Raw genomic sequence first — 121,896 nt, 5'->3', positions numbered from 1 at the left:
CAAGTCAGTATGGGAGAGCAGGGACTCAGTGTGAGTGTATGTGGATGTAGCATTTGCAGGGTGTTTGTGGAAGAGGTGGGAGCATTCTGCATCTCTCAAGCCAATGCTCAGATGTGACTTTTTATTACCTTGATGATGGGAAATTAGCTGTGAGATACATGTTCATCCCAAAAAAGTAACCTCCCATCAAAGCAACCCTCTTCCTCTCAACATGCTCAGGCAGCCCTTACCATCCTAGGCTTCCCATTTTGCTATAGCTTAGTCATGCCTCAGAAGGCTTTGTGAAGGGCAGGTTTTATTGGGATGGAGCAGTTCAATAGCCTGTTTCCATCTGTGCCTGCAAGATCAGGCTTCCTTGAATCCCTTGAATACTATGGCAATTCAAACAAACCAGAAACCTACCCCTGCAAAAATAAATTAGTTACAATACCCTCACATTTCCTTCACTTTAGTGGAATTCAGTGTGTGTTACGTTCCCTCCCTTTTTTGCTTTTTTTTTTTTTTTCTTCCAGACAGTCTCAGGCAAAGATTGGACACTGGGTGCTTGTATCAACTGATCAATTGGTGCTCTCCCATCTCAACATAACTCTCCCATCTGCAGTGAGTTTTTCAGAGGCAAGCATGACACTCACCAGAAAGTGTTGAGTCCATGGGGCAGATTAGGTCAGCAACATCTCCTGGTTTATTTGAAAAGTCATTCTGGACATTTTTCCAAATCTTGGCAAATACAGATGTACTTTGTATAAAGAATGCTCTCCACACCTGACTAGGAGGAGGTTTAATGGCCCATAAACGGGTGCAGCTCCCAGAAGATGAAATAGGTGCCCTGGAGATGAGATAGCTTTCCTGTCCCAAGGCTGGATGTACCCAAATGATTGAAGAGCAGCCGCAATGTAGCAAACTGATCACAAATCTCTACAGGAAGATGACTTTGTATCCTCATTGGCAGATGAAGCTGAAGAAGCACTTTAATGAGATGTCCGTGTCCAAGCTGTCTGACCAGCACACAGGATATGTGTGTGCAGCTTTGCAATTGCTTTGAGCATGAGGGATGTTGCCCTCGTGCCTGCATCACATTTCCTGTGTTTTTCTTGAACTGGTGACATGTGCTGGCTCTGGATGTGCCTTCTGTACCTTTTCTGGTAGCAACCATACTGTCCATCCTCTGCTGGGTGTTAACAGGATCTGCTCCCTGCCCTTCATTTCCTGCTTCCCCAACAGCAGCACACTGTGTGTGCTGGCATCTTGGTGAGCTCCTCAGTGAGCTCCCACCAGCATCTGCCACTCCTGCACATCCACTTACACTCTCCTGCCTTTGGTCCCTCCTGGTGCCTCACACCTGCCCATTGCCATTCCTTTCTCATTTCTATTACTATTAGGTTATTATTTTATTAGAAGACAATTAATATGTATGAGTTGTTTTTTCTGAATGAATTTCTGTAAGACTTTTTCCTGCCAGGGGATGGAATTAGCATTACGGACATTTAAAGGCAGGAAATGGTGTAACTTTTTTTAAAATCAACTGCTTCAAGGGAGAAAATGAGAAATGTTTTTGAGAACAGCCTTCCATTACATGAGAAAGCAGAAGCACCATTCCTCATTCTCACACCATCTGTGTTTATTAACCCTAACTATTTTAGAAACAAAACATCTCTTACATCTTTCATGTAAGCCAGGGTAACAGAATCCACATAACCATCAAAGCAAGTGCAGGAGCCACATAGAAAGGCGAGGTAAAAACCTTTCTTTTATGCTTAATTCTAAGCTCCATAGGCCTAAGAAAACTGCCTGAAACTCCTTACAGCTCATGTGTGTATGGAAACAACCTGGATCAGCCCTTTACTGCATCCAACCCAAAATCTTGTTTTCAGCTGTGGCTGTAACAGAATAAGCGAGAAAGACTGTAGGAATAGGACAGACACATAAAGTCACTTCCTTTCTGTATTCTCTCAGCCTATATTATTTTTCAGCATAGTTTATAAGTGTTTAGCAAGACTTAAAGAATTTTGTCCCAGTAGTTTGTCCTTGAGCCAATTCTAGCATCCTCAACAGCCACTGGCAAAGGCTCTGTAGGTGGATTATTTATTACATGAAGGGCTGCTCCTCTTAATTCAAACCTCATCCTCTCATAATTTCTTTTGATGTCCCTGAGTTCTTCTACTTGGTTCTGCCAACAGCTATATTCATCCGGCACCTGAGTCTAACTAATGGTCTGTGAATAACCGTCAGTAATTATCAGACAGTAACTGGATAATTTTAAAAACACAGAAGTTATCTCCCAACACCCTGGAGAAGCACGACCATAGGGTTAAGCTCTTTTATAACCTGGTTTGGGTCTTCTGATACCTTGGTGTCAGCTCTGTTTTGAAAGTGCACTGTGAGTGTTCCTCCAGAAAGGGGGTATCAAAATGGAAATCAGTACAAGGTACAAGAAGCAAAGTTTATTTCTCCAGCAGACAGTGTCCAGCATGGCACATGCATTTCACACTCCAGTGAATGCATTATGATGCTGATGTGTTTCACTGGAGTGTATTTACCAATCATTCTTTAAAGGAAAGATCTTTTTTCTTTCTGCAGTTTTCAGATGCTACATCTCATTCCAAGTTTGTTGCCTAGAAGCTTCTCAGACTCCAAGAAAAGATGCTTCTAGCATTAGCAATTGTTAATTCAGTTAATTCAACAGAAATTCTGAATGTGCATAAAACACTTATCTAGCCACAGAATCTCACATTTTTCAGTTCAAACTGTTCCTGCCTGGGGGTAAATGATGAGTGCCAGGCAGAGCACACCCCAAGCCAGAGTGTGGCAGGCCCAGTTCTGCCTGGGACAAGATCATTGGAAGGGCTTGAGAAAAACTGATGTTTATGTTGCAGTCATGTTTGGGATTAGTCCTCCCCATGAGGACTCACAGGGGCAGCCTGTGATATCCCTTCAGTGTGGGGCTCCTCTGGTTTTTGACTGACCTTCTGTCAGGACCAGCTGTGCTCCATCTCTGCTGGGTCACTCCAGGTCTGGAGGAAACATGGAGAAGGAGAAATGCAGGGCTTGGGGGAACACCAGTGGTAAGGGAGAAGCAAAGACACCCCGACAGCTGGGTACCATTGACTTCCAACGTGTTGGAAGTTACATTTTATTTAGACATTTAACAGAAAGCAGGTAATTAGCACAAAGGTCATAACCCAGCAGCAATATAACATGGATCATACTTGATGTTACACTTATTGTCAGAAAAACTCTGTGTACATAAGCCCACAAGATACCATGCATGGAGTAAGCATGAAAGATTGCTCCCCAGGTGGTGGTCCCAGGAAACTCTCCAAACTCTGCCAGTAAGTGATTTCAATTATTCAGTTCCCATTCTTCCTTTCCCTGTAAACAATTTGATCTGGATGTGAACTGTCAGGAAATGCTATGATGGAACAAAATTCTGTGCAAAGGCCATGCCAAACTCACTCCAGGGGTGGCAGGACTTGAGACTACCCATATGGCTGCCTGTCCCCAGAATGAAGGGTGCACAGGCACACAGCTCCACTGAACAGAACTCTTTAGTGTCCCTTTGTGGGACACACAGCTGTGTCCAGGACAGGCACTTGTTCTCCTTGTCTTCTCCATGCTTGACTAAAAACCTGTCTATCCTGAACAGGAGCAAGCCTCCATGCAGGTGACCACTCAGTTCCTCTATAGGCTGAACCCTGCTGTGAAAGGCAGGTGGACTTTAGGACCTTCTAGGGAACAGGCTGGGAAATCAGATTTATAATAGCTTGTTACCTCTTTTAAACTGTACATGAAAACAAATAACAGTGCAATGATATCCTTGGGGTTAATAAGAAGTTAATATCAAGGCTGTATTACCTTTTTCATCTTCCTAACTTTCAATCTGTAGTTGATTTAATTTTTTTAAAATTTGCCTGGCAAAACACAGGCATGGACCAGAGATGCTTGTGGGACTGCAGGAATCAGGTGGGGACAGTGGGGCTTGGTTTATTAGCTTCAGTTTCAAAACATTTTCTCAATTCCAGAGCTGGCAATATGTATTCTTTAAAAGCACAGATCCTGTAGTGCAGTATCCATCTTCTGCAGCAACACTCCTTACCAAGAAACTGTGAAGTATGTCACACCTCAGATTATTTAGTAGACAAGCAACCCTTAAACTTTTAGACCACCTTCTATTGCCTCTAATATTAAGGCTCAGTCCAAACTCATCACATATAAATTAATTCCCATTTAATTGCTGTGGATGGTGTCCTGTGCATTAACTTCCCAAATGTTTTCTGTGTCAGTCCTAGCTTATACCAGCCCTGCCTTTCCTAGACCATCCCTTCCCTCTGCTGGTACAAATGTCTGTACAACAGTGACAGAACTGAGCAGTGGCCAGAACAGGGTTAAAACAAAGCTTGAAAGAAAGGAAAAAGCTAAAAAGGGTTTGTTTTAACATGGATATGTTCCTCAGTCCTGTGCTTCATACTGTCAGGAGTGAGTGAAAAAAAAAATACAAACGGACAGTGAAGAGCAGATGGTGCATAAAAGGACAACCTAAACTATAAATGGATGGACAAGTTCAATCTCAGTCACTTGGCTTTAGACAATATAAAAATGTTTAAGCCTTCAAGTATTTTTGTAGCTTTAAATCACTGATTCTCCTCTCTCTGAAATAATCTCCAAAAATGGAGAATGACAACAGTGGCAGAAAGAAATGGGACCAGTACTCTGAGTATGGAGTGAGCAGCTCTAGTCTGAGTGCCCAGCCTCACTCTTGGCTCCCTGAGCTGCCCAGGAGACCCTGGAGGGACAATACCTTATTTTATTTTCCTGATTTCTTGAAACCTGTGGAGACTAAACTGGAAGTCTGCTCTGCACAAAAAAGCAAGAGTTTAGAGGCTGTGCCAGGTAATCCTGGGAGATGTGTGTCCTGGCTCAAACACATTGCTTGGACTGGAGTGGGTTCATTCCACTCTGAATTCCTGCCTTCAAGAGGACTCCTCAAGGAGACGAATCCTGACTTGCAGCTCATAGACAGAAGAAAGCTCCAGCAATGCCATCCAGCCCTCTGCTCCCAACAGCCCCTCTGATGCATCATCCACTGCCTGGATTTCTTGTGGTGGAGGCATCAAGAGTGGTGGCTCTAGGCCCACTGCAGGTACATGTTAATCTTTGGTATCCGATTTTGACTATTTGATCAAAAACAAAAGGAACACTAAGCTGTCACCTGCAAAGTGTCCTGCAAGAGGCCCAGGCTACCAATGCTACTGATACTGAACACAGGTATTGCTGCTGGGAGCTGCTCCTCGTGGGTGCTGGCACCCAGGGAGCTGGGTTCTGCTCTTTCTGGGAGCTCTCAGCAGAGTTTCCTGCTGGCATTAGGCTATGAAACACAGCTGAGTGGTATTGCTGGGCAGAGCATGGGAGCAAAGCCCCTTTTCAATTGTGGGGTGTTGATACCCAAAGCAGGGGTGTGGGAGTAGCCCATAAACAAACTGACCTTCACTCCTGCACAGAGACCACATGAGACCCCAGGAGCAGGGCTGTGCAGTCCTTCCCTCAGATCAACTGGAAAAATGGCTGCAATGTGAATCTTCTGGAGCTGCAGAGTCTTACAGCTCCAAAGGCAACATAAATTTGTCAAAAGGTCCCAGTCACTCTCAAAGTGTAAAGAAACAGGATAAATGCAGGGGAAAGCAGAAATGTATTGCATGGCTGCTATTTTGGGATATGAATTCACCTTTTTATTAAAAACAAGGTCCTGAAGCTTAGGGAGAATCTGCACTTACTTCTGGATCCTATTTCTTTGCTGCTCCTTTTATTTACAGATTAAGTTGCAGAAAGCTGTTGTTATTTTAGACATGAATATTTTTTGAGTGTTACTGCCTACCAGAGACTTGGATTTTTTTTTTTTTTTAATGTTGGCTAATTTTGTGTTTTGAGTAGGAAGCTTCAGCTTCATACCAGTTCTACACAGGCCCTTCTGCTATCAAGCAGTCTGGTCAAGATAAACCTGTAACCAAGACATTCCTCCCTTAACCTCTATGGCTTTATCATGATTTTATTATTGCTCACCTTATTGTGGACTTTGAAAAGATATGGAGAGTATCTGAAGTAGTTTAAAACTGTTTAATATTTTAAATATCTGGGATGCAGGCCAGTGTCCCTATATACCCACCCAGCCCCCAGTTTTGCTTTTGCTTTCTAACTGCTGAATGAATTAGGGAGGGCCAGGCAAGCTGCCTGCAGTGATCTCTGCAGGGAGCCAGCTTCCTCCCAGCCCTCAAAATGCACTAACCACCTCTGCTCCCACACCAGATGCCTTCCCAAATCCTCAGTCCCTGCCCAAAACATCTGAGCTGTTTGTCCTACCACCCTATTGCTCACAGGAGAGGGGACCCCCATAGGCACCACCCCATCTTGCCCAAATTTATGGTGGAAGGGAGCACCCAGGCAGCATCAAGGCAGGAAAAGTCTCTGAGAAGCAGCAGAATTAGCAATGTCTTGCATGCCAAAGCAAGTCCTAAGGCAGGCAAAGCAGCAGCCAGGAAAAGACCGAGATCAATTCCCAACATCCCACCTTGTCCATCCCTCTGCCTCAGCACAAGGTGGGAGGCAGTGGGCAGCTCCAGTGCCAGCACCCTCATCCTGCTCCATGGCTCATCCATCAGGAGAAAGGAGGAGGATTAGCACTTGGTATCAACGTGGGCATCTGCCTGCCTGCCAGGCTTGCTCTTTAAAACAGGCTGTCAAGCACAGATAGCTGTTGAATCAATATGTGCCTGGTAGCTGTTGATGCCACTCCTGCCAGCACAGGGTGGGCTGAGCCACTGCACAGCAGGAGGGATTCAGGCTCTGAGAGAGAGGATGCAGCGCTGACTCTTCAGTACCCATATCAGATGACTGTGAGAAAGCAGTCAAACAGGAAGACTTCAGTGATGGTGTCTCTGTGGTGCTGCTGCCAGCCCCCCTCCCAGTGCCAAACACGAATGTTTGCCAAGCACAGAGGAGACTGGATATACTATGGTTGGTCAGTTCTTCGAATGAGATGTGAAAGCAGGGGCCTCCACCACCAGCCTCGGCAAATCCTTTCCGCATCCTGAACAGACTGTGAAAATCAGCCGACATCCAGACCGCTGTCTCTTCCTCCGGGCAGCCTCCCATGCCCACTGCCAGGCTGGAAGCTGCTGTGGATAATAGCTGTGACCATTCACCCAGACCATGGCTGCCTACTGCGCGTGCGTGGAGGGCGCGGCGCCCGCTGCTCCCGCTGCAGAGGGGCTGTGGGGCTATTTGGAGCTGGTGTACTTGGTGACAGCCTTGGTGCCCTCGGACACGGCGTGCTTGGCCAGCTCTCCGGGCAGCAGCAGGCGCACGGCCGTCTGGATCTCGCGCGAGGTGATGGTGGAGCGCTTGTTGTAGTGCGCCAGGCGCGACGCCTCGCCGGCGATGCGCTCGAAGATGTCGTTGACGAAGGAGTTCATGATGCCCATGGCCTTGGAGGAGATGCCCGTGTCGGGGTGCACCTGCTTCAGCACCTTGTACACGTAGATGGAGTAGCTCTCTTTCCTGCTTTTGTGACGCTTTTTATCACCCTTCTTCTGGGTCTTTGTCACGGCTTTCTTGGAGCCCTTTTTGGGGGCTGAGGTTGACTTCGCTGGCTCTGGCATCCCGAGAGCTCTTTTGCTGAGTCTTGCAGCTGCTTGGAGAGAACATCAAAAAAATCTAATTTTTTTTTGACCTTCTACAGAGTAATTGTACTGTAAGATGAGAGAGTCTGAGTTGGAGGCAAGCAACAGCTCAGAATCTGAGACAAATACCCCATGGCCCTGTGCAACCATTCTTGAACTGCCAGCAAGAATTTGTATGGTTTGTGTATGGCTTTTTGTTTTTGTTGTTTTCTGTCTAAGTATCTACTGCACTGGCCTTGTCAACATCTCTGAACACAAACCTAATTGGCATACTTAGCAAATAAGAGATGGAGCCGGAGCATCTTTCTGAGAAGAACACTGCAGTTCCAAAAGAAACACTAACTGCAGTATGCATTAAATCAAATCTTGCTGGAATGGGCCCAAGACTTGCAAGATACCACTGCAGACAACTTTACATGAGACTAGTCAAAATTATTTCATGTGGTTTACAATCCTCAATCAACCCTTTTTTATTTGCATGCAGATAGAAATTTACTTTGAGGGTGCTTCCATTTCTGTGGCTATTGTTTGACACCGTGCTTTCCAGTGAAATATAAAAAATAATATAGTTTTAAGCTAGCTAGCTGAGCTACAGGAATATATCAGTATTTACATTTGCTATCAAAAAATACCAGACAGTAGAAAAGCTTAGAGGAGGTAGCAGAAATTACTTGGCTGAGAAACAGAAATGTGGATTAAGACTCAAAAAGCAAAGTGCTTTTGGGCTACATGTTGATGGAAAAAATTGTTTCCTGCTTTTTGCTTTTGAGAGAGCAAGCTTTTGCTGGACAGTTTACACCAAAGATGCCTGATCCTCCCTCTGCGTTCTTCATTAGGTCACAATGTGCAGAGTCATGACTTGCAGCTTACTGCTCTCATCCAGAAGTGCAGTAACAAAAAAACAGTATGCAAACCCATCAAAAAACTGTGTGCTCCCCCCACACTACAAATTTACATGTGCTTTACTTCTTGGGCCAAGGGGAGTAATTGTGCTGCAACCTGGTAAATAGTTTTGTGTTTCAGAGAACACTTTGAATGCTCTCTTGTCTTTGAAGGCTCCTCCAGGTTTTGCTGGTGGATAAGCTTACAGCATCACCCCAGGGCTTGAATTCTACTGCCCTGCATCTCCTTTGAAGATGACCTAGGAATTACAGTCTGCTGGCCAAGAGAGATTAGTAGAGAAAAAAGAGCTTCAGGGCTGATGGCACATGGGAAAATGGATAGAAGTAAACAGAAGAGAGAAAGCTGGGATGTACCATATGGTCTGCACATTCTGAGTATAAGAGAAGGACCTGAACGGTGCCTGTGCCAAGGCAAGGGCTGCATGCTCAGCCTGCCTCTCCTCCTTGGGAAACAGTGAGATGTCTGATTTCTCCATCTGCAATCAGAGCCAGGTGCAGCAGCACTGCTGCAATCAAGTCTATAGAGGCTCCTGGGTGCTCCCTGTGGGAGGAAACATCTTTGATCCTGAGGCTGGATTTACATGCCCACCCACAGTCAGTGGATACCAGCTCCTGCTTCTGAAGCAATGCTCCAGATCAGCCTATGAGACGCTGCCTCCCACCACAGCCAGCACAGGCACTGCTGGCTGCTCTGCCCAGAGAGGCACCAGGGCTGGGCTCTGGGACACACAGCCTGGCAGCCTGGCCAAGGGCTATGCCAGCTGCAAGGGCAGGTTGGCATTGCTCAGGATGCTGTGCAGTCTGGAGGAAGGGTCTCCACCACAGCCCTCCAGAACACCCTCCTGTCTAGAAGCCAAAGTCAGCACCAGTCTCCTTAGAGATGAGTTTCTGCTCCAGAAAAGCAGTTTCTTTTCCAAAGACATGATTTTCACATGCTAAGTTTTTGACTCTGCCACCTTGTGTCCTTTCTTAATATTTCCTGGCATTCTTCCCAGTGGTAGCATTTGGAAGGGCAAGTGCTGGACTGTCCCAAAAGTTCTGGACACCTTTCAAAACTGACACCTGCCTCCTTAAACATCACATTTTCTTCCTCTGGTGAAATCACAAATTTTCTTCCTTTTTTCCTGTATTGGGAAGCAGTATTGGGAAGAAAAATCCCCTACTGCTTTGTTTGTAGAATTGAAAATATGTCTTTCCAATGGAAAATTATTTTTCTAGAAGAAGAAATAACTGTGCACTTGCTTCTTTTTCTTTTGAGCTCATTTCCTGACTGAAAAACGCCACAACCAAAAAACACAAATGAGCATTTCTTAGGCTTTTTGAAAAGTATGTCCTTCTAAAATATGTATTCACTCTTAAGTGCACTTCTACTGCAGCTTTTAAAAAATGAATAGAGAGCCCAACAGGCACCAGAGTGATTTCACAGGGCTCCAGAATAGGTCACATCTACAGGACATCTCTGTCCATTTGATCAGCTAATACCCTTGGGTAGCACAGCCTGGATCTTGCTCCTCTCCCATGTATGGCTGCAATGGGGGAAGCAATGATGCTGAAGTTCAGAGATTAGCACAAAAGCTTCTCTCCACCCATTTCTTTGCAGCTGACTGTTTAACAGGTAAATAACATCTTATTTGAAAACAGGTTGTGTTCTTTGTGGTTTATTCAGGCAGTGCCTAGCACACAGAGCCTGAGTGCATTTGCCAGGTGCTACATAAACAATGTTAATAATGGTAAACAGAACCACCAATCCTTCTGTCAACAGTGCAACGCAATCCACAGCAGGTGCTGCCATGGTATAGAGACAGAAATAGGGGGATTATTCCCAAAGTGTCCATGTGGAGAGTTTGTTGAGGAAAACAAAACTGTGACCTCTAAAAGAATAGTTTCTTTTTACAAAAGTAGTTGCATATCTTTGTTTCCTTAAGGAAAAAAAAAAAAAAGGGGGGGGTAGAGAGTTGGAGTGAGAACCTGAAGAGATTAATAATTACTGATTTTTTTGTCAGTGCCAGCACGATTGACTTCTCTACTGTGATGCAGACCAAGTATTGGGTACAGGTTGCCCAGAGAGGTTGCAGGATCTCCATCCTTGGAGATACTCAAAATCTGACTGTACATGGCTCTGAGAAGCCCACAGGGGCTGACCCTGCTCTGAGCACGGACTGGACTAGATGTTTGCCAGAGGCACCTCCAAACTCATCCATTCTGTGACTTCTGGAGACTGACACTGGGTAGAACACACTTTATGAGCTGTCTTCCCTTGACTGACCTTTCCCATGGGATACTGCAGCCTGAGATTTCCACATGGACCCCTAAGAAGAGATGGTGTGAATCTCCAGGTCCAAGCCACTGAGGTCCCTGGGACACAGGGGAGAGAAGGCACTTTGAAGCAGCCCATTTGGAAAGTTTCAGGTTTTAGAGGAAAATCTCTGGGAACACCTTTTTTCTTTATGGCTTTGTATGCTCTGAGTTAAATCAGTTATCAGTGCTGGCAGTTTTTTCCTTCCTTAGAAAACCAACAACAAAACCAACCACAGTAATTTTTCCAACCAGTTCCAAGAAACAGCCTGACTGCTGCCAAAAACCAGAGTGGTGCAGAGTGACAGATACATCTTCCTTTGTGTTGATGCTCCTTTCTTCAGCATCATTAAAAGAAAAGTGAATGGAAAAACACATTCAAAGATACAAATCACCACAGTCTCTCAGATCTGAAATGGGAGAGGAGCCCTACTGAGAAATCCCACGTGGAACATGATGCTGACTCTCTTCCCCAGGCTTGATATAGCAATGGAGAGAGACAGGCAGGGAAGCTCCTGCAAGATTTTTGTTCATTTTTGGCCTTGCTGCTGAGTCTGCAGGATCAGTGCCAAGCTGCTGCCAGCAGTGTGCATGGGTGACTATGGGTGGACTATAAGATGGCCTTTTGGACCTCTCCCCATGCAGGGCTGGAAACAGCACTTGGATTTTTTTTTTTTTTACTTTCTTTTTTCTTTTGAAAGCTGTCCTTGCTATGATGAGCTCTGGGGCATCCACTGTAAATCCTCATGTCATTTCTGTAATTTTCTAGTCAATGAAAAAAGTTACATTTCTAGAATCAGCATTTTGTTCTTAGGAGGTTTTGGTGACAAATTAAACATTTGGAGGAAAGCTCTCATCCTTTGGACATCTGAAATTCTGATATCTGTTGATCTTCTGATGTTCTACATTAATTCTTGCTACAGCAAATGAGAGCCAATGGGTACTACTGATAGTTCTGCTCCTTAAATAGGAATGTCCTGTACCTTCTGTTCAATTATTGCCCCTTTCCTCATTTTCCCCTACTATATAAAAGAAAGAATACTTGGCTTTATTCCTGCATGCCAAGAAATACTAAATGAAATTTGCTGCTGCTTTTTGTATTATTTCATATGTGGAACACAAAGGACAATAAATTAGGGAATGTTTCCACCAAAAGAAAAAGGCTTTCTAATGGATTCTTTCTGCTCTGAAATGCTTGTAAGATCTGGTAAATACAGTTTACAAATTACCAGGTGTCAACAAATGACTGTTATTGGAAAAGAGAATTTCTGCAAACTGCAAATTCCCTTCCTTTTATTATGTATGGCCATCTACTATTATACAATAATTTGTTCATCTGTCAGGTGTCATTATATAGTAATAGTTGAGAAAACAAACAATATTTGTGATTATTTGGTAGCAAGCTCTGCCTCAGGTATAAAGAGATCAGAAGCATGATGAGTCATTGTGAGACACTGGTGATGTTGCCTCGTGCAAAAACTGATATTTTGGTCTGGAAAGAATTTTTCCCTTGGTATGTTGTCTAGCATGTGATGATGAAGTAATATTTGATTTGAAATAAGGAGGAGTAGAATTTCCTAGAATCAGGTAATCTGAAATGCCTGATTTCTTCCAATGGTAGAGGGGTGCAGAAAACAGTTCTGAGATCCTAGGTTTTCTCCCAAGTAGTCCAGCTCTCTGCTGAGAAGATACACTGAAATTTTAAAGAAAATGAAATCTTACCCACTAGTCAAGTCGAGCAACAGAGAGACAGCATTGTAAGAATGACTGTCAGGAGAGTAAATGCTGCAGTCCTTATGCTGATTAAAAGTCTGAAGTCAATGGGGATTTAACATAGGTCTGAAAGCACAAGTACAATGTTTAGAGATGCTTAGTGCCAACAGCTGACATTGATTTCCACTGGAATCCAAAAGACTCAGTACTTTACAAAAAATCAGACTCCATATTTTATCAAGGCTTTGTTACTGTTAATAAATGAGTACTTAAAAAACTTTATTATCTGCTCTTTGCAAGAGTACTCATTGTATACTTGCTTTGGGATAGTTGTGATCTACATGCTTGAGCAAGTATCTAATAAATACAAAAAGGAGAATGATGTTTTCTATGGATCAATACCTGTTAAAGGTATGTGGGGCACACCCAGTACCAGCATCTGCTACAATTACATTCCAGTCAGCTTTCCCACAGAGTGCCAGGGTTTCAAAGAAACCTGTACCAGTTAGATTTGATGACCCTTGTGGGTCCCTTCCAACATGGAATATTCCATGATTCTGTATTATCACAACCATCATCAGGAAGCCCAACAGAGTCCAACAGAGAACACAAGCAGGCTCACTTCCTTCCTGGGGTTTTATCAATAACTCAAAACCTCACACACAAAAGCAGCATGAGTTTCCTCTCCAAGTTTCAGAACTATCATGATTTTCTGCTTCTGCCACAAATCCTTTCCTCCAGCAACAGCTTTATTTTCCCTTCATATCCCACTTCAACTCAACTGGACCCACTGGGAGCCAACCTGTCAGGAGCAACCCCATGCCCAATTGCAGGGTTTAGCTCCCAGCCTTAGACTAACTCAGCAAAATTGCTCTGGAGGTAGGGAGAGGTCAGAGCCTGCTCACCATGTAAGGGCAGCTGATATCCAACTGACTGGGACAATCCTGCTGGGCAGAAGGAGCAAGACATCACAGCAGCTCCACTGCTCAGGAGCATCACAAGCTCTACACATCTTCTTGGTGCTTTGCAAAGTACAGGCTATTGGCATTGTGAGAACCAAAATCATAGATGATGGGGTCTGCAATACCAATGGAAGAAAGGTGCTTTATTTATTCCAGGACACCCTATGCTACTGAAAATAAAAAGTGCAGATTGGAAAAAAAATTGGTCTGTGCTGTATCAAAAATGAAAATCAGTTGCTCTTTATCCACATCATTTCAATTTCTCTGGAAAAGAAGAAAAGCAAAAACTCACCAAGACTGCTATATCTAAATAACTCCTTCTACAGTGGAACCATGGTCTCTAAACTAGTAATGACAATAAGCCTAAAGAACTACTATCACATTTAAGGAAACTATTTTTATGCATTTTATGGAGTAATGGAGAATTCTCCATTTATCAAAATTCTAGACTATTTTCATAAGTGCTGAAAAAGGCATCCATTAAAAATGTGCTAATTCAGCCATGCAGCCAAAAATAGGAAAGAAGTTACAGCCCAACACCTGCAGACCGTAGGGGAGAGTGGGAGGGAGAGGGAGAAGAAGCCTCCCAAGAGATGAGAGCTGCTCCTAGTTAAGGTAGGAGTTATGTGGGGACCAAAGCAGACACATGCAGCACCTCTTCCTCCTGCACACCCCATACCCAGGCTTAAGCAGGTTCCTGTAACCCTTTCCCAGTACCACAGATAATTTATGTAGCAAAAAAAAAACCAAAAGCTGAGATTATACCCTCAAAATGTGTACTTTGGCCAAACCACACTGACAGGGAATAATAATTTGGACATAAACCCATGCTGAAGCAGGAAGCTATGTGCCTATATTAGGGTGAAGACCAGACCAAGGTCATTAAGGCTTTTATGAGTGATGTGATAGGTACATCACAATGTATTACATTATATCACATATTCTCAATGCCATGGAAAAAATAAACCCAGCAAAACCTTTTAACAACCTTCAAGGCATGTATATGGATCTAAGACATGTATGCGCAACAGACCTGGATGTTACCACCATTAACTCTGCCCCCACATGGGGAGAAAGTGTCAGGCAAGGGTGTAATGTGTGCAGCTGTAATCAATCATGATTGACACTTCTAAACAAGAGTCTCTCACTTCAGTTACAAAATGCTCACATTTCAGCAAGTCCTGAAAATGGTTTCAGAAAAAATAGCAGAAAGCATGCAATCAAAAATGTCAGGAATATATGAAAGCTGCTTCATGATGGTGGTAAAGCCTGGGTGCCTGGGAACACAGAGTGTAAACATGGGAGGTGGGGTACCAGGCAGGTATATCCTATAGGACTGTCATGCCACAAGCTAAAGGACAGCAAGAGGCACAGCATCTGATTTCATTGCTACAGGATACTGAAAATATTGTATGTGTGTATTAATAATTAATTTGGCATGGTAAAAGCAATTTTACTGTAATACAGAGATGTGTGACTATTACTGGAGCCTGCAGGGAAACAAAGATAAAATGTCCTTCCCCAGATCTCGCATCATTCAATAACCGGATTGGGAACATCATCCAAGACTGCTGACACTTTTTTCTGCTGCTGCCACCAGATCACATTACCACAGGCAGAGAGTCCTCTGAGCATTAGAGGTCATCTTCTGTAGAAAACAGGAAAATGGTGAGTCTGTAGATGGAAGGAGAGGAGAGAAGCAGGGCTGGGACAGACAGCTCTGGCAAAGCTCCCCTGAATAGACAAGCTGACTTTCCTCCAGAAAAAGAGAGGAGTGAGCACTAAAGACACAAGAGTTATTGAAAGTAAAACTAAACTCTGAAACAAGAACTGACAATAAACCACTTTAAAATGTTCATGAATAAATTTACACTGGAGATGAGAGGGAACTTCACTTACATCCTTACTTGGAAGTGGGAGGATAAGGGCAAGGGAGGAGGGGAGAAAGAAATCCATTCCTTCCACATTTCAAAGACAAAACTTGATATTAAAAAAAATTCTAGGAAATGGCTCCAGCATAGCAAGTAACTGCTCTACATTAACCAGGCAACATTTTTCTATGGTGCTGTGCTGCTGAAGAATTGTTATCAAAATGCACAGATGTCCTTCACTTTGTACTTTTCCTTTCTTTATTCTTTTATTTATTGTTCCTTCCTTCTTTTTCACATATCCATTACAAGTAGCTGGAGGTTCAAAGCCCCAGCAGGTTTGCTGCCACTTGGTCCTGTCTCACATGTGGTATTTGTACAGAGACTAACATACTACTTTGAACAACCACAGAGTTGAAAAACTGGCAGCTCTCCAGAAACTTTAAAAGAAATGGCTGTCAAGTTAGCCCATGCCCAAATTCCACATTGTACAAATTCCTTGTGCATAGTGTTTTAATTTACCTCTGATTCCTGATAGCATCATTATCCTATGGATTTAGTGTGCTAGTCACTATGCTGATGCAAGCTAAAAAATACCATCTCCTTTCCAGAGAAATCAAGGCATAACTGGGGATAAACCAGTATTTGCATCAGGCAAGGGTGCAAAGAGCAATATACTGAAGACCTGGTTGCAACCACTAGACCAGCAGTGAAGAAAATGGGAGCTGCTGGGCAAAATGACAGTGGTCCTGGATGGTCAGCAGCAATTAGAACCATCACATGTAAAGCTTGCTTTTCAGAAGGGTTTTCAAAGGCAGCAGATTTAAAATGCCAGGGGAGTACCATATTAGATGTACAATACTGTTATTTTTAACCATCCTTGGCTCCCACGTTCACTTTCCTCCAGAGCTTTCCATGTGCTCAGTTTCCCTCTGCTTTAGTCCCATAGCCTCCCAAGCTATTTCCTCCTCAGATGAAGTGCTCACCCTTTGCTCCTCTCCCAGCACACTCCCTCCACAGAGCTCATTAGTGCCTTTGCTTCCAGAACCATATCTTTGCAGGTGATTGCTAAGTCCATTTCTTGAGTTGTGTCTCAATTATCAGGCAGCTGCAGTCGATAAGAAGGATGACTGGAGCTGGGCTGAGTACCCATAGTGGAGGGGAGGAGATAATATGGGGTTAATTCTGGCATGTGAGAAAGAGGAGGGTGGTACTGGAAGGTCAGGACAGCTGCAGTCTCCATATCTTCAGAGCAGAACTGCTGCACCTGCAGTGCATTTTAAGACAAATGCATCAAGAATGAACACCTATATTTATATTAGGTTGTTTATTTTATATTTATGGACAGACAGCTCCTTCTATACAGGATGTTCTCTGTCTCCCTCCTGTAAAACCCCACTTGTTACTCAGTCAATTTCCAGGTCCCCCAAAGGACCTAAAGAGGACTAAAGAGGATTTCTGTCAATGTGGAAGCACCTTCCCTTCCCTATGCTTCCTTCACTGATATTTACCAATGGTTCACTTCAGCCCTTTCAATTTCCCCCCTTCTTTCCTGTTCCTTGATTCTATTTGCTTTTGTGATAGAGAAATGAGGAGACTCTTACCAAATGCTTTCCTTGGCCTCTCTTCACACTAAGTTTTATTTTTAAGTGCTGAGCTCCAGAATACCTTGCTTTCTGCCCTTCCCTTACGTCATTTCAAGAATTCCTTCAAAAAAAAAGTCACATGCTTTTCTGCTCCAGCTTTCTAGCATAACTCATGTCCTCTTTGTAACTCCCAACAACCTGGGGTGGCTCTGTTCTCCCACTCTTTCTTCCATTGCCTCCTGTACACACTACCCATTGCACTGCCACCTCTGTGCTATTTTCATTTCTACCTTGCAGTCTTTTTCCATGCAGTATTTTCTGCTTGACAAATATCAGCTACTTCATACGATCTCTCTCCCTACGAGAGGCAGAGTCACATAGGTTATACAGACAGGTTGTAAGGAGAGATCTGCTGTGTCCAAAAGCATGTCCATCTTTCCTGACTCTGTCTAATACAGACACTGCTCTGACAAACTTTGCCCATTTACATCCTTGATCATTGTGGCTAAAAGCCCAGTTTTCCCTCCCAGCACACACCACCTGCAGTGATTACCTGGGGGCTGGTCCTCTACCTTCAGTTGATGGATTTTAACTCCACAGGTGACACATCAAACTCACTCTTCCATGGTCCCCAAGTAAAGGCTATTTTTTAAAAAGATAACACAGAAAACCTTGCTGCATTGGACCACCTATGTACTGTCACCAAATTCAGGAAAAAGCCCTCACGTATTTTATAAGAAGTTTTAAGGCTGGTTTGAAAGGTAAAGAATTCCTACTTCAAGAGGGTCGATGAAATAATATGACAAGGGTGGTGATTAAGTCTCACCACAAAGGAAAATGTTGAGTTGATGTAGGTGGCATATAAAACCCCCCACTCTCTTTATGAGTCAGGTAAGCTGCCAGAAAGCGGAGGTGGAATCTGTGGGATGGAGCTGTTTTCATTCCAGCCAGCTAGTAGTAAGCTCTTTGAACAACAAAAAAAAGTAGTTTAAATAATAAATTATATATTTTAAAACTAAGACTCTTATCTAAATAGCAGATTCCAACAACTGCCCTTGATCCCCAAGGATGGTGTCTGTAGTTAGTGATAGACAAGGGAAAAAAATATTAAACAACTCCTCCCCCCACATTCTGAGGTTAACGTAGCATTTTTGGATTATGCTTCTATTCTTCCATCTCCCACCCAATACATATGATCCTGCAGTCCCAGCTCTCTCCTCTCCCTCTGGCTCCAGAAAAAAGGGAAGCTGACAAGCTGAAATCCCAGTCTCACCCTGCACAGAACCCTTTTCGGAGGAAGCGCTTAGGTCTTCTGAGGAAAAAACATTTCTCTTCCAGCAGCTGCAAAAAAGTGGCTTAACAAATGCATAAAACAAAACAACTGGGGGGAAAAAGGAAAATGTATTGTGAGGTCTTATTTTGGGTCAGTCCAGTATCCAAGGCATATTTCAAAGGTATGGCAGTGTCCTTCATTTAAAATTAAAGTCTTTTCATTTACAAAAAAAACTGAAATTGAGAAATGTAAAAGAATGTCATTAGGTCCTTGAGCTCAAGGGGCTTAAAGTTCTCCTCTAGTACTGTCAGTGGGAACACAACATCTGCTCAGTTCACTGTGCAGCCTGAGCAAGATGCTTTCTTAAGTACACATCTGAACTTAGAAACACTTCTCATACACTTAATTTTTCAGTCTACCCAATACATATGTTTGAGGATGGGCAGGAGCAGTGTATTTCAGGTGCTAAGAAAGGAATGAAATAGGAGCAGACTATCAGCATGTGTAATTTCTTGTTTTCAGCTGAAGAGTGAAAGATGTGTAGTGTAAATATATGTATACATACACTTAGGTAACATTTAAGTAAAATATATGTAGATGTAAAGGAGAAAAAGGACAGTAACCAAAGGAACAGCTTGGAGAAGAAATGTCAAGAGCAAAGTAGAACTCTACTAGGAGTAGACTGAAGTGAGATGTCAGAAAGGAGAAAGCAAGAGAGGGTATAAAAATAATGACAAAGAGGGGTAAAAAAGAGATGTAAGAAGAAGATATATGAAAGGGGACAAAATAAGAGAAAATATATAAGTGGACAAAAAACAGAGGAGGAAGGTAAAGTAATAAGCACAATGTTTGGTAAGGCAGAAACACTGATGTGCAAATAAGACAGAAGAGAGAGACTCATAAGAAGGATCACAAGAAGAAAAAGGACCTTGGGCAGCAGAGATGATGTGAAATAAGCAGTGAAAAAAAAACCCCTAACACCTGCTAGGACAGCACTTCTCAGAGTCATGGGTGAGAGGTGCTGCTGTCCCAACCAGGGGCAGAGGCAAACCCAGGCAGCGACAGGCTAAACCCAAGGAGAACAAAGGACAATGCTGGGAGAAGACAACAATATCCTTGTACTAGGTTGCTGCCTTTTGTCTGAAACAGAAATCACAAAGGTCATTGAAATTGCTGCTTAAATCTTACATCTGATACTTGAAAAAAAGCTCTGTCCCAATACAATCATTCTTCCTTCTCTCTCAACGCTGGATTAAATTAATTACTGTACACTCCACAGTTGTATCTCCCTGCTGGGGAGGAAAACCCCAGACACCATTTTGCTCAAAGTAGACCTTCGTCTCTTGCTCCTTTTGCCTATAGAGGCTTCTGTAGAAATCTTTCAGTAGACAAAGGTAGATTTCCTGCAGCTCCAAAATCACCTTGATGGATTTGGCTATCATTAATAAAATGAGGAAAGAAAGAGGAAGAAAGCAGGGGTAAGCACTCAGGAAAAAAAAAAAAGCGCCTTTTTTCCTATTATAATTAGGAAATTTAACCAGTACAGAGGCAAAGAAATTGCTGCCTGTAAATAAAGTCTCACTCCTTTGCACATCAAATAATAGGAACAAGAGGGAGTGCGTGGGAAGTACATTCATATTATCAAATTATTTCTGATATTAACGTGTTCAGTATAATGAAAACATAATCAGGAAAATAACATATTGTAACACAAATACTATGGAGGTTATAGAGAAAAAACCCCAGGAAGACCAGTGTTCCCAGGGTAGCTCCAATCTGAGAAACCAGAGCTTTATTAGTAGTAACAGGAGCAACATATGGAGATGAATGAAACCATGTTTGTAAATGTGATATGCAATTGCACAGTCTCACTTGGCTTTCCTTTTTCACGATCTGACTCAGCCTCCACACTCCCCCATTCTTTGATTCATAAATTTCTTGATATCAAAAAATAAAAGAGTTACAAAGCCAGCATGCAAAGGGCATGAGATGACGTGAAAGACAAGGATGCTGGTGAGCGCAGAACGTGCCATCAATCACCACCCTGCAAATGGACAAATCTGCTGGAGATAAGCAGAGGGGACAGGGCCACCCTCTCCTGGGGCTCGCCGTGCAGCAAAGCACAGCTCAACCCCCTTGCGCTAGAGGCAATGCTGAGGTAGACAAATCTACCACAGAATTGTATAATATTGCTTATGCTGCACAGCAGCCACTCGGTGAGGCAGCCCCTGCATCACCAAACCCGTGAGACTGGAGGTGAGAGGAGCGAGAAATAAAAAGGCTTTCTTATGGCGTATACTCCCTGTTCTTTTTAAGCTATGGAAAAAAGATCAGGGTTAGCCACAAGCAACACAAAACACAACAGTGCACGAGCAATGCTTTACAGCCCTGTACGCTTACTAAATAATTAACAACCTGAGTGTTGGCCAGGAGGGGGTCTGTATACGGGACAATCCCTTCCTTCCCTGAGGGCTCTCTGGGCTCCTCAGCACGTGTGCGGTGCGGCTGCGGGCGGCCCGGCCCGGCCCGGCCCCGGGCACCGCCGGCCCACCGCAGGCAGCGCCCGCTGCAGCCCCCGGCTAACCGGAGCGCACCGAGCTCCGCCGGAACGCTTCCTACGATCGCAGCCAAGCACTGGCAAGGCTGACACCGTTACGGTGCATTCGCCAAGCCTGGAGAACGAAGAAGCCGCGACCCCGCGGGGCTCAGGGTCCAGCCCGAGGCAGGGCAGGGCTGCCCGCACAGCGCACCGGGCACAGCGGAGCGGCGGCTCGCACCGCGGGCAGCGCACCCCGCTGCGGACACTGCGGCGTGCGGTGCCCGCCGCCGCACCGCGGGCGGCCAGCGCGGGGGAGGGTCTTGCCTGCTGGGCGTCCGGGCTCCTCCGCAGGCGAGCTCCGGGCGCCGGCCCGGCGCGGGGCAGGTGCGCGCGGCGGGGCCGGGGGGCTGCTCGCTGCCGCTCCGCGCAGATCCGGCGGGCGCCGCGCCGCGTGGGCCGCGGCACCGGGACCCGCCTCCGCTCCCGACCAGGCTGCGACCGGCGGGGCGCCTCGCTGCGCGCCGCCGCTGCGGCCCGGGCCGTGCCGCACCGCCCCTAGCCCGCCCGCCGGCCCCGCCCGCCCCGCCTCTGCGGGCTCCCGCCGCGGGGCCGCCGGGGGCGGGGCGGGCGCGCAGCGCGGCCCCGGCGAGCGGCTCGGGCGCTGCGGCGGCGGCGGCTGCGCGGGGCGCTCGGCACGGCCGCGGCGGACGGGCACCTGCTGCCGCCTCGCCCGCACGGGGCTGCGCTTTGTCCGGGCTGAGCGGGAGCGGGCGCGCCCGGCCCCGGCGGCGCCCGGCCCGGCCCGGCCCGGCCCGGCTCGGCACAGCGGCCGGCGGCTCTCGGGGCGTCGCCTGCCTCCGGAGGCCTGGGCACGGCGGGGAGCGTGAATGAGAGTTTGCTCCGATTTCCGAGCAGGGTGAGTGCCGTGCTGGCCGTCTCGGGGTAATAGTAATAATAATAATAATAACAATAATAATAATAATTTATTTTTTTGTGTTCATACCTTTACATACTAGCCCGGCGCCACCTCCCTGGGGCAGGGTTGCATTCGCTCTCGCCACCCTCGGACGGGCACCCTGTCTTTCGGTCTCTCCGTTCCCTTTTGTTCGGCTCTCCCGGGGCCGGGGCCGGACCGGGAGGCTGCGGGGAGCCAGCGGAGGCCGGGCCGGTGCCCCGCCGCCCGGGCGGTTGCGGCAGGCGGGACGCTGTCCCCGTGCGCGGGGGGTGTCCGGCTGTCCCCTCCCCTGGCCCTGTCCTCCCCGCGCCCCTCCGGCACGGAGGAGCCGCCCTGGGCTGCGGGGACAGGCGGTGGCATCGCCGCCACCAGCCGGGAGCACCGGCTGTAGTAAACACAGAGCGTGGGGCGGCGGTGAGCCTGGTAGAGGTCATATCCCTGTGTGCACAGGCAGCCCGACCTATCTGGGCTCCCCAGCTGTTGTCGTGGGGACGGCGCGGTGGCTGCCGGTGCCCGTGGCTCCCTTGGCTCGGCTCGGCGGTGTTCCCCGGCAGGGCAGGGATCTCCCTTGGCGAGGAGCAGCAGCGCCAGTGCGTCACACCCTCCTTCATCACAGCCTCCTTCACTCCTCCCGCCCCCGGCCGGGGCGGCAGCTGGGTGCCATCCGATTTAGCAACAAGAGCTGGGAGTGCAGGTCCTGCCGTGAGGTTTGATTGCTGAGCGGTGGCTGCGCCTGGCCGAGTTCAGGGCTAGATGGTGAATAGCAGCCACCGATGGTTCCTCAGAGCATGCAGTGTCTGGATGCATCTTGGTGTGGAGCAATGAGGCACGGGAGTGTCGGAGCAGGGGAAGCAGAGGAATGCTGCTGGCGAGCTCACTCGCAAGGAGCCAGAGAGGATGGCATGGTAAATGGCTGTTTTGCAATCCAGGCTGTCAGCCTGGACTCCTTCAGGCAGGTCAATAGGTATGCGTAGATTTTGTGGCCTTCTGCGTGCTCCTGTGGGTCATCGCCGGGCTTGTGTGCACAAATGGGCGAATGGGAAACGACAGCTTGTTGTCATGTTTTTGTGTCTTGCCTTTTTGCTGCAGGTCAGGAGTTTTAGATGAATAGATGTGGTGCTGTTAAGCTTGTGTGGTTATGGAATGAATGATGGAGAAGTTCTCGGTATCACATTTCCAGTGGTGGTTGAGATGTGGGTGGGGAGAGGAAATATTTAATAAAGCAGAACTCTCAGGTCCCTGTGCTTTACATTATCTGGCAGTACCCTGCCTTTGCTTTTAATATGTGATAGTTTCATTCCACAGGATTAGAAGTGTGAGCTTAACTACTTTTTTTTTAATGCTGTATTTAGTTATCAAATACCACATCTAGTTATTCAGAAAGGGAGGGCTTATTTTAGTCCTAGTCTGTGTTCTCTGGAGGCTGACAGTTAAAATACAAAATTGGTGTTGTTATGGCACTGAATTGTGCAAAATTCCATGAAAGCCTGAGTTATGTTTCACTCTTTTTCGTATGGTGGCCACAAGAATGTTTGGCTCATCCCTCTGCCCTAATAAAGGTGGTTTTGGGCTGAGATGCCAGGCTGAACTGAAATGAGCCATGTCGTGCATCCTGCTCTGCAGGTAAGCTCTCAGAGCTGGTTTCAGATGGTGGTAGGTGGGACTAACCTGAGTTCAAGTATCAGACTGATGGGTTTGTTTTTGGTTTTTTTTCTCATTTATCTGTGGCACTGTTGAGACATGATGTGCTCAGCATGTCCTTGGTCAGGGGGTGGCTCTCAAGCAGACTGAGGTTGGCTGCTGCTCTATGTGTGCCACTCCTTGGCATGCTACAGCTTCTGCTCTGGGTGAGGGCATCACCCAGGCTCTGACCTCCTGCCTGATGCCTTGCCAGCATCGCTGTGTCCTGGTGACCTGACATCGGTACCCGTGGGGGGTAAGGAATTAAGGGCAGCAGCTGGGAAAAGCCTGTTCTGACTCTGCTCTTTCATGGCACCCGGTTTTAAAGAGACTGATAGAGGGAGATCCCAAATGAGGAGGCTAAATCAGAGGGCTGTCTGGCAGCCCTGCTGTCTTTCCAGCTGGAGACTAATTCCCAGTGATTTACAGCAGAAACTGTTCCCTGCCCCTACCCCTTCTCTTCCCGTGAGAGATATTGAAAGGTTGTAAGAATAGAAGTTCATTATTAGAATGAATGGCTGGAGCGGTATTATGTGCCAAAGAGATTCAGTGTTATTTGAGACCTGGGGAAAAAAAGCCCCAGCTGTAATACTTTAATTTGGGGACCCTTGCAGTGTCTGAGAAGTGATTAGTGCTTCTGTCAAAGGTCAGGTATAGGTCCTGGATATGAAACATTGTCTGTGGGTACATATGAAACTACATATATGTAATGTGTCTTCAGCATCATTCTGGTACTTGGGTATTCAATCCTTAATACAGAGACTTTAAAGCTAGGGAGAGACATTAACTGTTTAACCCCCAATGTGATGGCAGATCTGTTGGAAGAATAACAAAGATCCCATTTCTCCTTATTCTGTCTGCTGAAAATTCACATTTTGTTTTTTGGCTGTATCACCACCAAATCTATAGGGACTCTTGAACACCAGTCTGTGTTTTGCATAACATATAGTTCCATTAACAATTTTACAGTGAATATTTTTTTATTTAAGGAGTAATAGATCACATTTGCTGATGTTTTTTATAGGTGTGGGTAATAAATACTGTTCAGGAAGGCTTGAGTCAAGGGCAACATATACCTCACTGATTTTTTTGGGGTTAAAGTTAAGTAGCTATTCAGTATTTTGTTGTGGTCTCTTCCTCCTTCTCATTACCACCAGTATTAGCCTGGTTTAGCAGCGATACTCTCTAACTTCAAAGTCCTGAAAGCCCTGGCTATAACCAAAATACTGCACTATTATGTTCAGAAAATTCTGTCATCTTGAATTGGAGGCTCTCTTGTCCAAACCTGTGTCAGGCCCAAATAAAGTACGCAATTTTCTAGCCTTATCCTGTAACACTGGTTCTGTTTCTTTCCTACGCAGAATTTTTTGCAGCTGAAGAATATCTGCATGACAGCATCCATGCTAGGAGGAGAGATCACTTTCTCTCATGTGATATTTTTATGACAGAGTTTGATCAGAGGGGAAGCTTTGGACAGTAAGTGCTTAATCAGGGCTTTTCAAAGCAGTGCCCTTAACCTGGCAGGTTAATCCATGAAATAATCTGTACACAGAAATACAGACAACAAATGTAGTGCTTCAGTGGTAATGTTGGGTGCTTTGAGGATTTTATGTGTTTTGGTCTTTAAGTTTCTGAACATGCAAGTTTCCTCTTTGCACATTATATTCATTGCTATTGCTATAGGACACACACAAACCAAAGAAATTAGGCCTTTTCCTAGAGGTCAGAATTTGCTAAAAGAGCTATAGTTTAGTTGTGAACTCCCCTTAAAATTTAATGACTTAGTGCTGCTTTTTGTTATGACATAAGAAAATGAAGTAAAGAGTCTTTGAAGCTACTTCAGACTTCATAAATATTAACAAGCTCTGCAGTCTTCAGAGAGAGTAGGTTCTGGATGCTTTTCTTCACCTTAATAGTATGGTTTCATTTGCACAGTATATCTTCTTGTCTTGACTAAACTGAAAGAACAGTTATCAGATGCAAATCAGAAATCCTGGATTTATGGGTGGGAGCACTCTTGCTGTGTTTCCCCTCTCCTTTCTCCTGGTGCATGCTCTGAGAGCAGTAAATTTAATTCCATGGCTTACAAGACCAGGCCTTCAAAGGTGCTTAAATGATTGAAAGTGCTGGGGTTTTTTGCATCTGAGGATAATGGAAGATAAATATTCACAGGTTGCTCACTTGCATTGAAAAATGCTTTCTATTTGCATCTTGGGTCACTATATATGTTTAATATTTGCCTGTGTAAATGAGGAAAAATACTCCACAGGAAGTATTCCCTAAACATGCCTTGGGAATACTTAAAATTGTCTTTAATTTAAAAACAAATTGCATTTTAATAAAAACTGAAATTCTGTTTAGTTGCAGCTTCCTATAAATCCCAGGTTAATGCAGAAAGTTTTCTGTGATGGTCCATAAAGAACACTTCACCTCTAGATACACATTAGATGAAGCTTGAGTATTCTTTTTAAAACTCGTTCTAGGTGTCTCATCAGTAATCAAAGAGAACTTGTAATTTTATTTTGCAGAATCATGGAATGACTGAGGCTAGAAGGGACCTCTGGAGATACCTGATCCAGCCCTTGGCTCAAGCAGAGCCACTTAAAGCAGGTTGCTCAGGGACAGGTCCAGATGGCTTGTGAGTATCTCCAAGGATGGAGACACCACAACCTCCTGGGCAGCCTGTGCAAATTCTCAGTCACCCCCACAGTAAAAAAAAAGTGTTTTCTGATGTTCAGAGAGAACTTCCTGTGTTTCAGTTTGTGCCTGTTACCTCTGCTTCTGTCACTGGGCACCACCGAGCAGAGCCCAGCTCTGTCCTCTCTACACCCTCCCTTCAGATTTTTGTATACATTTATGAAATCCTCCCTTGAGCCCTCCTTCTCCAAGCTGAGCAGCTCTTCCAGCCTCTCCTCACAGGAGAGATGCTCCAATCCCTTTGGACTAGTATGTTCAAGTATCTCCTGTGCTGGGACCCTCAGAGCTGGGCACAATACTACAGTTTTGGCTTCACGTTTCCCAGTACGCTTTAAAAATAAGAAACTTCTAAAGTAAATTACAAATACGGGTTTTTTTTGGATGAAGAGATCACTTTGGTGATCACTGATGCAGCTTCTGAGCATTTTGCCCTTGCATAGAAGCTGATATTCCTTGTTTAAAACACTTCAGCACTTTCCCAATCCCATCAGTGCAGGCTTTGACAGCTCTTTTGACCTGTGATTAAGGGATTTGTGACTAGGTTTGCTGGCTGCGAACGCCTAATGAGCGTAACCATTGGGTGCTGAGTCACATGGGGACATGTGTTTTTGGGGTGTGTTGATACAGACTGTGTGTGAAACAGAGCTCATTGCAGCTTGTAATGAATGTGTGCTTACATTTGTGAGGGCACATTCTTGCTGTGGGCTGGTTTGGTTCTCCAGCAGCCACCCAGTGCTCTGCTGGGGCTGACCTGCCTGGCCCTTGGGCAATTCTGCATAACTGCATTTCTCCAGAGATGAGCCTGGAGGTGAGCAGCTGTCTGTAGACTAAACCAAGGGAAGTTTGGATGCTGTGTGCGTATATGGCTAGTTCTGTAGTTGATGTTAAATACAGAATTTGTAAACAGGGGCTTTATTTTTAGGTCAGCAGGGTTTCTATTTTTAGCTGAACACTTCTAGGTGGAGAATAAAGATGTTGGTAATGCTGCTAACACATGGACAGGAGGGAGAGAGAAGAACAAGAAAAAGGCATAAAGCACAAAATACCGCTTTATCCTTGGGTTTTGCATCAAACTCCTTGAGAGGAGATGCTCATTTCTCTACCATTAAATGTCCCCTCCTGTTAATGTAGGTATGTGTGGTTGGTTAAGATAGTATTTTTTGAAGGTTCTTAAAGAATATAGTAAAATCATGTGGAAAAGCAGCTGGCAGTTGCTTTCTCTATGTCCAAATACAATGGTTAATAGGCACCTTTCAAATTTTCTTAGTATCTCCCCAAAGGTAACTTCACAACATGAGAGGGCTGTACTTACCTTAATTGGAAAGAACAAAACCTTACACTTCATGCTGTCCTGATGTATGCAATTAATGACTGAGTGCAGTTAGTTTCCAGCTGCTAAAACTGTCTTAACCAGATCTCTTGACAGGACTATCAGCAGTTTGTATTGACATCTAGCATTACTAATGCTTGGCATTTTACCATGTTGTAAAAGCCACTTGCTCCTTCAATATTCATGTCAGGTATCAGGGTTACTGACATTCAGAACACATCAAATTCACTGGTTTGGAAATCGACCAGTTTTCAGAGGCTGAAAATTAGTATCAGGTTTTTCAGTAAAGAATACACAAGCATCTTTAGATGCTATCAAGGCAGGGTTTAATTCATAAACTAAAATTTATCATTAACCTAAATTTTGAAAACTGACTTCTTAAGTTAGAAAAGTGTGTGAAAAAAGCTCACTTCTTAAGATAATTTTAGCTCTAGAAGTACCTTCAGAAAAAGTCCTCCAGCCTCTCACTATGTATTTTACTACCTGAGGCTCCACATTCCTTCTGCACTTGGAAAATAGTTTGCATGTTTTTGTTTTTTTCTCTCTGGATCTCTTTTCTGCATTCCCAGGTGTGCACACTAACTGCTTTAAAATACCTTGCTGCACTTCTCAATGTGAAAAGCATATTGTAATTCCTGGGGAAGTGTCACAGGGCTGCAGAGAGCTGTGCAGATTTCTAACTGTCAGCAGTTTTCCAGGAGTGTCACAGCCATAGGGGTGGGGAAACATGAGGTGTCTGGAGAAGGATCTCTTAAAATGTAGATATTTTTTGGACTTCACTTTGAGTAGTCCCTGCTGCTATGCTACAAGCCTGATGAGAGTATTTTTTTTTCTATGTTGTTTTTTTGAGCCAGGTAATGTCTGTAGCTGTATAGCTTCAGGGACCCACCTAATTATGTTAGGACTGATGAAGATGTCTAAACCCTGTAATTTACTGTAATTTGCTCCAGATCAGGATCCAGGGAACTGTTGTGTGCTTTGGATAAAGCTGCTTCCCATGACACTTCTGTAGTACTGGGACCACTACCAGTATCAGATTTTGTTCCAGGGATAACCCAGAAAATGGGTGAGTTTATGCTTTCTTCATAGTCTGGAGAGAATGGGATGTCCAGTTTGAGCCTTAGAGATCTTGGCAGCAGAGACCAGTCTGAAAATGCCTATAACCCCATTCTGGGGGTCCAGGGAACATTAGCCTGGGCTCTTGGGCATTTTGTGAAATGCACAAGTATTGGGATTAGATTCCAGGTTGGTACAGGAAAAAAATAGTTTTTTAAGCTCCCAAAGATGAAATGCCGTGCACCTTCAATGTGATATTCCTTGCAGTTACATGGCCCCTGATGATCACAGCCTGATTCAAGATGTTTGATTCCCAGCAGCTGCCATCCTATTTGTGTGGAGCAAAGAGAGCTGTGAATTGTAGAACTTGGAAGCAGCAAAACATCCTCGTGAGACTTACACTAGGGTGTCTTTGTACTGATGGGATCATCAGATAATATAAATAAATACAAATCATCTCTGTAGACCACTAAGTCTTGCATCACCCTGCAAGGATCATTAGAAAGAGAAGGGACAATATGTCTGAATATATTCTTTATGTAGTCTGATTTTTCAAAGCATTAAACCACTCACAGGTGTTATTACAGTTAGATTAAGTTTATAATTCTTTGCACTTCTGCAGTGTTTTTATCCAATATCTCATGCTTCTTTAAAAGCTAATCTACAAAGTAACCCATAAGATACCGCCAAGTTTCTGAGATCACTTTTTGTAGGAAAATGTGGTGTGGCTTGGTTTTGTGTAAAACCCAGCATAGTCTCAGCAGCTCTGTGGGATTGCTGTGGTTGTGCAGGGAGCCCTGAACAGTGTGCCTGGACATGGTGATCCTTTAGGAGAACTGCCAGCTGCTACAAGGTGTCCTTGCAAGATTTTCTTCAGATGTACGAGCTTCCTGGAAACTTGCAGTAAATTAAACTAATGTCAAGAGTTTTCAAAACACTGCAGAAATAACTCTGTTCTCTTCCACATCATCTGGAGGAAGCCCTTTTATATTTAGAAGAAATATTCTACATACAACAGCTTTTGATACTTAAGAAGGGTCTCGGCCCCTTTTGAAAAACTTTGTCTTCCCTCCCTGGCAGAGTTGCTTATGGGACTGATGCTTATACATGACTTCAACAACTCTCTTTGCTTTCAGTCATGGGAATAACCAGCCAAAATGGGATAGTTCCAACTTCCCCAGAAAACTATATTAGGCAGTATTTTTACATCTAATGCACTTTTTGTAAAGCTACTTCTGCTTCTTTCCCATTTCTTCCAGTAGCAATCTTTCCCCAGTCTGAGGGCTCAGCTGACAAAGATTCCTTCTAATGCTGGATCACTTATCCCTCTTGAAAATAAATGAAGCACAAATACCATTTATTGGAATATTTAACAGGAGGAATGTTACTTTGTTTAGCAGTTTAAATTTGCTTGGTGAAGCTCTCTGGCCCTTGCAGTCCTCTGTTAAAGGAGAGCAGGGACAGTGTTGCTTTTTCAGTACAAAACAGTGGCTGATGTTTTCAGTCTGGTTTTCCTGGTGCAGTCCAAGCCTGGCTGTGTCCCGTGTCCACTTTGGGTTTCACTTGGATGTGTACAACTAACCTGGTTTGAGACACTACAGGGGTCTATTCAAAACTCATTTTGTGTTTTGTTGTTAATACTTCGAAACTGCATAAATATTTTGTTCTTTAGCAATAAGCTCTAAGTATTAAGCTGTTGTCTGTGACTCATTAGTCTGTTGTTGGTGACAGTTAAATCATGGAAAATCCTTCCATGCAGTTTGTATTCCTTATTGTCTGAAGTAAACTATAGCTGTTTGTTTTACCCTGAAGGAGGCTTTCTTCTTATCTGACTAAAAGTTCATAATAACATCTGAGAGCTATTATGAAAGTACAGCAGAATTCATTCATCGAACCAAATATTTTGTGTGCTTATTTGCACAAGAAATATTTGCATCTGTTGAACAATTATGTTAGATGAATTTTGAAAGCACTACATAGACTGACACGAAAACCAGTGTCTGTTTCCTTGGTTTTTTTTACTTCCTCTTCTTATTTCAAAAACTTCAGCAGAACTAAGTGTTGGTAGTTACACAAAGTGATGTTTTCTAGAGCTTCTTTAATCAATGGTTTTGTTGCTATGGGTTAATACTGCATTCTTGTAAAAGTCAGAAGAAAAGTTGGTTAAAGACACATATACTTCCTGGAAACACTGTGAAGGGGTTTGACCTTGAAGATGACTGAAGGACCACAGATTGCTCATTATCTGACATGGGACATGGGAAACTGTGTTTAGGAAACTGATGCATTGCTGATGTTTCTGAACCACAGAGGAAGTGGCAGACACGAGCTCTTGAGACAGATTAGCTACAAGTGTGCAGGTTTTCTTTCTTACAAGCTGGTAATTGGAATAGCTTTTTTTATTTTTTAATAAGGACTTACTAGTAGGTTCAACTTTTAAAGTAAAAATTATTTTGAAAAATGCAGTCATAACTAGTGATGTGATTATAGTTCAGTGTGCACACTTGTGTAAGAATGCCAGTATGAAGTGGTCTGAGCTCTTCTTGTCAGACCAAGACAAGAAGAGCTTGCCAGGCTTGTTAATTATATACCAAATCCTAAGACTTTTTTTTTTTTTTCTGTACATATTTGAGCTCTTGTTCAAAGTTCTTAGTGCTGGTTATGTACAAATCAGACCCAGCTTTCTGATCCCAATGTCAGCTGTGATTCTTGGACGCTCAGAAACCTTCGTGCTTTACTAGAAAACTCTAATTTGGAAAAACTTGCTTTCATGTCTCTGGATTGTGTGCCTGCCTCTTCTGCAGGAAGGATTTTAATAAGGAGAGGTTTTTATTTTGCTTGTTGCAATACATCTTTTGAAAAGCCTGATGCCCCCGGTATGCTCTGGGGGCATCAAAGGTGAGTGCAGCAGTTAAAAGCTAGAACAGTCCCTGATTAAAACTGCTGTTCAGTTTCTGAAGCTTTTGTTCTATCCAATGAATAGAAGGGTTTGGCAGGGGTTACCCATAAGAGATGAACTATCCCTTCATTGTGTATTTACAGCTTTCTTTTCACCCTAAGGACAGCCGGTCCCTGTTACTTGTCAACTCTTCTTCCAAGACTAAGGTATTGTTTAGAGCAGACTCCCATTTCCCATCCAAGTCCCTGCTCAAGTTTAGTCCATCTGCCTAGATCCTGTGTCTGGATGGAGGCTCCAGATGAGAGAAAGAAAACAGAAGACATCATCTTTCTTTTCCTTTTTCTTTCCCCTCACCAAACTTTGTTTTGTAATTTGTTTTTGGGCATATTTTGCTCTGGATAGCCCTAAAATATTCAAGAATATTGTGGTGTAACTTCTTAGTTTTTCTTTTTTTTTGTTGTTTTTTTAAACTTCTATGCCAATCATGTAAGCAAATCAGTGATTAGTAGGATTTCAGTTCTAGCTGGTGGTTCCATCATATTCTACAATCTTGAGTATAATTCTGACATTAATGCAAAAAAGTCTCAGATTTCCAAGTTTACATGACTTTGAGAGAATGAATCTGTTAAAATGTTTGTGTAGTATAAACAAAAGGCTTGATATTCCTATACTGGAATTTGAGCCTGACTTGTAATTCAACTTTTGGGATCCTTCTTGAAAAGTGAAATCTATGGTTTAGGTTTTAAAATTCCAAGATTTAAATATGTGAATATTTTTTGAGTAATTGGAAATAAGTTAGAGCCGGAAGAAATCCCAGTTAAGAAACTGACAGAAGTGCCAAAAAAAATCGCTCTCTGCCTTTATTAATCTTCCATGCCCACATTCTTCAGGGAATTTTCTGAGTTTGGAGGTTCGTGGGTGGTCTGGGCTTCAGCTGGTGCCCTGGCCTCTCAGTTTTAACATCAGGCACCACTGGCTTTCTCTGGCTTTGTCTTGGAAAAACACACCATTTGTGGGAGTGGTTGGATGAAGAGAGGTGGGATCTCTGCAGAAATCTCCTTTGTGGACTGAGGAAGCTTTGAAATGGGCACAGCTCCAGTGGTTTAAGGTGCAGGTGGGTGGATGGGTGCAAGGAGAGCGACTCCCTGCTCCTTGCTTCCCCACCCCAGACATGACTGCCTGGAAAGACACACTGGGTGTACACGGCTTCTGCCTCACAGTGCTCTGACCTCTGGACCTTTATCATTGCCAGCTGAAGTGTCAGCATGGCATAAATAAGTCAGATCAAGGAGTGTCATTCTGGCCCTCATCCCAGCCTTAGAGGCAGGCCTAAATGCCATCCTCTAGCTGGCTTTTAACTTGTTTGGTCTGATTGAAATGATGACTGATATAATCTTATTTCTTCTTCCTTGGTTTCTTCACTTTGTTACTAAACTCTTTCCTGCTATCTTTGTGTTAATTTAAATCTATTTTGAGTCTGAAGGCTCAACGTGTGCCAGGTTGCTATTTGCTGTCATTGGGTTTGGATTATCTTAGCAGCCTGACAGGCTTCATGTTGTATCTGTGACATTTTGAGACAAGAAAGTACTGGGTTTTTTTTTTGTAATAGAGCATGCAAAAAAGTTGGTAATTTATAGTGCTTTTATAGGCTTGGTTAGTAAGCCAAAAAGCTGATCCATGAAGTGCAGACACCATTGGATTCATGTGTTACCCCATGTTTGGGATCAAATGGACCAATCTGGCAGAGGTTTATTTATCCTTTTCTGTGGGAGTCCAGACACTTTTCCATGTGTTCAGTACATCCCATGTTGAAATTTGGTGGAAAACTTGCTAATACAGCTGTTTGAAGAGAAGAGCTGGCTTCTCTTGGGAGAAATGCCACTTAGCCTAAGTGTATGCTTTGGTGATGATGATAACACTTTGTGAAAAAGTGGAGCTGAGTTTGTTGATATTCCCTGCTTTATTTAAAGACTTTCTCTAAGATAATCTTGTTCCAGTTGTTTCAAGCAGCTTCAGAAATGTAGTTGTTCACTCGATGCATAACTTTTTTGTCATCTTATGAATTATGAGGCAATAGAATATAAGAGGCACCATTAAAACTTTATTTTTTTACAAATATGGCCAAATTAGTATGAACTGGGCAAGCTTAGGGTAATAACCTCAATTGTTTGGTTTATTGTTAGAAAGAGGCTTTGTACTTTCCTTACAGACTTATGTAAAGTATAATTTCTGTGTTTCCTTGAAATTATGGAATTTAGTTTTCCTTGACTCTATTAATACTTTAAGGTAGCCTCAAATATGCTTATAGAATGTGACTGTGCATCTCCATCTTTTATCCCTGGTCCTGCATCAGCCACACGTGTGCCCCAGGGTGCTGAAGGTGAGGAGCTGAGCTGCTCTGTGTGTGTGTGTGAAGATGAGTTGGTTATCATTGCTGGCTAGAGCTTGTTTCCAGCACTGTTGAGTGTCTTGAGTAACAAGTTATTTTGGTTTTGGTTGCAAAATGAGATAGGTTTTGTCAACTAATAAAATTTGGGAGAAAAAGCATGGGAACTTGAGTTATGTCTTTTTTTTTCCCCCTTTCTCTCCCTCCCTTCTCCATCATTCTTTCTGAGGTTATTGTACTTCCTTATAGGCTGTGGTCCCCATCTCTATCTCTTGGTGGGTGAGGGGATGTACTTTGCTCAGCCTCACCTTTGTATTTCTCCATCAGTTGCCTTTTTAACTCTCACTGCTTCTAAGCATGTCTGCATTTATGCAGCCTCTTCCTGGGCTGGACTGGTGTCCATCTTTAATCTTCGTCTTAGAGCAGTTAGTGGTATACCCAAATTAGCCTTTTTGACAGAAGTTGATACTACAGGCAGAGGTTATTGGGAAAGAGTGCAGAGGAGATACTCAGACAGCAGCTGCTTCTTTGGAGAATCAGATTTAATGGCAAAGCTTTCTACTGAGTTTTGCTGTCCAAAGCATGTCTGAAACATATGAAATGAAAGATCTGCAATTATGGGAGAAGACCCGAGCAGTTTACTGAACAAAAGAGTTAACTTGCAGGATTGTGGTTATTTTCCTTAGGAATCTAGTTTCTACAGGCTGTACCCTTTGCTCCCTGGTATGGCTGTGCTAGCTGTTTTTTGTTGTTGTTTTTTTTAAATTTAGGATTTCTATTGTAATTGTGGTGACAAAGAGCAGATATTCTGGCTACTGTGGGAATGGTGCAGTTTGAAATGTGAGAGAATAGAGGTTTGCTCCTGTAAGGAAGATTACCTTGAGCAGCAGGACCTTTCAATCTGGAGCTTGCCATTTCACTTGGTTAATTATTTAAACAAGTAATTGCAGTTCAGATATCAAAACCGTATTTCAGGTACAGTGATTTCTTTCTTTTTACAGCCAATGTACTGGCAGTGCAGTTGGACTTAAATAAAGGGTGCAGTCAGAAGAAATGCAGGAGGGGTCTGTGATAACTGGAGACTAAGTTCAGTGCTTTCCTGTCACACAACTTCCTCTGCTGTTTCCTATCTCCTCCACGTGGAGTAAAATATCTCTCTCATCTTTTGACAAGCTGCGTGGGTGGAATGAAGGAGGTTCTTTTCCAGAGTGCTGCTTTCTGTCAGTCTGGTGGGAACTTGACCTTGACTTTTTTTACTCTGTGGTAAGATTTCAAGGAATAGTTGACATGGCTTTTACAAGTGGCTGTGTAATACAGACAGTGCCAGAAATTAAGCTGATGCCTGAAGCCAGACTTGCTGTATAAAACTCGATCTTTCTGTGTTACTTCTTCATTTAATTTATTCTGGTAAATACCATCTTTGTGTGTTGTGCCTGTCCTTTTACACATTTTTATGCAAGTTTTTACACAATATGTTATGCCCCTTCATTTAGAGATTGACACGATGAGCAATTATAATACTTGTGCAATCCATGGTGTGTTTTAACTTCCCCCCCTCTTGTGTATTTGTAGCACCAACTTCAGAAGCATTTTCAGGCTTTTGTTAGGAGAAAGGGACAAGGAACAGAATGAGCATCAGCTCTGCTTCTTGCATGGAAATGTCTGATTTGGGGATTATACACATTCTTTGTAAGCTCAGAGCCAGTATATAGGAAGAAAATAAAAGATTCTGAATTATAGTGGTGGTTGTAATTGGCATGTGCTAGCTATGTCTTTGTAGTTCTTCATACAGCAGCAATGTTATATTTAACCACAAGGGGAGAAGTTAAAAATCTTTGATGCATTAACATTATTTTTATAACTGCGTGGCAGTTGAAGTTACTGGTGTTTGCTAAAATGCTCAGTTCTCTTCCTCAGCCATATCTGTCTTTTGATTTTTGCAGTCAGCCTAACTGAAACACTTGATTTTTTTGCAACATTCACATTTCAGAAGGTTAATGAATTCTCAGATCAGCAGTAGGATAGTTTAAACTTGGAGAAATGAGTTGCAAAGTGTTGTACACAAAGTTACTGCATCTTGGGAATCTTCACTGAGCACTTGCATCCCATATGGTTTCATATTAACTGGATATTCACAAGGTTCTAATGTTAGCTTGTACTGAATTGTCTTCCTAAGCTGAGGAATGACCCTCAGAACAGACCATCTTGCTGTCCTCTGGCCCTCAGTCTCGTTCTCAGCGAGGTACCCTGATAGGTGGTAATTTGGGGAGTATGAACCCTGTGGTTTCTTAGTGTCACAAAGGCAAGGGGGTTCATTTTATCACTGCCTATGTAACACAGCAGCTGTAGGGCTGTGGTCTTTTCCCTGTTAGCTTGAGTGATTCCTTCTGTGGCCTTGCCATAAGTGGCATGGTGATGCACAGGAGGCCTGGCACTGTGGCTCGGGGTGTTCCTCAGATGTGGAGGTGCAGAGGCTGGTGAGGGCTGGGGCAGGCTTGGTTTCTGTGCTGGGCTGTGCTCGTGGGTGTACATGCATCAGGAGTGAGCTGTGGCCTGCTTCACATGGGTACATCTTTGTTTATAGACACAACGAACAAAAAAGGAATGCACAGACATTCTTCAAAACTAGACAATACTGTGCCCCTTTGTTCAGAGTGAGCTGTGATCAGACACCCTGAGCTGATGAGGTACTTGCTTCTGAGAGTCCTCTCAAAGAAATACCTGCTAGGACCGAGCCTGTCTGTGTAGACCTTGGAAGGCTGTTTTCAAACAATCTTTTTTTAAGCTTGGATTTGCAGCTCATTTCTTCAGTGTCTTTTTTTCTTAGCAGTACCATCTTTCTCTGATTTATCTGTAGTTACGCTCTGAGCATGCAGTTGAGATGACAAAAAACTTGGCATCAAAGAGGTCTCAATAACTTGCCCTTTTTTAACTTGAAGGGATAGAATCAAAATTCTTCAGGGCTGGCAGGGTTCCCACTTTTTCTAAACAGTCAGTGATTACCTTCTTAATAAACTTATTAGTCTGCATAAGGTGCTTGTGCCAGTATATGTACTTTTGATTTTAAATATTTATTTTAAAGTACACTGTAGAAGACCAGCATTATTCTGAGTGTTGTGCCAAGTTAGACTTCTTACAGTTTCAATTTGAACATAATTACAGTCACAGCTTAATCCTACCCTGTGTTAGTTGTGCCCTGTCCTTCTCCCCCATTTGCCACCCCTGTATCTCTGATTTTACTGGCACAAGTTGTGCTTCCTTAGGGCAGCACTTGTATTCCCCAGCTTCTTACCTGTTGGATGCCCATCTAGTTCCGAGCTGCCTGAACCTTCTCATATGCAGAGGCTGGTCATGCTCATCTTCCTGTCTTCACCTTCAGCTCTACCCTGACTAGTAGATAAAATTCAGAGCAAGGAAGCAGAAAAAAACCATTTGTCAGTGCCAAGCTTTGACAAAATTCCCTGTCCTTTAGAGTGGGGAATGAAGCCCTGGCATCCAATTTCTGAAATGTGCCTTGTGGCAGCTTCATAAACACTGTCTTTAGGGTGAGGCTTTGCAGTTGTTTAACCTCATTTAAGTGCAGGTGACTGCTGTACAAGGATGTTTCCTCCCTCTGCACACCACCACAAACCTTTTCTGTGTGGAGTAGCAAAATCTCCAATAGTCTGAGCTTCCCCAAGTCAGACTGTATCCCTGTCTGCTCTGATTAGACTGACCTTGCCAAAAAACAAACACAAAAATTAGTTGCTCAGCAATGAGCTGATAAACTGCATGAGTGATCAAATGGCATAAAGGCTGTGGCAGAAATGAATGGGGTTGCTGCCTTTGGTATCTGCCTGTGTTCTAGTGGGCTTCAGGCTTGGCTGGGCTCCTCTGGGATTGGGATGGGTACACAGCAGGGGAGAAAGGAGGAACCAGTGGGTGACCAGGAAGGGAGAAGTTTATGTCAGCAATAACCTTTATCACAACATACTAACCCTTTCACAGGATGTCTGCCATGGCTTGAGCTGGTGGCTCCTCCAGTCCATGCATGCTGCTGGAGATCCTCTCTTCAGGCAGTCTTCATGCAAGGTTTCTTGTGCAGCTCTTCTGGTGGCATAATCAGTGTCTCACTTTTATTTTCTCTGACACAGGTGTCCTGAGGAAAAATGAGTTTATCTTCCTGTTTGGGAGTTAAAATCCTCACTTTACAGACAAATAAATTTAACAAAGCTTGCTAATTTTAGGTTTCATAATGAGAGACAGAGGTTTCACTGATGACAGACGGAAGTGTATGTGGTGGCTCTGTGTTAGTGGAAGTTGTGTTAGGGTAAGTGGGGAGTTAAGGTCAAAGTACAACTCCCACAGATACTCAGTGGAAACTATTACTGCCTTTTGTTCCTTTGATACAGTGGGGTGTGACCTGGATAGGTACATGTATGTGGTTTGGGATTTTTTTTTTTTTTTTTTGTGAACCAGTCCACCCACAATTTTCCAGTGGTGGAAGGACAAGGCCCCCAGTTTCAGCTGTCTTGGACACTAAGCAGCAGCTCCCCCATCTCCATCCTTCTGATGAACCGAGCAGCTCATTTTGGGAATGTCTGCCTTAACACTTTAGCCAAATATGTGTGAAGGACTGTCTGAGGAAGGTACAGAAGAGAGCCCTACAGCCCCAATCCACCACGTTCTGTGTCTCTCCTCTTCCCCCAACTCTTATTTGCAGCAGCCAAGCTGAAGGTATTGAAGACAAGTCACTTTTACTGTGCAGTGCTGATTTGTCTCCCAGGGAGCTTCATGTTGTGAGCTGAATGGCATGTTACTCTCTTTTGGGGGAAAAAAAGAGATTTTAGTGTAATGCATATTCATGAAGCTGCATTATGGTTGCTGTGACAACTTCACCAGTGGCTGTCAAGATCTGTATGTTGAACTTAGTCTCCCGTCCCCATATTGAACTATAGAATATGTGACACAGCTTTCCACTTTTTTCTTCCTCCTCTCCTCCTCCCAGTCAGTGGACAGTTTAAATTGTTGGAGTTGATGCTTAATTGATGCATCTATTTAAGACTGCAACTCCAAAGCACAACTTCCTATTGGTTTCCAAACCATGTTAACTGAGTGTTGCTTCTGGGAGTCTGTAACACAGAGGAAGTGATTCTGGTGGGATTTTTTTTGTTCACCTCCCTTTAAACTTAAAGGCAAAATAATCATGAGTTACTTCGCATAATGTTTCTTCAAAGGTAGCCTGATAACTTAATCTATCATGAAAATAAAAAACCACCAGTGTCCATCCCCCTAGTCGATCCCTGTCTAATCTAGTCTGTTCCTAGAGCTTTAAGGACTCCTGACCCTGTAAGGTAGATGTTATTGAAAACCAGAAAGGAGTTTGTTCTGGGTATGTTATCACCCTGAAGCCAAGGACGATGCAAGTGGAAGAAGACCTGACCAGACTGTGATGCTGAGGCAGTGATTATAATTTCAGGATGAACCTGTTGTGATGAGTGTGGAGAGAGCTCAGTTTCAGGATTTTTTTGCGTGTTTGTTGATGTCAGAAATTGAGGACACTTGCACAATACTTGTAATTTTCAGAGAGTGTTTGTAAGCTTCTCTTGGCCAATCCAACTGAATGTTTGGACCAAAGTATTGCAGTCTTGGTTTCCAATGGCAAGTGATGACATTGTTCTATGAGAACCTGAGATGTTGTATTGAATGAGCTCAATCTCATGTTGGGGCTGTTCATGAAAGGGCCACGTTGAGTGTGAGTTGTGCCCCTTCTGTGTGCTAAATGTCTTTGTTGAGTTGAGCTTAATGTCAAGTTTTCCTGAAAGGTGCCAACTTCACCATTACAAAACCACTCCCTGTTGTTCAAGAAGAGATGCTGTGGGTAAACTTGGCTTTCTCAACAGATGTGAGCTTTCTGGAGAGTAGTTTGGGAGAAGTCTGTGCACAGAGGGAAGAAAAGTGTCCTTTTATTTTCTCCTTTGGGATGACCCTGCTTGAGTAGGGAGGTTGGACCAGATGACCCACTGTGGTCCCTTCCACGCTGACCCATTCTGTGATTCTGTGAAAAGCTGAGCAGACAAGGAGCTCTGTACTGCACTTGCTCTTTCTCTGGTTAGTTTCTTAAATATTAATAAGTACAAAATATTCAGAAATTGACTGGAAATGACATCCCGTTCATTAAAATGAGAAATTGGGGGAAAAGCCATGTAGCAAGAGGGAACTTTTTGCATGGAACATTATACAGAGGACTCTGAATCTGTATTAGGCTTAGATATACTCACTCTTCCTTCAAGTTTTAGTTAGACATGTCTAGAAAAGAGTACACCAAGCTTCATTGTCAGTGTATGTGGATGGATTTGGTTTGTCTTGTGTTACTAATCTCCTGTCAGCTCTCAGGATATTATTCAGGAGCTTTACAGTGTAGAAATAATGAATACCAAACTCAAACCTGATACTTTCCACTCCCTCAGTTTGCACATCCCTTCCTTATGATAACACCAAAATGTCCTGGTGTTGACAACAATGTCTGTATTTGTTCATCCACACACAGTCTGCCTTTTCTTGAATGCCAGGGCTCTTATACTGGACTTTTGCAGAAATGCATTTTGAGAATAAAAGGAGAATATGAAGGAGATAGAATATAAAGATGAGAACTGGGGGTATGCTGGATTTGCAGGTCATCTTCAGCTTTCTGAAAAGCTGTTGTTTTAGCAAAAGGAACATGGATGCTTTGAAGGTTACTGTACTGTGTCATAGTCTTAATGTAGGGCCTTTTTGACCTGGGATGAAATTCATCCAGGATGTTTTAAGTGGTTTCTTTGTTTGTTTTCCCTCAGGCTCCAGACTAACATTTGCTGAGGCAATGCTGTTTGACTTTGTGTAGCAGGTTTGTGTTTTGTTAACGGCTAAGGAAATCTGTCTGAACCCTCTGTTGTGAAGCAGAGCCCTTTCTCTGAAAAGTGCACTTGAAGATTTAGCTGTTCATTCTCTGCTGGGTCTACCAGGGTATAGACCATACTTGTGTGAAAAGTAAATGCAGCATCAGAAAACCAGAATCTCTAAACCACTTGTAGGAGACTCTGGGGTGAGTCCAGGCAGGTTTCAGACAGGAGCTGTACATTGGGTTCTGCACTTCCCTGAGCTCCCTCTGCATCCCAGCCTCTTCCATGTTCATGCAGGAGTAGAAATGGGACATGAAGGGGTGGGAGAGTTGTCCATAGGAACACAGCTCATAAATAAGTCCCTCCAGATGGCAGGAGTGGCTGTCAATATTCCCTGGAAGCTGGTTGTCTGCTTACTGAAGCTTCTCTATAAATGTAGGCTGAAAATTTTCTTGTAGATGTTATGCTTATGATTTTTATGTGGAAGTGTGGGAAAACTTGATTTTTCTGTTCTTAGTATAAATTTGGAATGTGAGTGTATGCTGGTTTTAGTTTTTGGGTCTTGATATATTCATTTAAAATAAAGGTCTCATAGTTGTTTGAGGGGTTTAGCTATTATGTCAAAATAAAGGCATCTCTTCTCTGACCCTCTGTAAAAGGAATAAAGCTTCAGGCTTGAAGGATTTGCATTAGCTGGTAGATATTAATGGCAATTAAAAAGAAAATCTTTAAAGATTATTTTAGCTAGGAGGTTTTTTAAGCATGGAAAAATATTGTCACATGTATGACAGTATTGGAAAATGGCAGTGTTAAAATGCATGGAGTTAAAATACTTGTATTTTTATTAGAGTGTTATAGTATTTGTTAATGTTTAGTTTGAATGCAGAGTGGGATGGGAGTCTTGCACTCTGAGCTCCTCTTGTGCAGAGTTGCATGGTGGTTTTGATGTAGTGGATATGGGGAAAAACAGCCTGGAACTCACAGCTGAACCATCTGAGCTCAGAATGGGTGGTTGGGTAGGGAAGAACCCAGGATAGCAAACTGGGAGAAGGTGAGGGATGAGTAGTTATGATGGTGAAGCAAGTGTTTTGATATTTAGTTATTTAGTTACTGTTAGTTATTTAGTTACAATAAATCCAATTCTAGATCATATTCTGGTCTTTCATTTTAAAAAAGCTTCCTCAAGCTTACCTAAATTTGACTCAAGTCAGTTGGAATACGGAATCTCCAAGAATCTTTCTTCCTAGTGAAAGTGCTGAAATGTCACCATAAAAAAAAAGTTGCTGATTGCAGGAGCAGGCTGCTGACATAAAAAGCCTGTCTTAGATGCAGCATTTGGATGGAGGCTGGATAATGAGTTTTCATAGGAGCTTGTTGGCAAGCTTATATTTCTGCTTAGGTTAATGTAATGTAACTGTAAGTAATTTGGGAAGCTGGTACATGCAAAGCAATTTTTAGACAAAGTGGTCTTATTATTTTTAAATTTTAACTGAGAAGATATTTTTGTAAACCAAATTCTTGTACTTCAAGCACTTTAGAAATTCCTTGGACTGTGATTCTTTACTGTGTCCTCTTTTAATGGTTAACCTACTGAATAATCCTTTAAAAATATTGACCCTCATGACGTATCTGTCAAATCAGAATTTATGCTGAACTTCACTCAGTGGAGTGATTTAAAGAAAGGTTTGCATTTTTAAAGGACTAGGTGGTAACATATGTAGGGGTAAGTCATCAGTTTTGTGAGTAAAAAAATACTGTGCTTGTGTTCATGGTAATCTGTTGTCCAGGTTATTCTGTGACCTAGGGCAGAAATGCATGAACCACAAAATGAGAATGGAGCTCAATTCCCAAAATGCCAGTCCCTGGCAGTTATGCCTGTGGCCCTTTTCACTGTCCTCATGGCTTTTTCAGTCTTCATTCAAAGCTTGGTGGTAAGGGTTGGAGATTGCTTTGTCTCAGTATGTTTTTTGATGCTCCTCAATTCTTATGTGTGATAAGTGGATGTGAATTTATGCGAGGGGAAAGAAAGCTGAATTCTGATCTTGAGCTGTCTGGATGTGCTGGGTGATCCAGGCTATGAAAGATGTCCAGATCCAGCCCTAGCCTTTGAGGAGCAGTGTATAAAGGTGGTTTTAACAGGAGAATACTGAGGACTCCTGTTTCTGTCCAGGACAGCAATGCTTATCTGCAGTAACTGCTCCATCTCTAAAAGGGATAGAAAAGGCATGGAATGCATCCTTGTCCTCCATCATCATGGGCTGATGGCTGCCCAGCCACTCCAGAAAAGGAATAACAGTCTGCCATGCTTTATTATTCCCATGCATTTCTGTGTCATTACCAGTGACATCGTATGATGAACAAACAGGATTTGGTTTACAGCTGCTTTGCTGTAGGTCTCTTACATGGTATGTAAATCTGGTACAACAGAGATGGAGATCATTGTGATGGGAGAGAGTGATAACAATTGTGCTGGTGCTTATCAGAGGTTTAAACTTCCCTCATACCATTTGTTCCCTAGTTGCTATTAATAGGGCTTAGAGATATTTCTGGATGTGATAGCTGACAAGTTTCTGCATCAAATAGTCAATGAATGAGCAAGAAGTGTTTCTATTTTAAACATAGCTCTGACAAGTGAAAGAACTTCAAAGAGAAGCTGTTCTTAGGGAATAACCTTGGTGTGAGTTACCACAAGTGTTTCTCTATAAGTGATAGATTAAACACAGGGTTGCAACTTTTAGCATCTCTGATAAAGGAAGACTTTTTCAGGATTTTTTTGCCATTCTACTGTAATGTGTTTGTATTAAATTAAAAATTCTATGTTTAATTGAGAGATACTGATAAACCTTGGCAGAGATGCAAACTGAGACATATTTGAAGGGAATAATTTGGGTTGAACTTGGTGTGAGTAGTCACTGCCAAAGTGTTAGGGTAAGTGGAGAATCCGTAGGGAAATCTGAAGAGCTCTGTTGAAAAGAGGTTTTTCCTAGGAGGTGAGAATTGCCTTAGGTGCAAAGACTGTGGTAGTAAAAGGTTTTTCTGTTTTGCTCTTTATTTTTACCCCTGAAGTAACATGTATCTGAATTTGCCTTTGAACTTTCATCTCATACCAGTGGCTTGGATGATGTGCCATGAAGCTAAGCATGACTTCTAATGAGGAAGATGGCATTGCTGACCATAGAGGACAAAAGGGTAGCACCAGGAGCAAGTGCCTCAAAGTAAAATTTTAAAAATCCATTTGCTAGAGCATAGCATCATCTTCCAGATGAATTTCTGTGTGCTGAGATAATTGTGGCTGTTTTGTTATAAACTGACAGAGCAGGAGCTTGCTGAAGTGACAGGAACAAGGAACTAACTGTTGGGTTTGGCTTTTTCTTGTGAAAGATGGAGCTTTGGTACAGGATGTGATTCATTGAATGGGACCAGTTTGGCAAGTCTGGTTTAAATCAGAAATTATACAGTGCAGTGTCTTGAAAAGCTGCCATTACAATGAGTTTAGGCACATAAATTAAGCTTTCTTCTGTTGTCTTTTAAAAGGCAAAATGCTTCTCCTAGTATAATTTCAGGGGCATATAAGATTGTCAGTTGTGGTAATTTTAAGGATTTTGGCAGTGTTTGAATATGAGTTATTGTCTGTCTCAGCTGTCTGATTTTTGTTGGAATCTTCTGCATAGATCTGTCTGTGACTTTTTTCAGTAAACCCTTGGTACTTCCTGTTTTGTTAGGTTGTAAGTGGGATATGATAGCACCCTTACTCTTTTGCTCTAGTTTGTCTGGGAATTTAAAAGTTGTTTGTGAAGCTTGGTGGATTTGCCTGTCTTTGATTATAAGCATCAAATTGAAGAAGGTGGACTTATCAGTTAAACTTTTTTTTGTTTCAAGTAACCTGTTAGGAAATTACTTCTAATCTTCCTTTGGAGTGCAGGTTGTTACTTTCTGCTGTAAAAATTGCCAGGAGAGAGAGGCCATAATAATCTGGAGAGAAGGTAAATGATCAACTACTGCAAACCTAGCCATGTATCTGTTACACTGTGGAAAAAGCCCCTCTTAAAAAGCTAAGCATATTTTTCCTCCAGTTGCAGGAAAACACATGAAAGATGGCTGGGAGTAGTTAGTGATAAGAATGTGTGTATTTAGATTTATTGCAAGCTTTCTAAAATACTCTTGATTTCTTGTTCTTACAGAGACTCCAACCGTCATGTTAAGGTAAAGCAGAAAAGTGCAGTGCTGAACATGCTAAAGAAGTTGGACAAAATAAGGTTCAGAGGTCACAAGAGAGATGAGTTCCTTGATTTAGCAGAGTCTCCAAATGCTTCAGACACTGAATGTGGAGATGAAATCCCGGTGAAGATACCTCGAACGTCAGCTCGAGAAAATGAAGAGTTGAGAGACCCTGTAAGTACTCAGTTTTGGTATTGTTATATTATGTTTTACAGTTTTCAGGCAGAAAAATAACAGAAATTACTAGTTCTTTATCCATATGTTATGATTGTAGCACTTGAAGATTTGTGGGCTAGGAAGAAGCTTTCCAGTAATAGGCCTCCATTTTGTGGAAAGATCAATTAATTTCTCAGTATTAGAGTTCCCTGTCCCTACTTCTAATTTTAGATATTGTGAGTTGATAGGTTTGTTAACTTTGTATGTACTTCTGAATATTCTCTGATTTTTATTTGGTTTGTTGAATTACTAATGAAAAAAGAAATGGCAACTTTTCAGTCTGAGTAGCTCAGGTCTGCTCAAATGATGCTGTCCAGGACTTTAAGGATAAGACTTCTGCTTGCTTCATTAGTGTTTGAGGGTCACACCATCTCCTTCTCCACTGCAGTGTTGTAACCAGTAGTGCTTCCACACAATTAGAGCTGGTTTAAACCAACTGTGAAGGTGGTAGTAAAATGTTTTGGTGCTTGTAAGCAGAAGCACCAAAGTAGACCTACCTTTTTCAAAGATACTGCTTCAGGAAAAGGTAAATATTGGTTAAAAAAGTAAAATAAAATCCTTTAACTGTTAAAGAAATGGCTGTGGTTCCATGAGCTTGGAGTGCTACAGTATTAATTTAGATTTGTCTATATAATTGTATTGTAGAAGTGACTTGGAATTCAAAATTTGTATTACTCTGTGAAAACTTACTGTGCAGTTTTTATCCCCAAAATGTGATCAGACTGTTGTCTGAATGCTCATTTCTAGGAGCCTGGGGTTTGCTACAGCAAGATTTTAAATTAAAAGATTTTAAACTGTGTATGCTAATACATCTCTTTTGGGGTTGGCAGCTTGTATCCAATTCTGTAGCTATTAACTTTGTAAAATTTAAGTGGGCTTTCATGGTACAGACAGTCCTGCTTATAGAGAGTTTTTTTGCCATAATGTTTTTCCTATGATCATGGAAGAAACAGGTGGTAATGGCAGAGCATGTTTTGGTCACAAAAAGTCTGTTATGTGTAAATCCCCAAGCTTCTTAGACAAGGAAGTCTGTTAAAAGATACTCCTTTGCTCTTATTCTACTGAAGACATCTGTCATTTGTTCATATGTAAGTATTGTGTATGCTGGGACTAATCTCTGCTGCTCCCCTTACAATGTGGTATTCTGTGAGTTTTTTATAGGTAAATACTGCTTATTTTCATTAAACTCAAGGCTTTATGCTTTGTGTGAGTATATGTTAGATGCTTTTTGTATTTAATCAGAAGTATGTGGATGGCAGAGCTAGAGGCAGCAGAAAGATCTGCCTTAAACCCCAGGTACTCTTTTGTGTATTGCTTCAGGGCCATAGCAGCTCCTGGGTGGTATGGAGGGGGGCCGAGGGCACAGCAAGGTAAACTTGTAGTTTTGAATAGTTCCAAAGCCTTAACAGCTACATGTCTGCAGGGATGGTCTGTTTTCTCAAAATGTTGAGCTCTGTGTGCTGAGAAAGGAACTTAGAGAAACACTTTGCTTTCTAGCTGATTATATAGTGCACTAAACTGTAGTGATCTAAGTCCTTGGGATACAGTTCAGGGCAGTTCTTTAAAATCGGGGAGAAAGAGAGAGTGGAAAGCAGAAATGTCATCAAACGTGTTTTGCCCTCCTCCTGATGTTTGGGAGTTCCAAACCCAGTGTGATGCTAACAGCCTAAGAGCAGCAGCTGTGTGACAGATATGGGCAACATAAGCATACTGGTATGAGGAAAAAGGTCTGACGTATGAGGGATAAATTTCAGGGAATTTTGAGGAATTAACAGTTGCCCTCAGAGGCATCTGCGCACTAAGGCTGCTGCCCATCCGTCAGATGAGGGGAGAAGGAATAATCCCCTGTGCTGCAGAGGTGCTGAGAGTAAAGAAAGTAATGCCTGTGTATCCAAATCAATGTTAAAGTAGTGCTGAGGTTGTGTGAACAATGCAATTCTGAATTATTTGTCTGTTTCTTACTGAGATTATGTAGTTGAGTTGTGCCTGAATTGGTTTTAATTCAGTGTCTAAAACTCATAACTTAAATTGCTTGTACAGAGTGTTTTTCTTTTATAGGCTTTGTAAGCAACTTAGTATTATATTTGTATTACACTGATCATGGCAGGATTCACTCTTATTGGTTTCTTCCTGTTTAATACCTTTGGGAAACTGTTTAAAGCACACAAAAACCAATGCAAGTCTTCTGTGTGAATGGAAGTTCTGCTGTATCTTCAATCTTTTCAGATAGATGTGAGCTGCACTGTGCTTCCACTTCTGTTCCTTCATTGTTTCTGTTGAAATCTGGGCACAGAACCCATGGTCTTGAAAGAGCAAGATTGGTGTCTTGGAGCTGAACATAGGCATGCAGTATTAGAGTTCTAGTCCCCTTATCTGCATCTTCACTGTCAGCCATTCCCTAGACAAAGAATTCATCTCTGCCCCTTTCTACTCCCCTCCCCCTGACCCTGTCTGGTGTATTAATCATTATGGAGACATTAAGGAAAGATCTCTGCCTATTAGAACAGCACAGTGCAGTCATATGAATGAAGGACCCTTCTGTGCTTCTCGGATTTACAGTGCTCTTAGAAGTGCACCTCTTCTTTAGGTATGCATCTGAGCTTGACAAATGTGTGCAAAAACTTGATACAAGTGGAGGCTGCAGAGTAAAAAGCCTTGTGTCTCATAAAAGCTTGTGATTGCAGAGCCCTGACCATCTACCAAGAAGAGCATCATCCTCTGTTGCACTTCCAGCAAATGAAGTGAATGTCCAATCCCAGGCCACAGATTGCACAGCAGCACTTAGTCCCAACACTTCACATGCCTTGCTGAAGTTGCACATGTAAAATTTACACCCTGTGAAAAGAGGATGGCCAGATGAGGTCATTTAGTATTCTTTATCTTTAAACTGAGCTTTACCTATTTAGTTCAATAATAAACATCCTAACCTGTGCTTGGATAAAGCACACAGCTAGCTCCTGGTCAGAGGACTCTGGAGATGGAAGGATTTGTATTTTCCTTTGAATTCTCAGTGGTTTCTGAGAGTTTTTATTCAAAAGGTGTCATAATTCAAACTAGTTTGGATTCAGCTTACAGGCTGGCTGCCTGCTTGTGTGGGTTTCCCTGTCTTCATTTAAGTGCCCCAGCTACCAGATATGCCTTGAATAGGAGATACTTTCTTTGGTCCCTGTGGGTGTTTGGACACTGTGATCAGATCATTGCCAAGACAGCAGTGTTGGTTAACAAATTTAACTCTCAGCTAAACATTTCTTTCAATTCCTGAATGGCTTCCTAGATTTCTGACTTTGTTCCCTCTTTACCATAGCTGGTTGTGTGGGTTTTTTTTTTAAGGGAAGGGCATTAGACACTGCATGCAGCACTGCTATTTCTGCATTGTTTTGTAAAAACACCTTGTTTGCAAAATAGTAGAGGGAGTAACCTGGTCCATTTCCAAATCAATTAGCATTTGACTTGTTGTGACATAAGAAATTGAGGTAATGTTGCTTGCTCAGTAATTAAAGTCCCCTTTATTCAGTGCTACCCTTCCAATTTGTACAGAAGGGGAGACAAGATCCAGTTCCTCACGCAGGTATGAGTGAATGTGGTGCAGAGATCACATCCCCTTCACAGAGTGGAGAAAGAACAAACTGTGTTTAAACCTATAGAGGCTGGCACTAACCTGGCAGTGAGAATTACTAGTAAAGCTCTCTTGTATCTGGCATACTGTACTGAAAGCAGCCTGATCTACTTATGCAAGTTCCCTGCCAGTGTGCTAGGATTAAATCTGAGTTATTGTGGTACAGAAAACATTACTTTAATTGCTCTTGCAGTAGAGCTTGGGTTTTCCTGACACATGCCAATTAAAACCTTAAGTGCTGCTCTGTTGGTCATCTCATTTACAGTGATTGGAAGGTATAAAGTATGATGCATACGTTACAGTTAAGAATTTAAAGTCTCTAAACCTGGCTAGCACTAGATTTTTAAAAATTTATGTAGAACATAGCTGTGTTTTAGGAGCATGCCAGTATGAGTACGCTTCCAAGAATAGCTACTAAGGATTAACTATTCATGCAGATGCTTTCATTCTTAAGCAATGTTGTTGAGTTTTTCCTTTTTTTACAGCAGGTAATTGCAGCATTCATGGGGAGCCCTTTCATAATTTGAAGTTGGAAAATGCACATGAAGTGTCAGATGAAAAACTCAGGGAGCTAGAACTTCATGAGACAAGCCATGTAGTCTGTTGTATTGCTGAATACTTCCCCCCTCCTCTTTTTTCCTCAAATGAAAGCAAGTTTAAATGTTCTGTTTTAAACTACCTCTTCCCTGTGTTGTGTCCCAGCCACTTTCTGGGCTCTGAGGAGTGGCTTGAGTGGATGGTTTTGCCGTAGGGGTTGGCATATTGTGTCCTCACTGCTCCCCATCCTTCATGTTTGAGAATGGCTCCTCTCCAAGTTAATGACAAACTTGAAATCAGACCACCGTTCTGTTAGATATTCCTAGAGAAAAATCATCCACATGCATGTGATACTGTGGGAGGAGATTAGAAGCATAGGGCAGTTGTGTTTCTGTGTGATTCTGAAGATGTGCTGTGCTACAGATGGAGAGGACAGATCCACAGCTGCTCATTTGGGAGGTGACTTGGACCCTTCCTATGGCTGTGCAGCATCAGTGGCAGCCACAGAGCAACATCCCAGCTTTTGGAGAGGGAGGGCAGAGAAGACTCAGGCTGGGAAGTGGTGTTATGAAAAGCCTGAACTGCAGATGGCTTGAAAAACACTTTTGTGAGGAGATGTGTTTTAGATGTGGAGCTGGGTGTGGTTTGGACAAGCAACCCTGAGCTCTGCTAATGGGTAACAGGCAATTTGTCAACATCAGAATGTTCCTTTAACCCTTTCTGTCTCTACATTCACCTTGGGCATTTCTGTCCTCCTAGGCACTGCCAGGCCTTGCTCATGGTCTTGGCTAAGTAATAAGGATTGCCAACATTTTAAGAGGGCTCCTGTGTCAAATACGGTCAAAGCTAGAGAGGCAGAAGAAAAAGCAGAAATCTGTGGAAGCCTTCAAGGCTTTTACTGTGAGTCAGAAACTAGGAAGGACATCTGTACAGTGCAATGTGGTTAATCCAGCCTGAGTCCCAGTGCTGTTCTACAGAGGTAGCAGAGAACAGAAACCTTTACCCAGATACAACTGGAATTGATGCCAGTATTTTGTTAACTTGTGATTGAGGCAGTTGTGCTAGCTTCAGACAGAGGGACATTTTTTAACTCAGAGGCAGGCAGTTGACCTTCAGCAAATGTAGAGACCTTATTTCTTGTTTTCTTAGGTGTGTTGGTGTGTGGAAAAAACTTCCGTGACAGAGATATCTGCTTAAATGTTTTTCCTGTATGAGTGTCCTGGATGTCCTCAGTTTTTCTGAGTGTTTCTAAATGATAGTCATGAAATGTTTTGGTGATGCTAATTTTGGAACCTGGGTGAACCACCAAACTTGTGTCACTCTGTATCTTAATAAATTGTTTCATTGTTACATGTTAATTACATGATCTTGCTTCTAGTATTCTAGTGAGCAGCCTTATGTTTTAACTCATTGGATTTTTTTTTTTCTCTTTTTTTCTCCTCTCTAGGTTAGAAACCTTTTGTAGCTAGTTTAAAGATGTGTACCTTCTGATTTTTTAACCCATCAGTGGATGTGAGGCTGTTTGAATCCAATGCTTTAGCAGATAAACATATCTGGAAACTCTGAGTCACATTAACTGATATCATTCTACTCAGTGCTGCACATCACTTGCTCTTTCCTTCTTCCTTAGAGGCACAATTAAGGTATCCTGGGCTTTAACTATTGACTCAACATCTCTGAGGAAGCAAAAGCAGAGGTGGTTCTCCATACAGATTTCTGAAATGTAGCACATCTTTGGGTAAAATACCTTGAGTATCTTCAATGAGGCTGAAAATGAATATGCTTAGGTACTTGCCCCTTTCTTTTTCCTGTCCTTCCCTGGGGTGGGAACCAGCTGCTGTCTAAGCATGGGGCTGATGCCCAGAGTCCAGGCACATTCCTTTTGAGTACAGCACCTTGCTATTTGTCCTGTATGTGATTTTATTTATTTATCAATAGAATGTTTCAGCAGTGGCACTGTTTCTTCAGACAGCTCCCTGTGAATCCCTGCATGCTGGGAGCAGAGATTGTTCATATGTGCTAGATGTGGGTGTACAATGCAGAAAGTTGTGTATTAACACCTGGGCAGCAGTCTGTATTTTATAGATTTATAAAAGATATATATTTGTGTCTGCCTATGGAGTGTGTTGTAAAGGTGCTGCTTTTCAGCTTCAGCCACCCCATCCTCCTTATGGCCCTCCGCTTGCCTGGCAAGTGATAGCACTAAATCTTGTGGTGTAAATAGATACAACCCAGCTCTGGGGATAAGAGATCTACACAGAGGCTAATTTGCATCCTGTGCTCATCTGAGAAGAGCCTGTGGTGACCTGGAGCAGTGGCTGGAGCAGTTGCAGGTGGCTCTGTGCGTGCAGCTCCGTCGTGCAGCGTGGGCACGGTGAGGAGGGTGCTGTGCTGAGCTCCCGTGTGAGGACTGCCCTGGGCTCTCCTCCTCTCTGCTGCCTCAGATTCCTGCTGGCTCCAAAATGGGAAGTAGCCCAAGGCTGCTGCTGAGCCATCAGCTTCTGCTGCTCGTCAGGGCCAGCAGTGCTGGCAGAGTGCTGTGTGGGTGGGTGCTGCTCAGGGGCTGGAAATAGCATCTCTCCTTGGCACTGGATTGAGCAAGCCCAGGTGGGGAGTTGGTGCCAGGTAAATGCTGGGCAGTAACTGCCACAGAGTGCTAATCTGCCTGTATAGGCAAATTCTGGGGCTTAAAATCAGCATCAGTTCAAACAAGAAAACAGATGTTTAATATGTATTTCCACACTGTTTTATCTTGAAAATGCAAATCAGTCCCGACTGTGAAAGTACCTTGCTACCAGTGAGCTTTCTGCACATCTTTCCTAAAACATAGAAAATGTCTCAATTTAATGTCTCCTGTAGATTACTTGAATTTATATATGTATGTAATTTAAGCTGTCATGGTTAAATGCATACAAGCTGGTGTTTGATAGGAATACAGTTCCTGTATATTTTCAGGGTTCAAATGAGGAGGGGGGAATAGTCAGAATAGGTAAATAAATTCCTTTGTGTCTTGAGATAATTTCTGAAATATAGGCTTCTGTAACCTACCATGTTGTTTTTGAGTATAAGCTGCTAGAGAAGCTTCTGTAATTCTCATTGACAGATTTTTGGTACCTGGTGGGGACTCTGCACAAGTGCTGAGCAACCATTACCCGAGAGAAGCCCTCACCCACCTTTTTCTCTGCTGTCTGAAAATGCCCACTTTATGAGAGAAAGAAGGCATCACCTGCCTTTTGCTGTGTAGACTTGGGATTTTTCTGTGTTTACTTAATGGAGGTGGTGGTTGTCAGTGGCCTTACTAACTAATCAAATTGCTTTTTTAACTCCTGCTTTCTGTAGTATTTTCAATATTCTGCCGAGTTCATTCAAGGGGTGCTGGTAAATCTGTTGAGGCATGTAATCTTCTGATTCCCTGCTCTCCTGATCTGCCAGGATGAGCTCCTGGGCACCAGCAACATCCTTCTGTAGTAACTGGGTTGTGGGAGAGTGGGGAACCCCCTCCTTGTTTGAGAATCTGTGGTCTTGAAAATTGTACATTCCATAAATAGATATTAAAATATACAGTATGTGTTTCCCAATAGCTCAGTATTTATCTAGAAAAGTATTGCTTTTGCTGGCTTCACAATTTTATGTTGAAGGTGTGTAGCATTGGCCATTCATTCTATGGGAAGGGGAGGGGATTGTATAAATGTGGCTTTTCAGTCAGCAGAAGGGCTTAAAAGGTGATGCAGTAGAGCTGGTAAGAGTGGTTGTGGGAAATACTTGTTTTCTGTAGCTTCCCAAGGTTTGCAGAAGTGTGTTCTGTAAACTCAAATTTGATTAACTTTCATTCACTTGTTTTGGTAATTCAGTGCTGAAAGAGGCATGTAGAGTTGTTGATTCTTGGATACTTGATACTTTTTCACATGCTTGTTTCTTTGCTGCCCCAGAAATCAGTTGATATATTTAAATGACACAAAAGGGGAAAAAAAAAAAATCGTTCTGAACTTTCAGTATGTTCTGGCTTTCTTATAGGCTGGTCCAGGGACCATCATCATGGCATCAGGAGTCCAGGATTTTAACAGAACAGAGTCTGACAGACTGAATGAGATCAAAGGTCACCTGGAAATAGCCTTACTGGAAAAACACTTTTTACGTAAGTATAAAATGCTCTGTGGAGAGGATTAGGTGGTTTAGGCCTTCTGTAATAATGTTTCTGTAACCGTGGAAGTTGGCATCAGAATTTTGAGATGTGCTGATGTACAGATAGTACGTGGGTTTTTGCTTCCCTAAGAACTTAAAAGCATTCCCAGGGTTTCTGGGTCACTTTTTTTCCTCCTTTCATTCCTCACAACAAACTCACTATGTGACAAAAGCTGCATAGTTGAAATCTTGATGTTGACATCTGCAGGTTGTCTTAGAGCTAAGTCAACCCTAATGTGCCTGCAGTAGATCTTTTTCTTTCTAGTAGTAATTGCTAAGAAGAGATTTATAAAAGGGAGACCAGTTCATTTTTGTGGCAGCTGTTTCAGCAAATAATGCATCTTAAAACACATGTCTCTTAACATTATATGTGTTATTGGTAAGTGTTGTAAGAAATACAGAGAAGAGTGTCTGTAGATTTCAAGTGTGAGTTGTTTGGATTGATGCTTATATATATGTACATATGCATGTATAATGAGAAAAAGTTGTCATCCGTGGCTAGAGGCAGCTGCAAGATTTCGGGGATTTTATCTCAGCAGACTGTTGTTTTTTAAGACAGGATAGTTAAAAACAGAAAAACAGAAAACAAAATAATTTGTTAGAAGTAGGAATCTCTAGTAATAATAAGTATAATCTGTTGTAGTAGTAAACCAATGAGAATTCTTGCTCAGTTGCTTCCCAAAATGGCCATTTTACTATTTTGGTTTTGAACTTCAGAGTATTAAGATTGTTTTTATGTGTTCAAAGCTTGTCAGATGTTTTCTAAGGGGTAGAAATAACAAGACTATAGATTCTGTTCAATTTCTAGTTTATAATCCAATGACAAGACATAGATTTTATCTTCAGCAAGTTCTCAAGGATTTGTCATTAATTTACTGTGATTTGTTTTTCACTTGGCAATATTTCTTTGATGTATTTTCCCCCCGATGTGTATAAGAGGAAAGCCTAATGAAGGAGACTGGGCAGGAATTTATAACAAGCTGCTGTCAACCTCCACCAATACCTGGAAGAGGTATCATGGTTGGAATGTCAAAAATAAGGAAAAATCTGTTTGACTTGCCTTGTTAGTTTCAGTAATTTACTTGATTTTTATTTAACTATTCAGTACAGTTACCATGTGCTCCTTCCATCCCCAGGGATACATTTCTTAAGCTCTTGTTATACAATTTCTTTTTAACCTAGATGGGACACATGTGATTTCTCCCTGCAATCTAATGTGCAACAGAGACTGTAGAACTTAGCAGAATTGATTTCTGATTTGAAGTAGGATGTACTTTTTGATGTAAAAACATGATAGGGCTCCCAGGCACTTCATGGCTGGTGAATTCATTCTCCTTTGTATGTTCTTACAGTAACTAAATGGGGCACACAGATTTGTGAATATTGGTAATCTTCAGGTTTTTGCTGTAATTTGAAAACCTGATCAACTGTTACTTGTAGCTGAATAATTTTTCCTTTGCATAGAGCTTTGTAGTATACTCCAAGGTGAAGGATAAAGAAGTTCACCCTTTTGTGTAAACTTTGAGCAGATGTTTGGGGGTTCAGGCCAGTGGGGTGGTTCAGCTGGGTGCTCGAGTCAGCCAGGGGTATCTCCAGCCCTCACCTCTTCACCAAAGCCTGATCTTTGCTGTAGCTGTAATTACAGAGTTGTCCTGACAAATTGGTTGTGACTCTGTACATAAGAAACAAGTAAAAATCATAAACTTGAGAAATAAGTGAGAAAAAGCTTATCCCTTATTTGGCCACTTTCATTCAAAATTTTGGGATGAAATAAATCACAATGTTTGTCAGTTGGAGTGAAGTAGGAGTTCAGCTTTTGTGTATGGCTCCTGAGTTCTTACCTTTCCTTTTTCCTTCTCCTTTGAGTTATTTGGGGAGTTTTTGATACTGAAATTGCTTCATTATTGTTTTCTTCCCCAAAGTGATCTAATGGTGTGCAGAAAAACATTCTTGAAATGTGCTGTTTGTTCACTTCAGGAAGAAGTTGGGAGAAAGCCTGGTCATTATTTTTTTAAAATCCTGTTGCTGCAGTAGCTGTTTTTTAGGAAGGCTAGTTGCTCTGCAGCATTTCCATATTATTTTTAACTATGGAATCCCTTAAGGACACCTTGCTGTGACTGTGGTTTTGCATAAACCATTTGCCACGTCCATTTCCTTCAGCTGGGCATGCAAAAATCAAAACAACTGCTAGTTAGGGAAATATGCAAAGTTTCATGCATTTGCTTTTTAATGTCTTGTGGTTCTATTTGTCAGCAGCTTGATTCTGACTTTTTTTGTCCTCTTCTATACTTCTGTTTGTATTGGTGTCATTAGCCAGGGGGTTTAAGGAGGAGAGGTTTCCTTTCAGCTGTACATCATGTGTGATGTACACATACATTACACAGCTGCAAGTCAGTGTGGGTCTATAATTTGAGGTACCTGGCTAAGGTTTTTTTCCAAATTCCATTCAGCCATTAATAGGCACAAGCAATGGATGCTGTTTGGCTGAGTAGTACATTCAGTAAATCATATCCCTAAAACCTAATTGTTGCCTCTACAAACTGCAGGGGAAGTCTGGAGCAAGTAGGTATGGAGACAAGCTGTGGTCTCTAAGAGAAAAATATCTTGATATGAGATGCCTGTCTTCTTTAGCAAAGAGGTAATCTAAACTCCCAGGGATGTGAGGATGGAGAGGAATTGCTTAGCATGTGCAGAGCTGTAAATGCAAATCAAACGTGTCTGGAAAGGGATTTAGGCTGGGGACTGACGGGAGGATGAGCACGCGGAAAAGGGGATCTTGGATAATGTCTTAAGCAAGGGGGAGGGATCATCTGCTTCTCCCAGCCAAAGGGGCTCAAGTTGCTTTTCCTGTCTGTGTGGGAATGGTCTTAATCTCTTGGATCTAATGGCTAATTCTGAGCCTTATCGTAGGAATGCTGAAAATGTGCCTGTTGGGTTTGTGGCATTGGTGTAGGTTCCTTCAGAAAAAGTCTTGGAACACCAGCTGAAGGAAAAGTGCAGAGCTTAGTCTGCTGGAGTTTCTAGTACATGTGGTTGGAAAAAACTTTGTCTTGGAGCTGGGACAATCATAAGCATTTATTTCTAAAGGACTTTCTGTTATTATAACCTAGTTTTTCGTACAAGTGAACACTTCCTTGGGCTAAGTGAGGGCTCAGTTTGGGAAGGCAACTGCTGACCAGGACTTTTAGATTGATATGCTAAGATCAGTAGTGGTTTTAGTGTTTCCATTTCAAAACCTAGTGTTTCTTAACAAAATAGAAAATTGTGCTTGCTGCTCTCGCATTTGAAAGACAAAGCAACCAACAAAACCATCTTTCTGCTTTAGCACCTTTTTTGTTTGAGGTAAACATCTTGCTTCCTGTTACTTCCTGTGCTTGCTTCTAGAGGGGAGTTTTGGAGATAACAGCACTCTTGTCCTGGTGCCACAAGGTGTTTTGTAAGCACACATACATCCTGTGGTTTACATGAAGTATTGGCTAATTCTAATTCAAAGGTGTTCAAGTCTTTTGCAATGCGGAATTCAGCAGCTCAGGAAAGAGGAGTTGGTAACACCAGCTGAGAGTGAATAAACCAGGTGACTGGTAGAGAAGAGTGTTAGTCATGAACTGGTAAATCAAAGGAACCTCACATGAGGATGAGGAGTACTAGAAGGAAATATAATCCTGTCCCACAAAGGTTTTTGCATTCCACTTCATCCAACAGTCTGTGGCAGGAGTCTGTGGCAGGAGTCTTTAAGATCTTACCAGATCAGTGGTTTTAGTGATGTTTATCCCACCTGACAAAAGAAGTTGGGATTATGCTGCTTTCCCGTTGAAATTTCTGCTCTGGCACAGCAAATGCTGAAAAGTCCAGTTCTGTACAGAAATGTGAATACCTCCTCAAACAGTCCTAGTAATTGTATGGAACAAATAGGCAGTGAAGCTGTGCCAGAGTGCAGTTCCCAGCTGTGTCAGAATACCCTTGGTGTCATTTCTCCTGGTGTGGGGATACACCAGCTTCAGTAGCAGAACTAGAGAAGAGCAGGAGAATAGATTCACTACATTATTTTTGTTGTTTTCTTACTAACCTAGCAGCCTGTAATCTGAACCTTAGGTTCAGAAATCTTGAAGCAGAATCTAGAGCTGATTTGAGCTGACATAGCAGATGAAGACCCCAGCAAGAGAATAAGCAGCTGCTGTGTTTATCTGAGAGACCCATATACCAGCTGGGGGCCACCATACCCATCCTTGCTGCATGGTCAGCCCTTGTCCAAGGGGTCCCAATGCTGCACCATGGGCTCTGAAATAAAAGTGTGCCCATGCTGGTGAGTGCTGAGGGTGCTGTGGCACTGGAGCTTATTCTGGGTTTCTCACATCCTTTACTCCTTCCTCTAAACTTCTTTTATTTCAGTTTAAAATCATGAACTCCATAGCACTAAAAATGGGAGATTTACATGTCTGTTTTGAGATTGTAGAGTTCCTCTGATGGAGATGATTTGCCTGTGGTGACTGGTGGGAAATTTTGAATGTTTATCCTGGGCGCCCAGAGATGACAGAGTAAAAAGATGTGAGTCCAGGCTTTGCTATAGACCTGTCTCTTCTCCAGGGTGCTCTCATTTGCTTATTAACAAATTTTAAATTTTTTCTAGGTCTGACTTCTGAACTGAGAGACTTCTCAAAAGCTACATAAAGTTTCGTAAGAGGTGTAGGAAAGGTTTTGCTTATGCCCAAAGATACTTATATAATATACTGTGTACGTTGAGTTAATTTCTAGCTTTCCTGGGCAGAAAAACCCACCTCCTTCAGCTTCATTTTCCTTTGTTGGAAGAGGCAGTCGTGCCCAGTGTAGAGCATCTTTCTGGGGGCCAAGAGTACTCAGTACAGACTAAGGAGCATTCAGATCTCCATTTCTCATCTCCAAGGACTCTGCTCTTACTGGTGCAGGAGATAGGTTGGGTTTTTGCTCTCTCTCAGCTTGTCTTCCAAGAGCATGAGGTTCCTGAGACCAGGGCAGAGGGAAAGGATATGACTCCATCCCAGTGCAGCAGCAGGCTGGAGTCCTGAGCTAATCCTTGGTCTGAGCCTGGCTTGTGCAATCTGCCCTTGTCATTGCACAAAGCACATACTTGATGATGTAGGTGATGATGCTGTACATGAAGATGCCCAAATGCTGGAGGATCTCATTTTGTCACTGGCTTTTCATGAGACTGATGAACCAAAATGCAGCACAGTGCTCAGAGGGATATATTGTTGGAGCTCCTCCGGAGCCTTGAACAGATACCACCCACACACAGTGTTATGTATGTGGGCTGTGCCTGTTTCTGCCTTTTTTTGTGTGCCCAGCTTGGCTTTGTGAGCTGCAGAGAGGGTGTGAAAACCCAGGCAGGGCAATGGTCAGCACTGTTGTGCCTCTCCCTTTTGTATAACTGGGACAGAGATTTTGGGAGCCCCATGTGGAACCTGCATTTTTCCCTGCTCAGCTTAGTAGCACAAAAGCCTTGGAAGAGCCTGCTGCTATTCCTAAGCCAGACGTTATTTCAACATTTATAGACTGTTTCACTTCTGCCAAAACCACAGAGTGAAAACTATTCCTGCAATAATGACAACATTTTTGCAGCTCTATTTATTTTAGGTGGGTTTTGCAACACTTCTGGCATTTTTATTCTCTGAAATTTCTGAAAATTCATAGAGCAGCAGTATTTTTCATTACTTTTAAGCTGACCTTTTAAGTGTATCTAGCAATACAAACCTTTCCACTTGATGTTTTGAGAAGGGGGTCTGTCTCAGTAAGCTATATTTTCAGGAAGTGTAATCTAAAATCCTTCCCTAATGAAGGGGAAATGATCCAGGTCTATTACAACATGATAAAGCTCCACTGAAACCACTGAATGTAAATGTAAAGTTACTAATTGGTAGTTAGCATAACTATTTTGTACAAACCTTAGCAATGGCATCTTAATTCTTTCTAACCTCACCCACTCCAAGTAGGATATAAAACAGGAATGGTGAGAGAGGAGGCTGGAACAGTTTGCACAGAGGAAGAAGATATAGTCAAATATGATGTGTTCTGTAAATCAGTCTTCCTCATCACATGAAAGAGAACACAGTTTATATGAAACTCTTGCTGTTCAGATGAGGAGAATAGTACCAGTGAATATTAGCTGACTGAGAGAGGATGATGGTTCAGACTTGGCCTTCCCTGCACTGTCTCTGGATCAGAGTTGGTTTTATTTCCTACCAGCAGAGCAGGAGCCCACGCTGCTCCCCGCCCTGTAGGCGTATGCAAAGAGGCTCAAAACTGGTCCTCTAAAGCTCTGCTTGATGTAAGTACTGGGGCAGGAGCTCTGTCTTTGGAAGAGCAAAGAGAAGCACAAAGGAATGATGGAAACAAAACAAAGCAGAAAGCAATTGTTTAACTGCCAAACCTGTGTTAAAGCTTTTAAAGGGAAATTGGCATGACTTCTGACATGGTTCTGATTATGACAGGTCACTTCTTTGTTTTGATGTGTGCAGACTTAGCTGGAGAAAGATGATATTGAAAATGTGGGGTTTATATTTATCTGTTTCACTTCTCCACTCTACCAAAATACCTATATAAAACAGGGCAGAGAAGAGGAAAGGATATGCACTCAATAAAGATACTTAATCTTTAATGATTCTGTCTGCCTTTTGGCTTTTTAATGACTCCAATATTCCCGTTAGAAAATCTTTCTTGTTATGTTTTCTGTATGAAAGATTCATGCAAACAAGCAAGAGGCCTGACCACAAGGGAAAGTCATTAAATTGTCAAATCAAGATGTTCACAAACACACACGAAAAAAAGAAGAGTTCTTTCAGACCAGTTTTGTCCAGCTCTGGAAGAGCTATAGAGTACAACAATGCTGGTATCCATTTTGACAAAGCACATTTTTAAGTTATTTCTTCATAAAATCCTCAGTGTAATCCTCCTAAGCAGTGAGCTTTGGGATTCCCAAGTGAAGTGAGGAAGTCCAAGCATGAAAGACAACATGACCTTAAGAGGTGACTTAAGGAAGAAAGGACAGTTAATAAAGTGGAGCTGCTAGTGTGATGGCTTAAATAAGCACTTTGCCAAGCACCTGGCATGCAAAGAAGTAGGATAACTCACAGTGTCTGGGATCAAAAGGTAATGTTGTATCTGAAATCTTATGGGTAGATTTATGATAAGTTCTTTGGCAATCTCCATGGTTCTCAAGTCACTGATGGAAAAAAACATATGCCCTGGAGAATGGGAATTATGGATTAGAAGAATAGGTAGTAATGCACAGTTAAGCTGTATCTAGTTATAGCTATGAATTGTGAATGTGTCTTCAGAGGACTATGCAAATTGCAGAGTAACTGTAATCAGGAACAAAGCAAGTTAGGGAATTCATTGCTGGTTCTTCCTCCATGATTGCTTGTTGGTCAGACAATGTTCTTTGTTTATCTTTGCTTTATCATAAGTCTTGGGGCCATTCCATGTCTTTCACAGCACTGCCATTTGGTTTTTAAGGTGAAGACTAAAAGCTCTTCAGTGTCTGTGATAAAAATGGATCTGTTTTCAGACTCCTGATGTGCTGTTAGTAGTGTCATGGTTGGTTTACTTGGGACAAAGTTAATATATTAGCTTTCTGTAGGAATTGGGAATCTGGTAAGGGTGGAAGCCACCTGCCCTGGAGACGAGTGTCCCAGTGTCTGGCTCCATCAGCTCAACTGGTGAGATCCAGATTGAAAGTGTGTGGTTGGGATTTAGAGTGTTTAGTAACAACTAAATAACATACTTGAACTCCAGTAATGTTCAAAGGATTGTAAGGGGATTTACCATGATTAACATAGATATAGAAGGGTTATTTTTGTCCTGTTAAGCACTGGTGTTTCCCCGTGTAGTTATGACAGGGTTGCACACGTGCTTTTTGCCATTTCTAGTTTTAACTCAGTTTCCTTAGATGTAACACTAAACTGAGTTCAGGTATCTAGAAACCTAGCTGGTGGTCCCTAGCTCTTCTCTCAAAGGAATTTTTAGTCATTTTGTCCCAGAGGGGTATTTTGCAACATACCTGTACATCTAGGAAGAAATGGTATTATATAAAATAGCTACGAGGAGGCTCCCTAATCTACCTCCAATCCTGGGATTAAGGGAAACATCCGCTTTGTCGTACAAGCTGTTTGGAAATCCAGCCTTCTGCCACGCCTTCTGATGTATTGTCCTTGTTTTCTAAACAATACTCACTTCTGTTCAGTCTCACCAGAACTAAGTACTTGGGTGTTTAAGTGCTTTTTATCTGAACATTTCTTACAGGTGAGTATTGTGAGGAGCAAACAGAAAGTTTTCATTTTCTGTAGTGGCTGATGCTCTAAGATAATGCAGAAAACTGCTCTTAGTATTTCAGAAAGCTTAGCTGATACTATGTAACTGCTGAGTCTTTCAGTTTCAGTTGTCAAATCCTTAGAGTTCAGGTGTGACAGTTCCATTACATCTCATAGGGAATAAAATTCTGTAGAAAAACTGAAAGGAGTAAGTTTTTTTTGTAATCTGTGAGAGATGTCACTGATGATCTTTACTCTGGGGTAAATTGTCCTAGGGTTTACAGTGTAATAGTAAGTGCAGTAATTACTGTGATTGAAACCCTACTGTAGCCTCGTCTTACAAACTTCTATAGCTTGTTTTAAAATACCAATAGCATCCAGATATTGTCCTGTTTTTCTACAAAAGTTCACTTTGCTAGAGATGTTCTAAAGCATTTTTCATGGTAACACCTGCTGTCACAACCTAAAGAATTACCCACTGTGTAGGTATTTAGATGTTGTGTGTGTGACTTCTGTAAGACTAGACGGCATGGAGATTTTTTCTCTAAATTCTCTGCTTTACTACAGATTGCCCCAAAAGTCACAGCTGGCAACTACACCTGTGATTTTTAACTCAAATATGTATATATGTATGTATATATATATAATATATATAATAATAATAATATATATTGAGCTGTTACAAATTTTTATAGGAATCAGTAGTATGGCAGCAACCAAGTAGGTGTATTATACTCATATGGACTATTACAAACTTTTCACTAATGAAGCAAACTTTTCAGTAAAACCCCAGAAAATATAATTATGATGGATTATTTATATACACATATACAGAAGTTTACATTAATACCAGTATCAAGCTTGGACAGATGTCAGAATGGGCCAAACCATCCCAGATGTGGGAGGACAAACCATACTATCCTGGGTGAAGGACCACAGTCTCTTAGGAAGTTGTGTGAAGAGTTCATCCTGCTTAGGAAAGGAAAAGGATGTGCAGCATGCTAAGTTCTTGGAGGCAGAAGTTTTGTTTTGGATGAAAATTAAGTCACATCAGAGAGAAATAAGGAAGTGTGGGACACTACCACTTCAGCAGCAATAGATGCTGTTAATTTCTATATTTCACCCAGAACCAGCCAATAGATGTTGTTTTTATTCTCTCAGGTCAATTTTTTTTTTTTTTAGAATGTTTTATTTTTCTTGTAGATATAACAGCCAATGGCAGTTACCAAGTCTTACCTTCCCAGGATGTTTTCCCTCTTTCCAGACTATTTTTTATCTTTTCAGATGATAAATGGCTGTTGTAGTTCCTTGTTTTTGTGCTTATCAATGGCATCTCAGGGTGTCTCAGGTTTCTAGGTACCAGGCTATGCATTTCAGAGAGGGCAGCTGCACTTCCCAACAATGCTTCTGGTTCCCAGACCTAGTTCCCAGGCTTGCCAGCATTTTCTCAGTCAGTATTTCAGTGGACACTAGTTTGTTGTAGTAATTTTCCTCCTCTAACCAGGTCACCTTTATGGCTGCTCGCTTTACCTGAATGTCCAGCTAAGACATGCACTGAGCCTCTAGGAGTATTTTAATGTTTCTTGCCCTGGAGAATATATTGAGCTGTGATGGATATGCCTGGGAAGGAAATTATGGAAACTGATTAATCTGGAAGCTTGAAGCTTGACCTTTTAGGTTTTACCCTTTTGTGTGTGTTCAGAGTGGGGAGGATGTTTGAATTTTGACTGACTGAAGATGAAATCCAAGGAGGCCTCCCTTCTCATCATCAAGGAAGGCACTCCTGTGTAAAATTCAGTAGATAGATACCATGGTGAAATGTTCTTAGGGATTCTTCTCAGGGGTCTGTGACCTCTGCTCTTTGTAGCCAGCTTCACTCACTCTGCAGGAAGACTCTGCAGGGATAGAGAAATTTGCTTTAAAAGTGTAGTTCAACTTGGCCAAATAGTAGATTATTTCAGGGGAGAGAGAGCAAGGAAGAACGTCCCCCCCTTCCTCTCTCTGTGGCTTCTGTTGCTTAGCAGAGTTGAGAGTATTTAGCTAACTGAACACGAAGGTTTTACAGTGCCAGACCACACTGCTGCCAAAGTAGCAACAAATACTGCTTTAAGGACTTGATGGGGTGGATTTGAATTGCAGTCATGTATGGGAAAGTTAGGAAATGCTCTGAAATGTGAAGCTATGGCAGTCCTTAAGGATTTCATGTTGTATTTTCTATTTTTTTTGTTTGTTTTATAGGAGTTCTGCCTCTTTCACTGTGTACCCTTTAACTCTGCCTCTTTCCATAAAGAATATTTGTCGCTGCTTGACCTCTTTGGAAGCCAGGATGTAAAATTTCTGGAGGTTTTGTTTTGGTTTTAGTAGTACAAGATGTAGCTCAATCAGAACAACTGGAATTAGGGAAGCTGGAAGATATGACTTTCAAGGACATTGAGGTTAATTTATGATGTGTGTGGTTTTCTTATGTACACAAAATGCATAGTCACTTCCTCTTTAATAAAACAAGAAGTGCGTAATGAAGAATTTTTTTCCCTTTAATGGTCTTGAGAAGATAACATCTCTATCAAGCTTTGGAACTTTCTGTGATATCTTCATGATATTGCACAAGCTGCAGTGCATTTGAAGTGCAACAGATGTTTCCCCTCAGCTGTGTGCAGGCTCTTGTTCTGGAACAAGGCAAGCCCTTGAAAGTAGGGTAAATTATAAATACAGTTTTCTTGTTGGATATAAAATTCCTTGTGGGTATGTCATTAGAAACAGCTCCATGTAGAAGTCTGCCCTTATATCCACATCTTTCCATTTATTTACAGAAGACATGATACCTTCTGCAACAGTGACATTTCCCTACCCTATCCTTAGGGATTCTCAGTTTAGTTGCTGGAGGATAACATGGTTTCTGTGCTCCAGCTCTTCTTTCCAGGCACACTAACCACCTCTCAGTGGGGAGATGGATAACAGAACTCCTTTCTCTTTGGTGGAGTTCAGCCTATAGCCTCACAATGGAAGCCTGTGTTGTCCCTTTGATTCATGTCTTCTTTCCATCTCTCCTAATTCTGTGCTCTAAAGCTTTTGCTGCTGCAGGAGTAGAGACAGTCTCCCAGCAGATGAAGTGATGGGACACATTGCACCAGAGTGTCCTGCAGGGCATGGAGAGGGCTTCAGTTCCTCTGGACATTTGCACTACACTTCAGAGCTCCTCAAGCAGCATAGTGATTGGAGTCAGAGAGGCTCAGATATCAAAATTCTCTGATTATCAAAGTTTTAGAAGGCAATATGCAAAATGAAACAAAAGAGATTGTTTTACAAGATTGGTATACTATGTTATACCCTCCAGAGGGTCATTACACAATGTAAAAAGCCTGAACTCCCTGTGTTTGTGATGGTAGTGGAGATAGCAAGTAGTCTCTATTCTGATTTGTTGTAAATTTGAAATATGCTATTGATTGTTGTGATGGAGCTTAAAAACCATCCCAGTGAACAAAACATGAATTTTAAAAAGAAAAAAGATTCCCAATCTTATTTTTGCTGTGTCTCATGTATGCCTATCTGGGAAAAGTTGTCAGTAATAGTGACCCCATTTTAACTCTAGAGTAAAATAAGGTTTTGTGCCAGTGACAAAAAGCAAGGCTAATTAGCCATAAAAAAGCCTAATGTGTACTTGATACTAATTTCTTGTGAAAAACTTTGTGAGAGTGTGTATGTGTTTGTATAAGTAAATACATGAGTATATATATAATTATTACATGGAAGTTAGTAGGGCACAGAATTATCTTGGAAAAGTAAAATTTTTAACTTAGTTTCTTGTTTCACAACTCCTTAAAATTATAAGGTTCTAAGGCTCTTAGACAGACCATCTGACTTTCTGCCAGAAATTGATGGGCATGGGTTTATATGGCATCATATAACTCCTTCTGAGTTCATGATTTCATGTTTTCCCACCCACAGACATGAGGGAAGGAAACAGATACTTTTTTCTGTTTTTTGTTATGGATTTAGCAATAGACAGCCTTTCCTGCGGATTATTTTTTTTGGGAAATGAAGGGTATGTCATGTTTAAGTAAAGCTAGCTTGTACTAAGGGCTTGTTTTGTATCTTGAAAACAAAATTTCAGAGTTGTATTCCTCCTTGCTTAACAATTGTAATGAAATATTTTTTACTTGATACAGTTGTGTGCTTTTTATGAAGTTTGTCTAGCCCTTGAATATTTGGTTATTTTTCTGATGAAAATACTTGGTATAGCACAGCTAAAAAAATCCCCCACACCTAATCTGTCATAATTAGATTTTGAATTTCTTAGAGAAATACTTCAGGGTAACTAAATTTTTGTCTTCTTCTTTAATTAACAGAGGAGGAGCTCAGGAAGCTGAGAGAAGAAACAAACGCTGAAACGTTAAGGCAGGAGCTAGAAAAGGAACGGCAGAGGAGATTAGAGCTAGAACAAAGAGTCAATGAAGTACTTAAAGCAAGGTAAGAGGAACATATTCACTGCAAAGCTGAAAGCTGAGATCTTGACTGTCTCTGGGATGTACTGGTAAAAGCATATGTTTCCAGCCTAGGTGCTCTTAAAATAAATTAGTAGTTCAGAGAGAGTGCAGCTGTCTATTGTCCTGTAAAATGACATAATTAACATCCATGTACATACAAGTTACTCAGCCATACACACTGCTGTAGCTACAGAAGTGCCATGACACTTTCTAGTTGAGATCTTCCTCATTTCATCTATTCTGATGCCCTCCCTCTGGGATCTTGCCTGGCTGGAACTACTGCATGCCAGAGCCTTTGCCATGCCATTGCATATGGTTATTCTTCTCAAAACCTCTGTCTTCTCCAGACTGCCCAGTTCATGTTACTCCTATTGCAGCAGCAGCAAGGATGTCCCAGTGCCACAGCAAAACCCTAGATGCATGTGAGTAAGTGGAATTTGAGCCTTCCTTGCCACTGCAATGACAGATAGAAACACCTCCCCATGTCCCTAGGTCCTTTCAGCCTCGAGGACATCCATCTTGATGATGCAAAGTGTTACATTTGATGTTCTGTGCTTAATTAGATACATAAGATACATAGATCTTAAGACCATAGCAGTTACTTGGGGGCGTGGTTGTTCTAGAGCCCTTGTGTAGGTAGCTGCCTGTTTATCTTCCCCAGCAGTAGCTGAGATTACTTGGCTGAGCAGCAGGATCTGAGGCTCACCACCAAGTGCTGTCATCAGGAGATAGTGCAGGCTGAGCTGGTGATCACATGCTGAGCACTGCCACTTACTGAGAGGTGACAAGCAAGAGCAGACAGGCAAAACATTTTGCCTGGATATGTGGTTTCCCAATGCCATGCAAACTCCTCCCAGCCTCCTTCTTCCTTCTGTACTCAGGTGTAAAAATTCCTTTCTGCTCAGGCTAGCAGTCTGCATCTGCTGGTGGCAATGGAAATAGAAGCTATTTATAGGCAACATTGGGCCTAGTTTCTTTCTGTTGTCTGTCTACCTCCTGCTCCTGTGGAATCGTAGAATTATTTAGTTTGGAAAAGACCTTTAAGATCATCAAGTCCAACCATTAACCCAGCACTGCCTAGGCCACCACTAAACCATGCAGTCAAGGGCCACATCTACATGCCTCTTAAATACCTCCAAGGATGGTATTGGTAGCCTGTTCCAGTGCTTGAGAGCCCTTCTGGTGAAAGAATTTTCCCTAATACCAAGTCTAAAACTCCCCAATGCAGCTTGAGGTCGTTTCTTCTTGTCCTATACCTTGTTACCTGGGAGGAGACTGACCCCCACTACAGCCTCCTCTCAGGCAGTTGTAGACAGCAGTGAGATCTCCCCTGAGCCTCCTTTTCTCCAGGCTAAACACCCCCTGTTCCCTCAACCACTCGTTGTAAGCATACACACATACTTCATTTATGGGTGTCAGAAGGTACATTGCTATCTTTCACTTCAGTCACTGCAGACCTGTTATCCATGAATTTCACACTATTAATTTCTGGAGCTGTATTCCAGTGGTTTCAAGAAGTGCCCTGTAGTTACAGAACTGTAAGATTCAGTGAATTACTGTTCAGCATTCACTTAATGAGTCCTTTCTTCTCTTACATTCTCTCCAGACTAAAGAGTTCCAGCTTTTCCACTGTCTCTTTAACAATACTCCATCCCTTTCATCAATTTCAGTTCTTTAACTGTTTTAAGAGTTTGAACAGTGTTCAGAGTGTTGGTGCACCAAGGCTTTAGATAAAAGATAGGTTAGGCCTTTCCTGTATTCTCAGTACCACTACAGTGGGATTTTTTTAGGTGATATTTCACCATGATGGTTTTCCACACTCACTGGCTGGTCTGTGCAGTCTGGAGCTGTGCTGCCAAGTCAGCTCAGAAGGGGCTCTCAAAGGTCCTTGTGGAGGAGTCTGGTTCCCAAGCCAGCACCACAACTGTGGAATGGCTCAGACTGATGTGATCCAGGCTATTTTTGAGTTACATTTTAAAGTTGCTCTTACAGCTGGGCTGTGAGAGTGCATTTCATTGCCTGTGCAGTAAATTGGTCTGGCTGTGTACCTGATAGACACTTGAGGAGGAGAATCTTGTGCCTGTTGTGTGCTGAGAGTATCTGGTAGCACAGTGACAGCTGTACAGAGCATGAGCTTTGCTTCCTGCTGTTGGCAGACAAAAGTGATGTTCAGGCAAGGAGACTCATGGCTGAGTCCTGGAGGAGGATGAGGAGCTGTCTTCTTCTGCAGGAGGGTGCTCACCATCCTGCTGTGTTTCAGAACAAGGCTGACTCAGAGGCTGACCTGGCCCACTGCAGCTTATGAGTACAGGTTTCACAGAGAAAATAGATGGAAGGTCTTTGTTTATCAATATTTGTGTCAACATCTGTGCCTAGTTGGATTGTGGACAGCAGCAAATCTCTAGCAAGAGTGACATTGCTAAATTAAGGTAGGATGACATGGCTCCCTGAGTGCCATCTTAAGAATTACTTTAGTCCTGTCAGCCTGGGTATTGCACTTGGGGATTATGTTTAGCCAATTATCCTCTCTACCCAAGTGTTTCTTTAACTAGTCTTACTACTTCTTCAACTTTTTTGTGACAGGCAGGATGTGTAAGGTGACAAAAAAGACAGGCTTTGAAATATAGTAAAAAAAAGTCAAAATATGACTTTGAAAAATTTTCAGTTTCTACCTAGGAGGGGCAAAATTTGTTTGTCCATGATTTTTCTTAACTTGTTCTTCATTGTGTGAAATTCCTCACTGCTTACTGCATTTTGCACTTCACTGTGAACATTTAAAATTACTTTTATTAGACTATTGGTGAAATGTTGGCTTACATAGTCAAATATGTAATAGGCTATATTTATGCCTGATGGAAATATAATTTTATTAAGCAAATTAACTGCAGAAAGTTCTGTCTGCTTATGTCAAATTCACCCTGCTTCTAAGGTAATTGTTTGCAGTTTTAAAATAGATATTCATATGGTAGGGCTTTGTGGTACTTAGTTGAAGCCTGGGATTTGCATGTTGTGTTCTTTTTGCTTGCAGAAATACACTCCTAATGCAAACCAAACTATGCTGTGGTATAAGAAAAATTATTTTAAAAGTTGTCCTATTCAAAAGTATTTGTAAGGCAGATCCATACATGTAGCAATATAAAACATGAAAAATGTTTGGCAAGGAGAAAACAAGTTCACAATCTTTTGTTCACAATCAAGGTTTTTTTCTAGTGAAGGACATGGGCGTCTTTGTTGAGGTCACAATTGTGCACAGGGAAGAAGGTGGAATGGAAGGAGAGGATTTTTGGTGCTTTTGTTTGTCATGGTGTTTATTGTTTGTGTATCTGATTATTCAGAAATATAGTGACCTCAGCTGAAGTTTTCCACAGATACATTTCAGAACATCCCAGCATTTGGTATGGCAGCTGAAGCTTATGACATTTTGTGAGCAGAATGATGCATAAATAATCTGGAATAGTTTGTGTGAGCTGTTACTGCCATATTCTGCAAATTATGGGCTACAATCACACAGAAGAGAAAAATAACAAAAAGTTTTGCAACAACACTTAGCAGCAGCCTGTGACTTATGCAGCACACCTTGTTATTAGTATCATTGTGAGCTATTTTTACAAGGGCCAAATAGACAATGCTCCTATAAGTCACTGTTCCTTCATTGTGGATGAGAATAGCATGGGAGGGAGATGGAAAGCATGAAAATTATTTAACTTGGTTTTTTAGCAGCTCTTCAGGTTAAGAGGCTATGCATACCTAAAAGATATGTTTTTAAACCAGGCTAAGAAAATACCTGCTTATTTTTGCGTCTTTGAGGTTGGAGTGTGCTTTTGATGGAAGTACACACATATTCAGGTTGCTTTGAGCAGTAGGAAAGTTGTTAACAGCCTTGAGTGTCTTGTACTACAATAGTTGAAAAACTGGTAGTGAGTTGCTTGTGAACTAGAATTAGCCTGTGGGAAAATTGCTTTGAATATGTCTGAAAACATCATGGCAGTGACTGCACTTGTTGTATCCAGCAACTCTGGTCTGCATCTGTTTTTTGGGGGAGTCTGTTGATTCACACACATCTCAACTTGCATCTGTATTCAGGGCCTAATATGCACAAGCAAATAATGTTTATTTAAGGGAAATGGCCTTCAGTGTCAAGGTTCCCTTAACTTTTGTGTTAAACTTGCAAATAAATAACACTTGGGTGCTGTTCCATGGGGCAGCACTGAATGGACACTGCATCAGAGTGTGCTAGTTGCTTTTGAGTGGTACACGTGTCCTGGTCATGAACAGCTCTAATATTCATGAATATTGATGCTTCCCTGACCTCACTATATTAAAAAAAAAAAAAAGAGAGAGGCAGTTTGTATTTGTCTCCTCCATTGTCTGAGGTTGCTCTTACCCATTTCAAACAGCTTGTGCTTTAAATGGCTGCAATCTCTAGTTGCATGAAGATGACCTAGTTTTGTGTTGGGGATGGGTTGGTGTTACCAGTTAGACCCTTTTTTTGGTGGAAAGTGTGGTCCAAGAGGAATTAATGCAGCTTCTCTTCTTAGGTTCAGGCTGCAGTTAGGAAGCCCACATAGGAGCACAGTGTTGTTCTGGAGACTGTTTATGTTTTTCAGCCTTTTAAATAATCTCTGACATGAAGAGTGGTTCAGAAACTTGGAAAGATAATTTCTTCCCTCTGTCAGTGGTCTTGGTGAACTGGATGGTTCAACATGACCTGGTTTTGAAATTGAACTTCCCTGTAGGTGTGCAAGCCCAAACAATGAATTCTGAGCTTCCTGTCCTGGATCTGTCTGAAGTGGCTAATTATAGCCTGGTTCACAGGTGCAGTAATGAGCTGTCATTAACCTGATGATTCGTAAAGGTCAGGTTCTTCATGGGGAAGAAGTAACAGGCAGATGGCAAGTAAGACATTGCCAAAGAAATGAAACAAGAGCACCACGAAGGGCCAGAGCCAGCTGCCATGTGCTCCCAGTAAGGCTGCTGAGCAGAGCTACTTCTTGATGAGATTTTCTTGACTTTTTGCCTAAGAAACATGGGGAGTAATGACGCTGTGCTGCTTCTGAAAATACATCCCAGCATGTCAGAGGAAGACCCAGCCTGAAGACTGACAACTGACAGTGCTGGGATCTCATCTTGGCTCTGCCATGGGAGTTTTTCTGCTGTGCCCCCACACAGCAGGAATGGGTTGAGTAACTGGCTCCTGCCTGCTTGTGAATGACCACCTCCTTTCCACCTAAATATGTCTTCAGCTTCAATGAAACACAGTTCCAGTGACAGATTTCAGATGAAAATGCTCAACTATATGGTGTAACCATCTGATGTGTGGCTAACAGAGGAAATCAAGACACTGCTGTATAATTGTTGATGCAGATTTGCTCATGTTTATTGCTGTCTGTCTTTTGAGAGCTGAAAATGGAGGAGATGCAAGGTTGGGAGAAGATGCAAAGACAGGAGGAGTTTTTAGGTGAGGAACCCATGGCTTATATAGAAACTGGAGGAAAATGGCACAGGAACCAAAGTTCTTAAAGCTAAACAAAGAATGATATAGTTCCTATAGCTAAAGAAAATAAACTGATGACATTTCAGGTGGCTTTTGAAAGGAAGAATTGCTGCAAATATAGCAGCCATAGGGAAAAGTCCTGACGAGTTATGAAAGCAAGTGTCTTTCAAAGCAAAAACATTGAATTCAGCTCATAACACCAATAAATGTCAAGCTGTAATTCATAAATCGATAAATTGCTTCTAAATGTTCTTTTTATAAATGAATGAAGATGTGGAAAGCTCATTAAGGATGGGGAATGCTTAGGAAAGGAGAGAGGTAACAAGTTCCATGGTTTCTCCATCATATTCATTAATGTATGGTAGTATTAAGACAGCACACATAAGTAATGACCTTTTCCATGTGCAGCCAGTACAGTGACATCTTTTCCTAATGTCCTTTCCAGAGGAGCAGCAGGAGGGAGGGCTGTGTATCTGTATTGCTGCAGTCTGCCCAGTGAGGTGGAATCCCTCTTCTTGCTCTTTGTTTGCTGACAATGTTTCACTTGATTCCTTTCCCAAGGAGCAAAAGATGAAAGGAACATTTGAAAGTACTTACATTGCCTGATAAATGAGTGATCATGAAATTGCACAACTGACACTTTTTTGTTTCAAGAAGTAATCTTCTCAATCATATAGCTCCCTGTCAAGTGAAGCTTGCTGTGGCTGGTATTATGTTGTCAAACTCATGTTTCATTAGAAAAATCTTTCTGTATGATATCTGCATGGATGACTGAAGACTTTGGGACTGAAGCCTGAAGTATTCTCAAGACAGGTTGGCAGTTGGAGGTTGTGTACAAATGTAATTTGAAGCCTTGCACATGTACAGAATCCCAAAAGCATTTGTTTTAAAAAATCTGTTCACTTTAAATGGATCTTGACTCCTTTTGAGAAGTGAAACCAGTTATGCCTGCTACTTGACATATATTTGTAGAACATTTTTGTTGCAGTTTTTCAGACTGTTTCAGTTTTTCAAGATATTTTTCAAATTGGTTGTGATCTGTGTATGTTGAGAATTTACAACATAACATTTTAAATCATTCTTAACACTTGTTCCTCTTGTGGAGTGGTGTTTGACCCTAGTAGTGATGGCAGAATTCAAGATTCGTGCATTAAATTGTGGTTTTACTCTACTGATGGTTACCAACTTGTGATATGGAATCCCTTTTAGTTTATTGCTGTAGGAAAAGTCATGGCTCTGAAGAGTTTTCCTGGCAGGCATTGCAATGAATATACAACACAAAGGAATAAATAATGCAAGAAATTTGATACTACATTGTTGAGCAGTTATAAGATGAAATTGAGCTGTTGGTGACAGGAGTGGCTAAACCACACCTCTCCTCATAGTGGATGCATTTCCCAGGATCTTAAGTGCAATGAATATTTTGAGTCTTGTGAAAGGGCATAAGCTGTGTTTTCTCTTGTCATGATTGTATAATCTCAGCTATGGAAACCATGGAGGTTCTGGTGTTTCCTTTACCTAAAAAGGAATAAATCCTTCCTCTGTAACATTTCTCATTGTTTTCTTTGTAGGGCAGAAGAGGTGCCTGCAGCTCAGCAACCTGCAAAGCCACAGGCACAAGCCAATGGAACAGGTGAGCTTGGTCAGATCTCTAACAGCACTTCAGTTCCCTTGGATTTTTTTTTTCTTTTTCTTGTTTTGTTTTTGATCCTTAGAAGATCAAATCTTGCTTCTGAAGAAGCTGAATATGGATGGCAATTCAAACAACTTCTCTCTCTGAACATGATTCTGTATTTATTTTTTGTAGTTGACTTTGCATACCTTAGCAAAGAATTTATTGTATATTGTAAGACCTTTAGGTATATAATGGAACATGTTGGCTCAGTTCATCATTCTTTCATGCCTGGGTGATCCTTGACTTACCAGAAAACAAGTGTAATACATAGAAGAAATGTTCTGTTTTGTTCTCAATTGCAGAAGTTCTGCAATTAGTTTTATGCCACTAATCATATTACTACTTCCTTCCTCTAAAAGAAGAGACATTCTGGAGAAGGAGTAAGCTTAAGAGCTATTAATTTTTTGGACACCTACACTGTCACCTACGTTTTTCAAGCTGATGCTTATTAGGAATTCAGTAATGTACTGATATCTGAAAGAACTAAGGCAACAGTCAAATTCTTAGTCTTTCAGTACGTTTTTACTTTCCTTCCTTGTGATTGAGACTTAAATTTTTACATCTGTGGACTAAATCTGAAATTTCCCCTCCTGTACTTCCATAGTGTCTGTGCTTTCTGTTATGTAAACTACAACCTGACATTTTTTTCTCTTGTCAAAATTTATTTCTCAGTACTTTCTGAAGTATTAGTGTGTAGGAAGCTACTTCCTATTTTTATTCTCAAATGGAAGGGTTTTCTTAGCTGTAAAAAGTCACTAGATTCCTTGTTTTTCTAGATTTCATTGTGAATCGTTAATAAATGGTTTGATTCTATTTTCTGAGCACCAGTTGCTTTTTCTCATGAGTTTAAATGCATAATTTTGGCTGTTGTAATTGGCTGATTAATCTTCTGTGCCTCTGCTTAATCATACATTAATTTCATGGAGTTCTGGACTAAATTTGATCCTGGACTAATTATGACCAGTATCCTCTTGGTGACATTGCTGTATTGAGCTTCGTTTCCAAATTGTCTGTTCCTTCTAGACCACAATTTCATGAGCTACAGGTGATTGTTTTGTTCTTACTTGCCATGCCTTAAGGCTTTTATTCTGATGATATTTCCATGTACCCCTATATTATGTTGTTTTTCTACTAAAACTGAAGCACAGAAAGTGTGCATCACTTCATTATTTTGTTGTATAATTATTTGTTCCCAGGTAGTATTATGACTGTATATTCCATGTATAGAAAGTGGCATATGTAGCATAATTTCTGAAGGCTGACTTTAGAAAGAAAAAAACTGCATTTTTTTTTATTTTTTATAGCTCTATAAAGACACATTGGAACAATCTTAATAAAGTATCAGTGGTTGGAAAGGGGAAGTAAAAATGCCTCTAGCAGAATCTTGCTTTTTCCACCTCCCTTTCCTGTCAAATCATTGTGCCTGCAAGGTGGTTGTCCAGCCCTGTGCCCAATAGTGTTTTGATTTGCACTTGTTTTCTCAAGGTGACCCTTCAGCACAACAGGGAGCACTGGGATTTACATCAGTCTTTTGTTTACAGAGGTCTCTTAACCAGAAAATGTTTTTACTGTGTTTGCTAAAAATTATTGTTTGTTAGGATTGTTTTACTCTTTGTATTTTGGGTAATAAGATGCTTCCATGTACTGTCCTAAGAGCAATGCAGGAGTCACCTTTAGTCTTATTTTATCAATTTAATGAAGTTGGGGGTCCTGTGCAATGGCAGAAGTAAATTGCAAGTTTCCACAAAGAGTGTTGGTGAAGGACAGGGAAGCACAGTGTGTGGGAACAGGGGCTGGCATTGGATAAAGATGTCTTCTAGCATTATCCTAATACTGAGTGCTTCTCTTTTTTAGATAAGAGTAGTCACACAGTCTCGTCAAGACTCCAGAAGTGGTTTGGTGACAAATTTGGGGAGTATGTTGAGGACTTCAGATTTCAGCCAGAAGAGAATACAGTGGAAACAGAAGAGCCACTTAGTGCTAGAAGGTAAATCCCATTGTCAGAAATTGTTGATGCCTTTGGTTTTTTTTCTCTGTTTTTGTTTTCTTTTTAACCAACCTTTTGTATGGTTTGAGCAAGTGTTTCAATAACAAATAATAACACCAAAAGTACACAACTACCTTAAAAGTTTTGTGACTCCTTTGTGTAAAACATTTTATTTTAAGTTTATCTGCTGTTTGAAATAAAGTAAGACTTGTATTATTTACCAGGTTTTGTCATATGCCTCCCAGAAACTGTGAACAAAGTCTAAGTTAGTCTGGAGAACTTTAAAACTTCAGTTTTCAGTCTGATGCTAGGTAGACCATATTAGTTACTAAAACAACCTTTTGTTACAGTCAAGAATGAAGCTTAATGCACATACAGTTCATAACTGTGAAGGGTATTTCAGGAATCCAGTATACACAAGTGTGCACTAGTTGTCTGTTTAACAATTTGATTTTATCTATTACTTTTCAGGTTGACTGAGAATATGAGAAGATTAAGTAAGTACTTAGCAGTATTTTATTCCTTGTGTTTGTTCTGGTTTCATTTGGGAGAATACCTGTGACTTGCACTGCCTTCAGAATATTTTTTAAAAACAGTATTAAGCTTTGTGGTTCTTAACTCCCACTAGGTTAGCCACAAAGTCTGGATCCCTGTTGTCTGAGGAGCCTGACTCAAAGCTTTCCAGAACATTGTTGCCACCAGTGTTTTCCAAGTCTTGATCTTCTCTATTGGCTTGGTATAGGCTGCTGGAGCAGAGCAGATGGAAGCAGCTCTTGAGTCCATGAGTTTTTCCAGTGCCTTGGGTGTGCCATTCCACTTACTTCATCTGTGCTTTGGTTGTGCTGCTGTTGCTTGAGGAAATCTAGTGCTAGTTGCTTAATTATTTCACATAAGAAATGTGTTTAGGATAGCTGAGTGTCAAGCCAAACAAACTAGGACAGCAAGTCGGAGGCTCTCTTGAAGAAAGACTTGAAAAGTTGTGAGTTCTGCTGCGAAAGAGAATGAGAGCTTCTGAGATTCTGTGCAGGAGGTATCATCATCCTTCTCATCAGGAAAGGCAGAACTGGTGTGGTCCAACAGAGGTGGTCTCTCAGCAGCCCTCTCCTGTTTCCTTGTGCTCCCTAGCTCATTGCCCAAGTAGTGAAAGAGCATAGAGGGTGAAGGTGTTTTAGGGAGCTGAGGAAGGGCTCCTCTTGCTCTTGCTGGCTGGGTGTGTGTGTGGGGGCCTCTCCCAGCACAGGTCAGTGTCCCATGCAGTGACACCAGACCAGGTCTGCAGGGGTGACAGACAGCCCTCTTCAGGGAGTCAGTGCTGGGTTGCTTGGTTAGGGACAGTAAGCAGCAAAGTGCTAGCAGTGGGCAGAGTCCTGCAGAGACACAGCCCAGGGTCTAGCCTGGCTTTAGGCTAGAGGCAGCAAGGGAGGGAAGGGCTCTGGGTGTTGTCTGCCTAGGCTGTAGTAAGGCCTTTGTTTCCCACAGCATTCTCCTGAGGAAAGTGGCTGGTCATGGCTTGGACAGGGTATGCTTTGCTGGGTAGAAAACTGGCTGATGGCCAGGCCCAGAGAGGGGTGGGGGATGGAGCTACACCCACCTGGCCACAAGTGCTGTTCCCCAGGGCTCAGCAGTGGGGTCTGTCCTGCTTAATTTCTATATCAGTGATGTGGACAGCAGGATGGAGTGCTCCCTGACAGTTTGCAGATGGCACCAAGTTGGATAGGAGTGTTGATCTGAGGGTGGGTAGGAAGACTGCAGAGAAAATAATTTAGGGACGTGGTTTAATGGTGGATTTGGCAGTGCTGGGTTAATGGTTGAATCAATGATGATCCTTAAAGTCTTTTCCCATCTAAATGATTCTGTGATTCTAGGTTGTTCCTTGGTGGCTTGTAATTCAGTCAGGTTAATGTACATGGTTTTACAGTGAGACAAACTGACCTGTACTGTGGTCTTTGGGGTAATATGAACATAGCTTAGCTTATGGATGCTTTTAGCATTCTGGGTACCCTTATAAAGGATGTTCTTTTTTTTTTTCCTTTGTGACACACTGTGTCTCTATACTTAGGAGTTTAGACATAATATTTGGGAACTCTTTAGACATGTCTTGGGTAACACTTTAGTTTTTGGAAATGCATTCTGTAATTGTTAAGTTACTTTGGTGAGTTTATTTTTTTTTTTTCATTTGGATAAACCTTTTTATCATTACATGTCATGAATATTCCTATGGTTTTCTAATTTGTTTGTAATTTGCAAGTGATTTAACCACTGCCAGCTAATTCTAACATTGTGTTTTTTCTCAATTTCCATTTAGAGAGAGGTGCCAAACCTGTTACAAATTTTATGAAGAATCTTTCTGCCTTATTAGACTGGTATTCTATCTACACTTCTGCTATTGCCTTTATTGTAAGTTATCCTACTCCTCCAGGAGTAGTAAGAACTTGAAAAAATACATTCTTTTCTGAAATTCATTGACACTGCCATATCTGAGTAGGAATTGTGCTACAGTTCAAGTCAAATCAAATAGTGTAATTTCATTTGACACAAAATGTGAGTAGTGGTCACTTATGTTTTATATAAAACCAGTTAAATTGTGGTTCCTGGGTCTCTTGTAGCATAGTTCTGTGATTGTTAAAATAACTTAGGACTGTCTGGGTATTGTTCACTCCTTTCTTGTTTCTCATGTCCCAGTCCTGCTAGTTCAATGGTTACTTCAGCCTCTGCAAAGTTTCTTCTTGTCTGGGGCTGAAATGCTGATAGTGGTTTGATGGAAATGCTGATAATGGTTACATTTGATGAGAAGCTATTGTCCCCATCAGGGCTCTTTGCCATTTGTTAGGATCATACTGATGAGAGGCAAAATGCCTTGATTTCAGTAGGATTCAATGTGCAAGCATCAGGTCTGTGGGCTAAGTTCAAACATTTCTATGCTCTCTTCATGAGGTTTGAATACTGCAAAGAGACTTAAATATCTAGTGGAGTTTTGGTTTGTTTTCCTTTCTCCTATTGTTAATTAAATTACCTAAAGTCTTTTGGTCATAGTATATATGAAATTAACTTCTGTCAAAGGAATTACCAATAGCTATGTGGAGAAAATGCCACACACCTTTTTATTAAATAATGCCTCCCTGTAAGTTACAGAGCTTATGCTATTTTGCATGGCACAGCTGAAGGAATATTGAGGAGGAGACTTCCCTCCCAGTGCTCTCTGTCTGTCCCTTCTCCATATCTGCTGATTTTTTTCTTGCCTCACCTGGTAAGCCCATTTTTCAGATACAAACTCAAAGAAGAAACTTGAGCTGGTTTTTTTTGAAAGCTCTGGGACCTGGGAGCCAGAGCAATGTTTCACTTCAGGGTTATCAGTAAAAACCCTAGAGAATCTCACAGAGAGACTGTAGTCTCTGCTTCAGAAGCTGGGAACAGAATACCTTTTGAAGCTCTTTGTGTTTGTACTTTTTACATAAAATAAAGCCTATTTTCTTGCAATCTTTTTAGTCTTGGTAAAAATCTGGGATTTAATTGACCTGAAATAATAGAGTGAGGCTTTATCCTGTTGCCCAGTATGGGGCTAATTGCTGTAACTCCTCTTTATACCATGGCTTCTATGCCATTGCTGACCAGTCATGGTTATATAGCAGATTCACAGATTTGAAGGTTTACCTCCTTTTTTTGTTTTGTTTTTTTTTTTTCTTGCCTTCTACCCCTTCAAGTAATTGTAGTGTTGAAGATAATCAATACTCTCTCTGAGTCAGCTGAGAACTAGTTAAGTGTTGTCTCTTTGGTTGGAGATTTGGTTCATTCTTAGTTTTCATTTTGTATTCCTGAGTGCAGGGCCATTGTCAGTCATGAAGTGGCTAAAATTTATTAATTTTTAAAAATACGAAATGCATGATTCTGAGCCCAACAGCACAGTGGGAAGTGGTATTTCATGTAACTCACTGTACCCCAGTTTGTAATCCACATCTCTCTTTGTTTTTTCTTCTTAATCTGCAGATTTACATCAATGCTGTATGGCATGGCTGGGCCATTCCTATGTTCTTATTTTTAGCAATTTTGAGGTTATCCCTAAATTACCTCATAGCCAGGTATTTGCATAAATACTAGCTTACTCTCTTAAGTAATGCTTTGTTTGAAAGATGTTTTGTTATTCTTGCACTGAGTTGTAAAACTGCTACCTTTTCTAATATTTTCTAATATTTTAAATACATTTAACACAGTGAAATTCAAACTCAAATGTCCTTAGTGTCATTGCTCAGTTTCTATAATATTTTACAATTATTGGGAATTATCTTTATATATGTGGCTGTAACCCTGTGGCTTGGGTTATCATAAGCAATTTTGCATGCTGTCAGACAAATCCCTTAGTACACTAAAATTATAATATTTCTACTTCTGTGATATTTAAAGTACTTGAAGAACATCACCTTCACTATTGAAGCTTGCTGTTTTTTCCAGCAGAGAAGGTTCACTTAGGCCTAAAATGGCAGTTTTGCCTTTTTCCATAGCTCTTGACATACTTTATCCAAAGTATCTTCCATTTGTAAATTCAATCTCTTCTGAAAATTAAGTCTGGGGGTTTTTTTCTAAATGCACCCTAAAATGGTGTAGAGGACCTTAATTGTAAAATAATTTTCTGACTTCTTAATTAATACTTTCTGTTTGACATTGTATTCCCTGGAAATTTCTTGTGGCAAATAGGTTTCTGAATAATTTGATGTAATTTTCTTCACATGAAAAAATAAAAATACTGAAAAATATTCCTAATCCTTTGCTGCATGCACACCATTAACTTTTGTTGTAAAACCCACGAGCAGTGATTATGTTTTGTGTCTAGTTAAATAATATTTTTAAAGCTGGCTGTTGTTGGCCACTTGTGCTTCTGTTATGTTGTGGGCTCTTCATTAATTTGGGGATTATATTATTTACTGTTAAGCCATAAATGCTTATTGCAGAAAGCTACTTTTTAACCTTTTACAAATAATCTGTGTTGATGGATGGAGTTATTGCTCTCTTTAACTATTTCCATCATTTCTAGGGGTTGGAGAATACAGTGGAGCATTGTGCCTGAAGTTTCTGAACACATGGTAGGTCTTTGATCAGCTTCACCTGTATGCCTGCAAAAATGTTGCACCTTTAAACCTTTCTCTGTGTTTGTGTGGGTAGTTGGAAAGGAAGGAAGAGCAAGCAAGTGAAGATACTGCATTTTTCTCTTTATCATCTCAGGACAAATTAGGTCCTGTGGAGTCTTCAAGAAGTCTGCATCTGTTTTCTTTAAGTCCGTCTGTTGGTTTAGCATTGCCAGCCCCATCACTAGGTGTGAGTGCACGTCCATAAGTGACAGATCTAAGTGTCATCTAGATACTTGCAGGGATAGTGACCCCACTTCCCTGGGCAGCCTGTTTTAAGGCTTGACAGCCCTTTTAATGAAGAATTTTTTTCTGAATAGCCAATCTGCATCTTCCCTGGCAAAGTTTGAGGTCATTTCCTCTTGATCTGTCACTTGTTACCTGGGAGAGAAGACTGACCCCCACCTTATTACAGCCTTCTTTCAGATAGTTGTAGAGAATGAGAAAGTCTCTCCTGAGCCCTCTCAAAGCATTGAAAACTAAAAAAAAACCAGCAATGAAAGACATAAAAAGTAGATCTGAAACAAGAGAGGAAAATGGTAAGTGTGGAGACTATTAAAAGTGAGATGAGTATTGCCAGGAATGTTGAGTGGTCACCTTGTTTTGATAAGTTTTGTAGAATATGTTTTATGTGAGCTACAAATCATTGGATTTTTCTCTTTTTTTTGCCTAAGGAGCACCCAAAAGAGGATCTGACTGTGTCTGAAAAGTTTCAGCTTGTTCTGGACGTGGCTCAGAAGGCACAGGTACTGTGCTGCTCTCCTGCTGCCCCCTTAGAAACAAGGGGCTTCATAGTCCAAGCAGTCAAAGGAGCTTATGCAGCATGTGAAAACAAATGTTTAGGAAGAAATACTTTTCTTGCAAAGAGAACTTCACCTCTGAGCAGTTTTGATCTCAGTAAGATTCCTGGAAAATGGCATGATGGGTTGAGGTTCTCTGAATGCAGTTCTGAGCAAGCTGTGGAGGGGAACAGAAACCATTTCTCACAGTTTTGTTCCTTATATATGCATATAAGCTTCTGATAATGCAGATTGGGTGGCGAATCCTAAAAATGTACTGGAGTGTGGATCCATATCCCAAATCTGTTAGTGATAAAACTGATGTAGGAGACTCTGTTCCTTTAAGATTTAGCTGAAGGCTATGGTCTGTTTAGCTATGTTAATTCAACAGTTTGCACTGCATCTCTAAAATAGCCTGTTTTAAAAACCTCCACCCCCTCCAAGCCTTGAAATCTGCTGGTGTTGGAGAGGCTGAAGGAAGGTTTTCTCCCAGCTCCACGAGCTGCATGAGGTAGCAGCTGAGTGACTGCACCATCCAGTTGAGCTGCAGCCTTGTGCTGTGCCTGATGATGTGCTGCTGCCAAAGGGGTTTAACCTTCCCTTGCTAGCTCTGAATGCTCAACTGCTTCCTTCTGCTGGGGTGGTGCCTATGTTTATATGAACACCTTTGGAAATTTATTGGGAAAGTGAAATTTTCAGGTGCTCTGACAGTAAGGATTGGCAGAGAGTATGGCCTGACTTCTGAGCAGGGGTCAGTTGCATCTCCATTTGTTGGAATTACTTGAAAACTGCTGTCTCCAGTGGTTTATTATAAAACCTGATAATGGTCTGTTTCCAAAAAGCTGATAGTCCTTTTGATGAACTCAGTTACCACTTCCTGAAATTTTGTTACCTCCTAACAGAAACTCTTTACTATTATATTGACAGGTTAATTTAAAATATTTGCAGCAATGAAAATGCTTTCCAGTCATGACAGTGGGATCAAATAGTTTCTTCACATGTAACAATCAATCACAAATTACAGAACAAGGTTGAATGAGATGGAAGTCAAATATTGCTGTTCTGTTCTGTATTTACTCAGTTGTAAAGTATATAAATGGCTCAAAATTAGTTTTAAAAAATCACTTCTGGGAGTTGCTTACCAACAGAGTCAAAATGCTGTTTGTTTTTATTATGTGGACAAAAAACCCCAAAACAGTGCAGGACTTGGTTTTAATTCTCTTGCTTCTTATGCAGAACCTTTTTGGCAAGATGGCAGACATACTGGAAAAATTTAAAAAGTAAGTTACCTGATGTGAGATTTTCTTCCCTTTTAAAGTAAGACTTGACCAATATCTGCAACACTGGTAATAAAATTTTGCTTTTTTTGTTTTCAGCTTGTTCATGTGGGTCCAGCCAGAACTAACACAGAAACTCTACATTGCTCTGTGGGCAGCTTTTATTGCATCCTGCTTTTTGCCCTACAAGATTCTTGGGCTTGCATTAGGTAAACACAATAAATAATTCACCTATTACAGTCTAGACTTAATGGTTAAAACTTACAGGATCTTTAGAGGCAGAATTTGAGAGTTTAAGAGAGAAAACCTGCATTAATAAATCATGTGATGTTTTAAAGAGTTTTCATTGTGCTTGGCATCATTTGTCATGACCATTTTGAAAATCACCTCAGTGTGTAATACAGAAAGACTGGATAATGCTTTTGCTTCTTGAAGAGGAGAAGTCTATAATGTTAGCAGAACTCAGACTGTCAGCTATGAGGCTTCTGGAAAATCCTATATGTTGGGGTTTTTTGCTGATAGATCCATGTAAATGAGATATGTGGCATGACCCAGGAGGCATGAAAATGGCAATGTAGGAAAAAATAAAAGAGTTAGTGGAATTCCTGGTAAAACTTTGGAGGATGGGCTGGACAAAACGAACAGACTACTGTGGGTCTGTTACAGATACTCAGTCTCAGCTGGGAATTGAGAAAAGGATTCTCACTGCATCATGGGACTCCTTTTGCTGTACTCTTTTTCCCTGTACTGTGAACCAAGAACTCTTATTTTTTTCATTGAAGTAATGATATAATTAAATGAGTATTACTTTTTGTGGCACTGAACTTCAAATTTTGTTAGCTTGAACATAAATGTAGGTTTGTTTGGCACAGCAATTTAATTTAGATGTGTGAAGAATAATTGTTTGACTCTTAAGAGATCTGAATTGCACTCAGTGAAGTTTTGAGAGAGAGTTTTAAGCCCATTTTTAATGGCGGAACACAAGGAAATAACTTGTATGAGAATAGAGTTGGGACTGGAAGATAGAGTTTTATGTAGTACATGAGAGCCCTCTGTTGCCATTAAAATTCTTGCAGGAGCTGCATAGCTCAATGCTCTGTTGTGCTTTTTGTTTGGTAGTATATCATGTTTTCAGAATGCTTCTGGTAATAAGGAACATATGTTTGAATTATTCAAATGTTCTTCTGTATAATAGTGGCTGTGTAAATATTTAAAAGAACTGGGGATGGAAAGGAAAGAAAAATAATTTTCTGGTGTTGCAAGAAGAATTAAAATAGCAAACTCAGGAGAATGGTTTTAACTCTGTGACTAAATATACAGAATTCAGTTTCATTTGTGAACTTTCAAAAATATGTTTAAAACAGTGATGTCCTTAATGCCTCTTCAGCATTCAAACTGAGTGACTTTTTTTCAGGACTGTATGCTGGAACCAAGTTTTTCCTTATTGATTTTATCTTCAAGCGATGCCCCAGACTAAGAGCTAAGTATGACACTCCTTATATCATCTGGATAAGTCTCCTGACAGATCCTCAGCTCAAAGAAAGATCTAATGCTACAGTGTCGAGACGGGTAAGGGTAATGAATCTTTTTTGTTCCTGTGTTCTCAGCCTCTGAAAATCAGATCTCTTTCTCCCTTTTCCTTTTCTCCAGTGACTAGAGCACATTAAAGAGAAGGTTAATTAAATCCTTACAATCAGTGTTAATTGATTGTAATATCAATTTTTTTATTATTTTCAAGATTCACAGTTCTATGGATTCTGTTTCTTGTATGAAAGGAATCAGTTACCAAAAATGTGTGTGTATATATAGATATTCTGTGAATCATGAAGCTAAACACACAAATATAACACCATCCATATTCATACCAATTTCTTTAACATACATTCAGTGTAATACTGTGTCAAATGCAGTCTTTTTGTATCCACTTCTCTATTCTTAGACATTCTTTTTCAGTGGAAATTCGCATACTTAGGTAAATTGAAGTGCAGTTAGTTAAAAAATAGTTGGAGGCTTGATTATAATATGCAGCTTACTAATGGCATAATCATTAATAAAGGTAATAAGGTAGTTTTCATATTTAGAAATTATGTCTCATGGTTATTGTATTAGGTGACCTTTTTGGTGATCAATGAGCTCATACTCCAACAGTATGTTTTCTTTTTGTTAAAATGTCATAGTTAAATCACTAAGTATTGCGTTTTGTGCATCTTAGTAAATTCTTTTGGGGCCTGACATGATAACTGAGTCAGGGTTTTCCATATTCCTGGATTTGTCAATGTTTATTAGTTTTAAAATTGAAATAGTTGCAGTAAATCTCGAGCTGAATCCCATTTTAGCATTTGTTTAGTGCCTCTTAGCACAGTATCTAATTGCATCCATGGAGTTTCTGAGTACTGCCTGAAATGCACAGTACTGAGCAGTAATTCAGCCTGGGTATACAACTGGAGAGCAGAAGGGAAAAGTCCACGAATCCTCAGTTGTTAAGAAATCTGGGACTTCGGGGGGTGGTGGAGCAGAGGGTGGTAAAATAACTGCAACACAATTGAGTATTTTGGAAGGAAGTGAACAAGGACAATCTATTACAGAAAGTGAGTCTTCTGTTCATGTTTTCCAAGGGATAAGATGGGTCAATAAACCCTTGGATGAAGCCATCCATGGCCTGTATTTTTCTTGCTTGCAGAAGATGATCTTAAAAGCTTCTCTGCTTCTCACACTTACAGGTTATCTTTCTCATACTGGGGTAGTTGTGGCATCATCTTGCTAGGTCTCTGTAATCTACCTGCCTTAAAGGTGGAAAGATTCTGAACTGCTGAACTTCAGTCCATAAACTTAAAAAGTGATTATTCCTTTTGGCTTTTCTTCATGGCTTTAGTTTTGCAAGTAGAGACAGGGTTTCTGTACAGCCGGGTCTGGCTTGGTGACCTTGGTTTGTCTTCTAGGATGTGCGGACTGCACTATCTGCTTCCAAATGTCTTTGAAAACTTTAACTTGATCTCAGTAGTTTTAGAGAAACTTTCTTACCCCTTGAGAGATTTCAAACCTCACAGTGCTAAAAATAGGTTTTTGTACTATAAGGTACAAATCAAAGAGAGTTTTTCATTTTTTTTCATAGAAAAGACAGAGCCTAAAAGCCTGTAGTGCTAGCATGTGTGCATTTGCTTTGACTTCTTATCATTAAACAGTGTACAAGACAGAGTAAGCTTAGACACAATGCAATATTAATTGCCTGTACCACCACTCTGACCTTGTGTCCTTTGAGAGCAGTCCTGACAACAGTATCTGATGGGTGAAGGTTGTGTGTCAAACGCTGATGACAGATCAAGTGGAAAGGAACACCTCTGGGTTGTTGGTGATGTTTTTAGACAATCAGGACTCTTCCAGCATTCCAAATCAAATCACTTCCAGTTAGGTTTACAGCTTATCAAAATTCTTTTCTCCTAGTAATTGACCATTGGTTGTCTCAAGCCTGAGTGGCAAGAAGAAACATTTGCATGTGTTAGGCAGGGCTAGAAGTAAGGGAAGAACTACTCACATTTTCAGCCACCAGATGGGTAATGGTACTGAAGTTTAAACTCTACTTTTTGATCTCTTTATATAAGAGGTAGGTAGGAAACAGTGTAGCAGAGATCAGAAGTAGTCCTTATTCCAGCACAAAGAACTTTACATCTGTTGCTCTGATCATTTTTCTGTTTTGGGCCATGGCACTTCACCTGGTTGTGTGCATGTGCAGCCAAATAGCTTTGCCAAATAGCAAAGGCCTTCAGAAAATACTTTTCATCTTTAGCTGCACATAGATTGTTGAAAAATCTGTGATTTGTCCTTGGTTCCAGAACTCAGCACCGCAGAAGTGATGTAATATTGGTTCCCATCAGCCACTTGCTTTCCATGTTAACTTACATTTTTTCCCCTGAGCTATCATTGTCTTGCAGGTACCCTAAAAAGGTGGATGGCTGTGCCTGTTCTGTCATTCTGGTTTTTAGTTAGCAATTGCAGTTCACATGTTTTCATTTGCTTTGGATGTCTTCTCTTAGTTTGTAAATCCTGTGAAGTGTTGAGTGCTGCCAATTTTGTGCAAGGTAACAAAAAAAGCAGCTGAGGGCTGGCTGATCTTTACAGAAGAAGAGCTAAGTCCTGAGCTTCCATGCTGTTAGTGTGCCAGATGTTTAACTGCATGTGCCTGGTAGGGCTGAGAACAGAGCTGCTAGTGCCAGCTTTTGGAATCTTGATACCCCACCAAGGTGTAAATGAAAGTTCAGACAAGCTTTCCAAAGGAAGTTGCCTGCTGTCCTTCCAGAGACAAGGCTTATTGCCAGGGCAGCCTCCAGTGCTTCAGGAGCTCTGTTTAAAAGTAGATTTTACTCAAGTACTTTGGTTTCTATACTACCTTGTTTCCTCTCAAGGATGCTGATAACCACTCAGATTTTGTTTTATGTGTCAAGACTCTCAAATTTCAGTGCAGCTTCAAAGCACATGAAGATCAATGGTTCTAATGCAACCTGAAAAAAATGAACTGGTGTGCTCTAACCACTCATAACTCTTTTAATTGCATTCATTGTGTGTAGCCTCTTGATTTGTGAGCAAGATCTTGCAGTGACACTCAGTTCATGTTTTATTCTGTGTATTATACTGTTAAATAGATTTCACTTTTTTTTTCATTTTTCACTGTCACATTTGTGTATTTGTTTCTTTTCCTGCTAGCTGTCAGGGCATGAAAAGGTATGGATCATAGTGTGGAAAACTTCCTTTCATTTTCAGCATTTGTATTCATAATGAGTTTATGCAGTTCTGTGTGGCGCTTTTTTTCCTCTTTTCTTTTTGAACTTCTTTTGTGCAGTAATACTTTGTTTATCTCTTGAAGACAAGCCAAGTACTGATAATACATTGTCTTAGTAGTCCCAATAGTTACAACCATGGGAGCTGTTTGCAGTGACTTAGCTGTATCTTATAAGACATAGCCTTTACTGTAAAAAAATGGTCTTTTAAGGTAGGTGCATTTAGTACTGTGTGCTTCTCCCCAGCAAAGTGTGTCCATCAAAGGGCAGCACTTTGAAAGGTTACATTCAGGTACCATATTAGAGGCTTGTGCTCTAGCAGCAGCATAGTGCAGAAGTCCAAAGTTAATTTATGGAAGTAGTTAATGAAAATTGTTGCATTATAGTTTTTTTGTTTGTTTGTTTGTTTGTTTTAGAAAGAGTAGCTAGCTAAAGTTTTTTTAAGAGTGTAGCTTAAATGTTGCTGCTCAGATTTTGGAACCATGTTTCTTTTTCTGCAGATTCAAACAGCAGCCTCCAGGATTTATGTGGGCTCAAGTGCCCCAGCTGGAATAAGCAAAGATGAAGACACAAGTCGTTTTCATACCACCAAGAGAGGAAATTTCCATGAAATTTTTAACCTGCCAGAGAATGAACGTCCTTTGCCAGGTATGATGCTACAGGAAGGCTATATTAGTAGAATATTTTGTAAAAAGCCAAGAATAGTATAAAGTTTAATTCCTTTCATATGCATTGTATAGGTGTAAGCTTTTGATTTAAAAGTCATGCTTTAAATTAGGATGAATGGAGATGGTCTCTTTCATTCCATATCCTGGCAGCTCTTTGAAAGTTTAAACAGCCTGGTGTGCCTTTTATGGTTATGCAAATCCAGTAGGCAAGTTAAAGGGAATAATTGTGTGGGTGGTTTTTATTTTGGGGTGTTATTGTTGGTTTTTTTTTCAAGATGGGTGTTAAAACAGATGTTATGATGTCTAGAACACCTGATTTAGGCTTTTCTTTCTAAGCACTTTTAAGTATCTAAAGTTTAATATTCAATCTTTTCTATTGTATAAGGAGACTGTTGGGGATAGTGCCAATCTCTCTTTTTCTTAAAGCAAGATTTCTTGTTACAACTTTTTCAGTGTGTGAAAATGGCTGGCGCTGCTGCTTGATCAACAGAGACCGGAAGATGCCGACAGACTACATCAGGAATGGAGTTCTGTATGTCACAGAAAAGTGAGTCATGGCACCCCAGGAGGGAAATTCGAGACATTAAAGTGTTTGAATCTAAAAAAGGAACTTTTAATAGTGTTTCAAAACAAAAATGCCATTTCAAGGTGCTTTGCAACCTCAAGGAAGCATCATAGGAGAGGAAGAGCTGAACCTGCTGTGTGGCTGTGCTTAACAGACTTAACAGATTTTGCCTTGGAACCAGAGCTTGCATAGGAATGCAAAGTAGCTCTATATAGACAGCTGTTGGTAGATGCAGTTCTTCACGTGGATAACATATTAACTGTACACAAACTAGAAAAGAAACCTGAAACCTAAGTGTACTTTGAAATTGTAATCAACAGCTGTTTGACAAATATTCTTAGTTTGGGGTTATTTTTAAGCAAGCTGAATGTATAGCTTACTTTAAAAGACAACAATGAAAAAGAAAGCTGAAAATTAGGCCTTGATTTCAAATTTTTATGGGTGAGTGGATTTTTTAAAAATTTCCCTACTTGCCTCCCAGGGCTGAAATAACTGTGGTCATTACTGTTTGGTTCCTGCACTGAAATTCCTTTGGAGTGTAATGAAAGGAAGTAAAGCTCATCTGTATGCAATGTCACCTAGTGATGGAGGCCACTCTCCAGTGTTTAGAAATCTGAGCTTTTGTCTGCAGCATAATAACATGAAACTAACACAGTGTTTCTCATTAATCTTCTTTTAGGATGGTGAAAGAAGTATAAGCCTTTTGAGAGTTGGTATTTCAGCTGTTTAAGGATATATGTCCCTTGTGTGTCTTTAAAATGCTTGTCAGGTTTAACATTCAGTGCAGTAATATAAATACAAGAATTCTAGTGTATGTATGCATACTGTATGTTCTGGGCTTTCAGACAGACCAATTGCAAGAATTTATAGATGTTTGCACTAAATTAGAAGCTGTAACTGAACTGAATGTCTTTCTTTTATTTTGAAGGTTATTTTGACCTGTGAGATTTCAAACTTTAGAAGAGACAAGAGGATATTTGAGAAATTTATTTTAAAACACTGTATCAAATTGAGCATTTTCTTTTCTTGTTTTCAGTTACTTGTGCTTTGAAAGCTCAAAATCCGGCTCATCAAAAAGAAATAAAGTTATAAAGCTGTCGGACATAACAGATATCCAGAAGGTATGTCTAGTTGGTGATGTAAATAGGGGAGAAAACTGGTTTTCTGTTCAGCTAGTCATGTTTTGCATTTGTGCTTTTGTTATTTTGAAAAAGCATGCCATTGATAATTGGGATAAGTGAAATGTAATTCTTTGATTATGAATGTTTCCCAGAACTGCTTTTTTGGACTCAGTACAAGCAAGCTTGCTATGAGCATGAAGACAAACTAGTTTACTAAGCCCTTACACTCCTGCATTTTTTTAATAATTAAAGTTTTGTTGTTTACTTACTCCAGTGTTGACCACAGCTGTGTAGGCCTTAAAAAGATCTATTGGTAGCAGGAATTGTGTATTACTAACTTCACTTTGGGTGTGAATATTAATAGATGCACCATCTTAAAAGTAGGTGCCTTAGAGGGTTGTTGTCAGTGGAGAAAGGTAGATCATTAGAATAGCCAGACTGAGGTGGGCTGGAGTTTCATCTAGTTGGGACTCATCAGTAACAGAGACAAGAAGTGGAAGGTTGGAAGCATGGCAGGGGCAATGTTTTCCTTCCTCTGGCTGAGCTTTATCAGCCTGTGGTTGCTAATGGTTTTACTGATGCCTTGCATCACTATGGCCTTTGACATCACTTTTTGTCACCCTTTTTAAGCTTGTCCATACCTTGAACACAGACAGCCCTGTTTTCTGCTGCATCCTGTACCACAGATTAAATCATGTTGAGCAAAGAAATACCTCAGCCTGGTGTTCACTACTGTATAAGCACCTCCAGATTTTCAAATTATTCCTTCTATTTCTATGACATGTCTATAAGGCAGACAGCTTATGCTCAAATTGAACATCCCTACTGGAATGAATAATTCATATTAATGGATTTCAAACATCATACTTCAAGTAATGCTGGTTTGTTTGGTAGGCCTTCACTGCCATAAAGTTTCTTTTTGCATCTGTGTAGTGTTTTTTAATGAAGATGAGACAGGAATCATGCAGTTAAGCATGAAAATGTACTGTGGAGGTGGGAAACCCAGGTCTGACTTGGATGTCACTTTCTCCCCATGAATATTCCCAAGTTCAGCCAACTGTATTCCTTCTCATCTTTATGGGTTTTCTTCTAAAAAAAAACAAGCAAGCAATCCATGTGTGGCACTGGGTGCTATTGTTTAGTGGTGGTGGGAGCTCTTCTTCAACCTTAATGATGCTGTGACTCTGTGATACCCTGTTTTCTATCTAGTTTTGAAACAGGAGGTTTTTCTGGTCTGCTTGCTGTTCCTGTAAAGAGTGGATGGGTGTGCCCTGCAGGGGAAGCTGTGGGTGATGCACACAGGCACAGAGCTGTGCCCTGCCCACCCTGTGCCTGTGCTTCCCTGTGCTGAGCAGCACTGGTGCTCTCTTAGGGGCTGGTTCCAGCAGGTTGGGCATGGCTGCAGCTCCTGGAGGAGGTGGAGAGAAGGGTCCTGGCTGTCCAGGTGACTGAACCCAGCGAGTCCAGGAGAGTGGGACTCTAGAGAGTGGCAGCTGGCTTCACCCTGCTTTGAGTAGAGGTCATTTAGTTGTGGCTGGGAGCACATGCCAGTGATGAATTGTGTAACCTCTGCAGCATCTTGTGCACTAGTTCAGTACACAAGTATCTTATGTCTTTGTGTGTGTTTTTTTTTAGTATAAAGTGCTCTCTGTTCTCCCGGGATCAGGGATGGGTATTGCTGTGTCAACACCATCAACACAGAAAGTAAGTACCTGAATCTGTATTGCTATGTTGGATTTCTTACCCTTCTTTTCCTCCTCTGGTCAGCACCAGCATAAAGGCTTTTTTATCCCCTTATGTCAGTGACTGGCTTTTTCTTTCTTTTTTTTTTTTTTAATTCACTTGACTATTATTCAGTATGTTTGTTTTCAGAATTTTAATGAATGAAATTTTCAGCTTGTTCTATTGCATCTGGAGGGTTTTATTCTAACACTTCAGAGAGTTTTCCCCCAGCATCCTACATCAGGAGTATGCAGTCTGCTATGCAGTCTGAAACAAAAAAGCTGTTGGCTTGAGAGTATCCATGAGGGAGGAGACTTTGAGGTAGCCTGACCTCAGATGAAGTTTTTAAGGAAGTGAAAAATATTAGAGAATAAGCCACATAGTCAACGATTTAATAGAAAAAAAAATTATTTTGTCTTTATCAATGCATTTCTAGTACAATTAATCTGTTCCTAGTGACTTGACAAAATTTACCTAGAGGAAATTCTTTTTCTTTGTGGACTGACATGATGTGTTTTTCTCTATCATTTAGCCTTTGGTGTTTGGTGCCATGGTACACAGAGATGAAGCTTTTGAGGCAATTTTCAGCCAGTATGTGAAAATAACGTCTGCACCATCCAGCAGTGAAAGCTAGTGTCTTATCTTGGAAGAGCTAAAGGAAACTTTCTTATTGTATGACTTGGTAGTGAAAAAAATGAACATCCTCATCTATTTTGCAATAATTTTTCTTGTCTGGTGGTTTATATTCTATCTGTTACATAAACCAAGTGTATTTTATATATGCCTTCATGTTTGTTTTTAAGGTTTTTGTAAAAAAAAGACAAAAAAACCAAATGAAAACAGTGAAAGTGCTATCATCACTATTAGCCTTGCACATTAAGCACTTTTAATGTTTATTTACTGACATTAAAAGCTGGGAAGATGCTCGGAGACCTGACTCTGTAACAGATTGATCCCTTTATCTCCACTGATGTCACTAGGGATACATTTGTCCTTTGTCTTAGTTGTTTTTCCCTGAGATGTGAGAATGATGACTGCAGCAGCCTGAAGTCTCCTTCTTCAGCTTTGAGATTTTAATTGGGTCCTTTATTAAAACACCAAGGAAGTATTAGCTTCTTAGTATTTCCATATGTACAACTGCATTTAAAATAACTCCTCCTTGCTAATTTTTGAATTGCAGAAGGATGTTTTACTGGTTTGGTTAGCTTCAGTTTTTCCTGCATAGAGATGTTTAAATTACTTGTACAGGAAATTGGAGGAGAAAGTTTGTTGTAACTATATCTTCCTTTCCTCATTAACCAAAGTAAGAGGAAAGAAGGCAGGCAGATGCTTTTTATAAAAGAGGGCACCAAAATGTTGTTCCTAAAATGTTAGGCATCTTATAATTATATTTCTATAGGTACTTGTCCTAGAAGGGCTCAGCTGTTGTACATGTTGCATGTACAGGGTGTTTGTATGTTAATGCATTAAAGACTTGAAGGGTTTTTGTGTTGGGGAGGTGGGAATGATTAAACTAAACTCAGATGTGACCTTTTTTAATTTGGCTCTTCTCTTGAGTTACCTTGTGATAAAAAAAGTGCTATAATACAGCAACTGAAAGCACTAGTTCCTCTCAAAGCATAATTTGAGGAGCGTTGGTGTTCTTCTGTCTTCCCCCTTGCAGAATTAAATTTTAGTAACAATTAAACCCTACTGCCAGGTAAAACAGGAAGGCTGCACTCCTCTAAACTCTCTCAGGCCTGTCTAGCAGCAAAGCACAGATTGACCTTTGTCTTTAATATTAGAAATCTTTTATACTCTATATAATAGCACCCATCTGAGAGGTTTAGAATTTTATTTGCATTTTCATGAAAGCACAGTAGGAGTTATGCCAAGCCTTCCAGAATGTCTTTTCCTTTGCTGTCTTTTGAGTACTATGGATGTCTACAGACATTATATTAATGGCCCTAAAAAAAAAAAGCAATGGAGATGCAAATTCTTATGTGAAAATGGGACTTAATTTCATGGATTTTTTTCTCTGTTTTTTAAACAGGAATTTCCTTTCTTTGTAAGGAAAGGGGTAAAATGAAGGAGGTAGAGGGGTAGCAAACACCAAAGGGTGTTTAACTCTTAGCACAGTTTTAAAATGTCAATAAATGCGGAAGTAATAAAGAAGGTGGAGGTCAAGCTGTACAAAACTCAGTTTTAGTCTGGCCATGAAGAGGTTAGGTATGAGAACTTGATACAAATTTTATATGAAAAAGTATTGTTGAATACCATAATTTGGTTGAGTATTGCAAAGTGAAACACTGATGGGGTATGCCCTGGATGGAAATGAAAGCAAGAATGGGGGAGAAACCACTGTAATGGCTAAAATGCAATTTTCAAGTTCTCACTGTAGAGTAGCACTTGAACATGACCTGAAAAATGGGTGCATTTCTAACACCACCTCTGGTATGCTGTAACTCAGGGCCTGGAAACTTCAAATATAAGTGAAGCTGGTGTGAAATCCATTTTGCCACCATTTTAAGTGGATGTAGCTTGACAGTTTATGGTTTCATAACTTTACACATTCAGGTTGTATGTTTAAGTAAGAATTCTTGATTTAAATCTTACTCATCAAAACTACTTTAAAATCAGTCAATATCTTTATTATAATTGCTACATATTATAATTTAGCTTTTCTTTCTAGAATCTTCCTTGAATAGCAAATGTGACTAAGAAATAGGCATTAAAATGGCTTAATGTTATATAAATCATAATCAGATTCGTTCATTTTGTCTTAAGAAAAAGTCCCTTGCGTGTGTTTAAAGATTATCCTTTTTTTTTTTTCTTTTGAAGAAACAGAAAACTATATTTTTTACAGAGAGCATGCTCTTTTTCTTATTTTTGTATCATTTTTCAAGTGTAATTTATACCTTCACTCTGATCATAACAGCAGTTTCAGTAGGAAATCAGTTGACTTGCACTTATTACCTCTTCCCCCTCCCACCCTTCACTGGTTGACCCTCGAGTACAGGGTTGTCCTCAATTCTGGTTCCTGGAGGAGCTATTGGATCTATACTGATGGTGCCAGGACAATTAACCATACCTAGGCTTTGTAGAGGGAGAAGAGATACCATTATCCTTTTCCCAGACTGAAATGCCTCATGTGTACAATATACTCTTAAAATTTATTTTCTGAATGAAGCAATTAGAAATGTCTTATAAAATCTAATGTGCTGACATTTGAAATGAATCCACACTTTAACAGTGTGGACTTAAAAGTTAGCAATCCTTAAAGCAGCAAACCTAGTGCAAACTGCAATGCAACATTGGCTCTATTATAGAGAAAACAGACTGGATTTCTTTCTTTTTTTTTTTTTTTTTTTTTTTTAATAGAGTTGTAATATAATTGACAGACATCTGTGTACATATTTTGCAAATTTCACTTTACATTGGGTTATCCTGCTGCACAGCTGCTCCCCTGGTGTCGTGACTTCAGAGACTGAAGGAAAGCCTCGTGTTTGCTCATCTTTCCTCCTGCTGCACCCTCGGGTCTGGAGGGCAGGAGGGGATGGGCAGTGAGTGAATGTATGCTTGACCTGTGTCATTACACTGAAGCTCTCACCTTCAATTCCAATCTCCCTGCTTAGTTTTGCAGTACAGCCTGGTGCACTTTAGGAACAGGCTGGGTCAGAACACTTAATGTAAAGTGCTTCTAAATAGCTGAAAGTGGTGTTTTGTCATTCTGTCCATCTGACTGCTGTTTATATTTGCAATTCTGTTCGTCTGTGGATGTCTGGATCATTCACACATAATTGGATTTAACTTCTTCAGAAGTTCCTTGGTTAGTTTGAGTCCCTTTTAAAGACAATAAAAAAAGGGAGATGAAAACTGACTAATAATTCTTTATCACTGATCATTTAAATTCAAAAGTGAAACAAGCTGGAATATGAAATCATGCCTTTCTGTGCACTGTAGCTTTTGTGAGGCAAGATTGAATGAAACAAGCTATACATTAGTAGCAACATCACACAGGATGCCAGCAGCAAAACTCTACCTTCGTTCTGCAGACAAAGAGAAGGAATTTTACCCGACTGTGAAGAGATGAAAGGATGTACCTGTTTTTTGGCTACTTAAACCTGTTTGAAAACATTGGTAGTTTTTATTGAACTCTGTACATTTTGGCAGATGTTTGATTTCTACTAATCATTGAAATATAATGGATGTTAAAATTTTTATGTCTGAAGTTTGAGTCTATATTTTGAAAATGTAAATAATTCATTATCAGTGTAACTTTTGTTTGACAGAAGACTTATACTGTATGAATAATTGAAATAATGAAATTATTTGCCCTGTACATTTTTTAAGAAAATCTTGTTTGTTTAAAAAGTCTTGTATAAATTATAATTTTTATTTAAATAAACCTAAAAATGCTTTGTGCTAATGCTTCCTGTGAACTTCAGTTATTTATTTATCAAAACCACACCTGATTTCTTGGAATGAAGTGAGTTAGTGCTTTTTTGGCAGATTCACAGCCACAAGTCCATCTCAGGAGGGAGGCAGGTGGATGTCATTGCTTCTGGAGCCCAAGGAACTTGAATTTTATTTATGTAATTCCCATTACTTTCTTGGAGAGTGTATGTATGTTTTGGTTAGGCCTTTTCCATGAGTACATCAGTCACTTTGTAGTTACATGGTTAATTAGAGAACGAAGAAGCAAATTTTCGAAATTCCAAGATGCCACTGCAGGAGGGCAGATGGCCCAGGATGGAAGGCTGGGAGTTGTACGAGCTCCATCGCCAGAGCTCCTCAGCTCTGCAGGAGGGGATCCCGAGGGTGTGCAGGAGCATTCCCTGGCCAGGAGCAGCTGTCCTGCAGCTCCGTGTCCCCTCGGCTCGTGGTGACACAGCCCTCCTGTGTGTCACCTGTGCCGTGTCACCTGTACCCTGCCGGGGTGAATGGCCAGGCTCCCTCATCCCGGCTGTGCTCCAGGGAAGCTGTCCCGCTGTGCCCTTGTCCCGCTGTCCCCCTGTCCCGCTGTCTCCCTGTCTCCCTGTCCCGCTGTCCCCCTGTCCCGCTGTGCCCCTGTCCCCCTGTCCCGCTGTCTCCCTGTCCCCCTGTCCCGCTGTGCCCCTGTCCTCCTGTCCCGCGTTTCTGCAGCATTCCCAGGCTTTGCCTTTGGCAATGCGATCCCGGCACTGAGCTGCCAGTGACTAACCCAGACCCGTGTGTTCATCTCTGTAATGCTCCTTTCTGTGTCTGGCTGGGCTGAAATGGGTCAGTCTGGCACGGATCCTCCACACGTGAATGTGCTGCTCTCCTTAGTTCAGTATTTTGTTTTCTCCTGGTGGCAGCAACACATTTCAAGTGTTCTGACAATACTTGTTCAGAGAATACTTAACTTCCCTCTTGTACTGCTTTAATGTGTTTTTGGTCAAATATTTGTACAAGATGAGTTGCACCTGCGGCAGTACCCACAGATGTTGGATTCAATCCCACCTGTCTGAAGCCTTGTGGGAGGAAAATGTGGAGCCTGCAAGTCTGGTTTTGACTCCATGGTGTGTGTGTGGGGATGTGATCTTCCTGAAAACAGTGCTTGCTGTGTCAAGGTCAGTTTAGCAGCCCATGAAAGACAGAATTGAGCTGAGCAAGTTGTTCACTGCTCTCCCTGGAACTGCAGTTCCTGCTGCAGGAGGAGCTTTCCACCCGCAGCCTGCAGTGCCACCCACACACGGTGGCTCAGGGCACACGAGCAAGGCATGGCATGTCCTGGCTAATGGTAAGGGGCACTTACAGCATCCAGCTGGGAGAAGCTGAGGGGGGTTTTTGATGTTACTTTTAAGTAATTTTCAAGTTGAGTCCTACTGAATCCCTGGATTCACTGAATTGCTCTCCTTAGTTTTAGTTTAGGCTAAATGTTTAGGACATTAATTATTGGCTCATCTAGGCTTTTGAATGTTTTTATTTCAAAAGTAAGAAATAAGGAAGATGTGAGAAGATAGTTTTCTGTCTTAAAGAGGTTGGGATATTGCAAAGGGATCAGTCCCTTGCAGCAACAGTGTCCTCAGTGGGCTGTGGATGCTCCAGAAGTTAGGTGGGTGTAATGCAGTGCCTGAAGGATGTAGTTATGAACATGTTTTTAATACTAGATTTAGCCTGAACTGTTGCTGTATTTGGTCGGGTTGGCTCTGACTGGGAAGCAGAGAGATGAGGGGTAGATAAATACCTTTTTCTGGTTTTGCATAGCTGGCACTTTTCTGTACCTTGGAAGCTGCACAGCCTAATTTTGATGTGCATTAGGCAAAATTTGTGCTTTTGCTTCCTCTAAGGAAGTTCCTTCCATCTTTGTCAGTTTCTGTGGCATGTAGTTGCATATGGATAATGATCTGCTTCAGCTTTCCTTTTTTACTACGCTTCCCTATTAAATAACAAATTCCCAACTTTCTTCTTGGCTGTCTCTGGCAGTTTTGAATTGAGAACTTTTCCACTGGTTCCTCTGACCTTTGTTTTTCTCTTTCAGTGTTGTTCCAGTTTCCTTCCTCTCACAAAAATATTTCAGTCCTGATTATTTAGAGAGAGATACAGACCATGTCCTGATGAACGTCACAAGTTCACTAAAGCTGCCTTCACCTCTTACATCTTCCATTTTCTATAAATTGGAGCTAAATTGCTATATCTGCTGGTTTGGATTACTCAGTGGCTTCCATTTTCTCAAGCTAATTTGTCAAGTCTTTACTCCTGATCATCTACATGACTGGGAAGGAAGATGCTTCTTGAACCTGTTGAGTGAGCTCTTTAAAGCAAACCAATTCTTATTGACAAAGCCAGTTTTACTGGTGCAAGCCTTTGTTGAGAAAAATATGTGTCTGCAGAGGAGCAATTCTAGATGTGGATGATTCTGCCTCCTGCAAAGTCATGTTTGGGAAGGAATGGTTGAACCTAAATTTTGCTGAGGCACCTCCGTGCCAGTCCCTTGAGCACAGGGCAGGGGGTTTTAACCTATCATGGCTAAGTAAGTAAGAGCTTCTGAAAATCCTCTCCCTGGGTTGTTTATGTCAGATTAGTATTTGGGAAGGACTCCTAGCATAAAGTCTGTAAACAAAGCAATTGTATTCAGTGTTGGTTTTGCTTCATGAAAAAATGTTCCCCTGACCAGAAATGTCATTGGCCAGCCACAAATATTAACCTGCTACACAATAGGAATGTGAGGTCATGAGTTGGTTCTAAACTTAAGAATCCATAAAAATATCATGCAAGTTACATATTTGTAGAAATGGGATCTGTACAAGAAGTATTTAGGGGCAAAAGAAAAAAAAAAAAAAAAGGAAAAACGTTAAATCTGCTAGATGTTATTTGGGAAAAAACTGGATGGTTGCTGGAGTGTGAGCTAACAGCAACCTCCATTAGACATTTCTTATAAGTGTGTATCCATAGATCACCTTTCTTTACTCTCATAATGCAAGGCTTTCCTGTCTTTCATGTGTGTTTTTCTTGCAGTACCCTGCATTTTGGATGCTTGCAGGAAGTGTGTTACTGGTGTTGGCTAGTGGACATGCTCTAGGAATGCTGCACAGGATGTCATCATCACTCTCCCAACACTCACCTGGCAGGAGAGATGCCTTAGAAAGCTCTTTTCTCTCTCCTAGAGGGAGTTTCACATTGTTCTCATGGTGTATCAACCCCCATGACTTACCAAAATAAGCAACCCTGACTGCACAGCTCATGGAGGGTGGCAGCTGTGTCTGTGCTCAAATCCTTCTGCAAGGTGAGTGGCTCTGGGCACTTTCCAAGGAGAGCAAAGCTCAGCTAAGCCCTGAACTTGACCTATGTGATGCAGGACCAAAATGGGGAAGGGAAGACAGATGGGATGGGAGGGAGAGGCAGCTTTGAGTCCAAAGCTGGACTTGTGATGACTGTGGGTGCTCCTCATACCATCTGTGGCTGAGTAGGGTTCAGAAGAGCTTTTGGGAAAAGGGGAGGTGCTGTCTTCAAAGCTGTAAATATGTTGAGACTTTTAAATATGCCAAAAAATGGATATAAAGAATGTCTATATGGAAAATGTAGATTTAGTGTATTGCTCTAATACAGCCATTTTCAAATATGACCACTACAGTCACCATGCAAGGTCACTGTGTGGCAAATAGCAGTTGTATTTGGTGACTTTTCAGGAGTATAAATACAAAATAAAATCATCTAAATCTCAGCAAACATCTTGAACTTGCTGCTCTACCAATTCCTGCTTGAGATTATTTCTACTGTTTGAGTAATTTTATTGTTTTATATTCCCAACCATGTGGACAGCTTAATGAAGACTTACTGTGCATCTCCTGACTTGGAGATAACAGGAACCTGTCAACACCTGCTTCTACAGGTGTGCCAGGCTCCGTGTCCAACTGGGTGAACACCTTGGAAAACCTGAGCTCAGGTCTCTGCCCAAGCAAACATTTTTAGGTGGCTGTGGTTTCATGCCAAGCTAAGAGCTCCCTGCCTCCTGCTCCCCACTTTATGCCAATGCTGGGGCTCACCAAACCTTCCTGCAATGGCAGGAGCCCAGCACAGGTGTGAGAGCAGTGGGAAGGGCAGTGCACTATCCACCTTTCCAGAAAGCACAGGAAGCTGTTACAGGCTGGCTGGCTGCCCCTGGATCTGCAGCCCAGGTGTGGGTTTGGTGGCCATGAGGGATCTGACATACATCTGACTCTGTGTTCCCCTTCCAGGTTTGCAATGTCTGTCAGATTTCAGAGGTAACTTTGAATATAACTTGGATAAACAGTAAGGGCTAATCCTGAGCAAATAGTATTAAGGAATCATGCAAAGAAACTGAGCTAAAATGTCCGTGTGTGCAATCTGCACAAAACCTGATTGTGCAAATATTTAAAGAGTTGGAATGCTGTTGTCAGAGATATGTTTAATCTGCTAAATCCACTTCCTTCAAGCACTGGCTTTTGCCCAGCTCCTTCCCTCAAAACTTCAACAAGAGCTAGCAAAAAAACTCAAAAACCCAAAAAAACCAAAACCATATATATATATATATATATATGTAAAATAAATGGTGAGGGGGCCATTGCAATAAGAGCAGGGCCAGGAGATGTCATGATGCTCTCTTTAGGAGAAGCAACACTGTGGTCTAATTTTATATGTTTTTAATAAGCAGAGGCACTATTGTCTGCAGTGGTGGGTAACACAGGGAGCCTGCTGAGCTGTGGGGGTGACCTTCTCTGGGCACAGGATGGGGAAGAGCTGCTCATGGGGTACAAGGATTGCACTGTGCTGAAGCTGGAGGTCTCCATCACCCTCAGTATTGCTCACCTGGGCACCTCTGAGACCTCTAGGGTGGGTTTTTTGACAATGTGTTTTCCTGTGAACCATCTCCTGCTGGGTCCTGCTGCTTTCAGCTCATAGATGAAGACAACCTGCATCCTCCCTGAGCCCTGGGCTGGCTCCATCTGTTAATATTTAAAAATGAAGGGAAGGAACTTGGGGTAGGTGTGCTGCTTTAGATCTCATTGGCAGTTTCTACTTGCCCATCAGCAACGAGGTGAAAATAGCATTTGGCTAGAGATCAGTGCAGGTCTTGGAAAAGGTCCCTGTGCCTAGTGATTACAGTGGCATTGAGATGCAAGCTTTTGGCATGCACCTAAGCCTTTATAAGAAGAAAACTCTGCATGTTCCAAGAAGAGAAGCAATGTTGTTAATCCAAGTGCTGTGTAATACTGGAATACTTTTGTACCAAGGTGGAGGACAAAGGCTGGAATGAACTGCTATCCCACACTCCAGCACAGGGAAGGGATGGAGAGGCCTTGGCTCCAGCAGGGTGTGTGCTGGCTCCATAGGCTCCAACAAGGAAAACAAGTGGAAAAGGTCTTTGCCCTGGAGTGCAATATCTGCTGTCTTTAACAGGTAATTTGGTCAGCCCAGGGCTGGCCAGTGTGGCCACCCACTGCTTCCCCAGCCACCCCACCCACAGCTCCATCTGAACCCCTCCAGGGCTGCCCTGGGCTCTGGCTGTCAGGGCACGGCTCCTGAGCTGTGTGGCACTGGGGCAGCTCCTCCTGAGCACAGAACACCCTGTTTATAGGGCTGGAAGGAGCTGTGCACTGCAAAACCCTGTCCCCTGAGGCTGCTAAATGAGCCTGCATGCAGGCAGGTGCACTGCCTGTACCTGCTGTCTGTATTGCCTATTTACTGATGTCAGGCATTCTGGGAGGAACAGCAAAATAAGGTAAGTAAGGGTAAATATCTGACCAAGCAGAAACTGGCCCCTGGCTTCCCTCCTGCTCCCCAGTCCTGCTGCCATGCACTGGTGAAGGGCCCATGGAACATCCCAGCACTCCAGCCTCAGCTGCAGGGGGTTGATTTTCACAGAAGGGGTTTTTATTGAGAGGGTTTGTCAGGCATATATGCAGATCTTATTCAATATTAAAAAAAAATACAGCAGCAATTTTGTTACATCTCTGACTCAATTTGATTTTTCCTGAGACACATCAAATCTTCCAGAAAACAGGCAAAGATAGGAAAGAGATAACAGACAATGTCATTATTGATCTAAACATTTTTAACCAGGAAGTAGCAAACATTTTAAAAACTTGTATCTGATCTCTAATATAATTAACTGTGTCTGCCAGTACCTATGGAGCAACTAAAATAACTATATTAGACTGTGCTGTATGGTGTGATAGGTAATTTTAACAGTCTTTGAATGTTTAGCAATGGAAGGAGGAGGTAGAAACAGGAGAGGTTATTACAAAAACTCTCTGGGGGTTGAGGCACAGTGAGACACTGTGGTCTTCTTGCAGACCTCAGTTATTTGCTTTCCCAGGTACAACACTGTCTTTTTGCAATTGGAATGCATTTTTTACCCCAACACATACTTAAATCCTTCCTGGTGGACTAATTCCTACTTGCTTCCTTATTCATGCCCCCTAAACTTTTCATCAATAAATAGGAAGTGTAGATGTGGTAGATGTGAGGATATTCAGTGCTATCATGAGAATGTGCATATTTTTTTCCTGGTTGTTTCAAGTCTGTTATCTGGTTCAAAGTCAGAAAAAAAATATCCAGATTTCATTGAAAAGATGTAAAAAACCACATTCTCTTTTAAGACATCAAATTCTCTTGATAGTAGTTCCCCTGAGTGCTGCTTTGTTGCTATGGTGATTACTAGTCCATTTAAGCCACTTTAAAATTGTAATGATGAGCAAGAAAACCAAATTCATAACAATGTCATTAGCATAGCTATTTTCGTGTGTTCCATGAGATTAGGAAATGACCAAAGGCTGGGGAATGGTAGCCTGATTTATTTTCAATTTTTATGTGCTGCTAACGATTTAATGGCAAACAGATCTGATGCAAGCTGCTATCAAAGACATCAGCTCAGAGCTCTGAGATGATGAAGCTGTGGGGCCTTTGTGATCCACTATGGTAGCAATTAAAGTTACTAAATTACTAAAATTCAGGAGCATCCTCCACCACTGGTGTGACACCAGGCTGCTGCTCTGGGAGGAATCTGGTCCTGCTGAGGTGGCACCAAGGAAGGGAAACCCGATGTTAACTCAGTTCCCAAAGGTTTTTGGTCCCTCAAGTCCTCAGAGGCAGTCAGCTGGGTGGGATTCCATGAGCCCAGCCTGGAGTCCACCAGCCCTGGCACTTCAGCTGAGGAAGCTCAGCAGTGATGCTGGGCAGTGCCAGGAGCTTTGAACAGGAGTGGGAACAGGCAGATCTGCAGTGTGTGCTCTGGAGGGGAGCAGACAGGGAGAAAACCCACCAGAGGACACCTCTCCAGCTGTCAGGACACTGCCTTAGCTGGAGGATTTGGAGTGAATGAAAGGCATCACACATCTGGCCTGGGAGGTGCCAGGTGAGCTTCACTGGCCCGTGGCTTTGGAGGGGACCTGGAGGATGGACACAGTGCATGGGCTGGGGCAGAAACAGAGAGGGACCTTCCAGCAGCACTGGGGAGGCTGTCCAGGCACACCTGCACTTTTGGAGACTGTTTCAAATGATGGTTCACTGAAGGATATTTAATGGTGATTTTGGTTTTTGGTGCCAGCAGGAGTTGTGATGCCCTCCAGCACCAGCAAGGATGCTCCCACACAGCTGACAGTCCTTGTGTGAAGACAAAGGACACTGGATGCCATTCCAGAGAGGCACAGCTGACACAGGCAGGTGACAGACATCACTCCTTGCCCAGCAGCAAGGTCTGATACAGGGGTGGGGGCACCCTGCAGTGCCAGCTAGGTACATTAAATATTTGTCCTTGCTAAGGTTATGCATCAAGGATATGACTCCAAAATCTCTTGTTAAATAAAATATGCTCTAAAGATATTTTAGTCACTGAAAATCTTTAAAATACTGATCAGCTGGCAGGAGTAGGGGAAGAGCACAGATAAAATAATAAAATAGATGAAGTGGCAGACTCTATGCTGCTGGTGTCGCTGATGCTGCTCTGGTTAAACACTTGCATGAGCCAAGAGGAGTCTGAAGTCCCAGATATGACAGACAGGAGCTATCAAAGTAAAGTTACTGTGACTATTTTTATAAGGCTCCCAGAAAATTAAAAGCCTCTCCTTTCCCTGTTAAGGAAAAAAGTTTGAGATGAAATACAAAAATATCACCTGCTGTTCAAGACCAAATTCTTTTTCATTTCTGAAAATGTGGAACTTGTTATATCCTGAGTCACCCAACAAGTGATGAAACTAATTTCAGAGGCAAGAGGCTGGTGCTTACAGAAACCTTTCCATGGCAGGAGGCACAACAGGCACAACTGGAAATGTTCTTGTCTCAGCACCTGGGTCTAGTCTGTCTGCTACTGGTTCCAGATACAATGAGTTGTTAAAAAAAAAAAAAAAAAAAGTTAGAAAAAGTGAGGTATTGATTTTATGATATTTTTTCCTGACCCTCTTCCCTTTACCTAGGGGTAAATGTGTTACTTGCTGATGCACATACAGTGCTGACAGCCTGTGTCAGCAGGTGATGTGTAATGAGCAGTCTCTCTCCAGAAAACAGGCTCTGAAAAGCTAGAGCTGGGCAGCATGCTCCTGAAAATCCCTCTGGTGTCACCATGGCCCAGCCATGCCTTGCTAATGCAACACTTGCTCCTTGGTCCACCTTCTGTAGGACATGCTGGAAGTAAATCCAAAATTTTAGTACATCCGAAATTGAGACTGCCACCCTTTCCTTATTTTATAGCACCTGGTTTGACTGGTTTGAAGAAGCTAAGCCAAGGTGCAATAAAATGCTGAACCTAATATAACCTTATAATTTAATACCAGCCCAACAGGCTGCTGCTGACCCTGAAGAACAGAGATATCAGAGTTTTGGCTCCACTTGTCAGTGTCATCCTCATTGCTGTGGCTCAAGCCCCACAGAGGATCTGGAGCTGCCATTTGGAAACTGCCATAACCAGGGGGTATATTTACATAAAAAGTCTTTGCAGACAACAAGGGATATTAAAATTTTCCATCCTGTTCCACTCCAAAACTGTTGCTGCTTTCATTGGCAAAGATGAACTGAGTAATCCCTCTCAGAAAAGTGGAAGAAATGCAGGATCTTTTAAGTGTTTTGCTGCATAAAAAAAACTGTGGTGCAAGAACTTTATTATAATTCAAAGCCTGCACAATGTGATATCTTCCTTTATCTCCTCTGTTCATATGGGGCTTCTATGTGAATAGCGATGCAAGAAAAACAACATCAAAATTAAAAAGAAAACTATAATAATTTTGGCCTGCAGAAATTTCATCAAACAATTCATCACAGAAGGGACTGAGTGAAGGCAGACTCAGCTTTGTCATTTTGGATTCAGGCAAATGAAAAGGTAAATGAAAGGCAAAAAATGAAGGTATTGGGTCACTATCTCTAATAACACATCTAATTCTGTTGTTCCATCTCTAGGCTGATCTGGGGAATTTGTTGAACTGTGAATTTCTGTACACATATAGGGTTCATGCTTCAGTGCACAGTGCTGATTGCTCATCAGAGGCCTGTGAGCAAAGGCAGCTACTGCAGAAATTCAGTTTCTCCTTCTGTAATGAGCTTGTCCAAAAGCAAGAAGAAAAAGGATTAAAGCCAGTTATAAATTGTGTGTGTTTTATTTTCCTTTATGACCTTTTTTTTGCAAACATCTTAGGTTTCCCTCATATGACTTCTGTATAAATGAATACATGTATAAATATGTTTTTCTTCACTTAAACATAATACCAGATAAAATATCTTTTGTCAGAGTCACAGAGCAATGAAAGAACAAACAAAAACCCACTGAGTGGTTATTTATTGCCTGTGATGTTTCAGTGAGGAAAGACTTCCTGTTACCAAATTAACCAGCTTTCCTCTCTGTTTATTTGACTAACAGATGAACAAGGCTGAAAGGATTTGCTGTTGCATCTTCTCCCTAGCAATGCATCCGTGTGGAATGAACTGCATGGCAAGCCAGGATGCAGCAGGAAGGAGCTCTGTGCTTGCAGGGGGTCTCAGGCTGCAGCACTACTAAAAATGCCTCCCTTGCTAGGAGGGAGATTCAGCACAGCAAAAATGGAGTTTTAACTAAGTGGGCTATTTAGAAACCATTCACACAAATGGAACGAGCCTTGGAGTGTGTTTTAGAGCAGCAGCAAGGAAACAGAAACAGTTCCCAGCTCATCTGCTGTCCTGTTGGAGATTATTAATGGCTTCTTATTGGAATGTGAATTGAGGACAGATGAATAGCACTGAGCTCTGCAAGGACAGCTTTCATTTCACCTGTGAGCCAGGCTCAGAGCAAGTGAGGGTCTTTCCTGACAGGTTCACAGTAAAAGTTATTTTTAAAGCAACTTGAACTCTGCAGGTTTCAGTGTAATATCTTTAGAATCCTGCCCCCATGATCTCTGCAGAGCTTTCCTGCATTTCCCATGGGGTGCTCAGCTGCATCACTGCACAGCAAGAGATGAGGAACTGCCTCAGATCCCTTGGCTGTTCAACCAGGGGTGGCAATACATTTTATTTCCACCATTGCAGAAACACTTATGTTTCTCTTTTTCATGGGTTCTTAGCTGCAAGTTGATAGTAAAAACACATGGCTCTATAAAACACATCTTGTTAAGGTAACTTTTTCTATCCTGTGCATCACTTAAGTGCTTGTCTAAGCTGTGTTTATGTCCAAGGGTTCCATCAGCAAAGGTTGTGTTCCCAAAGCCCAGCTGCTCTTCAGAATTGCTTTTTTCCTTACACTGTCAAGTCAAGAAGGTTTGAATTTTGGTTGGCTTTTTTCCCTTGAAATGCTCACAGAAACCATTGAAAAGTTGATGTTTGCCGGTTTTTACTACAGGTATAGCTGGCTTTTAATTAAGCCTCTAAGCTACTGCAGATTGTTTATTTTCTACTGCCAAGTACATATTAGGTTTTATATTCCAGGGGGGACATGAGTTCTTCAACATTTGTTGTTTGGCCTGATGCAAGTTGGAATATTCACATGAGCACACATAAAAATGTGAACAAATTGTTCAAAAAACACCATCTAATTTGAAAACCTCTAGATGTTTTTGTTCTAAGCTGCAATCTACATCACATATCTGTTCCTGAAGCTGCAGTCCTTTGAGTTTAGATTCTCTTCATGCCCATTTTCCCCTGTAGCATTAATCTTCAGTCTTAGCTAACTCATAGACAAAAATCCTGGGGAAGAAATGCCAATTAGACAGCAACCTACTTTGCTTTCTCTCAACCCAGCTTCTTATGGATTCTCATCAGCCTCCTGGGAACACATGAAGGTCTGGGAGTCTGAGGATCCTCTCTCTGGTGTAACTACATCCCCCCTTTACCCACAGTAGTGCTGAATCAAAACCTTCTTTTGGTAGAAAGCTCCTGCTGGAGCCTTGCAAACTTTTATGGTAATGGCACCAAATTCCCATCTTGAAAAATGAGATCAAGCAGCCCACCACATTTCTATGTGATGAATTTACCTGTGCTATGTTGCCTTCAGAACTGAATTGACTCCCAGATTGCTCTCACATTAGACAGGGCCCAGTTGATATCTCAGGTTTGGTGGGATTTCTGCCAAATCAGGCACTGTGAAATGACTAAAGGGATTTCTGGGTTCAGTCACGCAGGAAGCAAGCAAATGTTCTTTATGGCTAAACTTAAAGCAAGTTTTCTTTCCTTTTCCTTCACTTGTTTTAGTGACCAAGTCTGACAAGGCTCTGGAACATCCATCACATATTTATGCTCATTTCAGATACAGAAACAAAATCAAAAAGGTGAGGAGAGGCATTAACATGATCCCAGTTTCTAAAAGCATGAGGAAAGCATAAACCAAAGAGGATTTAAAATCTGGATGACATGAGGAGCCCCTGAAGAAACTGAGTCTGATGCAGTACAGGAAGGGTGGAGGTGGGATGCCTTGTAGCTTTTAAATATTTTCATGTCAGCAGACATGAAAGGCCAAGGTTTCTTCAGAGGTGGTAAAGCATAAAAACATATAGGTTACACACTGTGACAAAGCTCAGAGTATGAATAAAAGACTAAGGTATGGTGAAAAGGGAGCTGAGACACTGGAAATGCAGGCACCTAGTTAGAAGAAACTTTGAAGGAATGGCATATGAAATGATCTTGTAAAATTGTCACTGACCAGAAGGGAAAAGTAGTCTCTTTTTCCAATTTTAAGACACTTGTTGGACAAAACAAACCCACTCCTTTGACACTTTGAAAGCAAACCTATTTTTTTGTGGTTTACTATGATTTCACATTCAGTGTGTTACAGATGTTAAAATAAATATCTAAAAATAAATAAAGATCTTAAAGTTTAAAATTATTTGCTTTCCATTTAGAGCCATGAGTGAAGCAATATCAAGACTCATTTGGGTCTCAGTTCTCCCATTTTGGATAAGCTGGGGCCAGGCTAAATTTAAGATCATAATTTTAATATTCATGGGCTCACATGAGTGGAAAAGCTGCTGGTAGATACAGACATTATCAGACTAACTTTTCTTTTAAAAAGTGAGATCAACAAACAAGCTCCCTCCTATACTTGTGAATCACAAAGCTCAAGTAATTTACTGGTGTCTGAGATTTTTTTTAAGGCATAAATAGGTAATTTAAAAATTTAATAATAAATTGGTTTGTTTCCTGCTGAAGATTAAAAAGCACAGTTTTCTCCCCCAGGGTTCAGGTCTCCTTAACAGATTTTCAGCAAAATCCTGGATGAATTTTTTATGCACTTTGGTGTTTGGGAAGTCTTTGAGACAGGTTTAGTTTTGTTATTAGAATGGATCAGCACTTCTGTGCCATCATTGTTTGAGGCATCTGAAGGATGTGAAACTATTTGAATTTGGTATCTATTATGAATCCAAGTGAGTCCAATTAGACCTCTTTGAATCACAACTATATAAGAAATGCAGAATCAAAAACAATGAAAAAGACAAAAATAATTTTTGCAAAGTTCAGTTGAAATTCTCCTAAGTCGGGGAGATAAATGGAGGCAAAGATTTTTAGTTACCTTTATCTTAAAATAAAATACACCATTGCAGCACAAAATCTAAAACTGAAACATTGCATTCAGCAGTTTCTTTCTCCTGCAGCAGTGGGGCAGAGCTAAGGAAGGAGCATTCAGGGCAGTTTGCATCTCTGCTCAGGTGTGTGTGGTGATGTGAGTGCTCACATCAGAGAATCACAGACTCATGGGATAATTAGGGCTGGAAGGGACCTTTAAAATCCATCTAGTTCAACACCTTAAACTAAATCAAGTTGCTCAGAGCCCCATCCAACATGACCTGGAAAATCTCCAGGGATGGGGCCTCTGCCACCCCTCTGGGAAACCTGTACCACTCTCATAATAAAACATTTCTTCATTATATGTAGTTTAAATCTATCCTCCCTCAGTTTAAAGCTACCAGCTCTTGTCCTATTGTGCAGCTGAGCTTTGTGGAGGCTTTTTGATTCTACTCAAGGAGAAAAGGAGGGATTTATGGTAAGGGGAGATGAAGGTATTGGTGCTCAGGGAGAGCTGTGCCTGTTGGGACCCATGTCCTGGGATGGGGTGACCACTGGGCTGCTGTGCTGGGCAAGGAAAGACCAGGAAAACTGGATCAGGATAGCTCAGAGGCTTCACATATGCCAACTTTCCTGGTTAAACACAGCTGCAGAAGAAAAAAATCCCCTATGTTTCAATTCTGAGGCCAAACTCAGCTGGGATGCATGGAGCAGCTCAGCTGCATGTGCTAGAAGTTTTACATGGGGGATTTATGGTTGTATCAGAAAGTGTTTTCTGGGTCAGCTTTTCCCTTTTTTGGGCTCTCATTTTCCCAGTTCACTTCTGTCTCACCTGAACACACACCAACTTCTAGGACATATAACTTTCCTTTTGCCCTTTGCTACCCAGCTGTGTGGTCTGCAATACAGATACCAGAACAATTAATGTGTTAAAAGAGGTAAAATTCATGTGCTCATCTAACACATGCTTAGTCTAAATCTGAGTATTGATCACAGTAGGCTTATTCTGATACTTAAGCATGTGCTTGAACATTTTTATATGTAGGAAATGCAATTAGGTGACATTTATGAATGTTATTACGAGTTTTTGTGTCATTAGAGATTCTTTATGAAATGAAAGGTGGTTAACTCATGACCATAATTAAAATGTTTGACTATAATTTTATTGTTGGTGTACAACTTTTTCCTGTGTCTATCTAACAATTTGTTTCAGGACAAAGCTATATATTGTACCACACAAAACCAGATTGCTGAAGCTGGAAGCATCTCAGAAGACTGTCTAGTCCATCCCCTGTTCAGAACAGTCACAGCAGGGTGCTCAGGACCATGTCCTGTTAGCCAAGGGTGGACACCCTACAACATCTCAGGGCAGCCTTTCCAGTGTTTGATCTCTCACAATATAAACAGTGGTAAAGTGCTGTGTACTACAAATTCTGGCTTTCTTAAAACACTGCACAAAGCACAATAGAAATCACTTTAAATAAAAAAATCACATATTTCATCCTAAGTACGTTTTTAACATAATCTTATTGCAGCAAGGAATGTGAATGCGGTGAATTTAAAAAAAAATAAAAATCTCGGAAGGTGAATGCCTTAAAACCAAAGCAAACCATTATTTAAATTCCTTATCAGGAAACATTTTCTCTTGGACACCTGTGAAAGAGCAGCTCAGAGCAGGCCCTGGAATGGTGGCAGGGCTGCAGGGTGTGACAGTCCCAGCAGGATGCAGCCCCAGCGCGCTCGGCTGCCGCAGCATTCCCAGCGCTGCTGCAGCACTGCCACGGATCATTGCTGCAAAACACCTGTAGCACTTCTCCAAATGAGGTCAGCCAGTTCCTTAAGAGCCAAATACTCTTGCTTTCTGTTAGCTCTTAATAGTGGATGGTGGAGTCATATCTCAGAAAAACACTGGATGGCAGTAAATGCCCAACAAAACCCAGGCAGACAAAGGCAATTAAATAAAGCAAGGCAGAGGGAAGCTGAAAACTTCAGCTGCTTCAATGATCAGTTCTTTACAAATGGCTATTATATAATATAATAAGTAACTGTAGTTTTACTTATTCATTAGAGGGTTTTGTGCATGGCTACAATCCATCTGCTTTAAATGGCTTGAGAGTGAAATTGGCTGTCTCAGACTTTATAGGAGTTGCTGAATACCAGGAAGAAGAAAAAAACCTTTCTGTTTTCAGGTACATTGCAAACTGGATGAACAAAAGATTTTTCTTTGAAGATTTAAGTAACTGAATATATTTTCTTATTTGCCAAACTTTTGCAGATTGATTGCTTTTTTGTATGTATAGGCAAATGAGCACAGAGCAATATTTCTGTTGAACTCGAGATTGCTTTTTCTTCGAGATGCAGCTTGACTGATAAAAGCAATGGCATTGCCAAGCTTGACACTGTAAGGCATTTCATTTGATAATGGATAACTTTTTGCTGAGAAAAACCCCAGCATTTCTGTACACAAAGCATTACAAATCCCTATCAAAAGGCTCAGAAATCAGCTGATGGACAGATCTCAGAAAGTAATTATATCTAAGGAGCCAGTCTTGCAGTGCAGTTCACAAGGTGCCAGCTCATGGTCCTGCTCTCATCAAGATTCTCCACAGCCAGGCTGCAAATACACCCCAGTGGACTTGGCTGCAAAAGTTGGTGTGGGGGAGAGAGATAAAGGGCAGCTCTTCAGAGCTGTGCACTGGCCCAGCAGCCTGGGCTCCCTTGAGTAAAAGTGTTTTAACAGTGGGCTGGACTGCTGGACATGGAGCTGCAGAGCTGGAATATTCTTATGCAGGTACCAGTGACAGGACTTGGGGCTGTATTTCAGCAAGCAGTGGCCAAGAACTGGTTCCACAGTGGATAGCTGGCTGCTGATGGGCTCCCAGACTAGCCAAGTGGTTAAAGTGCTAAAGCAATCCATGGCTGCATGGGAAGGAAATACTGGTGAGAAGTGGGAAGGGAAATTATCACTCTGTGAGGCATTAACAGGAGCTTTACTGGAACAAACTGACCACTTATTGGATCCACAGTTTAAAAAATATGCTGATAAACTGGAGAGGATACACTGAAATTCTGCAAGGATGATTTGAAGTCTGGAAAAGCTTAGAGCACACCAAGAGCTCAATATAATGTATCCAGAAGAGTTTAAGTGCCTTGGCCATGGCCTGTAAGCCCCTACACAGGGAAAAGGTTTCTGAAGTTTTTGAGTCTCTAACACAGCACAGAAAGGCTGGAGTCAGGATGAGAGGAAGGCTGAAGATCTAGGATGGAGGAAAACGACTTTCTAAAAATCTTTGTACATTATCCATCAGATCCCTGGGCTCAGCCATGCAGGGACAGCCATTATTGAAAAAAATGAGCATTCAGTGGATGAGTTTCTCCTCTGGTACAGCAGTGGGTATTTAGATTAGCAGCTTAAGTCAACACTTGGTTTAGATTTATTCAAGCATAAATAAGAGCAGATTTTTGTCTGCCCTTCACCAGATAAACAGCAACATTCCTAATTTTTCACAGTAATATTAAAACAGAGAACCATGTTTCCATTAAATAAATTGTATAGAAACAACATACTGTAGACAACAAGGTCCTTAGGATAAACAGATATTTTTGTTGCAAATGCAACAGAGTTCTTTTTATATAAAGAATACCATAGATATGTCAGATAAAAGCCTTGATGCATAGCTAGATAACAGACCGTATTCAGTGTTTTCCAAACATCTTGTTCTGTCTGTCAGATCTAATGATGACTGGTGACTAGACACCTCAGCAAAATGCTGCTTTGCTATTTATTTCTCATTTATTCTCTTGAGAAATCTCCAAACATTTCCAATTTGATTTAAGGAAGTTTCCCAAAGTCAATTGAACATGCTACAGAAAGCAGTTCACTTTCATGGTCAATATGCAGCCTATAAAGAACAATAAGGAGAAGGTAATTTCATTTTGATCATGCTAACCTTGTATGTTGCTGCTCTGCTTAGATTCTAGTACTCCTGTCACTTGCTCTGAAACTTGTGCTATGTTGAATCCTTTTGTCACATCCAAATGTCTCTAAAATGGAGGATAAGGATGCACCCACGTGAAGACCAAGCTAGTCAGAAGCCTGGGAGGTATGAAATGGGAGAGCCCACAGCCATGAGTGGTGGTAGAGCTGTGCTTCCAGCCCATCCCACCCCACAGCCACAAAGGTGGACGTGCTTTTAAAGCATTCCCTTGGCTGTGTTTGAGAACGTCACCAGGGAAATTAACTATTTTTGCCAGAAAAATTGGATAATAAATCATTGTTTTCCTCAAGTATCAGAGACCCTCAAGCCATAAGGCTACTTTTGCATTAACAACACTGACCTTCTAGGCCAGCTTTAAATCCATACCCATCCTCTGGAGAGCAAACAAGTAGGTCTGATAAGCAGTGTCCAGCAGAGATACTGCACAGCCCAGACATTATTGTGGAAAGGAAAAGCTGCCATTCAAAAAGGCAGCAAAAGGTCTGAGTTTAGCCTGGTAAAACATGGAAAGAGAGAGAATATATTCAATATTCAAGGAATGGTCCTCAGGGATATTTGATCTGAAAGGTAGCTTAGATGTGGGTTATAAACTGGTCTAGAATAAACAAGCTGGAAATTACCAGAAGTGTCCCAGTCTATTAGAAGAATAAGAACCACAGTGTCCTATGGAGGAAATGTATTTACCTTTATAACTTCAAGGTGGATCTAGGTCAGTTTATGAGGGTCATATTTCATGCCTGCTGGAGTGGGCAGGGCTGCCTGCTTCACCAGGGAGGTCCCCCAGCCTTGTGCCAGGTTTATCCCTGTTTTCCCAAAAGTCTCGTGCCAAATGGCAGCCTGGTGTTTTCTGCTTTCTCCCTCCCACACAGTGTGTTTATTTACAACAATAAGAAATTTTCAGTCTGTGGTTTCCAGACATCATGGGTAGACTGAAAAAAAACCCACAAAAACCCCTAATCAGCAAACAAGCTATAGTTTTACTGTGAATTTCAGGCCTGCAGTAGTTTTTTTATGGTTTGTTGCCATATTAACTTCTTTTCTAGCATCATTAAGTGTTAAAATTCCATGATTTAACACTAGAAAATTTGTGTGTGTGGACAAGCCAGCTCTATGTTTTAATGATTCTTATGTATATGGAATTTTAATGAATATTGCCTTCAGTGGGCCATTTGTCTAATCAAGAATATGTAAACTGCTTCTTTTTCTGTAGCATCCGAAGAGCAGTGAGAGACAAGCATTTGACCTGCCCCCATGCAATTAATGGTGTGACATTTTCCATCTGCAGCCAGACAGAGGAAATGGGAACAGACCCATGCATCTGAGCATCCTGAGGAGCAGGAGGCAGTGGCTTGGGAAAGCTGCTGTGACCTGGGGGTCAGGAAATGCTGCCAGTGCTTCAGACATGCCTGTCTGAGAGGATGAAAGGATGCTGAGCCCTGAAGACTGCTGGGTAGAGTTTCTTTACTTATCACAGACAGAAAGGCAGCATGTGGGGTTATAATATATAATATTATATATATTCTCTCTATCTCTGGTCCTAAATAAAAGAAAGTAATTTCATAATGACATTCACAAGGCATTCAGCTCCTTGCAGATAAATGAGGCTTTGCAGTCTTTCCTGGTGCTGCAGCTCATGGAAGTGCCTGTCCCTTGGGGGACCCTGTCCTGTGTGACAGGGGGAGCTGTGTCTGCAGACAGGTCTGGAGCACACTGGCAGCAGAGGGTCCTTTCCCCAGCCAGACCTCTGGGAAGCAGAGAGCAGAGACTCTCCCTGCCTCTCACAATGCCAAATTCCTTGTGACAGGTTGAGCAAACACATCTGCTCCCTCTGGCTTCTTGCAGGTACCATTCTGTCTTATTGCTGTAGGGCTGGCCACCTTCACTGCATCCACGTGTCTCTCCCAGGTGCTTTTCTGGCTGACTGCTCCACTCCCACTCAGGTGAGGGCTTTTGCAAGGCTTCCTGCCCCTCCACAGAGGCACACCAAGATTTTTTTCTGCAGGTGCACAATACACCTTGTTTTTCATATTTCTAAGGCTGCCCATTCTTGAGAAAACTTAAAGCTTTATGTGAGGAGAGAGATGTTTCTGCTGGAAGTGGAACCACTCCAAGTCACCTTCCTGTGTCTTTCTCTGCTTTCTTCCGGTTTCAAGCACAGTTTAAGTGTCAAGTCACAAGAAGATGTAAAAGGAGAAAATATTGGCCCCCTACTACTTGTTTGGTTTGAATAATGTTTCCCTTGCATTTTCTGGAAGTTAATGGAATTTTTACTATATGTATTTTTTTGTTAACTCCTCATATTAAATTCTTCTACAAATCCAAAATCTGGTGGTTTTATCATTTAAGATGCTGAGCCTACCTCTCATTCCCCCAGAGTACTGAAGTTTCCCAATACCTTGCAAGGGGACAACTTTCTGCCACTTTGGCATAGAAAGGATCATGGAAAAACTGGGGCTGAGTGATCAGGCAGACAAATAGCTTGCTGTCTTAAATAGATTTTAAGCTGTGACAGACTGTTCACTGTCCTGGTGCCTATTGGGTTTGGAACTGAAAGAGTTAAGAGTGTCAGCCCTCAGTGCCCATGGCAGAGGCTGGAAAACATACTTTTAGCATAACAGTGCCTTGCCTTCTGAGCAGCATTTGGAGATCTATCATATTTCTGTTTTAAATTCACATCCTTTCCTCAACAATACACAATGCCTCCATCTCCATGGAAATGCTGGTGCTGTTCAGCATTCACAGCTCACCAGGACAAAACACAGAAGAAGCATTTTTGTCCTATAAAGAACAGGTCCAGATTCTGCTGCAGCTGCCAGGGGCTCCCCACTGCTTCTTGCTTATTCAATGCCACAGCTCACCTTAAAATGTTTTCAAGCATCAGCTCTCCAGCCTTTCACTGCCTGGAAACACCTTTAAGGAGTCTGCCTGTGTGAAAGACCTGCAGGCTGTAAAATACTCACTGCAATACGACTGCCCCTCTCCTGGCAGTGCTTCAACACCCCACAAGTTTATGTAGCTGCTGAAAGGATGAAGGCAAAAGGGCTCTGAGAGTATTCCTTGCTCCCCATAAAGGAAAAAGCAACAGGGCTTCCCCTGTGTTTTCCTTGCCCTTGCCTAGAGAGAGCCCTTTGCCATCCCCATCAGCACAGGACCCCTGGCAGCAGCCCCCACACAGTTTGCTCCATCCACTTAGGGCTGGTCCCTTCCTGATGGGCACCTGGGGGAGGAAGGTGATGAGAAGGAACCCAGTAGAGGTCAAGCACACCAGGACAAGTGGTGTGGAGCACAGCATGAGAGCTGGCAGCTGTGGGAGGCTGGTGGGACAGGATGGTGAACTTGGTCACGTCCCTTCTCCTTTCAGGAGAGCACAGAGAGGGACAGTAATGTCCTCTTGTGGAAGATTTTGAAGTCTGCAAATGAAAAGCCTGTCCATAAAGGCTAAGTACTATTATTGCCACTTCCATTCCCACAGTGGATGCTTCTGCTTGGAGTACTACTGCTTCTGCTCTCATTTTTAACACAAACAGGAACAAAAAAAAAGATACACCTAAGAGGACTGCCAGCCTATGGTGAGCTATCTTATATGAAATTATGGAGGTTGGAAAGAGACACTGTTTTCTTGGCATCAGGCACAGTTTGTCCCCATCTGATGACTCCTCACTTGCAGCTGTGTGGCCATGGGTGAGGGGCACCTGCTCCCTTGTCCCTGGACAGGCTGTAGAGAAGGGAGCACTTCTGCCTTCCATTAAGCTATTGGTTTGAGAAGTGATTTCTATGAAAATATAGTTTATAATAAGTAAGAATGGATAAGACATTGGACCAACTATGAATATTACTTATGCCAGATTAAAACTAAAACAAGCTACTTGGAGCTCAGAGGGGTGACCAAGAATAAATCAGGCAACAGCCCCCCATGCTGGGTTTTGTTCCTGTGGTTGTCACCACTCATAGCAACATAGATTTTGCTGTAAATTTGCATGTTTTTAAATACAGACCTTTCCTATACTTTTGAGGCCAACCCCAGAGGTGCCTCTGGAGTATCACATACTGTGAGCAACACCTGTACAACATCCTTTTCCCCCACAATGGAAAACATTTTTAAGCAACTTCCTTTTGCTGTGCCTCTGTGTAGAATGATGGCAGTCCCCAGAAAAGGCCAAGCCTGCAGAACAAGCAGAGAAGGAAGCCAAGCCAGAGCAGAGTAATCAGCAGTAATGAGCTAGAAGGATGCTTGCCTTGCATTTACCTGACTGTCCAGCAAATACTGCAGTGGAAAAGGCTTTAAAGGCTGATAAATGGAAAGAAGCCAGGCTTTCTAAAACTGATAGGCAAATACAAGCTAGTGCTTAGTGAGAAAAGCTGCTTATATGAGGATGAATATGGTATCACGTATAACAAGGAATTATTTGGTTTATTTTAAGCTGATTTATTTTAAAATTATTTCTGAGCTCCTGAGGAACTACATAAACATTTTTTATAGTATTTTACAGCAAAGGCAAAAGATCTGGGTTTTAATAGAACTTCAAAGTTGCCTCCAGACCCCACTGGGTTTGTATATCTGCTGGGCAGCTAACACATCAACTTTTTCACAATCTCAGCCCAAAAGGGAGCCACTAATAACAAAGTCACCCTTATATGGCTGTGGAATATTTTAGCTGTGTTTAATTGGGTTCACCTCATAACACTTGCAGCCTTGGTTCTTCCCACTAAGAGGGGAGAGAGAAAAGAGCAGGTTCCTTCTGCCCTACTGAGGTTGTCTTCAATGCTGCTGTATCTCAGCCAGCCCCAGTGGTTCCCCTGTCACAGGGGATCTCTCTGGGACATCCCAGCTGACAGAAGACATTAGGAGTGGTTCAGGTGCCTTGTGTGGCCTGAAGAATCTCCCACAGGTGGCACTGCCATGGTCAGGGAAAACAGGGAGGTTGTGGCTCTGCAGGGAACATCTCCAGGTGTTGAACATGTCCCACATGGCTGAGATGCTCCTGCTGGGAGAGGGTCATGTACTGAACATCATAGGAGGGTGTGAGCTCCAAGAGGTGGCCAAGACTGTCTCTTGTTCTCCCAAGATGCTTCTTTGGTTGTCAAATAGAAAGTTCTGCACTGACACTGCTGCAAAGCCTGTGGGTAGGGACAGGTTTTGAAAAGTTTGAGGTGGTCAATTCACAAAGTGTGACTTCTACCAGTGACAGCCCCAAGGTTATTGCAAATGCAGAAATTAGCACCTTTGTCTTCTTAGACTCTGAAAACTTGATGGAGTTATTTTTATAAATGAGTTGCATATTTTTACGGGCTTAACCTTTTATCCTGAAATTTCTCATAACAGTTTTATTCATGCTCAGGAGATCTGAAGTACAGATTGCTCAGCTTAAATAGGAAAAAAATTTAAATTACAGTTAAGACTTGTCAGGAAAATTAACCTGAGCCACAGCTTCAGGGATGAGTGGCTGGTGGGTTAGGTACCTGCCAGTGCCCATCCACCAGGACAATGTGGATTTTGTACATTCAGGCAAAAATGAGGGATGATGTTGCAGAGGGTGAAAGACCAAGATGCATTTAGGACCCCCAAGTCCCACTTGCTGTTTTTCAGTGGATGTGCCAGGGACACACTGGAGTGCAGGAACCATGAATCCTTCCTGGGATTTCCCACATGCCACATCCCTGGTTCTTAACAAGGGCACTGTGTAAGCTCCAATCCCTCTGGAGCTGAGAAGGACACAGTAATCCAGCTCTGCATCAGGATGAATTTTAGCAGAGGCAGGAGTTGATTTTTGCTCTGAAGGGCAAACTCTCTCTCCATTAAAAGGTGTAGTACCAAGAGAGAAAATTAAATCAGAGACATTCCAATATAATTTGATTATTAAATTAGAGTTGACTTCTAGCTTCCAAGTTTTTCACACTGTTATTCAAATGTCATGTTAATACTATAATTGTTATTTGTTTTAAGAAAGCCATGAAAGTTCTCCTTACTCTCTTTCCTGAGGAAAGGAGATGACTTTGGGAAAAATTAAACCTTGAGCCTCTCAAAAAGGATAGGCACAAGGATAAAGCCAGTAGTGCACACTCCTGTATTTTGGGTGAGGGACTAGAAGCAGAGAGCAGCAATGTGGCTCAGAGACACATGGAACATGCAGTGGCAAGGGACAAGGAACCATCACACACAAGGCTGGACAGAGGACAGTGATCAGTGCCTCTCCCTCTGTGAGTAGTGGAAAAGACATAGATGGACTGAGCCCAGCCAGAAAACTTGAACACAGGCAGCCAAAAGACCCATATCAAGCCAGAAGCATACAGGTGAGGACTTCAGGAAATCTCCAGAAAAGTGTAAATGAAAGGATTATAACATGAAAGCAAAGAAGGATCTGTCTTTCTTTATTCATGTGGATATAGAAATGAGCAGGTTTCAGAGCCCGCAGGATTCAAATGTCAGTCTGGGAAAATTGTATGGCTTGATTCTACTAAAAACCAGACAGGACTCACCAAGGGTTCCATTTGCATTATGGTCAGGTATTATAGAATCATAGAATGGTTTGGGTTTGAAGGGACCTTAAAGATCATCCTATTCTCCCCTTAAAGGTCATCCAATTCCAGCCACCCTGCCATGGACAGGGACACCTTCCACTAGACCAGGCTGCTCTAAGTCCCATCCAGACAGGTCTTCAAAAGTGCCAGTTATGGGGCAGGTAGGTAAAGAGGTACATAATTAAATTCCTTGGTTGCTGTTATGAACCCAGGTGAGAGGCTTGTGCCAGGTGAGTTTATGTGCACAGCACTAAAGGGCTGGGGCTGGCACCTGGAGACCTTGACAGATCAGAGGGAGGCTGGTCCCCAGGTGATGCATCTTCTCACAGCTTGTGTGCTAGGCTTAGAGCTGGGGTCATCTTTAAAGCCAGGAATTAAGAGCCTGAGGAAAGGTTTTGCATCTCTCTGAGGCTCCTGTGGGCTGGCACAAGTGTTATTGGACATTACAAGATAAATGTAAATAAAAGCAAAAATGGATAGATAAGCAAACTGAGAGTTGCACAGGACTGTGTGCCCCAAAAAACAAAGTGGACAGGGGAGTGAGGCATGGTCTGCAAAGCATGGAGTGGAGGGAGCGTGTCTGGGTGCTCTGTGTCCAGGTTTGGATTTTTCCTTAGGTGTCTCTGCTGCCAGAATATCAAATGCATTTAGGAAGGTGATGTCCTTTCCTAGCTGAAATTTCCAGTTCCTAGAGAAGTGGTATGTTTTTGAAACGGGACCAGACATAAAGTGACTGACATTTTGCTCTGAACATTGGGCAGTGCATTTTTGTTGTGGGGAAGAGTCCAGATACAGCCTTGATAAAAGGGTGAAATGGAAGCCTTCATACATCACTCACTGTAAGTTTCTAGACCACAGAGGGCAATTTTTAGTATTCGTGCTCTGGACGTATTAAAAGCTAAAATATGAATCAAATAGCATGACTTGGAGCTGATTTGCTTCAGAAGAAAGTAAAAGCTAAAACTTTTATACATCTGCACATCAAAGTGTTATTGCAAGCTAAGATTTCTTTTTATAATTTAACCCCATATCTGTATTGAATTTCAATGGGCTGGTTGTGTGGTGCACTCTGATCAGCCGAGTTTGATGAACACCCCAAAGCTCAGGGGCTGAGAGAGAAAGAAGAAAAGCTTGCTTAGGAACATCAAATGGGAGTGCAGGCCTGATATCTTTTGTCAGTAGAAAGATTGTTTTAATACCCTGTCGGTCACAGTAATAACCTTAAACAAATAGATCACTTGTATTTACTTTGTAATATCAGTGCTTTTACAAGATTGACTACCTAGTGGGATTGTCTGTACAAATTCCACAGTTGTCCCCAGGCAGCTCTGTGAAGAGGACACTTTAACTCCATATGCCATTGAAAGATGCCTTCAGTGATGCTCCATGAATTAATCATATCCCTGAGGGCTGTGGGAGGATAATGGTAGAAAAGCCCTGCTGGAAAGACTTGGAGAGCTGCAATGAGCTGTCACAGCACCTGGCCACTTAGTGCAGTGAGGAGCAGTTCTATCAAACAGGCTGTACCTGCGTGAGCAGATAGTGCTGAACCTCACTGAGCTGGCAGCAGGAGAGAGGGAAGCACCACTTACTTTACCTATTGGAATGGGCTCCCTGCTGCCTGGGGCCACAGGGGTTACTGGAGAGAAAAGGAAGTAAACATTTATCTAATGGATTACTCCTTTTTTTCCTAATCCCAGCTCTTGAGTTACACAGGCACTGTAAGGCTGAGCTGTGAGTATTCTTTTTGATGATAAAATTGCCTAGCAGTGAGCTAAAGGTTTTATGCACAAGTGTTTAGGTTCTTTTCTTTATTGGTTATCTATTTCTTCTTCTCAGCTTGTAGGTTCCTACTCTCAGGCCAATGGCCATGCAGAGCCATTCCATGTATGCACCTCAGGGAAGGTAGGGATAATGGTTTGTGATGATAAAGTAAAATTATCACCAAGACCACCTTGTGTTCTCTATTCTTGCTATTTACAGCAGTCTGTGTCAGATCTGGTTTAATTTTTTTTCATCTTTTCTGGGCAAGAGAAAGTTCCCTTTATATGAATATAAATAAAACCCTTTCAGAGTAATGATGTTTTTCATGGAGGGTGTGTTAACCTACAGGAGTGTGAAGTAGGTTTACACTCTGAGAACAACATGTGCATCAGGATTATTCCTTTTCCACTCCCCCTGAGCGAGACCTTTTCCTCTTTTGTTTCCATTTGAGCCAGGTGCCAGTTCATTACTCTCAGGCATTTAAAATCCATCAAATGCAAGTAATGTATTGCTTTTTTTCCTGAATGTTTTTCAGTTGATCTGCTTCTACTATATTTTAAACCTTTTTCCCCTGTCAAGACAAATCTTGCCTGGATAAATATGAGCACAGCTCTGGTTCTATATTTCTTTGCACCTTGCTCTGTAGCCAGATCCTAACTACAGGGTCTTATTAACCTCTCTGACCATGTCAGGTGACTCTCAGGAGACTGCTGGAGAAAACCCCAATTTACAGTCACAGGAGAAAGCAGGAAATCAAATCACATCATAGCTTCAAACTGCATACATGCCAGGCATGTATGATCTGACCTCACAG

The 121,896-nt window shown here is 41.6% G+C and overlaps 1 protein-coding gene and 1 pseudogene across 4 annotated transcripts; one reads left to right on the top strand and one right to left on the bottom strand.

Annotated features, from left to right (window-relative positions):
* Nucleotides 1–3,096: 3,096 nt before the first annotated feature.
* Nucleotides 3,097–21,962, bottom strand: LOC306801483 (histone H2B 5 pseudogene; annotated as a pseudogene). Of its 2 annotated transcripts, none has more exons than XR_013777940.1 (2): nt 21,812–21,962; nt 3,097–7,678 (listed from the first exon to the last, which is right to left on the bottom strand). The product of XR_013777940.1 is annotated as a histone H2B 5 pseudogene (transcript). The 2 variants fall into 2 exon arrangements; XR_013777941.1 differs by lacking the exon at nt 21,812–21,962 and adding an exon at nt 16,397–17,311.
* Nucleotides 21,398–92,223, top strand: GRAMD4 (GRAM domain containing 4). 2 transcript variants are annotated; one of them, XM_079304597.1, is made up of 19 exons: nt 21,398–21,724; nt 44,853–45,063; nt 53,273–53,393; nt 66,069–66,189; nt 73,272–73,333; nt 75,230–75,362; nt 75,834–75,859; nt 77,668–77,759; nt 79,347–79,438; nt 80,389–80,437; nt 81,154–81,225; nt 82,495–82,538; nt 82,635–82,744; nt 83,950–84,104; nt 87,808–87,955; nt 88,429–88,522; nt 89,577–89,661; nt 91,297–91,365; nt 91,916–92,223. In XM_079304597.1, exons 1-19 carry the CDS (start codon nt 21,696–21,698, stop codon nt 92,015–92,017), a joined length of 1,815 nt encoding a protein of 604 aa, XP_079160723.1. In that variant the 5' UTR covers nt 21,398–21,695; the 3' UTR covers nt 92,018–92,223. The 2 variants fall into 2 exon arrangements, with proteins under 2 accessions (XP_079160723.1, XP_079160722.1); XM_079304596.1 differs by lacking the exon at nt 21,398–21,724 and adding an exon at nt 22,468–22,727.
* The last annotated feature ends 29,673 nt before the right edge of the window (nt 92,224–121,896 follow it).

The sequence above is a fragment of the Erithacus rubecula genome, assembly GCF_903797595.1.
Source record: "Erithacus rubecula genome assembly, chromosome: 4".
NCBI lineage: Eukaryota > Metazoa > Chordata > Aves > Passeriformes > Muscicapidae > Erithacus > Erithacus rubecula.
This window is presented reverse-complemented; position numbering and strand designations above follow the sequence as displayed.

Excerpts from the sequence above, each read along its gene's own strand:
- GRAMD4 (XM_079304596.1), top strand. The coding sequence starts at position 22,537 with ATGGTTCCTCAGAGCATGCAGTGTCTGGATGCATCTTGGTGTGGAGCA. Across the intron at positions 45,064-53,272 it reads ATGAAGAGTTGAGAGACCCT|GCTGGTCCAGGGACCATCAT; the intron begins GTAAGTACTCAG and ends GCTTTCTTATAG. Across the intron at positions 82,539-82,634 it reads ATACTGGAAAAATTTAAAAA|CTTGTTCATGTGGGTCCAGC; the intron begins GTAAGTTACCTG and ends TTTTGTTTTCAG.